This window comes from Anabrus simplex, chromosome 6, assembly GCF_040414725.1.
Source record: "Anabrus simplex isolate iqAnaSimp1 chromosome 6, ASM4041472v1, whole genome shotgun sequence".
NCBI classification, from domain to species: Eukaryota; Metazoa; Arthropoda; class Insecta; order Orthoptera; family Tettigoniidae; genus Anabrus; species Anabrus simplex.
The window spans coordinates 118207141-118351319 of record NC_090270.1 but is presented as its reverse complement, the minus strand read 5'-3'; the positions used below and the strand labels follow the sequence as shown (position 1 = coordinate 118351319).

At 40.0% G+C, this 144179-nt stretch overlaps 2 long non-coding RNA genes across 3 annotated transcripts; one reads left to right on the top strand and one right to left on the bottom strand.

Moving 5' to 3' along the window:
- The first annotated feature begins 58704 nt into the window (after positions 1–58704).
- On the top strand, positions 58705–102907 carry LOC136875530 (uncharacterized). The gene is made up of 4 exons (XR_010860460.2): positions 58705–58800; positions 76935–77099; positions 79455–79623; positions 102655–102907. It is a non-coding gene; the product is annotated as an uncharacterized lncRNA (long non-coding RNA).
- A 3039-nt stretch (positions 102908–105946) lies between these two features.
- Positions 105947–143890, bottom strand: LOC136875531 (uncharacterized). 2 transcript variants are annotated; one of them, XR_010860462.2, is made up of 4 exons: positions 143711–143890; positions 142445–142555; positions 113432–113561; positions 105947–107012 (listed from the first exon to the last, which is right to left on the bottom strand). It is a non-coding gene; the product is annotated as an uncharacterized lncRNA (long non-coding RNA). The 2 variants fall into 2 exon arrangements; XR_010860461.2 differs by lacking the exon at positions 142445–142555.
- Positions 143891–144179: the final 289 nt, after the last annotated feature.

The following is a 144179-nucleotide window of genomic DNA, read 5'->3' as shown; positions in this document are numbered from 1 at the left end:
TAGCAGAATAATACCAATATAAATGGTCCGTTATTGGACATTATAAATTTTCCAGCTAACTCATTCTTGGTTGCCAGCGTTTCGCCCTCGTGTGCTAGGGTGGGCTCATCAGTTGGTACCTAACACACCTACCAATACGCTGGTTAGTGCATACCGTGGAGGCCACTGCGTAGGCTAACTGGAGCCACCGGCAGTGCCAATGCACTGAGAGACTTTGTCTCATAAACAAAAATTGATGCCTGCTTGGCCATCAGATGATATAGATGTTGATTCCCATAGGGAATCTGAAATATTTGTCCTGAATGAGTAAATTTATAATACCAATATAAATGGTCCGTTATTGGACATTATAAATTTTCCAGCTGCCTACGCAGTGGCCTCCACGGTATGCACTAGCCAGCGTATTGGTAGGTGTGCTAGGTACCAACTGATGAGCCCACCCTAGCACACGAGGGCGAAACGCTGGCAACCAAGAATGAATTTATAATGTCCAATAACGGACCATTTATATTGGTATTATAAATTTACTCATTCAGGACAAATATTTCAGATTCCCTATGGGAAACAACATCTATATCACGTAGCAGAGTACTTAATCAGCAACGAGTACAGAGACATGGCATAGTTGGATATGGACACATTGCGATAGATGTAAACGCAACCGAGCATGAGTGGCTGCTTCGTAGTCTACAACAGACTCTTCAGGCGCGGTAGAAATGCTTGACTGTACATCCCGCTGCACCGACGCCTCCACTTTCTTGCGCTGCCAGTACTTTCTGGCACGTTCTCTTGCAGACTTCTCAGTCTTACTTGTTTCCTGTCATTTTCCTCAAACGTCCAGAACGATTTTCCGGTGTTTTCCGATCCATTATACTGCAGATATTTAGACATTTTTCAAACTATTTCTATTTTCAAATTTACCTAATCTGATGGCAAAGTTATGGAAGATACTGTGACCGATGGTAGCTAGCATGAGAGAGTCCTACGAGACTAATGCAACGATATCACTTGCAATAGTCTAGCATCACACAATCGCGAGCTATACTAGTTTTACTGCGTCGTGACAATCTCAGTTTCAATATTCGATGGCGGATGCTCCCACTACTCACCGTAACATCACCGCTATTGAAACTCATTTCAATTTTCATCCTTTGCCTTTTTAATTGTATATTAACCATTTAGGTAGCAAAATAATGCAGTAAAACCTCGTATTATAATAATTGTGCATTTAGGCACAGAAATTTTAAGTCCTCCACTGCTTGCTATAATGCTTTCTTCAAGAAAGTCGTTCTACATTTTACTTGTAAATATTTACAAGGTTTCCACATTTTAGTTCGCTAACACACATAGAACAGTCAAAATTAAATGTCACAACAGTGCTTTTCATGGTAGGCACCCGCAGAAGACGCGTCACAAATACTGTGTATATACCAGATGGTCCGTCAGCGCCGCACTTTCTATTTATAATTGTCCCGCATGCACTCATAATGACTGGGATGTCTAACATCTGATTTTCACAGGGTTATTACTGCCTGAAGGCAGGTTACGTCAGAAGAGGTAACAACCGGATGACCGCTCGCTCCATGTTTCTCAGCGCTACCCGTCTAATGTGCCCCCTTGAGTAAATAAGCTCCGTTTTCGAACACATAGTAGTAGACTGGTATTTTGTACAGCAGCACTACAGTTGCTGTCAAGATATTGACAATGGCTGGTGTCTTGAGCAACGAAGAATACGCAGACATAAATTTAATCTATGGAGAATCTGGTCGAAATGCAGCCGAAGCTCGCAGACGGAGTGTGCAGGAGTTTCTAAATAACTACCTGCCTTTATACACGTATATTGCCGAAGAGAGTTGTAATTAAGGGGAGTAAGAAAGGTGGTACTGGTAAAATGTCAAATTTTAATTTTTATGTAAAATCATTATTTGGAGTTTTCTCTTTAATTTGATGTATGTTGTATTGATTTTGGGTGAATGCAAGAATTTATAAATTTCATAAAAAGTAATGCACAAACCATATCTCGAGATTCTGTGAGCACTTGTTCGGTTAGCACAAGATATCTCAGGAACTATTTACTCTAAAAAGCAATAATAATGTTGATTTATAGTAAACATCCTGCTGCATAAGTTGGCTACATTGGTTGCTATATCAATTTCTACGTGGTGTTTATGTGGCAAGAAGCATGGTAGCATACACGTTATGTAACTGGCATTACACTTTCAAGTGTGATTTCTGATAAACGATATATATATATTGTTTGTGTGAATATTTCCCATTTTGTCAGAAACTACTTAAGCTATAGCTCTGAAATGTTTACCTGTCGCTAACAACAATATCGTTTTTATATGGATCTTCAGTGATAGAGATAACACACATAGCTTGATCATAAATATTTTTTTGAAAACGAATAAAAACATTCATGAACTTGAATTAGTAATCCATATCTTCGTTTATAACAAAGGTAGAACCCAGAAAGTAGATCAATGAATGTGTTAGATATGAATCTATATCACATCAAAATTTCGCTTTGTTCCCTTGGACATTTCCGGGATGTAAATCTGTTAAATCTAACATTATCACGACAGGCCTTTGATACTACCCTTAAGAGCTAATGGATCGTTTAAGGCACGTACGATTTACAACCAAATGTTTGGTAGAGTGAAATCTCTGTACGTGTACAAATCAATGAGTTATTAAACTGTATTTTTTGCATCTTTTGCGTATTTACAAATACACCCTTTTACAGAACGTGTGTAGTAAAATGATTGCTATTTGTTTCATATCCGAAACATAACACGTTGTAGCGCTTCTTTGTAAACAAGCGAATAGGCATCCCGTTCATCATTAGTTCATACGGGACACTTGCAGGTAGAAAGTATGTGCCTAGAGGGCCACCTGGTATATTTTACTCTCACTTTGTAGGGAAAAGGCATCTGAATGGTCGATGACCTGTCTATGGACCTCATGGATCGTTCCTTCACTAACGGGTTTATGCTGGTTTGCTTTATATGTTTAACACAATAAACGACGCGGCTTTAAAACGTACACTGAACACAGAAAGTATATTCTCACTACATTCCATGAAATTCAACTAAGGCGTTCAAGCGCGACTGGCCGTTAAACAGAAAACATCAATTCAGCCTTAATTACTATCGGTAGAGTATTATTATTCATTTCAACAAGATAAAATATGTCTATTCGCCATAGTTTTGAAAGAACTAATATTTAGATCCTCTAATAAGCAATAATGTTATTGATTTTGAAGTCCCACTAACTACTTTTACAGCTTTCGGTGAATTTTGTCCTTCAGGATTTATTTTACTTGCCAGTAAATATACCGTCACGAGGCTGGGTATTTGAACATCTTCAAATACCACCGAATTGAGCCAGGATCTAACCTGCCAACTTGAAGTCAGAAGACTAGCGCCCTACTGTCTGAGCTACTCAGCCCGGTTTTAGATCCTCTATTCTGTCCTAGGGTGCTGATTGCGCCGTAATGACGAGTTGCTAATGATTACCGTTTCTCTCCACACATTTGATTGTATTATTAAAGTTAGGAACAACAAACGTTTCGTTTTGTCCTTCCAGTTGAATAAGGCTCATTACCTGATAAACATTAATCCTCCAACATCAGTTTTATACTTCACTGACGAATTCCATTCATGATTTTCATTTTAGTCTCTTTGTAATCCATTCCAGGCTTAAATTTTAATTACGTTTTCCTACCCTACACTCTATCCTGCTCTGCAGCAAAACAAACTCGTCCAACTCTCCTCTTTTAACGATTGTTCAAAACTTTCCACTGCGTAAAATGGACGGGAATTTGAAAGCATATTGGATATCAACCGCACTTGTACATTTAAACCAACCAATTGGTAGAGACAACACTGTCGTCTCGATCGGTGTTCTGATATTTAAAAAAACATATTCGGAATATATTAGATATTTTGAATACATTAAATACTTTGACACGTACCGGTTGGAAAGACATATTTTTCCCTTTTTATAAAATGAAGATTAAATACACCATAGTTGAGTTAATATTGATGCTTTCCCGGCCCGTACTTGTGGACATGATATGAACTTTTGGGCTTATTCCGTGTTAAGAAAACAAGGTGAAACTGTTCACGTTTCTCAGATAACTACGGGGTTGCCACCCATTAAGGATTTACGCAGTTAGTTCTCTTCCCTCTCCTCTCTAGATAGTTATTTCGTTTCGGTGTTTTCCAAATTCGTACGTTTGCCATCACCAGATTTCAAGCTATGTGTTATGTGATAAGTGCCATACCTTCATAACCTGTATACACCGGTTATTCCCCTCCCCCCGCCTCCCACACCGTCTCACATCATTATCATCCTCTGGTTTTCTCCACGTACTTTCTTCCCATTCTTTAGCTCTGTTCTGTTCTATCCTGGTGTTTTTCGTTGCATTTTATTTTATTTTATTTTATTTTATTTTATTTTATTTTATTTTATTTTATTTTATTTTATTAGTTTCTACTTATTTCTTACACCACTTTCGTCCGTGATTCGTCTCGTGTCATCTTTGTCACTTCTCACGCACACACGGTGTGATAGAACACCTTGATGGAACTTTATGTTGTCATCAGCTCCCGCTTGGAGCGCTGTGCCAGCATACAGCGAGCCACCTGGTGACGAATGTGAGTACCCCTACAACTCCAACGGTAAAATATTATTAAATTCAAACCTTCATTATTGTAGAAGCATGGCCAATATAAGAATAAGTGTGAGGACTCCCCGAGTTCAAGCGTGCCCCGCCTGGTAGCGCCAGAGTGGACAAGCTCCGTAGTACCGATCAGCTGGTCTTAGGAACGATGTCAGAGGGAACGTATTACTCCGTAACTGATAAGTTTGTTTAAGAAACAATGAGAAATTACAATTGCTGAACTCCATAACGTCATTTAAGCGCTTTACTATGACGAATATAAGACATGTTCTTATATTTGTTATGCCCTTACAAAATTTTCTCAAGTGACTTTCTGAGGGCAGAGGCAAGAGGTTATGTCGCCGACAATTATGGAATCCTTCTGGTGATTTTATTCTCAACAATAAACTCTCTTCTAATGGAATGAGGTACAGCAATAAATTAATTTCACCTGGCATTCCTTAAGCATGGTGTCGATTATTATCTCTTCCTTCTTGCTAAGGTGTTTGTTATCTGTACAATTAAATGCCTTCGTATTTCTAACCCGCTTCTCCAGAAAATTAATTCTCGATTTTGCTGAGTTGAGACTGGATCTAGCACGAATTAAATTTCGATTAGCATTTTAGGCACCTTTTGAGCGATAGTATTGTTTTTTCGGCATCAGAAAGTACGCAAAAATGACTCAAATTTTGATCAACGTTAGACTGACGTTTTAATTCCCCATTCCCTGCTTCACTCCCGTCTTCAAACTTCTTTCTTCTTTTCCTGATGGTGCCTAGGTTCTTTTTCCTGTTGGAAGTTTTACGGAACTTAATCTCGCTTGAAAGGTAGTTCGGCGAATTAGAGATTACTCAGCATATGCTAACCATGCCACTTCGTTCTTAGCTAAAGATTTTACGCCAAGCGACAAGTCGTCACCTAAATCAGGAAAAGGTAGAAGTTATTATTATTATTATTATTATTATTATTATTATTATTATTATTATTATTATTATTATTATTATTATTATATAATGCGTTTTTCCCTCTAAGGAGCACGTAGAATCATTATTTAGCACTGGACTTCTTCTTGTTCTTCTCATCTTCCCAAAACTTCCTCATCCTTTCACTGTGGGTTTGTCTTCTCTCTTGTGTCCAAGCACTTTTGAGTTTCAAGTTCCTGGCCGTTGGGTTCTTGGATCTGAACTTATTTGAATTGATTTTCTGTCTGAGTGTGGTCCGTGTAGTTGCCAGTAGATCAATATTAATTTCAGCAAGATCGCTACATTAATTTAAAACTTTAAATAAAGGTTATATTTCTTTTCAAAAAACAAACTTTTCACTTAGTGAAATAACAATGACAAATTTGGGGATTAAAATAGAGAACCCCTGAGTAGGGAATTCAACAATTTTGGGCTTCAAGCCTTAAGTTTACACATTTACAATTTCAAAAGGTACTATTTAGATAAAGATAGAAATCTCCCAAATTCAAGAGCACTAGCTCCAAAAGTTACAATCTCTAGCCTTCCAGAGGCACCGTAGAATTTAGAAATCACAGAAAAGAGCTTACATGCTCCCACACTTTAACCAATTTCTTACAGCCTATTCAAGGCAGCATTACTTCGAAAATCTTATACATTTCTGGCCTCTCTAGGCCTAACTTATACTTTGCAATTTAGTACACAGGCGTAACTAGTACCCAAACTACTGGGCCTTCGTAGAAAAGAAAAACAGGTTAAAATAAGCGCACACACACACAAATGAATAGAGGCGTACACTTCCACTCCAAGACAATTAAAAATCCTAATTGGGATCTCTGCCCGATGATACAGGGTCTAATCCCAAGCTACTGAGGTGACTCTAAAGAAGGTTACGTTAATGCATTACAGGAATGAAAAACAGTTACGAAATCGTAGACACCTCAAACCAAGTTGAAGGGGAACTCGAGAGGGTAACTCAATCTCTATCCCCGATTTACAGTTTTAAGAAGTTTTGAAATTTTACATTAGCCGAAATAAGGTTTACATTTTAGAAAACAGAATATTACATAATTAGACATTTGAACCTTCCCCTCTTATACGCCTTGTTGAGGTAGCTACAGAAAAATAAGACTGATGGTCATTACCTTGGCTGCTGGTCTGCCTGGCGAAGAATGAGGCGCCCCGCTTCCTGTCTTAACACACCCACACTCTCAGACATACGGCGATCAAGAGACAAGGAAGCCGGAAAGGCCGCAGCTTATATACGCGAGGGGACGGTTCTAGAGGGTTCTGGACTAATCCGGATACACCCTCTCGATTTTATTGGCAGAGTCAAAAGTTACACCCAAAAAACCAACAAGAAGCCTGTGATAGGCTGAAAAATAATTACAGAAAATTCCTATTGGCCAGATTCAAGACTGGCGGAATGAGAAAGAAGTGTTGCAAACCTTGAAATATATAAAAAAATAAATGAAAGTGAATTTACTTGAGAAAACCCATAACCACAAAATTTCTCTCAATAATAAATTCTTTTACCTTGCACCAGAGTGCATGACCTCAGTTTTTGTAATGACATCTATGGAGAAATGTCCAAACTTCTTGATGTACATAAAAAAAATCCAATCAGTTGAGGAAACTTAGAAATGACAAACTTCTAAATTATTCAGTAATGACATCTTCTGATTAATTTCCGAACTTCATGCCGTAGCAGTTTCACATTTTGTTTGATAGAGTTTCTTAAGGCGCTTCTTTTGAATGAGCGGAGTTGAGGTGTACCTCCCGGTACTATTATTATTATTATTATTATTATTATTATTATTATTATTATTATTATTATTATTATTATTATTATTATTATTATTATTATTATTATTGAAGATACTGTTATCTTTTCCAGACAATAATTATATCAACAGGACACTTCAAATGAATCATAGTCGGCACATGTTACAATGGACAACCAGATATTGTTCCAAATTTTGAACAATAAAACTTTGCCTGCTGTCGGCTAATATATTCTTAAATTAAAAAATAGCCTCTCCACATGAGGTCAAGGAACAGTATGTAATAGCAGCTATCTCTACTGGTGTGAAACCTGGTATTCCCTTCGAGAACAGCAGCAATGGCCAAAAGCATCCTTGCAGCCGGGATTCCTCTGCATTATACTGAGAAATTTGGCACGGATCTCATCTCCTTTCGCTCTATTAAGATTAGCAATGGTTTCCTCGACCTCACGAATAATCCCTATAGCCTTAACAAAAGGTAACTTTCTCTCGTCCAGCTGCTTTTATTTTGGAAGATAGCTGTTCAATGTTGGTAGAAAAGTACGGGAGAACACAGAAAATTTTGGAGTTGGCCGGTCCTGGATGCAGATTCAGTGCCAGCTTGCTCCAAGCAGAATCAGAAGACAGAAAGAACGCTGTTGTCCTTTAATCACATTTGCCTGTCTTTGGTAGTTAACTGCAAAGAATGCCTGCTATCAGCGGCTATCTGGTAAAGAAAACTAACGAAGTAGAGATGGGTGGAAAATACTATTTAAAAAAAGATTTGTCGTTTTAGTCACTTAACATGAAAATACCTTCATAATAGGCAGTAATGCACGAAATAGGCATTTATTAAAACCCATGTATTTCCGTCATTTATCGACTGAAACAGATTTCAGGCTTATGAGTCTACAATTTTGGGATGAGAATAAAAAATAGGCATTTAAAGCAAAATCTTCTCCTTAGTCATTACTCAGCACCACTCATATCCCAGCAGCGTCCATACTGTCACAGCCTGCCGGACTGAGTTGCTCAGACCGTTGAGGCGCTGGCCTTCTGACCCCAACTTAGCAGGTTCGATCCTGGCTCAGTCCGGTGGTATTTGAAGGTGCTCAAATACGTCAGCCTCGTGTCGGTAGATTTACTGGCACGTAAAAGAACTACTGCCGGACTAAATGCCGGCACCTCGGCGTCTCCGAAAACCATAAAAGAGTAGTTAGTGGGACGTAAGGCAAATAACATTATCATTAACTGTCACAGCCATAAACGAGACTGAAACCGGTGGTAGCTATATTTTGCTCTAATAATAATAATAATAATAATAATAATAATAATAATAATAATAATAATCAGTAATCTGCGCCTGACTTGTCTTAGATACTTGTGTACTTCATTAATGTGTGTTGGTTCTGTATGTAATGTTTCTGGCCGGGTTGCCTACCTAGCCAGATATTACCACAGTCTAATATACACAGTCGCGAAGCTCCTTAGTAATGAAATGGCATCCTGTTGTCAGGCGGAACGACACTGGCGCTCGTAGCGGCCAGCAAGCTCTAACTGTTCGGAACAATTCTCTACCCAACTGTTGAATGCACTTTCCCACGTAAATTATAAACTGTAACCACCTCGACAACTATATTAATCGTACATTTTAATAGAATAGGTTGATACACTAGACTACAGCGTGGTAATAATACCGAAGGGAAACAACAATAGTTTATTTTCGAAGGAACAGCTTATCATACCACTGTAATTAAGGTCTTAGCCATTTTCGAAATCCTATTATTGAACTGAATTTGGTAATTTCACATACATCATAAAAATAGTAATGAACTATAAAACAATTCAAATAATATTCAAACATCTCAGGAACCTAAATGGCTGGATTTTGAGCTTTTTTGTTTTATGACACTGAAAACTTTCATTGCAAAATATCACGAGGTAATCTAATCTTAGTTTCACAAATAATTTCAACACTAATGACTTAGTACCTTCACAGCATCAATGTGGAAAATCAGGTGTTAACATTAGGGAATTAATAGTATACTACATCGAAGTTAGTGAGCATACAGCCCATGTTCTCTCGGCTCCTCTGACAAACGCGCAAGTGGCTGGGCGGCTTATCAGCTTACATTTCGGAGATAGTGGGTTCGAACTCCACTGTCGCCAGCCCTGAAGATGGGTTTCCGTGGTTTCCCATTGTCAAAACAGTCTGTACCTTAATTAAGGCCATGGTTTCTTCCTTCTCGTTCCAAGCCCTTTCCTATCCCACTGTTGCCAAAAGACCTATCTGAGTCGGTGCAACGTATGACTGTGTGTTGTGCTCCTTTGAGACGGGCTAATCATCTCTTATCAATAACTTTCGGTTCGAAGAAATCTGCGGAGATTCCATACTAATTTCTTCTTCTCTGCTGACATAAACTGGCTGTCTCCAAAATGATTGGAACATAACGTGATGTTATTGTACAAATAGTTCACATTTTTCTTCAGTAAATCATCCCCCCTACTATTTACAAGCAATTTTCTTGCCTTTCTTCCTTTCTTAATCCGAATACCCTCCAGGGTTGGTTTTTCCTTCGGACTGAGTGAGGGATCCCACCTGTACCGCCTCTAGGGCAGTGTCCTGGAGCGTGAGACTTTGGTTTGAGCGATAAAACTAGGGAGGAGGGCCAGTAGCTCGCCCAGGCTGCCTCACCAGCTATGCTGAAGAGGGGCCTTGTGGGGGATGGAAAGATTGGAAGGGATAGACAAGGGAGATGGAAGGACGCGACCGTGGCCTTAACTTACGTACCATCCCGGCATTTGTCGGGACAAGTGGGAAACCACGGGAAACGACTTCGAAGATGGCTGAGGTGGGAATCGAACTCCCTTCTACTCAGTTAACCTCTCGAGGATGAGTGGACCGCGTTCCAGCCCTCGTACCACTTTTCAAATTTCGTGGTAGAGCCGGGAATCAAACCCGTGCCTCCGGGTGGTTGTAGCTAATCACATTAACCACTACACAGAGGCGACAAGCAATTTTCTACACATTGAAAATCAAAACACCGCTACGTGTTAGAGGTTACGGTTGTATTAAAACGTTATTTAAGTTCATATCATTGGATGGATTTCACTACGAGTTACATTCCTGAATTAGTGATGAACGAAATGCCTACTTATCTGAAGTTAATTTCTGAATCTTCACAATATTGTTCTCTTATCCGAAAATGTAAACAGTAATTAAGGCTTTAATGTTCAGGATCTTTAGACAGCCTAAAGAATGATAGCTCTGGTGTCTTCTTGGAACTGCGCAATTTATTGCGCCACACACACCTCCTTTCGTACATACCATGTCAATTTAATAGTAAACCGATCATCTATAATGTAATTACCTCACGCTTACCTCGCAAAACGTATACAACTTACACATCCCAGAAGACCGGCAGCTTGCTGGCCACGTGGAGCGCTGCAGTCGCATGGATGAACAAAATAAGCCGAGCTTCGCGACTGTGTATATTAGACTGTGATATTACTGTATTACTTATGATATCTCGCTAGGTAGGCAACCCGCCAAGTCCAACTTGTGCTGCAGGTTTGCCTATTGTCACCTGTCACTTTGAATCTCGTAGTTGCGCCAGGCTTTTACGTAAAGGTAAGTGAGAAATATAAGGGCTATGTTTTCGTTGGAGCAGTCTTTCATGCGTGTTACTAGGGTTGCTCCTTCATTTTAAGTAATCCACTAAGTTGAATCAGTTATATAGCGGAATATCTGATCGTGAATTTCGTAAGTGGAAGCTTCCATCACACACGGCCTCCACAGTTCGCCTCCAGTCAACCATAAACATCCATACACGCTGAGCTAGCCATTCTTGGGTAGGCGAGAGCGTAAGTAATCAGATGTGCCGCATTTCATTTTCACTTATTCTTCTTTTGTATTACAAGTGCTTGCCTGCTGTTAACGCTAATAATAGCCGTCATTCTCGTTCTAGGGTACTCCACCGCACATTCCACTTACGAAATTCACGATCAGAAATTCCGCCTACTTTTTTATCAAGAATTGTCAACATCATCACGCCAATAAGACGAAGTCAATATCACTTTACTGGAATCCCCACTCATTTTTAACACATGTTTATAAATCGTCTTCATTCTACTGGAACTAAACATTGTGCTCTATATTACCAAGTTTTTACCGACGCATCAGCAAACTGTATGTCAACATAGCATCATCAAGTTAAGAAGGACTCCAATTCCAATTTTATTGAACCATCTCATGTGTACAATATTTTAATTTTCACTTTAACAGTATTCAAGTGTTGTGCTCAGATCATTCCAGCACATTCTTCAACATTTTAACTGACGCATTCGGTAGTCCGAATTATTTTAAATGTGTTTTTGTCCTTGTCCTTTGTGCTTAACCTTAAAAACTTTTCGGCTGATGATGTCTACAAGATAGATGAAACATGTTCCATTATTTTTAAATGTTTTTTTAAATAATTAAATAAAAACGTTTGACCATACCTTATAAGTATACGCACGACAATACGGGCTTTATAATGAAATTCATTTTATGCAATGTACCATTTCAACCACATATTATTTCTGGCAGTAACGGGGATCGAACCCGGACCACCGACGATGGCAGCTAATACTGCTAGCTGTGACTCTGCGGAAGTCGACATCTTTGTTATAATCGCAATATACTAGTACTTCGGGATTACGAAGGTAAAAAAATTGGATTTTAGGGGTACGCCAACCAAACATTTTCTTTACATTTTTTTACAATTTGTTTTACGTTGCACAGATAGGTCTTATGGCGACGACGGAATAGGAAAGGGATAGGAGTGTGAAAGAAGCGGCCATTGTCTTAATTACGGTACAGCCCCAGCATTTGCCTGGTGTGAAAATGGAAAACAATCTTCATAGCTGCCGACAGTGGGGCTCGAACGCACTATCTCCACGATGCAAGCTCAAAGCTGTGCACCCCTAACCGCACGGTCAACTCACTCGGTACCAAAAAGTTTGAAAACCACTGGGCTAAGCTAACCTCTAGGCCATGCTAGGCATCTTCTGTCATTTTTGTTTACTGCTGTATCTGTAACGTAGGAAATATAAAGTAACATTTAATGAGCTCTCCTTTTGTCAAAGACAGTATATAATCGCTTTATTCTAGATCAATCTCTCCGACGAGGTGTGGTCAGCGGAGAACGCCCTCTCTCTCTCTCTCTCTCTCTCTCTCTCTCCTTCTTCCACACCCCTACCTCCCAGTCACTCTCTGCTTCTATCCGCCTTTCTAACCGTCTCTCTCTCTCTCTTCCCTTCCCCTTCGTCACTTTTCTCTCAAATTGAGGTTTCATTTGATTTTCTTTACTTTTCAAAGGACGGGATTATAAACTTACATAGCTTCAACGCATAAACTAATATTATTATTCAAACTTTGGTTCTCTCCCAGTTGGCTGTAAAGTACTTACAAAACATCTTCAGGTCACCAAAGTGTTTCAACGGCTGGGAGAACTATAGCGTATTTACCCGATAGGTGCTCGGGTCAACGGAATACGTTTTTTCTTAGTTTTTTTTTTTTTGCTAGGGGCTTTACGTCGCACCGACACAGATAGGTCTTATGGCGACGATGGGATAGGAAAGGCCTAGGAATTGGAAGGAAGCGGCCGTGGCCTTAATTAAGGTACAGCCCCAGCATTTGCCTGGTGTGAAAATGGGAAACCACGGAAAACCATTTTCAGGGCTGCCGATAGTGGGATTCGAACCTACTATCTCCCGGATGCAAGCTCACAGCCGCGCGCCTTCTACATGCACGACCAACTCGCCCGGTTTTCTTAGTTTTATTTGCATTGATATCCGGAGTCTGATTCAGTTCTTCAACAATAGATTTCTTATAATTCTTTTCCTGGTTTTTTTTTCAATTTCTTGGGGTTGGCACTTGGTGAGGATTTCACCTGGTTTTACGACCGAATGTCCTCTTCGACGCCAATCCTATGTCGAGGCTATTCACTGATGCATATTTCTGTGGTGGTTGGTAGTATAGTGTATCGTGTGTAGATGAAGACGTGAACACAAACACCCAGTCTCTGAGCTAGAGATATTGACCATACAAAAATAAAATCCCGGACAGGACCGGGAATCGAACCCGGGGCTACTCTGACTATTCAGCCATCTAGCTGAACTACTACAGCTTTCCACAATGACACAATTATTTTTAGTTCTTCTAAAAGCAGTCGAAATTGCTGATGTCGTTTCATGTAGGAACAAGAACTACTGTAAAAAGGTAAACCAAAAAGTAAGTTTGTTTAATATTTTGCAGATGAACAGTTAAAGACACTCAACCCCATGCGTTTCAACATAATCTTCAAAGTTATTTAATCATTTGCCATAGAGCAGAACATGCAGCCTAGGCTTAAGGAAAAGCGGGCAGAGGGCGAGGTCAGCAGATACCGTGCTAGCGAGTGGGCATTAAAACACTGTTGTTTATTTCATCAATGACATTAACAAATTGGTCTGATTTTGAGGGATGGCCACTTCCCTCTTCACTTTCTTAAATTCACGTCGACACTTCCATACTTGTTTGACACATATAGCTGTGTCTCCATATACAGACAGAATCCTCCTGTGAATGTTGACAGGTTCCGAATGTTTCTCCAACGATTAGTCAATTAGCGGAATGCAAGGCTCAGTGATTTCTGACAGCGGCTCAACCTAAAGGAGACCGTTCTCACGATAACTGTCGATGGTAACTCCATTCCATTTTAAACACCTAGACTCCCACTTGACAACTTTGATGGCATATCACAGCACGCATCAGCGCTGCCTGGTTTAAGTAACGTCAGGTAACAGGTGTCCTGTGTGCCCCGTTGCGCCTCAGATCCAAGATCTATCGTGCAATCGTTCGTCCAGTTGCATTCTGATATACTGGCCCATAACAAAGTGCCACAAACAGATACAAACAGATGAAGATGCTACTATGGTAACCGGGCACGACATGGCTTGAAGATGTCCCGAACACTTTTCGAGTAGCCTCAATACCAGATACGTTGAGAGATGATAGGCTTCAGTGGTTTGGCCACGTTGTTAGAGCTGACCCATATTTGACTGCAAGGAAGACACTTGCGCTCAGCCCAGATGGACAACGACCCGAATAAATACCCAGGAAACGGTGGACGGCTTATATGCGGGAGGATATGCGGGTAGCAGGCGTATGTCTCGCCGATGCAGAAGGCTGCTTCAAATTGAGGATGATATGAAAAATAACAGATCCCTTCTTCTGACGGGAAATACACCAAGAAAAACGTTTAAAAACAATCTGTCCCATTCACATACGTTAGATGGTAGAAAGGGCCAACATTTTCATGGCTATTTATACCGAAGGGTTTTCATTTGAAGAACCTTTACGGAAAGAAAGAAAATACACTTCAATTAAACATTTTCGTTTAAACAACATTGACGTGACATCATACAAATCAGTCATCCATGTTCGAAAAATCAGTTTCATGACTTTTTTCTTCAGTCCATGCCAATTATTCTCCAAAATTAAGGAGTAGGTTTAATGCAAATGTAGCAATACATAGGCCTGTTCCTGGACTATATGTTTTATCGCTGCGCCATGAAACTCTGGTTTCGAATGGTTCAGTACGCTTCGAACCACTGCAGCGAGCAAACGGCTCATCTGATCGGAGCAATTTTGGTGTCATCCTGTGCGTAAATAAAACGACTATCTAATAGAATAACCAAAAGGCATGAAAAAAGAAACACACATAGTGAGTTTATAACCAAATCAGCATTGCAAGCCCCAATCCCTAGCACGAAGGAGGACTAGGAGGACATGCTGATTCCTTCAGTGTAGCGCACGTGCGGCCCAGAACATCTAAGGGCATCGCAGACCTGTTATTGCTCAATCTCGTGCGGCTAGAAGCCGCCTGTCCCTCTAAGAAGATGTGTTGTCGCCGTAGCACGAACGGATACCGGATGCGACTATTTAGCAGGCTAGAGTCTCGTTTGTTATCGGAATTTACCAGACAAATCGCTCCACTAACTAAGAACGGCCATGCACCACCACCCACCGAATCAAGAAAGACCTCTCAATCTGTAAATCCTTCCGGTGTCCGGCCCTGGTGAGATTTCCCGTGTTGAGTCAAATTAAGCCGCAGGCTCCACTCCTCATGGTGCCCTTCCGTCAATTCCTTTAAGTTTCAGCTTTGCAGCCATACTTCCCCCGCAACCCAAAAGCTTTGGTTTCCCGGGAGCTGCCCGCCGAGTCATCGGAGGAACTTCGGCGGATCGCTAGCTGGCATCGTTTATGGTTAGCACTAGAGCGGTATCTGATCGCCTTCGAACCTCTAACTTTCCTTCTTGATTAACGAAAACATAACTGGCAAACGCTTTCGCTTCGGTCCGTCTTGCGACGATCCAAGAATTTCACCTCTAACGTCGCAATACGAATGCCCCCGCCTGTCTCTATTAATAATTACCTCGGGTGCCTAAAACCAACAAAATAGAACCGAGGTCCTATTCCATAATTCCATGCACACAGTATTCAGGCGCAGCCGGCCTGCTTTAAACACTCTAATTTGTTCAAAGTAAACGTGCCGGCCCACCTCGACACTCGATGAAGAGCACCGCGGTAGGATTTCACCGGGGTCCGCCTACGGCGCGCAGGAACCGCGGATAACCACGACGGCTGCACGCTTTCGACTCGCCGCCACCGGCAGGACGTCCCACGAACCATGCCAGTTAGACACCGACGAGCGATGAACCGACAGCGTGGGTTTTCAGGTTACAAGCCAAATTGACGTATTGACAGTCGAAATATTAATTCCGACCTCAATGTGGGGAACCATTTGAAATCTGACTTTGAGCACGACATGTTAATACAACAGCGGCTATCCTACGGCAGCTAGGGAGAATATGTGAATATTTCTTAAATTTGCTTCATACCGACTTATCAGTGTAAATCACGACGCATGATTTGTGTATCATTCGAAATTCTAGACATTGCGATTTTGCTATGTCAAAGAAAACAAAGAGAAGTTCGTTACGTTTCGCGGAGGCTTTGTTCTGCGTCTTCAGAAGAGAAAACACGTCCGTTCATGTGGAATACTTCTCTAAATCCGACGCTTTGAACTTGAAAATACTTGAGCACTGGTCTATTTGTAAGTGAAACTGTCGTTCGTCACCAGATGCCTCACTCTGCGCTAGCCTTCCCAATGGGAAGTGACAACGCCATATTAGGAGAAAGTAAGACGTTTCCTGTTCAATATGTCTCTATGTTGCGAAATAGGCATCAAGGTCATCAGATGAAACGAAGACGATGGAGGAATATAGCAGAAGAAATTCTTATCATATCACGTCTACTAATACGGGCCGTGAAAGAATCAATCTAAATATTAGATATTCTTTCGCCTGACAAAATGGTAGTACTGTGTAGAGATGAGAAGAATGCAAGAATGAGGAATGTGGCCTGCAAGCACGAACTTCCTGTTCTGCCCAGACAGATCGGCTCGTATCTGCTACACGAAAACATTGACTCACACTTTGCAGTTTGCTGGATTACAACTGACAAGAGCGAAGAGCTGCCAGTAGAAGATAATACAAAGTTCGCCTGGGTAGTAGCGGAATTGCTATGGTAACCATTGCGTCACTGGCTCTGCTGGTGAAAACTCGTTCGGCCCGTGCCTCACCGGGCATGTGCATTCTTCTGATCTCCCAACAATACCATTGCGGTAGATTTACGATAATTGGAGTAGAAGTCACATGGTTTTTACAAACATACGCACATGCGCCGTCTGATGAGGAATGAAACGGCATACAGTATAAGTAGAACTACAGTCTCTGTTGTGAAGGGTAATTGAATGTCAGCGGCCGAACTTGAGAATACCGTAGTTTGAGTAACGGGCAAATTTCCAGTTCTGCCAAAAATTAGGCAAATCCACTAGCGAAAAATCGTTTGGATCACTACGACGGGAAAAAGAGGCGAAAATACAGGTCAAAAGACTATGCGATCCTTGAACTGTTAATGCCAGTCCACGAACATATTGACTGTAGTACGTACACAGGTGTACACTGTGTTGCTTAAATTGTAAGCGGCAGTCTAAGACGTTATTGACTGCAGTACATAAGTGTACGCCGTGTTGCGTACAATGAAGGCGCCAGTCCACGAACTTGATGACTGTAGTAGTATATTCAGCCATTCTCGTTGTCAGGCGTCAATTCAGGTAAATTAGTTCAGAATAAAACAATAAACAAATAAAGGCGCATCTGTTCGGAGAAATTTTGGGTCAGTTTGTACGTAAATAGAATAAGTAATACAATACCGGTAACCAAGAAACATAAATAACAAACACACTTAGTGACTTCGCCACGCTCATGTGCCAGCTCCCTTCCTGTGGCGTGCGATTTCTGTCTGATGGCACAAAAATGCGCGAAACCACAAGCTTGTGGAGGAAAGACGGGGAAGGGCGGTAGTGGAAGAGGTAACTACTGCTATGCTACTGGGAGTGATGTGAAGCTTTCCCTTGTCATATCAACACAGTCAACCAGCTGGCCTGCAGACAGCAGATGGAGAAGCGCGGACAAGGGCATTTAGTTACCAGGAGCCGATGTGAACACTTCCGTAGCAACTAGCGAACTGAACGTCCCTCCCCTATCACTCACGCTGCAGCACATGGACTCGTCCGCACACAAAACTCATTTACTGCGAAACTAACGATTCGTTCTATCAAATAGTAATCGCGCTCAACATGCTTAACTGCGTGGACTCAGACAATCCCATTGTGCTTTGCGGGGACTTCAGTGTCGGTGTCATCACCAAACCTGAATCGTGCTCTTCGTAAAATCATTTTCAACCCATAAAACGCCTACAATACTTTAGCCCCGATGACATTGAGAGGCACTTGCCTGGATTATATATTCACTACACACATCGCCGCCGAAACTCTACGCTTCACATCCTACTTCTCATACCATCGTCCGATATTCAATTCTTTTCATACCGCTCCATGTCACTAACAAATACTGTAGATTGATTCTGCAAAAATCACACAGTCTCTCAATTTTCTCACAGCCCGTAGACGTCATCACGTACAAATACTTCCGGCCGTGTAAACGACACAAGGGTTTTTAATTTTCTAGAATGTAGTATCCTTCCCCACTCTCTTCGATGAATAAAGATTTTCTTTCTGGTGAGCGAAACATACAGTTGCCCGGCTCCGTCAGGGGACGTTGTTAAATGATTGCACTTGTACTGTATGGACAGCAATAACGAAAGCCAGGATGCTGGGGAACATTTATAATTAAATGAAAATCCTCAACCTGTTTTCCAGTCATTCGACCGGGTCAGGAATGGAATGAAACCCCCATCTAGCGGCGAGGAAAGGAATTGTGCCGACTGCTGAAGCCTGTCGCACTCCTCTGGGGCAATTATTAATGACTGACAGATGAAATGAAATTATACTGGAGTGTGTTGCTGGAATGAAATATAACAGGGATAACCGGAGTGCACAGAGAATACTTGACCCGCCTTCACTTTGTCCAGCATAAATCTCACACGCATTGACCGGGATTTGAACCACAGAACCCAGCGGTGAGAGGCCGGAACGCTGTCGTTTGAGCCACGGAGGCTCCCACCGTTTGTAATCTGAGCGTTAAAGGTAAGTCACTATGACAATGAAAAGGATTTCTTTTGTAACTTCGATTTACTTTTTGAGATATTGCAATTTTCAGTGGGAATTTTCTATCTCCAAGTATTTTTCACCCTTATAGGTTAGAAGTTACCTGTACATAAACGTCAGCTTCCTTGCTTCTAGTTTTTTCGGAACGTTTTATTCGGTTTAGAACAACCCCTCGCCACCATTTCCCCTCCCAAGCAAATTCGTTATTCCAAACTGCCAACAAAATATGAACTCTTTGCGGGCATTGGAAAAACTTCCTACGGACCCCCCTCTTCTAGGGATCTCCGTGGAAATTTTTATAGTCACCAAATAACGTATTCCCTGGTTCTTTAGAACATTTACAATTGACATCATTGAAGATATTTTGACCTTTTTCATCAGTTATAACACTGACTTCTCAAAGCCATTTATCTGTGCGGTTCCTTAGTTAAATGGTCAGTGTAGAGGCCTTCAGTTCATAGGACCCTGGGTTCGAGTCTCAACCGGTTTGGAGAATTTACTCTTAAATAGTTCAATTCCCCTAGCTCGGGGACTGGGTTTTTGTACTGTCCCCAGCATTCCTGCAACTAACACACCACACACAACGCTAACTTCACTACAATAACAAGCATCTTCCCATACATGGCAGATACCACTCACCCTCATCGGTGGGTCTGCTTTGTAAGAGCTGCATCAGGCTATCAATTGTCATACGAAATTATTATTATTATTATTATTATTATTATTATTATTATTATTATTATTATTATTATTATTATTATTATTATTATTATTATAAATCCCGTGCTGCTCCGCAGCATTCGTTATAAATAGATCAGATATAAGATTGCTACATGCGTTGCCAAGGTTTACTTTTAGGATTTGTAATACGTGTTAATTATGTGTGAAGTGCTTTTGTATATTTCTTTATTGTGACGTTGACTGATAATTTACGATTTTTTTTTTTTACAGTTTGTTTCACATCGCACCGACACATAAGTCTTATGGCGACAATGGAATGGGAAAGGGCTAGGATTGGGAAGAAAGTGGCCGTGGTCTTAATTAAGGTACCGCCCCAGCATCTGCCTGGTGTGAAAATAGAAAACCATGGAAAACCACCCTTAGAGCTGCCGACAGTGGGGTTCGAAACCACTATCCCCCGAATGCAAACTAACAGCTACGTGACCCAAACGGCGCAGCCACTCGCTTGATTTCTACGAACTTTTCTGTAGTTTTAGACTTATTGTTGTGTGTTTAAGGTAAATTTTTAATTTTATATAATTTTGATTTGCGTGGAACTTTGTCTTCGTGACAGCCCAGATTGTCTGGAAAGTAAGTGAGCCTTTAAAATAATGTTATCAACAATTACAAACATTCCGTTGATTTCTAACGAATGATACTGGCTAAGGACCTCCTGACCAAAAATGTGAAGATAGCAAGCCTAACAGTGAACTGTCGAGCGTAAAGGCAGGGTAATGCGAATTACTGAAACTTAACGGCAAATTATCTTCTTTAGTGTCAGCTTAATTATACAGTACTTCCTTTCCCTCAATCGTCAATACCATTGAAAGTAAACCGGTTTTTAAAAATGCATCATTACGTGTACGTTTAAAGTTGGCTACCGTACTTTATAGTCATTGATAATGGCACTTCTTGGTAGTGGAGTCGGTGTTTTGTGTTTTTTTTCTTTAAATATACTTTACGCTGGTATGATGGATGTTGGTAAACATTTATTATTTTCATTTTTGCTGTTTTTGGGGTTACGTGGGTCGAATATGTGTTCATGATGTACATTTTTTAAACGATAAAGAATATTATTCCGTTGGTTTTATACTTTTTAAACGCAGTTAATATTGAATATAATAGTTCTTCTGTTCGAAAATTATGAGCATTATCAGCGTTAATAATTGTATCTAGTACTTACGTCCATTGTTTTACTCTTGCTTCACAGCAGACTGCAAATCTACGCCAAGGGCAATGGCCCAAGAAAATCGCCATATTGGATTCTGTATTACAGTGTGATATATTGCAGTTTGTCTTATGCCTTCCCATCTGTTTGTACGTACACATTTTTCTCTTAGCATCATGTAAGTTATCAAGAACGTTCTGCCATCTGTTGAATATATTTGGAAGCTGGGAAAAATTAGAGAATCAAAGAGTGTCTAGCAAGGAATAGCATTCTCCGTGATCAGAGGAAGTGTATATTTTCTGGCTTCACAGGTACTTATCAAAAATGGCTGCAAGCAGTGACATTACTAACGACGAAAATCACATAACCAGCTAGCAAGTAAGGACTCATCTTAGATCCCACCATACGCTTCGAGTCGTACGTTGGTCAGGCCGAAGATGTGGGCGCCGAGAAGATATCGATTTACCAGCCAACCGTGAACTACCTAGACAATATTTTCGTCAATGGACTCATGATCGGAGCTCGAGGCACAATGCCTAAATTTCTTGTACAGATATGGTATTCTCTCGGTCTCAACCGAACACGACTTCACGACATCGAGAACCATACATCATGCCAATGCCGCATTCCAAATTCGTTCCAAACTTATTCCTGAGCCTTGTGATGGTTATTTCTATCTGGCAATCTAGCAAACTTAGAAAACAAAATACTGTGTGGCCGACATACTTTGCCCTTGTGGCAGCCTCCTCATGGGGGAAATTGTATTAATAACTAGCAAATGTACCCGTGCTTCGCTACGGTATTCTACATTGTATGCGGACATTGAAGTAAATTACTGTACATGCAGTTATTAAGAATTTTTCTAAATTTCATGTCTCTTAGCGTATTCCAGAAACAGCAGGGGGAGGTTCCCATACGTTGTTTCCAATGTAAAGTGCGAGTTGCGGAGTTGTGATGATAACGGCAGACTCACTTGCCTACTGACATTCACAATCGAGTAGGTAAGTTTTTATTATAATGCGAGCCCCCATTACCTGCTGCGCGGTCACAATCGTTCGTTACAATAGCAGGCGCCCTTTCCTACTTCCAGACAGATTACAGTTGAGGAGTTTTTATTATAATAGCAGGCACCTTCCCTACTGCCAGTCAAAGTTAGGTTGTGCTGTCATTATAATGACAGGCCCTTTTCTTAATGACAGTCGCACCGAGTTGGTAAGTTTCCATTATAATAGCAAGGCCACTATGCCTAATGCCAGTCACATTTTAGATGGGTAAATTTGTTTATAATGGCGAGCACACTTGCCTCCTCCCAAACACAATCGGTTAGGGGAGTTTTGAAGAAAATTGCATGCTCCCTTGACTTCTGCCAGTTAAATTGAGACGGGAATTGTTAATTACAACGGTAGTCCCTCCTTACTAATGCTAGTTACAAAGGAGTTGGAGAAGGATCCCATTCCTACTGCCAGTCAAAGTCGATGTGGAGAGTAATGATTACAATAGCAGACGCCCTCCTGCTGAAACTCACTATCGATGTAAAATATTAATTATAATAGCAAACACACCTTTTCTACATCGCTACAAACCGACTTCAATGAATATATATAGATCGACATACGAAGTAAAGTATATGCATATTTAAAATATTGCAAACCTTAATTTATAGATTAACTGCTGCTAAACGATACATCATATCGACAAACGGATTGTACCATTAGAGGCCTCATTTAGCTGTCTAAATGTATGGTTTTAAGATATTTTCTCCTGTCTTATCTATTTATCACTTCCGGAGGTGAATATGGCCCTGAGGTTCGCTCAGCCTACAACAAAAATGAGTACCAGGTTAATTCCTGGGGGCAAAGGCGGCCGGGCGTAGAGCTAACCACTCTACCCCATCACGTGCCGAGGTTAACAATGCTGGAAGCCTTTACCTTCCACTCCTCCAAGGGCCTTCATGGCCTGTAAGGAGGTGACTTTGCTTTGCTTTGCTTATCTATTTATGGGTAAAATTGAGTTAGAAACGTTGAATAGGGTGAAACTTGGGTAAGATTTTCTCACAGTGCATTACTTTTGGGTACTAATATGACAGTTACAAACATAGAATTTGGCTCACGTATGGATACTGGGTGGGCCAATGCTCGTGTAGAATTAGATGATTCTACCTTTCGTATAAGTGATTCAAACTACGAATTATACGTATACAAAGAGGAAAAGTAGATATAATCGAGAAATAGAGACAAATCTAAATTATAAGGAATAGACATACGACGGAACGTCATAGGAGCAAAGTTGTAGATCACCCCAAATTGAACTGAGATAGTGCCATCCGTTTTGTGATACGACTTACCATTTAGCCACGAAATACCTCGAAACGAAGGTCTACACCGACATTAAAATTGCCTCAATATTCCGATTTTTTCGGGGGTAAAAAATGAAATATTTAAAAATCTTAGAAACTTTCCGTCTATTACAGGCTAAGACATATGATTTTGTCAAATTTCAATTTTCTACCTCGTCTGTCAGATTGTGCCTCAATCTTGCTTTGGGGGAGAGGGGGGTTAAACAAGAGGATTTTCGGGAAACTGAAGCGAACAAATATGCAGATGGTCATCATTACACTTGAAACGGATAACTGTACGAAAATTTCGCCAAAATAGTTAATGTACAGACACACGTTCGTTACGATTTTATTTATAAAGATAGTGGAAGTGTTAGTCGCTTAGCAACCTGCTAAGTACAGAATGTATTGGGGGTAGGGTAAGCCTCGGACTGCAATTATTGGAGTGATAATAATTACTATTTTATGATTTCTCGAAGTTGACTGAACTTCAGAGACCTATCATTGTATCATGATTCACCGGCAGGAAATTCCGGAGAGATTAAAACAAAAATGAAGCAAATCGGTCCAGTAGAAGGGACGGACGGATTTGCCAAAGCTGATTTTAGTAAACTCTTTTAATATGTAGATTATTATTATTATTATTATTATTATTATTATTATTATTAATTATGATTATTATTGTTATTATTATTAGTATTATTAGTATTATTATTACTATTTATTATTATTAATATTATTAATTATTATATTAACATTATTATTAATTATTATTAATTATTATTTATTATTATTATTAATATTATTAATTATTATTATAATTATTATTTATTATTAAATTATTATTATTACTATTATTATTATTTTTTTTTGCTAGGGGCTTTACGTCGCACCGACACAGATAGGTCTTATGGCGACGATGGGATAGGAATGGCCTAGGAGTTGGAAGGAATCGGCCGTGGCCTTAACTAAGGTACAGCCCCAGCATTTGCCTGGTGTGAAAATGGGAAACCACGGAAAACCATCTTCAGGGCTGCCGATAGTGGGATTCGAACCTACTATCTCCCGGATGCAAGCTCACAGCCGCGCGCCTCTACGCGCACGGCCAACTCGCCCGGTATTATTATTAATGTTCGGAATTTAATGACCTAAAGTAGTACAAAATATGAAAACAAATATGCCCTAGAAACTAGCTAAACATGACCCAACAAAAAAGAAAAGGTAAAATATGACTTAAGAATTTTAGAGATGGGTAGCAAGTATTAGGTCCGACTCCGCAGCGTAACGGTTAGTGTTATTATCTGCCGTCCTCTGAGGCCCGGGTTCGATTCCCGGTACTTCTATAAAAATGGCAGGTGGGCTGGTATGTGGTTGAAATGGTACATGCAGCTCACCTCCATTGGCGGTGTGCCTAGAAAGAGCAGCACCACCTCGGGATGAGGACTTGAGGTTACTTTTACTAGTAAGTATTAGAGTATTACTAACACTAAACGTGGCAAAAGGTGATCAGCGATAATACAGCAGACACATTTAATCATACAAATTGACAGAGCTACAGCAGGTACGTTAAAACTTTATGCACTCATTCAGTATCAGCCCTGTTGTGCAGTTCTCACTGCCTTCCTACAAGAAAGAACCAACAAACCGAAGTAGTAGCACGCTTTTTGATATCTGTCGGCGTCCGTTCGTACATCGCCTCTTTTTTTCTGAATCATTTCTTTTAAACCTGCTTCCTATCTGTTTCGGAAAAAGAAAGAAAATGCATCTACTACAGTATTTTGAAATCCTGTGTTATCCTTTGTTTAGCACTCGACGCAGATAACAATATGTACTGACCTTGTTAAAAACGGCGCCTTAATTTAGCAAAAATACTTAAAATATGACCCTATATCATTAAATTAGCAAAATATGATCAAATTAATACAAATGGACGAAATATTCACTTATATGCAACATGAAATTGCTCTAAACGGGCCCAGGGCTCCATCATTGACAGTCATTTTTCAGATTTCGGGTAAAATAACCTCAGGAAAGGAATATGACTTTTCCTTAACATCCGAACCTTATTATTATTATTATTATTATTATTATTATTATTATTAATGTTATTTGTTTTATGTCCCACTAACTACTCTTTTTACGGTTTTCGGAGACGCCGAGGTGCCGGAATTTAGTCCCGCAGGAGTTCTTTTACGTGCCAGTAAATCTACCGATACGAGGCTGACGTATTTGAGCACCTTCAAATACCACCGGACTGAGCCAGGATAGAACCTGCCAAGTTGGGGTCAGAAGGCAAGCGCCTTAACCGTCTGAGCCACTCAGCCCGGCATTATTATTATTATTATTATTATTATTATTATTATTATTATTATTATTATTATTATTATTATTACCAGTAGTAAAAATGAAATTTCCCCGGAGGAATACTTCTACATTGCTTGTATTTGATGATAATATTACAACTTGTCTTGACTCCAGGACCGTCACAGTCGGTTCGAATTTTGATGATAAAAACAACTAGTTTATTTAAAGCTTTTGTATGGTTTTCTGCTCGATCCTTGTATGTTAATATTTCCAAAGCTCCAGAGCATCCATAGTAATCCTCAATCCAGAGATATTAACGTTACACACACACACACACACATGACCATAATTATATTTCACGGTATCACGAATTATATGCAGATTCATAATACATGATTGATTACCAAATAGTGTATGTTGAAAATCCACAACTAAAATACAATAACAATGTATTTAACACAAAATTAGAAATAATGATATCATCTTCCTTTAACAAAACGTGTTACAAGTTCAAATAAAGGCAATTAGTTTACATGTTTTAATGAATTATGTTTGCATTATGTGAAACTGAGGTCGTGCAAACCGCGGGTCGTGTTGTGGTGGGCGCGTGCCTGAATATCTGCATGTACTGTAGTTAGCTCAATGATTTATCTGTGATTTATGAGCGATCAGTAATTTCAGCTGCAGAATTCATCAGTTATCACACAATAAATGTGATAATGATGACCTGTATCCTATCAGCACCTTCTTGCTACCCTGCAAGTGGCTGTGAAGTTTAAGTCACGTAGCTATTAACTTGCATTCTGGAAATAGTGGGTTCGAACCCCGCTGCCGGCAACCCTAAAGATGGTTTTCCTTGGTTTCCCATGTTCACACCAGGCAAATGTTGTGGCTGTATCTTAAGGTTACAGTCGCTTCTTTCCCACTCCTATACTTTTTCCAATCTCATCGTGTACCGGGCGAGTTGGCAGTGCGGTTAGGAGCGCACAGCTGTGAGGTCGCATCCAGGAGATAGTGGGTTCGAACCCCACTGTCGGCAACCCTGAAAATGGTTTTCCTTGGTTTCCCATGTTCAAACCAGGCAAATGCTGTGGCTGTATCTTAAGGTTACAGTCGCTTCTTTCCCGCTCCTGCACTTTCCCAATCTCATCGTCGCCGTAAGACCTATCTGTATCGATGGAACGTAAAGCACATCTTTTAAAAAGTTGCTGAAATTCAATTAATTCTAAAAAGTTACAGTATAATTCTGAGAGAAAAGGAAGCCTTGGTTGCATATCTTTTGGACGTAGAATACATCGCTTGAATGTTGGGTGGGTGTTTGAAATAAGTGAATGGAAGTGTTTGAGTTTTAAGAGTTTTTGTTTTGTTTTGCTTTGCTTTGTTTTTTTTTTTTTTTTTTTTTTTTTTTTTTTTTTTTTTTTTTTTTTTTTACCTGCCTGGGCTGTCCCCTTATGAATGTTGTGAAACCACGCTAATTCCAATCTGCAGACTATTACATATGCTGCGTGTTTACAAGGATACCTAAAAAAATGCCTAGTGAAAGTGTTAAATTAAGAAAATTTCCTCTTCTGCAAAGTGTGCGACGTTGAAGTAAGTGTGCTACATTTTTTTTTATGTCCAGCAGCATAGCGACACTGCTAGACACAAAAAATGCTGAAATGAATGGGAAATAAGAGGTGTGTACTATTTTCTATCTATATTCTACTTCGGTTAAATATTTTGTACCCACGGTGACTGTTGGCGTATTCTTAATAATAATAATAATTCTATTGGCTTCACTTCCCACTTTTTTTGCTATTGGCTTTACGTCGCCCCGACACAGATAGGTCTTATGGCGACGATGGGATGGGAGAGGCCTAGGAGTTGGAAGGAAGCGGCCGTGGCCTTAATTAAGGTACAGTCCCAGCATTTTCCTGGTGTGAAAATGGGAAACCACGGAAAACCATCTTCAGGGTTGCCGACAGTGGGATTCGAACCCACTATCTCCCGGATGCAAGCTCACAGCCGGGCGCCTCTAACCGCACGGCCAACTCACCCGGTATTACTTCCCACTAACTTCTTTTACGGTTTTCGGAGACGCCGAGGTACCGCAATTTAGTCCCGCGTGAGTTCTTTCAGGTGCCAGAAAATCTACCGCCATGAGGCTGACGTATTTGAGTACCTTCAAGTACCACTGGCCTGAGCCAGGATCAAACCTGCCAAGTTGGGCGTATTCTTAATTCCGATAACTAATATAGGGTCTCTCATATAAACCCAGACCGAACGCACAGTGCTTGTACTCTGCGCTACGGCAGCTGCACTATGGGAGGCGCGCGCATAGTCTTGACCTTGCAAGCAGCTTGCACGTGTTCGATCTGGCAAGTATGAGTTACCTCGTTTTTCTTTCATTATTTCTTCCTATTTTTTAAATATATTTTTTATTTGGCTTTATTCTTTTTTAACGTTTTAAATTATTTTATAAAACCTATATATCCACTTTGAAATTTGACGAAATTAAATCCTACACTGTTTTCCTAGGTCTTCATTCACGTCACCTTTTGCTCTTCGGCCGGAGAAACAAATGCCTACAAGACCTGCCTAGCAACGACTTTACATAAGCGAATATTTGACCTGCTTATGAACTTCAGCTATATTTGTTTTCGGCGCAAGATAGTGATGTTCTGTTTACTCTCTTGACTGTGATTATTGTGTTTTGAACATTTACTGAATTGCTACGTTATGATACAATGTTAATTTTTTGCCTGTATTCAATGTGCTAGTTGTTTTAAGATCTTCGCAAATTGGCTGATGATGACACTTAAAATGTGTTGAAACCGGTCCCATTAAACAGGTTGTAACTACTTTTTACCATCTTATTACGGAGTATTGAAAGGTGGATCCTAACCTATAATATTGTACATCTTATTTCTTACCAGACTGAATCTTTTTTTTTTTTTTTTTTTTGCTAGGGGCTTTACGTCGCACCGACACAGATAGGTCTTATGGCGACGATGGGATAGGAAAGGCCTAGGAGTTGGAAGGAATCGGCCGTGGCCTTAATTAAGGTACAGCCCCAGCATTTGCCTGGTGTGAAAATGGGAAACCACGGAAAACCATTTTCAGGGCTGCCGATAGTGGGATTCGAACCTATTATCTCTCGGATGCAAGCTCACAGCCGCGCGCCTCTACGCGCACGGCCAACTCGCCCGGTGACTGAATCTTAGCTGTTAACATGATGAGACAGTTATCACTGCAACACCGTATTTTCTGAAGTAAAACTTCCCGTTTCATCATCTTAATGATCGTGTGAACAGTCGTAACCCTCTATTGGTGTGCAAAAAAATCTTAATGGTGTTTATGAAGTCCCTCATTATGTTAGGAAATTGGCGTTTGGTATGCTATCAGTGCAAGACGAAGAATTGGGCCTATTTTTTTTTTTTTTCGAGAAGACAATAAATGCAGAGTTACGAAGATGACATTATGACGCCGTTCTCCAGTCAGTTAATGGATGAAGAAAATTCGCATGGGTGATTTCAACAAGATTCAGCCCCTGCTCATACAGCAGATCCGCTTCTTACGATCTGGAATCCCCCCTCGTTCTCCAGACCTAAGAGTGTGTGAATTTTACTTGTGGTGTAAACTGAAGGACAAAGTGTATCGAACAAATCCTCACACATTGAAGGAACTGAAAGAAAAAATTACGAATTAAATCAGAAACATTACAGTGGGAGAACTCACTCACGTCAGCCAGAATGTGGTTACTAGGTATAGACTGTATAGCCTAGGACGGTCGACACTACCAGCATCTTTTATAAGGTAAGATTTCATATAAGATTGTATACACGCTTAAAGCAGGGCGGCCGCGCGCGACGTAAGTACGGCTGTGGCAGCTGCCGTAGCACAGAGTACAAACACCCTGCGTTCGGTCTGAGTTTATATGGGAGACCTTGTACACATTCATTGGTTTGCAGTAGCAGCAATGTGACCTCTGTCACCATATTGTTTAAAAATATCTTCCATACTGGCTGAGTGGCTCAGACGGTACATGCGCTGGCCTTCTCACCCCTAACTTGGCAGGTTCAATCGGGCGGTATTTGAAGGTCCTCAAATACGTCAGCCTCGTGTCGTTAGAATTACTGGCACGTAAAAGAACACCTGCGCGACTAAATTCCAGCATCATGGCGTCTCTGAAAACAGTAAAAGTAGTTAGTGGAACTTAAAGCCATTATTATTATTATTACTATTATTATTATTATTATTATTATTATTATTATTATTATTATTATTATTATTATTATTATTATTATTATTGTACCGGGAGGTACACCTCAACTCCGCTCATTTAAAAGAAGCGCCTTAAGGAACGCTATCTCTCTAACTAAACGTGAAACACATACGGCATGAAGTTGGGACGTTGACCTGAAGATGTCACCAGTGAATTATTGAGTAATGTGTTATTTTGAAGTTGCCTAAACTGACTGTACTTATTTGTTTTGTTTTGGTTTACGTCAAGAAGTTTAGACTTTTCTCCATAGATGTCATTAAAAACTGAGGTAATGCACTCTGGTGCAAGGTAAAAGAATCAATGAATTAAGGAAATTTTGTGTTATTATGTTTTCTCAACTAAATTAACTTTTCTTTATTTTGTTATTTCAAGGTTTGCAACACTTCTTTTTCATTTCGCCAGTTTTTGAATCTGGCCAATCAGGAATTTTCAGTAATTATTTTTCAACCAATCACACATTTCTTGTACCATTTGAATTTGCCAATAAAAATGAGAGGGTGTGTGTCCGGATTTAGTCCAGAACCCTCTCGAACCGTCCCCTCGCGTATATAAGTCGCGGCCTTTCAGGCTACCTGCGTCTTTGGATCACCGAATTTCTGAGAATGTGTGTGTTAAGACAGGAGGTGGGGCGCCTCATTCTTCGCCAGGCAGTTCATCAGCCCAGGTAATGGCCACCAGTCATATCTCTCTGTAGCTACCTCCGCAGACTTACACGAGGGGAAGGTTCTAATTCCTAACTGTGTAACCTCCTGTTTCTAAAATGTAAAATTTATTCGGCTAATGTAAAATTTCATAAAAATCTTAAACTGTAAATCGGGGATAGAGAGTGCGTTACCCTCTCGAGTTCCCCTTCAACTTAGTTCGAGGTGACTACGATTTTGTAACTGTTTCTCTTTTCTGTAAAGCGTAATTAACTTCATTCTAGTCACCACAGTAGCTTGAGATTAGCCTCTGCTTCATCGGGCCGAGAGCCCGATTAGGGTTTCTAGGAGCGCAAGTGTACGCCTCCATCATTTTGTGTTCGGGCCAGTAATCTAACCTGTTTTTCTCTTCCACGAAGGCCCAGTAGTTTGGGTACTAGTTAACCCTGTATACAAAATTGTAAAATTGTAGGTTCGGCCCAGAGAGGCCAGAAATTTGTAAGATTTTTGGTGTAATGTGTAATGTGGGCTGTAAGAAATTAGGAGCACAGTCTCCTTGGTTAAAGTGGGAGAGCATGTAAGCTCTTTTCTGTGACTTTTAATTCAACTGTAATATTGAGGGGTGCCTCTGGAAGGCTGTAAATTGATATCGGTTGGAGCAAAGTGCTCTTGTTTTGGGAGATTTCTCCTTGTCTATGTAAACACTAATTGGCGATATTGTAAAGTTGGAAATTAGGGGCTTGAAGCCCAAATCTGTTAAATGCTCTAAACTTGGGTTTTCCAATTCATGCTTCAAGATTGCTATTTATACCTGTAACCCTGTTATTTCACTAAGTGAAAATTATGTTAAGTTTGTGATTTTAAAATATATAACCTATGTTAAAGTTTTAAGTTAATCTTTGATATAGTTCGATAGACCCATTCCACCCAGCACCTTCTTTCCCTTCTTCCTACTCCACGGAAACCCCGTAACAAATATTATTATTACGGAGATATTGTGGATCACAGAGGTGAAATGAATGGATGGATATACAAAAAATCGAAAGATTGAATTAAAACTTTAAAATTGGCAGTTTTAAAATCTCGGGTACAACAATGAGCTCGATAAGTAAAGTTTTTTTTTTCTTTTGCTATTTTGCTTAACGTCGCACCGACACAGTTAGATCTTATGGCGACGATGGGACAGGAAAGGCCTAGCAATGGAAAGGAAGCGGCCGTGGCCTTAATTCAGGTAAGCCCCAGCATTTGCCTGGTGTGAAAATGGGAAACCACGGAAAACCATCTTCAGGGCTGCCTACAGTGGGGTTCGAACCCACTATCTCCCGGATGCGAGCTCACAGTTGCGCGCTCCTAACCGCACAAGTAAAGTTATAAACTCCTAGAACAATTATACAATATTAATTAATAATACGAGCTTGAAGCTCCTACCTTGCCAATGTGACAAGAGCAACCACTGCCCCATTCAATAATAGCACAAGGAGACAGAGATTCAAAAAAATGCTATCTTACAAGAGCACCTTTGCTCCACAAAATTATCTAGGAGACTACTCTCCAAACATTACACCATTCCAGCCTTCCAAAGGCACCATTCAACCTTTACATTAATCGGAAGAGCGTCCTTGCTCTATAACTCGACACTTTCCAGGCCTATCCAGGCACAAACTACATTTAACAAAATTAAACAGTCTTCACTGACTTAAACGCTCAACAGTCTGGTATCTTTAACATGAAAAGAATGAAGTAGAGTTTAACAGGGGTAACAAGTACCCATTCTACAAGGCCTTTGGTAAAGACAAAAGGTTAAATTTACTTGCCCAAAAACCAAAATAGTGAGGAGGCGAACAATTGCGCACCTTAAAATTTACATTAAATGCATAAAACCCTATTAGGGCTTATTGCCCGACGTTACAGAGGCTAAGCCTAGACTACGGATGCGACTAGATGGAGAAAAATATTTAAGTTACAAAAATTACAAGATAGAAAAGGTGACAAAATCGCAGTCACCTCAAAATCAAGTAGAGAGGGAACGCGAGAGGGTACCTCATTCTCTATTCCCTGATTTAGGTTCAGTTATTTCGTCTTGATTGAAATTTACATTTACAGTTTGAAATTTACATTTTAGAAAATAAAGTTACCTTACTAAAGATTTCAAACCTTCCCCTCAAGCTAGCTTTGAAAGACTATCACAGATCTGCCATTAGCTTGAGCTGGTGGACCTACCGAAGATAGACGAGGCGGCCCCGCCTCCGTTACGAACACACTGTAGACTGGAGCGATCACTAAGATAACCTGGTTCGAAAAGCAGAGGGTAAGGTTCCAGAAAACTCTGGGCCAAGGCCCTGATACACCCCCAATTCTCATTGGATAATCAAATAAATATCAAAATGTTATCATTGGTGAATGAATAAATGTACAAAAAATTATTGGTCAACACCTTAAGTTGGCTGGAAGAGATAGAAGTGTTAATAACATTTGAACAACAAAAACAAACACTAAACATTCCAGTTTAGGAAACTTTAATACACAAAATTACTCTTGAATTTTAATAGTTCATCTTTACCCAAGAGGGCACGACATAAGTTTATAGTAGCGAGATCTGTTGAGAAATGTCCAAACTTCTTGCACTAATTGTTTCAACGTTTATGTTTCAAAGGGCCTTATACAAGGCGCTAGTTTTAAACGTACGGTGCGGGTGTACCTCCTGTACAATTATTATTATTATTATTATTATTATTATTATTATTATTATTATTATTATTATTATTATTATTATTATTATTATTACATTGTCCTGAGAATGGTTTTCTGTGGTTTCACAATTTCCTTTTCAGGCAATTGCCGGGACATTTTCTATTCATAGGTCGCAGACGATTCTTTCTACCTCCTTACCCAGTTTCATTCACCATCATTCATTTCATCTTCATTAGCTCTTCAACTCAGGTTGGCAACAGGAAGGACATCCGATCATAAAAACTCTCTCCTCATCGTCGCTCCCGTAATAAAAAAATGGGACTAAATGGTTGTGAGAAACCAGTAATATGTGCTCTTTGTGTTGTTTACTTCCTTGAACTTGGTTACGTACTCTTTGGAAATGGGGAACTCTGGGAGTGTGTAAAAAGAAAATGGTGTGATTGTTTGTGGTTTGTAGATGTCTGGAGAATTAAATCTCGTGTGAAAGCATGTTCTGTGTTTTGAACTGTGTTTACATGTATGGATGACGTCCTGTAGTTATTAATGTTGGTGCAAGGATCTGTGACACGGGTAGTGCGCGAGTGTCTAACCCAACATTTAATTTTGGTGACCCCGACGTGATAAGTATAACTGTACGTGCCACATGGAGAATTTGTGTAAGAAACGGAAACCTGTGAGGATATCATTCACGAAAACCTCCCGACTTTTACTAGATAAGCTAAATAAAGACGCGATAAATGACGAAGATGTTAGGTTAATGTCCGTGAAATTGGAACGGTTATTTCAAGAACTTTCGATATTAGATGAGCAAATACTCGACTTGGTTTTGCAGGAAAAGTGAGTGGTAAGAAGTATGAAGATGAGTATACCTATATTGAAGAATATAGGGATAAAATGGACGCTGTGAGATTCAAAATAGAAGCACACACTCAGACGTTAGGTGTAACCCAAGAAAATGATAGGTTTGAGATGTCATGTTCTGTTGAGTCACATAAAAAGAAGATGAAATTACCAAAAATAGAGTTGGTTAAATTTAGTGGTGACATAAAGGACTGGCTTTCCTTTTGGAGTCAGTTTCGCAGAATTCATGAAGATGAAGACATACCAGCAGAAGACAAATTCCAGTACCTGATCCAGGCGACAGTTCCAGGAACAAGAGTACGAGAAATCATCGACAGATATCCACCGACTGCAGAAAACTATCAGAAGGCAGTGGACGGACTAACTGAAAGATTTGGTAAGAAGGAGTTGTTGACAGAGTTCTACATCAGAGAACTCCTAGGTTTTGTCATAAAAAATGCCACCAGTGTGAAAGGTAATGAACATTCTTTACAACTGTACGACAAACTTGAGTGTTACTTAAGAGCGCTGGAATCCACTGAAGTGACTTTTGACAAGCATGCAGCAATTTTGTTTCCATTTGTTGAATCAAGCATTCCAGAGGAGCTTTTGAGAATCTGGATGAGGAGTTGTTCAAGTGTGACTCAGGCAAGTGATTACAGTGAAAAATTGAAGATGTTGCTAGAATTTCTAAAGGCTGAGGTGGAAGGAGAGGAGAGGATAATGTTAGCTAAAACTGGGTTTAAATTGACTCATAGATCAGGTAAAACCTCCAATGAAAGAAAAGAAACAGAGGATGAAAGTGTACCTACTGCATATAATCTGTTGACTGGTGAAAAACAGAATACACGATCAAATGTTTCTGTATTTTGTGAGAAGTTTCATGAGAGTAAGGAGTGTTTTAAAGCCCAAAGGATGTATCTTAGGGAAAAGACAGACATGTTAAAATCTAAACGGGCTTGTTTCACATGTTTAAAACCCGAACACAGGTCTGTAAGGTGTAAATCCTCACTAAAATGTTTGATCTGTGGGGAAAAAACATTATCCGATAATGTGTTCTGATCTGCCTAGAAATAACGAGAAACCAATATTGTCAGAAGATAATAGGAGGGAAAACACGAGTGTCGTTGGAGCAAACCACTGTTGTTCTCCAGATGTCCTGCTGCAGACTCTAATGGTAGTTATCACAGCTAAGGGCGGTCAACGTGTGGTAAGGGCGATAATAGATACTGAATCCCAGCGTTCCTATATTCCAAAGAAGACTGCTCTGGAAATGGCTTGTTCTTGTGTTGGATCTGAGAATCTCATACAAGTTCTGTTTGGGGGAATCTCGTCGCAAAGACAAGTACACAAGAGATATCGAGTATCACTTCAGAGCATGACAGGAAATTATTCATGTGAGATTGAAGCCTTAGATCAAGTTTCATATGTGGTTCAATTCCTCGCATTAATCAAAGTGCTTGCCTGCAAGAATTAAAAGTGAAAGGCATTGTACTCTCTGACACTGGAGCTGGTCATCCTACTATTGAAATGTTAATTGGAGCTGATTATGCAGGAAGCTTATTCACGGGAAATATGGTAGGACTACAGTGTGGCTTAGTGGCATAAGAAACTAATAATGTTATTTGCTTTACGTCCCACTAACTACTTTTACGGTCTTCGGAGACACCGAGGTGCCGGAATTTAGTCCCGCAAGAGTTCTTTTACGTGCCAGTAAATCTACCGACACGAGGCTGTCGTATTTGAGCACCTTCAAATACCACCGGACTGAGCCAGGATCGAACCTGCCAAGTTGGGGTTAGAAGGTCAGCGCCTTAACCGCCTGAGCCACTCAGCCCGGCGCACAAGAAACTCGTCTTGGCTGGGTGATAATGGGATCAACACAAATTACAGGGCATGGTAACACGGCTAACCTGGTAACATCCTTACTAACACATAGTGAAGATCTGACAAGACTCTGGAGGTTAGATGTGCTCGGGATTACAGATCCAGCAGACAGGAAAAACAGAAAGGAGGTGGAGTTAGCAGTTCTGAATCATTTCAAGAGAACAGTCGCTGTTAACAAAGATGGTAGATATGAAGTCTGCCTACCCTGGTGTGAAAGAAGAGAGGATCTTGAAAATAACAGAATGGTGGCAGAGAAAAGACTTGCATCGATGACTTCAAAACTTGTCTCCGAGAACAGATACGAAGAATATCATTCAGTACTACAAGACTGGCTGCAAGGAAATATAATTGAAGAAGTTGATGATGACATTGGAAACAAGCAGGGATACTTTATGCCTCATCGTGGAGTTTTCAAGAGTGATTCAACTACGACGAGCCGACCCGTGTTTGATGCTTCCAGTAAACAAGGAGGAAAGCTGTCCCTAAATGACTGTTTGGAGAAAGGCCCCAACTTGCTGGAACTCCTACCAACCATCCTGCTGCGATTTCGAGAAAGGGAAATATGAGTAGTGTCAGATATAAAGAAGGCATTTCTGCAAATCTCTGTGAACGAAGTGGACCGTAATTATCTGAAATTCCTTTGGTGGGATGATTATGCGACCAGGAAGATTAAGATTTTTCGCCACTGTCGCGTTGTATTTGGTGTAAATTGCAGCCCGTTCATCCTAGGATCTATTATAGAGCATCTTGATAATTGTCCTGCTGGGTACCGTGAAACTGCAGAAAAACTCAAGCATTCATTTTATGTGGACAACTGTGTTGCTTCAGTCAGTTCGGAAGAAGAATTAAACTGTTTTATTCAGGAGGCTTCTCTTTTGATGGCCACGGCAAAGTTTGAGTTAAGAGGTTGGGCGAGTACTGCACTAAATGAAAGCGATGCGATTCAAGAAACCATACCGGTACTCGAATTACTATGGAACAGAACAACTGATAGGCTGTCTTGTGTAGGAAAAATACAAAATATAGAGCCACCTGTAACAAGAAGAAAGATTTTGTCTGTCTGTCAAGCAGTATTTGATCCTGTAGGGTATACATGTCCTGACACTGTTGTACCGAAAAAACTATTGCAGGCAAGTTGGAAAGAGAATACAAGCTGGGATGCGGAGGTCTCAGAAGATCTGCAAAGAAACTTCGAAAGGTGGTTGGAAGAATTACATTGTTTGGCTGATGTTGAAATTCCTAGACGATTTACTTCAAGCAGCGATCGGACGTCATACACTTTACATGTCTTCTGTGATGCTAGTGCTTCAGCCTATGCTGCTGTTGTATTTTTAAGAAGTGAAAGTAACTGTAGGACGATGCAGTTGTTACTAGCGAAGTCACGAGTTGCACCGGTGAAGAAAGTAACTATGCCTAGACTAGAATTGTTATCTTGTTGCATTGATGTCCCACTGCTAGTCACTGTCAAGGACAGTTTAGGTCTCATGGAGACTCCTCAATATTGTTGGACTGATTCGGCTATTGTATTGAGTTGGATTAGGAGGGATGGTAGATGGGGAAACTTCGTAGAGAACAGAATAAAGGAGATGCTAAACTTCACACAAAGGGATGAGTGGAACCACGTTCCTGGGAAACAAAATCCTGCTGACTTGCCGTCGCGAGGATGTTCGGCTAAAGTACTCTTAGAATCTGCCTGGTGGGAGGAACCAGCATGGCTAAGGCTACCTGAGGAGGAATGGCCTAGTAATATGACTGTGGACATAGAGTCCTCTTGTCAGGAAGAGGAGAAAGGGGTAGTGATGACAGTTGGTAGTACTACCTAATGGTTTCTGGAGTACTTTTCGAAGTATACCCAGATAGTGAGGATGGTGGCATGGATATTCAGATTTGTGAAGAATAGTGCAAGACAAACAAATGAAAGATATAAAGGAAATTTAACAGTGCAAGAGATATAAAGGGCTGAAAAGAAGCTTATACAACTGGTACAAGAGGAAACGTTCACCAAAGAAAAGGTTTCTAGTTTGAAATCTCTATGTGTCTTCAAGGATGCAGAAGGAATCCTGCGGGTGAAGACGAAAATTGTGGAAAGGAAGGACGATGATAATCAAATGTCCCATTGTCTTGCCAAACAAGCATAAACTAGTTCAGCTTTTGATTCAGGAGGAACATGAAAGACTGCTTCATAGTGGAACCCATATACTACTAGCTCACTTGCGCCAGAGATACTGGATACTGAAAGGTCGAAGAACTGTTAGAAATGTGATTGCATCGTGCAACAAATGCAGACGATATGAAGCCAAAGGTATGGTTCCAGAAGTGCAGTGCCCTCTTCCAGAAGATAGAGTGAAGGACGCATCGGTGTTTGAAGTTGTGGGAACAGACCTTGCAGGTCCACTAATCCTCAAGGGAGGGCAGAAGTCGTGGATTGTACTATTCACTTGTGCCGTGTATAGGGCAGTTCATATAGAACTAATAACTACTCTGTCAACAAATGGGTTTATTATGAGTCTTCGTAGGTTCATTGCGCGAAGAGGAAGGCCAAAGATAATTTACAGCGACAACGGAAGCAACTTTGTTGGGAGTAATAACCTGCTCAGATCCATTGACTGGAGCAAGATAGAAGAAGATGCCTCGTTGCTACGAATCCAGTGGAAGTTCAACCCTCCAACCGCTGCCTGGTGGGGAGGTTGGTGGGAACGGATCATCCAAACAATCAAAAGAGCCCTTCGTCGTGTGCTGGGAAGAGCGTCTCTAAACTACGAAGAACTACTAAGTATATGTGACTGCGAGGCTCTGATAAACTCTCGACCTTTCATCTACATGTCAGAAAATCCTGAAGATTTGACTCTAATCAAGCCTAGCATGTTTCTACAAGACCTGCATAATGTGAGTACTCCTGATTTGGACTTGATAGATGAGAAGTGTTTAACAAAAAGGATGATATATATCCAGCAACTACGTCAGGACTTGAGGAAGCGATTCAGGGATGAATATCTGGGTCAGCTTGTACATTGTCATCAGAAATCATGTGGTGAAAATACAAAAATCAAGGAAGGGGACATTGTGCTCGTTGGTTGCGACCAGAAAAGGCGGATCGAGTGGCCTATTGCCAAGGTGCTTGAGGTATATCCTGGAAGAGATGATGTGGTACGAGTGGTACGGTTGAAGACTTCTTCTGGTGAACTTACTCGGCCTTTACAGAGACTCTACTTGTTGGAGGGATCTTCACCTTCAGATGTTAGTCCTGTCATTGATGTTGGTGACAGAGTCCGACAACCTTCAGTGTCTCGACTGAGGGAGGTACAGGTGACGAGAAGCGGAAGGAGAGTAAAATTTCCTGAGAAACTGAACCTTTGAGCATAGTTGATTGTTGCTTCGTGCAACAATCAAGGGGGGAGGATGTGAGAAACCAGTAATATGTGCCCTTTGTGTTGTTTACCTCCTTGAACTTGGTTACGTACTCTTTGGAAATGGGGAACTCTGGGAGTGTGTAAAAAGAAAATGGTGTGATTGTTTGTGGTTTGTAGATGTCTGGAGAATTAAATCTCGTGTGAAAGCATGTTCTGTGTTTTGAACTGTGTTTACATGTATGGATGACGTCCTGTAGTTATTAATGTTGGTGCAAGGATCTGTGACACGGGTAGTGCGCGAGTGTCTAACCCAACAATGGTAGATATACATACGTTATCATCATTATTAATCGTCATCATTACTTTGTTGCCATTGTAATATTTTGACGTAGAAAACCTTGAGCTAACTCTTGAATACGTATTGATTTCGAAAATCTAATTTAATTAAGGATTTAATCTACTAATGTGGATACTTCTATAATACTATTCATCCTTCCAGGGTTTGTGAACTTCACTTAGCCGCGCGAACGAAATTGGTTTAACACTAAATTCGTCTTTGAATGATTAATGGTATTTCCAACTCAATTTTAAATTCAATGCAATATAATCTTAATTTCAAGATTCATAAAGGCCTGCAATCATTGTACACGCACGCACATTAATGGTGTCCCGACATAAACAATCAACACTGCCCCACTCCAGTACTGAAAAGGAGGGGAGAGAGTAAAGGGATAGTGTTGAAGGCCACTCCAGTAATGAAAAGGAGGGGAAGGGAGTGAACAGGTAGTGCTGAATACACAGTGTTTGTATTCCGGCGTTATACTGTAACATTGTAATAAGATGGCTCATATCCTATCACAGGTGAATCGAGGACGTATTATTGGCATGTGGGAGGCTCGCATGGTCCCCCAAGCAATAGCACAAGCAATACCATGCAGTCTTAAGACAGTGTGGAGATGGATAGAAATATGGCAAGAACGAGGTGAAGAAGGATTGGTAGACCCCATATAACGCAGCTACAAAATATTCCTAACTAGTATAAAATACTTTTCGGTTAAAAACCTCCTTTACCTCTTAATACTGTAATTATCAGAGTAGTTACTTTTTAATTTTTTATGTTAAAATGCTATTTGTTCGGGGCGTCGACCTATAGAGTTCTTTTGCCACTACTTGCAAAATATATGAACCTGCATATAATTGGAATTGCGGAAGTGTTGAACGTTGAATGTGAGAAACGTTAAGGACGACATGAACACGCAGTCCCCAGGCCAGGGATATAATCATTTACAATTAAAACCCCCTGGCCCGGCCGGGAATCGAACCCGGGGCGGCCGGACGCGTTGCCCCGTACACCGCGGGGCCGGACGAGTAGGTAACCTAATGCTGTAATTCAATACATCCGCCACTGTGCCCATTTCGATCACAACGAAGTCTTGTAGCGGGCTGTCTGCATGCAGTCCATGCAGCATTGCTGCAGCAGCAATGCGTTATGCGAGAAGGTGAGTCATTGTGCCTTCACTTCCTTCCCCCATGTTTTGTACTGGATTGGCCTTCAACACTACCCCTTCACTCTCTCCCCTTCTTTTCAGTGGTGGAGTGGGGCAGTGTTGATTGTTTATGTCGGGACACCATTAATGTGCGTGCATGTACAATCTTGTTCATTTCCGGTCAGCATTCAAAAGGTTTACAATTAAAGAACGGTGTGATCCAGCACCAAGTTTAAAGAAATTGGTCACTTTCCATTTATTAGTGTAGTTTCTCCTCTAATCCTTTTCACTACTAGCTGTTATAATGATATTTAAAGGGTTAGTTTTTATCCAACTCCAGCATTAATGCCATCTCGGGGAGATGAGTGGCGGTGAAAAAGAACCACTGCTTTTGACTGTATTCTGTTAGCAACACAATATTGCCTCTAAAGCGGTGGTGAACTCAGGGGTAAGACCGGTTCGCTATGAAATCTTTGGCCGAATACAACCGTCACATTAAATGCGATGACCCCTCGAAGTCAAACCAAATCTAAATCAGTTTATGCAGGCCAATGTTAGACATTAGACCTATCTAGGCATACACCTGTAGTTGAAGCTGAAAATCATAAACTTTTAGAAGAATCGCCACGAACTGTTACGCTGGCGTAGCAGGGGCAGAGGTGATACTCCCACGTGGTGCGTCCCAGGTGGCGGATAGGGGAGTCCTAACCGGCTTGCCGGCGGACTTGAGGGAAATAAAACACCTTTCGCGGACCAAACACACAACCCCTGTGGGTGGGGGAGGCAGACGAAGAATTCACTCACGGTATCCCCTGTCTGTCGTAAGAGGCGACTAAAAGGGGCGACCACGGGATGATCCAATTGGAACCATGAAACTACTTGTAATTAGTACCATCACGCAGGGAACACCATGGGTTGCATTTACTTGCGCGTAGTACCACTATGTTAGGTACGCAATAGGTTTGTGATTAGTAGCGACAGTGTGAATCAGGAGGAGGGTCCTACAATACCTATGATTCGTACTCCTATATGAGCGACACCATGGTTCTGCCTAACCTATGCTCAGTTCCCACTATGTGAGGAATTCCACGGGATAGTACGAGTTCCTGTGGTTAGACCACTTATGTGCGGAACGCCATGGGTTTGCGTTGCCTTTATAGGTTTGCGTTGCCTGTAAGTGGTGCCGCAGTGTGCGAGACACTATAGGTCTGTGCTACATGTGCGCATTACACTACCTGTGAATAGTACCATAATGTGTGGAATACCGCGAGTCTCCGCTACTTTTGATTAGTACCGCAACATTACACATAGCATGGTTCTACTTTCCTAGCGATAAATACCATTATGAGGGGCTGATGACCTGCATTTTGGACCCGTTTCGACAATACGCATAATCGATTCAGCATCGTGCTATAGAAGCAGTCCCTTGGTCAGTAATACTACTGTTTTGTGCCAGCTTCTGTGCATGTAAGACACTGTGGGTAATTTCCACTGATCATTTTAAAATTCATATCCGTCCATCCATTCATTCTTCGTCCTCATGCTTTGAATTCTGGTCAGTGGAGGATTTTGGAATTTTAAGTTGTCATTCATTTCGTCTCATTTCGTACCATTAGGGGCCGATGACCTCGATGTTAGGCCCCTTTAAACAACAACATCAATCATCAATTAGAAGAATCGAGGGTAGGATTTCAACCCACTTTCCCTCTCAATTGAGTTTTCTGAGACTGGGTGTTTCTTATTCCAAATGTTCAGATCCGTCATAAATGTGTAACACTGACCAACGCGGTATATCTGTGAGCTTGCAATCAGGGTGAGATGGCTTCGAACTCCATCATCGACCATCCTGAAGATGGTTTCCTGTGGTTTTGCACTCGCAAAACTGCCAAGGCCACGGCCCCTACCTCCTCTGTCCTAAATCTCACTGTCGTCGAAAACCTATTTGGATTAATGTAATGTTGTCCGGCTCCATGGCTAGACGTTAGCGTGCTAGCCTTTGATCCAGGGGTTTCTGGGTTCGATTCCCGAATGGGTCGGGCATTTTAACCTTCATTGGTTAATTCCAGTAGCTTGGGGACTGGGTGTGTATGATGTTATCATTTGAATTCATCATAGGCCCCTTCCTCATAGACACGCAGGTCACCTAAATGGCTTCAGCTCGAAAGACCTGCACCACGCCTCTTCCGATGTAATGTTAATCAAATCGCAAAATACAAATTCGTAACACCACTGGAAATTTAATCTAACCTCTAAACCACGTCGGTGGACACCAATAATACCACTTTAAAGTACATAAAAATATCTACACTATGGATTATTATACTTTCCAGAGTTCAGTCTGCAATCCTCTGTGAATTATCTAAACACCCCCTTAATCCTTCATTTACTACTATTTCTGTAACCTCGTCTACTCTGCCCTGTAAATCATTATAAACTGAATCTATCCATCGTGGTTTGAGTCTCTCCCCCTACTTTTCTTACTTTGTGAAGTCCATCATTCTGTTAGATAACCTACCCTCCTCAATTCGCTACCCCTTTAGGTGGGGGCGGTATAATACATCCACGGTATCCCCTACCTCTCGTAAGGGACGGCCAAAACTAAAAGGGGAACCAGGGGCTCTCAGCTTGGGAGCGTGGGTTGGCAACCATGGATCCCCATCCTAAGTTTACCATTGCTTCCACTTAATTGTGTCAGACTTCTCACTTTCGTCTTTCCAGTCCGACCTCGCTTGGTCGACACTTGTTCTTTTCCGAGGCCTAGCGAGTCTTTCATTTTCGTTCCCTTCGTTTTTCAGATTTATTAATTCTTCTAAGCCGGGCTGAGTGGCTCAGACGGTTGAGGCGCTGTCCTTCTGACCCCAACTTGACAGGTTCGATCCTGGCTCAGTTCGGTAGTACTTGAAGGTGCTCAAATACACTGACTGACAGAGCAAATGCAACACCAAGAAGGAGTGGTCAGAACTTTATGCCAATTGCAGGGTAGACTGACGTCACTGAGGTATGATCATGATGTGAAATGCGCCGCTGTGCTGTGCACGATAAACGGGACACGGCGTTGGCGAATGGCCCACTTCGTACCGTGATTTCTCAGCCGACAGTCATTGTAGAACGTGTTGTCGTGTGCCACAGGACACGTGTATAGCTAAGAATGCCAGGCCGCCGTCAACGGAGGCATTTCCAGCAGACAGACGACTTTACGAGGGGTATGGTGATCGGGCTGAGAAGGGCAGGTTGGTCGCTTCGTCAAATCGCAGCCGATACCCATAGGGATGTGTCCACGGTGCAGCGCCTGTGGCGAAGATGGTTGGCGCAGGGACATGTGGCACGTGCGAGGGGTCCAGGCGCAGCCCGAGTGACGTCAGCACGCGAGGATCGGCGCATCCGCCGCCAAGCGGTGGCAGCCCCGCACGCCACGTCAACCGCCATTCGCCATTCTTCAGCATGTGCAAGACACCCTGGCTGTTCCAATATCGACCAGAACAATTTCCCGTCGATTGGTTGAAGGAGGCCTGCACTCCCGGCGTCCGCTCAGAAGACTACCATTGACTCCACAGCATAGACGTGCACGCCTGGCATGCTGCCGGGCTAGAGGGACTTGGATGAGGGAATGGCGGAACGTCGTGTTCTCCGATGAGTCACGCTTCTGTTCTGTCAGTGATAGTCACCGCAGACGAGTGTGGCGTCGGCGTGGAGAAAGGTCAAATCCGGCAGTAACTGTGGAGCGCCCTACCGCTAGACAACGCGGCATCATGGTTTGGGGCGCTATTGCGTATGATTCCACGTCACCTCTAGTGCGTATTCAAGGCACGTTAAATGCCCACCGCTACGTGCAGCATGTGTTGCGGCCGGTGGCACTCCCGTACCTTCAGGGGCTGCCCAATGCTCTGTTTCAGCAGGATAATGCCCGCCCACACACTGCTCGCATCTCCCAACAGGCTCTACGAGGTGTACAGATGCTTCCGTGGCCAGCGTACTCTCCGGATCTCTCACCAATCGAACACGTGTGGGATCTCATTGGACGCCGTTTGCAAACTCTGCCCCAGCCTCGTACGGACGACCAACTGTGGCAAATGGTTGACAGAGAATGGAGAACCATCCCTCAGGACACCATCCGCACTCTTATTGACTCTGTACCTCGACGTGTTTCTGCGTGCATCGCCGCTCGCGGTGGTCCTACATCCTACTGAGTCGATGCCGTGCGCATTGTGTAACCTGCATATCGGTTTGAAATAAACATCAATTATTCGTCCGTGCCGTCTCTGTTTTTCCCCAACTTTCATCCCTTTCGAACCACTCCTTCTTGGTGTTGCATTTGCTCTGTCAGTCAGTGTACGTCAGCCTCGTGTCGATAGATTTACTGGCACGTAAAAGAACTTCTGCGAGACTAAATTCCGGCACCTCGGCGTCTCCAAAAACCTTAAAAGTAGTTAGTGGGACGTAAGAACAATAACAGTATCGTTTATCAATTTTTCGAAGTGTCGGGCCTCTTCCATTTTCCTTCCTATTAGTGTTGAAATGAAATGTCGTATGGCTTTTAGTGCCGGGATATCCCAGGACTGGTTCGGCTCTGCAGGTGCAGGTCTTTCTATTTGACGCCTGTAGGCGACCTGCGTGTCGTGATGAGGATGAAATGATGATGAAGACAGCACATACACCCAGCCCCAGTGCCATCGGAATTAACCAATTAAGGTTAAAATCCCCAACCCGGCCGAGAATCGAGCGCGGGACACTGAACCGAAGGCCAGTACGCTGACCGTTCAGCCAACGAGTCGGACCTTATTAGTGTTAATAGAGGATGATTGCCCGTACTGCCGTTGAATGTTTCCTCCGTCCTGGAATATTCTCCACAGTCGTGAAATGACTCTACGGGCGACATTCATCTTCTGACCACTCTGGCGCTGTCTGTGGCCGGCCTCGAAATGAAATGGCGTATGGCTTTTAGTGCCGGGAGTGTCCGAGGACAAGTTCGGCTCGCCAGGTGCAGGTCATTTGATGTGACTCCCATAGGTGACCTGCGCGTCGTGATGAGGTTGAAATTATGATGAAGACGACACATACACCCGGCCCCCGTGCCAGCGAAATTAACCAATGATGGTTAAAATTCCTGACCCTGCCGGGAATCGAAGCCGGTACCCCTGTGACCAAAGGCCAACACGCTAACCATTTAGCCATGGAGGGCCGGCCTCGAATCTGTCGATGATCTGACCACGCGTAACATAAAGACCTCACATGACTCGTCGAATGTGGATGTCACATTAAAAGGGAAATGCCTCTGGCGGGTCGCCGAGCACACAGAGCAACCTCTCGAAGCCGACGATACAGTCTTTCAAAGACCAAATTGATGTCAGTAGGTAAGAAATCCAAGAGAATTTATAGTCAGATTGGAGAGACAAAGCTGGAACAGGTAGATATTTTCAAGTACCTAGAATGTGTGTTCTCTTTGCCATCCTGCTTCCTTACAACTCGAATACTGTGTGCCGAACGCCCACAACACGCGGTCAGAACCGCTGTGCCCAAGACCTCTACCCCTTCGGACTGTTTCAGGCATACTAATCTGTCTTATACTGAGCTGCCAGGTTTGTCACAAGTTTTCATGTTGTCCAGCCACAGTTTAGTTCGCACACGATGATTTCTCGTGGATCTCGAAGATCCCGTAACTTATGGACATGAATGTATTTTAACGGTTTCCGAACAGAGCGGCCGCTAGTGTTAATGCGCTACGGTTATGGAGCCTATGTCTGCATTCGGGAGATCAGTGGGTTCGAACCCCACAGTTAGCTGTCCCGAGAATGGGTTTCTGTGGTTTCCCATTTTCACCTCCAGGCAAATTATTATTATTATTATTATTATTATTATTATTATTATTATTATTATTATTATTATTATTATTATTATACCGAGCAAGTAGCCGTGCGGTTAGGGTCACGCAGCTGTGAGCTTGCATTCGGAAGACAGTGGGTTTGAACCCCTCTGTCGGCAGCCTTGAAGATGGTTTTCCGTGGTTTCCCATTTTTACAGCAGGCTGTACCTTAATTAAGGCCACGGCCGCTTCCTTCCCACTATCCCATCGTCGCCATAAGACCTATCTGTGTCGGTGCGACTTAAAGCAACTTGTAAAAAAAATATCACCCAAGTGAGCCGAGATCGACCTGCTACCTTGGCCTCGAATATTCAACGTTCTACCGCGTCAGTCAGTCACTCCGATCCACTTTAAGAGTGCATCACATATAGCTGCAGGTAAGTTTTTCCCAGTCTGGGTCTTGATATGACCTCCAGGAACTGGATGAACATATTGTACTCAGAGTCATAACTCTTTCCCGAAGTGAGCTGTAATATTCTCCTTCCGGTCATAAATTTCTCTGCGAATTCATTTTCAGGGAGCTTCTTGTAATTAATGGATATCCGGTGGCGCATTACGGAGGGACCATTCAACTTTCTATGACTATCGGTGACAGCTTGCATTTATATCATACCCGAGAGAAGAGATATACCCCCATAATGCTGACTGCGACCTCTTGAAAACAGCTATCGCCATGTTTACATCCTTACTGCGCAATAAAAAATTGATTTTTACATTGGTAGAGCTGATTTCCTCTCAGAGATCAGCAATTATAAACGACTTCATAGGGTGGTGAACATTGATAAGGAAGGATTGTCTATGATATTATTTGGTTCCCAGCAGACAAGCCGTCTGACTTCATCCAAAAGGAGAGAAGGAGCAGAGTATAAGAAAGTAGAATAGATTATACACCGAAATATGGTGAACTGAAAATTTCCAACCAATAAGGAATGAGAGTCATTATTACAGCTCGAACATTTCTCACCCGAAGAATGGTATTATTATTTATTTATTTATTATAATTTCGTGTGGCTATTTCTAGCCGAGTGCAGCCCTTGTAGGGCAGACCCTCCAATGAGGGTGGGCGGCATCTGCCATGTGCAAGTAACTGCGTGTTATTGTGGTGGAGGATAGTGTTATGTGTGGTGTGTGAGTTGCAGGGATGTTGGGGACAGCACAAACACCCAGCCCCCGGGCCACTGGAATTAACCAATGAAGGTTAAAATCCCCGACCCGGCCGGGAATCGAACCCGGGACCCTCCGAACCGAAGGCCAGTACGCTGACCATTCAGCCAACGAGTCGGACTATTTATTTATTTATTTATTTATTTATTTATTTATTTATTTATTTATTTATTTATTCATTCATTCATTCATTTATTTATTTATTTATTTATTTATTTATTTATTTATTTATTTATTTATTTATTTATTTATTTATTTACCCTCCAGGACTCAACGAGGGACCTCCCCTCTCTACCGCCTCAAGGGCAGTGTCCTGGAGCGTGAGACTTTGCATCGGGAATACAACTGGAGTGTAGGACCAGTACCTCGCCCAGGCGGCCACACCTGCTATGCTGAACAGGGACCTTGGGGGGGGGCATGGGAAGATTGTATGGGATAGTTAAGGAAGAGGGAAGGAAGCTGCCGTGGCCTTAAATTAGTTACCATCGCGGCATTTGCATGGAGGAGAAGTGAGAAACCACGGAAAATCACTGAGGATGGAACTGAACCCCCTCTACTCCGTTGACCTCCCGACGCTGAGTGGACCACGTTCGAGTCCTCGCACCACTTTTCAAATTTTGTCTCAGAGCCGGGAATCGAACTCGGGCCTCCAGGGATGGCAGCTACTCGCACTAAACACTACACCACAGAGGTGAATTATTATTATTATTATTATTATTATTATTATTATTATTATTATTATTATTATTATTATTATTATTATTATTACCGAGTTTCCGTGGTCCAGAGGGAAAGAAAGAAGCGGTGGATTTAGGCAACTGAACAAAGAAATCACAAAATTTTAAATTTAGATAATATTTCCAAAAACGTGTTTTCTTTTCTTTACCTTTTTTTCGTTTCATAGAACAACATTAATGAGATAAGGAATAAGTATCTGAAAATTTTACAACCATATCGTAACAGGTGAGACAAGTTCCCATTTTTAAGAACAGTCAACAACAATGCGGTAGAATGAGCACCCATTTTACAATACCGGACAGCTACGGAAACATCCGCTTCCAATAACTTCAATACAATTCTTGAAACTTATAGTATCTTCAGGTAGAATACGATATTCAAAATTACTTTCCAAAAGGAGATTGAACTCCCAAACCTTAAGACCGACAGGGCCTATTTGGCATTTTGAGATATCTCACAGAATAGCTTAACAGCTTTTACCAACTCTCAAACTCAGTGCTCTTGCTCAACAGGAAAGCAATAATACAGGTCCTACCAAAAGTTTAAAGACACCTGTATATTTCGTGCACATGATTTCTGTCCTTAAATTTTGGTCTCAGGCAAGCATGCGATTTGTTATAGGGAACTACTACATATTTAGGAGAACATTTGCTGAAATCGTCATTAAATAGTCACTCTTTGTTTTGAAGTTATTAATTTATTTGTAATAGTTGGAAAGAAAATAGCTATTTTGTAATACTTGAGGAGATCTGGGAGTACAATATGAGGAAAATCTTTTCTTTGTAATGGAGAGACACGGATACCTGTAGAATATTTATAGTTGTAATAGAGTAACAGAATATGTTTCTATTTAAAAATATCCCCCATTTATTGCTCGCAATAGAACCACAGAAAGTGGTAAAGAACCAAACATTCCTTGATCCCTGATTCCCTGAAGCTACCTCTTTCTCTAGTTCTATTGCAAACACTATAAAGCGGGGGATATTTTTAAATAGAAACATACTCTGTTGCTCTATTACAATTATAAATACTCTACAGGTGTCTGCGTTTCTCCATAACAAAGATTACTCTGATTTACAAGAGGTAGATATGATGATAATGATGATGATGATGATGATGATGCTTGTTGTTTTAAGGGGCCTAACATCGAAGGTCATCGGCCCCTAGAGGTAGATATATGACATTATGTTTACCGTTTCCGGTGCAGTTTTTCATGCTCATTTCAAATCTGGAAACCGTTTTGCTCTGTCACGTCAGATTTTGAAGCTGCTGACAAAGTTTCATTTTTCATGGAAAAGCGTTCATAGAGAATTGTTTTCATAGTTTTTCGTTATTTTTCCTACAAAGCCGAATATTTGCATTTGCTTCTTCCTTATCGTCAGTGCCAGTGGACGTTATGTGGTCCAGAGGTTGCATAAATTCACGAAATGTTTGGCTATGTAACAAATCCAATACGTGCCATGCGATGCATTTGCACTAATCTTAGCTAAAGCCATGTTCATTAACATTCCATGTACCAATCAAAGCTCTAGTGAATCTTTTGTCTGCGAGTTGATTTCCTTGAGTCAATGTTATTACTGACTCTCTATAATGTTCCATATCTGTGTGTCAAACGTTGTGTTATGTACATACATGGTTACAAAACTTCGTTATTATTGCCCCATACAGAAATGATACTTCAGAGATTAATAATCTCCGTATGGTTTCTTCTACTCAATATAATCAATTTTAAACTGCTTATTTAGTGTACGGGTAAATGATCAATTTTGGAGTCTCCCTCTTCCAACTACGGTTGTGCGAAGTAGGAGAGCCGAGACTTGGTTCATCCTGAAATATTAGCATGCATTCCTGTATGTGTAGTTTAAATGTCCTCTAATTTGATACAGTGTTAAACATGTGTAAAGGGATGATGTCGTATGTCTCAAAAAGAGTGTGTGATATAGACAAATGGTTTGCATATTTTGAATCAACATGTTTCAGTTGTCTTAGAACGCGTGTTGGATACCAAAATATCCTTCGATCGAAAGATATTTTGTTTTTATCACTGTTATTAATGTAATCCCCATATTGTACTATCCAGATCTCCACAAGCATTAAAAAATAGCTATTTTCTTTTGCAATTAGTATAAACAAAAACTTTAATAACTTCAAAACAAAGAGTGATATTTTAACTAAAATTTCAGCAATTATGTACTAGTTTCCTATAACAAATCGTATGCCTGAGACTAAAAGTTTAAGGACTGGAATCATGTTCATGAAATATGCAGGTGTCCTTAAACTTTCCCTGTACAAAATGTGGGTCAGAAGGATCCAGAAAACAGGAGCCGGAGCTCATACTAGCCGGAAAAAATGGAAAAAGAAAGGTTAAATAGAAAGACCGAAACAAAAGGAAAGGGGTGTTGAACCACTCAAGAAATCCCGTGACAAAAATCATCATAAAACCTAATGGGGCAGAAGGCCCGCTAACACGGAGGATAAGCCACACTAGTGAATTAATACCGGAATAAAATGAAATTCCAAAAGGCACGAAGAAAATTTGAAATTTAAAAAGCTTAGGAACCAGAAAACAAAGTGAACAAGGAAACGTGGATCCACACTCGTACATCCTAATGACTTGTATGACATTCCTTAAGGGTGGTTACAATCCTCTGTGCGCAGACATCCTAGAAACCTACAAATTAACTGAATTAAGAAATCTACATTACTTCAAAATATTAGTAAACGTGGCATACTTAATTGTTATATGCTAGAGGGGAACGGTGAAATCTTCTCATCACCACACGCAGATAAATTCACATATTAGGGAAAACTTGCCGCTTACCTTACATACTGCCCAAGAACTCCATAGCCTTTTGTGAGGGAAACCTCACTCTCCATTGCACAGTTCAAGTTAAATCAGAAGATGATCATAAGGGTCAACATTACCAGTATTTGTGAAGACGAGCTCTGCGCTGATCGGTCGGCTTAGTTTGGACAAGCAGTCATGGCAACTTAGAAAGAGTAGAATACACATCTAGTGCCAACACACTAACAGGAACTATACTCTACTGGAGTATTAACACACTAATTCCCTAGGTGGCACTAAAACAATAAGTAGTGACATCTGTGCATACACTAGACAAAAAGGTGTTCTCCAGAAGGTTCAGCTAATTTCCGTATGAGTTCACTGCCTTCGGGCGTTTAAAATATTACTTACTATTAGGGAGAGGTCTTTCTATTGTCACTATTATTATTTATATTATTGTTAGTAGTAGTAGTAGTAGTAGTAGTAGTAGTAGTAGTAGTAGTAGTAGTAGGAAGGATCATCGTACTTTTCACAAAATTTCTATCATGACACGCATACACCTCGGAGGAGGCAATAGTGCTTTTCTTCCAGTGACGAGCATGATAACCTGACTGTAAAGTCCTTAAATATAAGCCTCAGTCAGCCGTCCCATTCCTCCCTACCTCTGTTAGCTTCTCGTTATCGATGTAGATGTGGCACGATCCTCTGTGCATGGAAATCGACCACAGAGTAGCGGGCAGGTAATGTAGCCACTGCCGTACGTGACCTGACACCTCACGTCGCTTCGACCACCTCAGCTTCCATTTATTTTCTTGAACACAAACTTAATTTGAATTCTTTCTTTCCAATGTCCAGCAAATGACTTCTCGTCACATTTCATCGCTTCAGGATGACGCAAGAAACGCTCACTACAGAGTGCGCACAAGGTTCGTATACCACTACTCATTATTTATTTATTGCTATTGTCAGATACCCATTGTTATCGACTCCGATTGTTGACAGCAGTTGGTGTCAAGATATTGAAAGAATGGCTGATACAATTGATTATACGACTGAGGAACGTTTGCTGGCCGCTGTGTGGATTCATGAGCGTAAACTTAGTGGCAAATTAATTAAAATTGTGAGGGACGATTTTGTTACGCGGTTTGTGAAAGCAGCACCAACAAAGATGGCGTTATTAGAGTGAGAAAAGAACGGGCAGTGTTCGCGACGCGCCGAGAAGTGGAAGACCATCCACCAGATTTGAACTTTGTGCTGACGTGGAAAAGTCTATCGAACAATCTCCGGTCAAATCCATTCGGAAACTTGCGTCAGAATTGAGGATAATGGAATGAACGAGGAAACACGTCAAAGTAGATGTGAAAATGAGGTGTTGGCGTCCATTGAGTGTTAATGAATTATCAGATGATGATTTGGAGAGACGTGTTGATGCTTGTGGCCGGATGTTGTAACAATTCCAAACAATGGCCCAGAAGGCAGAAGTCATGTTCATGTGCGATTTATCGCAGCTCCCGTAGTCGCAATGTTTACGTTTGGGGAAAAGAAAATCCACATTTTTTTTTTCAAGAAATCGAACCGAAACCCACCTCACGTCATGATCTGGGCCGGAATGACACAAACGCATCTGTTTGGCCCATATTTGTTGATAGTTCTGTTAATCAGAACAATTACCTATACAGGATGAACCGAAATTCGCGCACTCGGGCGTCGCAGCGCGACTTCTCACATGCCAGCAATACAAAAATGTATCTCACAAAAGTTCGTCCTGCGAGTATATCTGGCAGAAAAAAGGCGTTGAAGAGTGGCAATCTGGCAACACTGTAATCACGTGTAAGGTAACTACCTCTGTCAGCACATATTACTCGTGCTGTACAGTTCGTGTAGTGGATAGAGTTTTGGGTTAGCATGCAGAAGGTCGAGGGGTCGATCCTGGGTTGAGGCGTATGGTTTTTATTTCGTAAATACATTCCAGCTCCGCCTCTGTAGTGTAGTGGTTAGTGTGATTAGCTGCCACCCCCGGAGGCCCAGGTTCGATTCCCGGCTCTGCCACGAAATTTGAAAAGTGGTACGACGGCTGGAACGGGGTCCACTCAGCCTCGGGAGGTCAACTGAGTAGAGATGGGTTCGATTCCCACCTCAGCCATCCTGGAAGTGGTTTTCCGTGGTTTCCCACTTCTCCTCCAGGCAAATGCCGGGATGGTACCTAACTTAAGGCCACGGTCGCTTCCTTCCCTCTTCCTTGTCTATCCCTTCCCATCTTCCCACCCCCCGCAAGGCCCCTGTTCAGCATACCAGGTGAGGCCGCCTGGGATAGGTACTGGTCATCCTCCCCAGTTGTATCCCTCGACCCAATGTCTCACGCTCCAGGACACTGCCCTTGAGGCGGTGGAGGTGGGATCCCTCGCTGAGTCCGAGGGAAAATTCAAACCTGGAGGGTGAGCAGATTAAGAAAGAAAGAAAGAATGGCAGAATAGTGTTCACGGCTATCTGCAGCCTGGTCATTCCAGCTCTGGAACTTTGGACTGTTAGATCGGCACCGTAGCACTGTTCGTTAAAAGTGAGAAAATGTGTGTTTTTTTCATTTGATCGAGTATTTTATACGATAACATTCCTTTTAATCGCTACATTCCTATTGACGTTCTTATAATGACTTATGTTGACTTCAGTTAAGAAAACCACGAAGTCAGTCTTTCTGAGTATGCCGTACTGAAGCACGGGCACATTAGCTAGTTTAAATTAAACTCAAACTGACATGATATAAAACTACATATACTCATTATTTATTCATTTCTATGTACATCTTCATCATCATCATCATCTGTTTACCCTCCAGGTTCGGTTTTCCCCTCGGACTTAGCGAGGGATCCCACCTCTACCGCCTCAAGGGCAGTGTCCTGGAGCTTCAGACTCTTGGTCAGGGGATACAACTGGGGAGTATGACCGGGACCTCGCCCAGGCGGCCTCACCTGCTATGCTGAACAGGGGCCTTGTGGAGGGATGGGAAGATTGGAAGGGATAGGCAAGGAAGAGGGAAGGAAGCGGCCGTGGCCTTAAGTTAGGTACCATCCCGGCATTCGCCTGGAGGAGAAGTGGGAAACCACGGAAAACCACTTCCAGGATGGCTGAGGTGGGAATCGAACCCACCTCTACTCAGTTGACCTCCCGAGGCTGAGTGGACCCCGTTCCAGCCCTCGTACCACTTTTCAAATTTCGTGGCAGAGCCGGGAATCGAACCCGGACCTCCGGGGGTGGCAGCTAATCACGCTAACCACTACACCACAGAGGCGGACCTATGTACATCTTACGAATCTAAAACATCCGTATATTTCCCTCCATTGTCTCATCACAGCTGAGTACGCCGTCATGTTCTGATGCTCGTATTAAGCAACATCCTTGGGGTCACTGCCTGGAAAGCTTCGCGCATCGCATTTTTCCAGATCATCAATTCCACCATGCGGCTGCTTCTTAAGCTGTTCCTTGATATAACCCTAAAGTGCGTTATCGGGTGTTGTTAGACCAGGGCTCCTTGGCAGTCATGGAAGATGAGCTGGATCACTGTCTGATCCTCGACCGATCCAGCGATTTCAAAAACTGCGCTCAGACGTTGTCGAACAGCCACTGTGAAGCGAGCCGGCACTCCATCGTGTTGAAACCAAACAACGTCCAAGATTCCCGCATTTTGACGTTCGGAATGAGACAATCATTAATCATATACAGGATGAATCGAAATTCACGCACTCGGTCGTCGCAGCGCGACTCCTCACATGCCAACAATAAAAAAATATCTCACACAAAAGTACGTCCTGCGAGTATATCCCGCAGTAAAAGGACGTTGAAGAGTGGCAATCTGGCAACATTGTAACTACATGTAGGGTAACTACCTCTGTCATCACATGTTAGTGGTGCTGTACAATCGGTGCAGTGGATAGAGTTTTCGGTTGGCGTGCAGGAGGTCGAGGGGTCGATCCTGGGTTGAGGGGTAAGTTTTTTATTTCGTAAATGTAGTCCAGGTGGTATGGTATGTGGCATCTTAATCGTCAACAGCGAATAAATTCACGCCCACGACGTCGCACCGACACAGATAGGTCTTATGGCGATGATGGGAGAGGAAAGTGCTAGGAGTGGGAAGGAAGCGTCCGTGGCCTTAATTAAGGTACAGCCCCAGCATTTGCTTTGTGTGAAAAATGTGAAACCAAGGAAAACCATCTTCAGGGCTGCCGACAGTGGGGTTCGAACCCACTATCTTCCGAATACTGGATACTGGCCGCACTTAAGCGACTGCAGCAATCGAGCTTGGTGATACATGTGTGTAATACTGTAAAGCAAAACAAAGCAAAGTCATCTCCGTACAGGCCATGAAGGCCTCTGGAGGGGTGGAAGGTAAAAGCTTCCACTATCTGTAACCTCGGCACTTGGGGTGTAGAGCGCCGCCTTTGCCCCCAGGAATTAACCTGGTACTCATGTTTTGTGTAGGCTGAGTGAACCTCAGGGTAATATGCACCTCCGGAAGTGGAAATCTCGTTTCTTAAATTTTACGACTTCGTGACGGGGAATCGAACCCACGTCCTTCTAGGTGAACCGAGCACGCCTTTACCGCCTCGGCCAGGCAGCTCCTTTCTGATACTATAATTGTATTATATTAAAAGTACAAGTATATTTTACAGTGCCGTAGTATCATGAATAACACAACAAAACGTGGCGGTTTTGTTGACGTGTTTTTTCATCTTCCCTCACCGTTCGCAAAATATGCACATTTTATCATTTTTATCTGACCTAATATACTTTCGTTGTTATATGTTTATATTGGCTTTACGTCGCACCGACACATACAGGTCTTATGGCGACGATGGAATAGGAGTGAGAAGGAAGCGGCCGCGGCCTTAATTAAGGTATACCCCCAGCATTTGCCTGGTGTGGAAATGAGAAACCACGGAAAACCATCTTCAGGGCTGCCGACTGTGGGGTACGAACCTTTTTCATTGTTCAGTTAGCCTTTCTGTACTAGTGCGTTTTTTATTCGATTTTATGGTCCACCTCGGATGAGTGAAGGGGAAGTATATATAATTTGGGCCCATCCCCGCTCTTATATACACTGCTGAGCGATATTTCAGGAAGTTAAATATTATTAAAACATATTTATGAACACTGTAGTGTATAAGGTTGCATTGAAAATAAACGCAATAAGACTGCTGATATTAGCATTGGGCAACGAAATCTTTTTTTTTTTTTTTTTTTTTTTTTTTTTCGTTGTGGCGTCTCCGAAAACCGTAAAAATAGTTACTGGGATGTTAATAACATTATTATTTTTCCGGAGTGGTACAGGGTTAGCTAGGAGCGAGTTTGCATTAGAGAGATGATGGATTCGAAGTCTACTACCGGTAACCTTGAAGATGTATTTTCATGGTTTCACATTTTCACACCAGACAAATTCTGAGGCTATGCCTTAATTAAAGACACGGCCGCTACCTTACCAATCCCAGCCCCTCACCTTCCTTGTGTCCATTAAAACCATCCATGTGTTTGTGCGACGTTGGATCGTTAAATCACTGGCAACTTGTAATGTTATTTTTCCGTTAAGAACTGTACTGTGGAAATAACCAAATAAGTCAACAAGATCCCCATGTTTTGTTTTGTTTTCCATGTTCCCTCGTCGCGTTGTAAACAGATATGCACTGATTCAGGAGAAAATTTCCAACTTCTTTGAAATCACTTAAGAAAAGTCTAGGTAAACAATTGACGGCATTCCTAAATGCAGATCAGTGGTAAATGAAAAAATAATTAAATTATAGGTCATTGAAATAGGTTCTCTCAAAACGTCGCGCATTATGAGACCTGGAGGAATAGTGAAGCCAACGTACGATGTTTGTTTGTCCAACCCTTGTCCTGTTTCTATATGGGATCGGGTATAAGGTGAGATGAATCTGTCATGGCTGGTTTTTATGATCGGCTGCCCTTCCTGGCGTCAACCTCACCAGAGGAGTTAAATGAGATGAAATGAATGTCGTGATAAATGATAGTAGGAAGAGAGAGGTTAAAACCCGGTGCCAGCACGTAGCCTACTCCTATCGAATAGCACCAAGGTGTCTGCTCAAAGCTTAACCCCTCCATCCGCTGGACGAATCACCATCAACAGCGTCATATGCCCTTGCTCCATGTGAGCACTGCAGAGAGGTTTGGAATTTAATCCAGGCTTTTGGCACGCAATCTAGTGATTAGAAATTGTATACCACCACCTCCCCTACCTTGCCGGCCAACATTCTGATGGTGAATTTTTTCGAACAACGGGACTCGAACCGGCTAACCTCGGTGCTAGACCGTTTAGACTTCAACACCTTAACGATTATGGCTATCAGACGGGCAGTGAAGCCAACGTACGATATATTTTTGTAAATAAGAGGCAGACTACTGTTTTTACTTGCACTACAGTTGAATAACGTCACAAACATTAGACTCGATCGGTTGCGTATTAGGCTTACTGGTAAAAATAAACTCTAGTCACTCGCTTTGTTTCAGAACGGATAGGCTGCTAACCGAGCGAGTTGGCCGTGCGGTTAGGAGCGCGCAGCTGTGAGCTTGAATTAGAGATAGTGTGTTGGAACTCTATCGGCAGCCCTGAAGATGGTTTTCCGTGTACCTTAACTAAGGCCACGGCTGCTTCCGTGCCACTCCTAGCCCCTTTCTATGCCATAGTCGCCATAAGACCTATCTGTATTGGTGCGACGTAAAGCAACTTGTAAAAATAAAAAATATTTTTAAAATGTCACTATTAGCCGGCTGCATACCGATAACGCTCATCTCCTCTGCGTAAGGTCGTGGAATAAAATACTAGCACACTCGGTCGATATTTAAGAGTATTCTGTAGATTTAAAGAACTCCCCTCAGTCCGTCCTTCTCGCCAACCAAAGGTTCGGCTCGAACTCTGAAACTCGGGCAGATTGAAGTTTCTCTATAGCACAGTCTAGACATTTCCAAAATTTAAATTTATTTATTTATTTATTTTGTATGTGTGTTCCATTTTTTCCTATAATCGGCAGAAGCGGGCTTTTCTAGGTCACGGCATAGGTTTCATTGAGGTTCGAATGACTTAAGAAATACAAAATATGTATTCAACAGTTCATACGTATATCTAGGACATTTATTTTAATGGGTGGGTAAAAGATAATAATCATTTTATTTTATTTGTTGTGCTACCTGTACATAACTTGACTAAAATTCAAAGGACATTTCGAAATGCTGTGTTACCTATTTATTTATTTATTGGAAAAGGTTCGTTTGCAATTTCTTTGTAAGGTAATGAATGTGAGAAGTGGGTATTCGACTTCTTTTACACATAAGTGGTTCTAGAATCATACGTGGAACTCGCTGGTTGGTTGGCTTCGTTCTTAATTACTATTCGTCGTTACGTCATGATGTGAGGTGGGGATGATCAAATGTTCATTTGTTTTTGATCTGTATGTTTCGGTCAGTACTGGAGGCCAGAAATGGAACCAGAGGCTGCTCTTGCTAACGCGTCTGTTCGAGGTAAGACTGTTTAATGGAGCATGCAAGTTAGTAGCGTTAGAACAACCTTATCTCCTGGAAATTCGAGACAAATTATTGAACATGCATTCGCAACGTAAATTACATAACAGTAAAATAACTCATGTGTATGTTGCAAATTCATGTGAAGTACCGGTAATAAAAATCAAAAACGTGTTTGTGTGTGTCAGACCTTCTCATGTTCTGTGCATGTAAACTGATTGTGCGCTAATTTTCGTATATTCACTTACTTTCAGTCCAGGGTATTTATCGCATGATGCAACAAACCTATTTCATAGAAATCATACTTTTTTCTGAACTAGTAGCCACATTCATCCGTTTGTGTATGGAGTTCTGTTAATTTAAACTAGTCCGCTTTCGCATCTGCTTTTATGATTCTTGCTGACCTCTCAGCTTTAGAATTTGCCTTAGCACTAATTTGGTCAGACGACTTTGCAGTTCTCGTAATTTCACACTGTGTATCCCTAAGTTAGACTCTTTTTATCCCATAAGCGGCTTGATTCTTGCCCTATTCAATATTGGCATCGCTGTACTTATCGTGCTGGCGTCTCTGATAATTATAGGCTACTCGCTCAAAATCTGCAATCCGTATTTTACCTTAAATGTCTGCTGTAAAAACTTTTCGACCTCCAACTTGGGCAATGGGCAAAATTGAATTTCACGAACTTTCTAGAACACTCTCGTCGCTTCGAATATCATTACTCAGCACGACTCATCTCCGCAGCTTCCATATTGACACAGCCATGGATGAGACTGGAAGCTACATTTTGCTCTGGCCCATGCCAAGAGACAGACGCAAAAATATAACATCCCTGAAGAATGGCAACATGCGGAGATGGTGCTACGGTACCGTAATTTGCAAAACTTATTACATTCCGTTTTCTAGGTGAAAGAACTCTGTAATCTATGTAAATAAAAATGAATCGCTAAATGTGTTGTTGAGCGCAAAACTCGGGAACGGCTGGACCAATTCGGCTAATTTTTTTTCAAATATTCGCCGAAGTCAGAGTAAGGTTTTTACGAAGAGAAAATTGGAAAAAATGCCAGGAAAAACGTAAAAGGCCCATTTCTCTTTTTCCATTCAAACTGTTCGTCTCTTTCCTTCTCCCACGTTTGCGCTTAGCGCTGTCCTGTAATCCAGCGCGTTTGCCAAATGTCCGTAAATCTCAATGTTATCGGTTAAAATGGGTGAATATCGGATTATGTACAAAATTTCAAGCCGCATTTGATGCCGTTAAGAGAAATTAGTTTTACAAAATAACTGACCGTGAAAATGTTCATAAAATACAATGCTACCTCAAATGCAAAATTTTCATTGCACAGAACTTATGTCATAATTCCTATTTTATATTCACTATATTCACCTTATTTTTCACTGCTGGTAAAGGAACATTTCAGCTCTACGTAAATAAGTTTGTTTTTAAATTTAAATAAGAACATGCACTATTTGTGTTTCTTTTCAGTCATGTTCAGAGATTATGTGGAGGCACGAAAAAGTCAGTCGCTGGTCAACTTCTTTGCTATTGAATTTGCATGGGGTATCAAAGCGAGACAAATGGTCTTCAGATATGGAAGTTATTTTTAAAACAAAGCCCAAGTTCTTATCTCGATTAGTTCTCAGTTTGTGACAGGAAGAATGTCTCCTTGGGTTTTGGTTTCGCGCGTGACTGCTGCCTCGACTGCCGGTACGGATCTCCCAAACATACGCTCTCCAGACAGTCGCATGCAGTGTCGTGTTTTGTTATATTTGGAGCTTTGTCTACCCTGATTGTTTTTAAATAGTCGCTTCTCAACAAAGTAGTCCATCGATTTCTTTGGTTGATTGGTTTATTTTGTATGTACTTCCATATACAGTATACTCATTTCAAGACTCATGCCGCCTATAAGACGCGGACGGAGCAACTTCGGTAGAACAACTCGAAATGCTAAAGGTAATTTTCAGTCTAATCGGACATAACGTGAAGAGCGAAATGAAACTGAAAGGATTCGGATATCACAAACCCGTGCAGCGCGTCGTTCAGCTAATAATCTTCCAAGTTTGAATCGAGCTGTTTTCAGTTATGTTTCAATCGACTACAGTGCCTACCAATACGTTGCTATTGGATCTATGAACTGTTTGCCAGGCACACGGCTAGCGGTGAAAACATTACTGAACGTGATCGAAGTAACAATTCTAACGGGGAAGTATACAGGACAAGACTTTTTGATACCACGCATCCGTATGATTCCGACTGAGATACCATTTGAATTTAAATGACTGCAGTTTCCAGTAAAGCTCATTTTTGCTATGATCATAAATAAATCCCAGGAGCAGTCATTGAGTGTTTGCGGCAATTATCTTGAAAACCCATGTTTCTCGCATGGCCAATTGGATGTTTCCTGTTCCCGTGTTGAAAAACCATCAACTTTGTTTGCGCGCCAGGAAATCAGTCAAAAAATATTGTGTACCTTAAAGCTTTACAATGGAAAAATATCTTCATAGTGCTGATTGGAATCAGTGTTTTCTATGATAGTTATTTCCTACGAAGAAAGAGGAGTAACTTTTGCCACATTATCTTCACGCCATCAACTTATCAAATTATTTGATTTGCAACGGGGGATAATTATGGCTCTGTGAGGGATTTGAAGACCTGCTGAACAGTTCATATCTACGTTACAGTCAAGCAGGGTTATTTCTGGGTAGTGATATGCTGTGACCTATTTGAACATTTCCTTATTCACAATCAAGATAATATTGCAGGTAATGAAAACACGTTTTTCCAGTAGTTTCTTAAAAACTTTTGGTAGCAGTAGAAAATGAACTCGTTTGATGTTTGATGTACAATAGTCATTTGCATTCTGATTTTTGCGTGCAGTACAGACTGAATTTGAGTTCGTTCCACTGTCATTTATTTTTGATAGAACGACGTCTGTCGGGTCAGCTAGTACTAAACAAAAATGAATTACTTGCAACGGCGCCCGATCCAAACTGGGCACGGAGGGCTCATGATAGGTGTTTTCAATTCTACAGCATTGAAGCCTCTCAATTGGCATTCCCTTGCAAATATCCATATGCCTCGAAGAAACACCAGTCTATGTATTTAGTTTCATCACTGTTATTATGCAGACTTTCAGGTCTTGCAACGAGTCAGATTGCGAGGAGCAGCCACCGCTGGTTGACATTCAAATTGAAGGAATTTATTGGGACCGAGGTTGTAAGTACCAATAAAAGTGCTACTAACCATAAAATCGGCAAAAGTCTGTGAGCTAAAGGTTCACTTTGAATACCTGTGAAGGATTACGTTGACCTTGCTTTCACATGCTTCCGGCGTGGGCCTATTTGTTTGGTGGGTTCGATCCCAGTTCAGTCCGGTCGTATTTAAAGGTGCTCAAATACGATACCTAGCCTCATCAGCGAGGGTGCGAGTACGCCACTGCGCCTACCCATTGAAAGAACGTTTAAATCATTCTTTAACACGAGGGTCAACTGGAAGCAAGATACTAAATTGTTAATACTTGGTGCACTGAATGTCTGATAGTCTACTCAAATTAGTTTCGAATCTGGCCCAGTGTTCTTACATTCTGGAAGTTAAATTCTGACCGGCCAAGTAGCGTAATGAAATTAAAGTAAAATGTGGATTAAAGCAGTACAGTACCGGTACCGTACCGGGGAACGTGCGATGCGATAGGACCAAATCTTTATCCATTAATTGTCAAGATTAAATACAAATAATCGTAACACCTCAACAACCTTGGTGTAGGCTTTCTCAGGTGGTGTCATCTAGGCATCCTGCCTACCAATTTTGTCTTTCAGATTGTGCTGCTTACTAGCAACGAAAGAGGAATTCTTCTAGAACGGGTGCTATGAGTTAATTTTAATTGTCGGGTGTAATGGAGTTCCACCCAAGATCTTCAACTCGCCAGCAACATAGAGCAGAAAGATTTTTGATCATCCTTCAAAAATAAATTACGGTAACTCAGCAGCAATCGAAACCCCGCACTTGTCATTATTGCTCATCACTGATCCACCGAAGCGGTCAGTTAAAATGAGACTCCCACCAATGCAAGAAACCATCTTGGCAGACTGTGCAGATAATAATGTACGGTACGTATTAGACAAAATGTTCTTGAATACTGGTAAAGAGCATTACTACGCTTCTCTTAACTCTTCTGCACAAAGCTTCATAATCTCCTCGCTAGTGAAACTGCTGCACAGGTAACTTTTCACCCGCAGACCCCCCGGCGATAGTTCGCTGCCCTTCCCACCTAGAGTTCGCGGGTTTGATCGCGGTTTAGTCCGGTGGTATAATTTATTGAATATCTCCCTTGGTGATTTATTCCAATCCCTAACTTCCCTTCCCATAAACAAATATTTGCCCTCTTGAATTCCAACTTTATCTTTATATTGTGATCTTTCCTACTTTTTAAAGACCCACTCAAACTTATTCGTCTGTCATTCTATGCAATCTCTCCAATGGCGGCTCTGAACATACCACTTAGTCGAGCAGCTCGTCTTTCTCCCAGGTCTTCCCAGCCCAAACTTTGCAATATTTTTTTCAACACTACGCTTTTGTCGGAAATCACCCAGAACAAATAGAGCTGCTTTTCTTCGAATTTTTTCCAGTTTTTGAATCGAGTAATCCTGGTAAAGGTCACATACATTGGAACCATACTCTGGTTGGGATCTTACCAGAGACTTGTATGCCTTCTTTACATCCTTACTACAACCCCTAAAAACCTCATAACCATGTGCAGGGGTCTGTACTCTTTATTTACAATCCCATTTGTCATTACCCAAATGAAGATCTCTCCATATATTAACACCTAGGTACTTACAGAGATCCCCATAAGGAACTTTCACCCTATCAACGCGGTAATTAAAACGGAGAGGGCTTGGTATTTGCGAAACTCGCAACCTGACTTAACCCTGTTTATCACCAGACCATTGCATGCTGCCCATCTCACATTGTCATTTTGCAGTTGCACACAATCTTGTAACTTATTACTCTATACAGAATAACATCTGCAATAAGCCTAATCTCTGATGCACTTCTTTACTCATATCATTTATATATACCAGGAAAACAAAGCCAATAATACTGCCTTGAATTCCCCTCTTAATTCAAATACCCCAGCCTCGTTTAGTTACATTTACTGGTAGGTAAGAACTCCTGTAGGACAGAATTCTGGCATCTCTAAGTTTCTGAAAGCTGTAAAACATGGTTAGTGAGAAATAAACCCAATAGCATTAACCTTATTTTGAACGTGTAAACAAATATGAAAGTAGAATTATTCAGCCATAGGACAGATTTCAAGACACATTGTTTCCTCAGTTTTAGCAAACTGGTAAACTGGCTCATGTTCATGCAAGTCCTTTATAAAAGAAAATGAACCAAAGTATTTTCCTCCCGCAGAGACAAAATGAGCCACAATTCAGGCCTGAGTCTGGAATTAATACTGTATATTTTGACATAGAATAAGTCTATAATTTTGTTCCAGTACTGGGTCCTTTGGCAAAAGTGTCCCCAAACAGTATAAACCACACTCCTTCCAATGTTTTCAAAACTATAGAAGCTAGCAAAAATTTTATAACTGATTTAGTCTTAAAAGTTGCTGCTCGTGCATCCAGTTTGTGGCAATATTTGAGCATGTGGTAAAATTAATATAACTCGGGAACTGCAATGTGATGGCACGTACAGCGAGGTGTGGTAGGTTTCATCTACGCAAGACCTGTATCTGTAATACACTACATACATACATATCCCACGTCGTTCCATCTTAAGCGATGGGTCGGCAAACGAGGCTTCTCCACCAGTTGCGGTCCATGAACTTCTGTCCTTCTTCAATGCTTTCCAAAGTATGTCCTCTCTGTTGAATGTCAATCTTCACCATGTCCTTGTACCTGAGTCTTGGTCGCCCTCTTGGTCTTTTGTCTTAAAGTTTTAGATCGTACATTTTTTTTTGTAATCTGTTATCACCCATGCGTCGCATATGTTCATACCATCTCAATCACTGCACTGTTATTTTGTCCTGCAGTCTTAAAACTTGAGCCTGCTTGCGGATTTCCTCATTACGGACTCTGTCCCTCCGTGTTTTGCCGATCATGCTATGGACAAATTTCATTTCTGCTGCCTGGATTCTACTAACATCTTTGTTTCTTATGGTCCATGTTTCACAACCATAGGTCAGGATTGGTACGTAATAAGTTTCATATATGACTCTTACATTTTGTTGGTATTTTCTTGTTCCATATTATGTCTTTAACTATTTTGTAAAAGTTGCTACCTGCCTGAATTCTGTAATACACTGAACAGTTGAATTAGATGCCTACCTACACCTGCAATATTAAAAGTAGCATTTTTACATATAGGGAGGAGCCTTGCACATGCCATTGCAGTGTTGCCACATTTCTGCATTCGTTCCTCCTTCCCTTCGGGCTCACGTGAGGTTTATTTCCATGGCAACCACAGCGGATCTGCCTCTAAGAACTCTTAGAACACATATACTATGTGATCAAAAATATCCGGACACCGCTCAAAACATGCGTTTTTCATTTTTTGGTGCATTGTGCTGCCACCTACTGCCAGGTACTACATAGCAGTGACCTCAGTAGTCATTTGACATCGTGAGAGAGCAGAATGGGGCGCTCCGCAGAACTCACGGACTTCGAGCGTGTTCAGATGATTGGGTGTCACTTGTCTCGGAAGTCTGTACGCGAGATTTCCACATTCCTAAACATCCCTAGGTCCACTGTTTCTGATGTGATAGTGAAGTGGAAACTTGAAAGGACACGTACAGTATGAAAGCGTACAAGCCGACCTCGTCTGTTGACTGACAGATACTGCTGACACTTGAAGAGGGTCATCAAGCGTAATAGGCAGGAATCTATCCAGACCATCACAGGAATTCCAGACTGAATCAGGATCCAATCCAAGTACTATCCCAGTTCGGTGGGAGGTGAGAAAACTTGGATTTCATGGTCGAGCGACTGCATGTAAGCCACACATCATGCAGGTCAGTGCCAAATGACACCTCACTTGGTGTAAGGAGCGTAAACATTGGACGATTGAACAATGGCAAAACGTTGTGCAGTGACAAATCACAGTACACAATGTGGCAATCCGATGGCAGGGTGTGGGTATGGTGAATGCTCGGTGAACGTAATCTGCCAGCGTGTGTAGTGCCAACAGTAAAATTTGGAGGCAGTGGTGTTAATGTGTGGTCGTGCTTTTCATGGAGGGGGCTTGCACCCCTTGTTGTTTTGCATGGCAGTATCACAGCACAGGCCTGCATTGATGTTTTAAGCACCTTCTTGTTTCCCACTGTTGAAGAGCACTTTGAGGATGGCGATTGCATCTTTCAACACGATCAAGCACCTGTTCATAATGCACGGCCTGTGACAGACTGGTTACACAACAATAACATCCCTGTAATGAACTGGCCTGCACAGAGTCCCAATCTGAATGTTATAGAACACCTTTGGGATGTTTTGGAACACAGACTTTGTGCCAGGCCTCACCGACCAACAGCTCTATCTATCCTCAGTACAGCGCTCCGTGAAGAATGGGCTGCCATTCCCCAAGCAACCTTCCAGCACCTGATTGAACGTATGCCTGCAAGAGTGGAAGCTGTCATCAAGGATAACGGTGGGCCAACACCATATTGAATTCCAGCGTTACCAATGGAGGGCACCATGAACTTGTACATCATGTTCAGCCAGGTGTCTGGATACTTTTGATCACATAGTGTATTTCAATATTACAACTATAGTTGCATGCAACACCATTTTTCACCCTGATGATGGCAGCAACCTGAAGTCTGGCACCAGAAGTATTGGTTAGGAGTGTTTGTCAATAACCATTGCACCACCTTCCATAAAGAACAAAGATTGGTCAAAGCGCATCCTTCTCGATATCATCCCGGATGTGTTCAGTAGGCTGAGGTCGGTTAACCTTGGGGTCCGCTGGTCCAGGCAAGCATCCTCGTGTCTGAACCAACTGGCTACAATTCAGGAGCTTTAGGCACAGGTCTCTTGAAGGGTGCAGGAAGTAAATAAATGGGTGGACATATGACAGCAGGTTCTTACATCATTCACCAGTCAAGAATGTTGGTAGATATACCAGGGGTTCCATTTTATCCCACCTGAATAGCCCCATACCAGGATGAAGCAAAACTGCCACTGGCTTGAACAGTACCCTGTTGTAAAGATGGGTCAATTACCTGATATCAGCTGATGCATCCGTACTTGGTCATCAGCAGTACAGTCTGGTACCTAGACTCCTCTGCCGAGACAATTTTCTTCCATACTTACAGTCCAACGGTGATGTTCTGTGTCCTGTCTTCGTGCCTTGTAATGTGCAGTGACCAAAGGTGGCTTTTGAAGAAATGGTTCAGGATAGTAATGCTACATGCAGTGTGCTGTTCTCCAGCATTGAATTTGCAAGTGAGCTTACTTGCTGTGGAATGTTACTCTCTTAGAATTAGCCAATGATGACTTCTCAAGAACATGTACACCTCACCAGTCGACCCTGGTGGTAGTGGTTTTTCCTGAAACAAGGTGCTTATGGTACACTCTTGAAATTGTAGCATGTGGAAAGCCCAGCTTTTGCAACACTTCAGAGATGGAAGGACCCACATGTCTGGGGCAGCTGTCAAATTCAGAGATCTTCTGTTTTACGAATCCTGTGCTAAACTGTTACTCAAACAACCAGTTCGAGGTATGACAATCTGTTACATGCCACATTGTGCTACTGCCTTCAGTGGGTGGCCAGTGCTGTTTCATCAAAATGATTGCTATCTTTTCATTAAATTGCTCATCAGTATAACATTAGTGAGAAAACTTAACTAGGCACATACAGTATTATAAAGCAAGAATGGATGTCCATTAGAGGGGGAGAGGGCTAGGCACCTAAAAATTTGTCACAGGTTTACAAGTAGTTATAACACTGATTGCAGGTATAGTATCAAGGGGTGTAGCTTTTAGGTGGTGTTCTTTAGGCATCCTGTAATATGTACTACCTCATTAACATATTCACTCCCAGCTCCCTCTGCAGGTATTTAATCAAGCAGCCCAGCAATTTTTAGATGCCACCTTGTCACTTTAGGTAACATGTAACACATGGCTCCAACTGACTATAACTCCTATATTATAAACCCTAAAACTTTATACATCCCTTCACAAGGTGATATAGTACGATTTTTTTTTTTTTTAGTTGCCATGCCTATTCATTCCAACCATGCACTTCAGAGATCTCTGGAATGGCACGTGTTTTAGATCAAACATCCCACAATGCAGTAAATTACCTCAAGCTGTAGCAAAACATTCATTTGCCTGCGGTCTACTGGCAAACTGATCTCCTTCAAAACCAACTAAGGTCTGATGTGGTATTTTACACACATGAAACCTAATACAACCATGGTCAGATATGGGAGTGAATGTGTCGATATACCTACTTGCTTTACATAAGCAGAATCCCTACAAATACCTACTGTACTGAGAAACTGAGCCATATCTGGAATGTAATGCAGAAGTGCCTGTTTCAAAGGATAAATGTTACAGATCTTGTGGGGACATAATTCTTCATTGTGATATACCTTATGGTACAGGCATTGATGATTGAGCATATATACTAAACTAAGGTCAATGAAAGTCACTCCTGTCACCTCTTTGTTCGTACCCATCCTCAATGTTATGGGTTAGATTAAAAATAGGACCAAATTATCTACCAGGTCTAAAGCCTGCTTCTTTAGGGATAAGAACATCTATGATGTGAGCCACTTGAGAACCATTCACTCCAGGACTTTGTACAGATAGCATAAAAGACAAAGCAAAAATTATTTGCTTAAGTTGTTTCTTGCCAGATTTTAGACTGGCAAGAGTACAAACTTTCCATATTTCAGGAATGTGAACAGTGGTGTTGTAGTTGTTCAAGGATCTGCTGAAGTCTTACAGGACTAAACTGTTTTACCTGCTCATTCCTTGGTTAGTACAGTCCTGGTACCTTCTTTCTTTGTGCCTTGGATTGTTTTACAATTCCTTCTCTAATGGAATTTGTAAGGAGTGATAATAATTTTCTAGGTCTCTAACAATGGGAATTTGCTCTGTTCTTAAGATAGTTTAGCCATATGCTGTGCAACCTGTCGGGTGTAATGGCATTCTGGGGAAACTTGAGCGTCTTAATTTACTATTGAGATTCATCAGTTTCCATGCATGTCTACTGTTCTGCTTCATGTCTTGACTCTTCCAGTAGGTTACATCCTCTCTTGTCTGGATATTAAGGCATTTAACAGCTCCTTACCTGCTTGAACTGTTCCTTCAGAAAAACGGATTCTTAATGTAGTACTGGTACTTCATATCTTCTCGAAACATCTTATTTCCTAATCCAGTTATATCATTTCAGCATCATAGTAATATATTCTCTTTACCAAATGCATGAATTATATGATATAAACTTTATGGTTTTGATCTGTATTGAATTGTGATCATAATAATTTGTCATAATGTACAAACTGTACAAACTGTATGAATGAAAGTTGCTTAATTGGTTCAGAACTCATTCTTGGGTTGAAAACTGAATGTAATTTTTTGTACCCTAAAAAATGCAAAGCACATGTGTACACGAAATAGATTTTCAACCTAGTTTCAACTGTTTGTACCATTTTGCATTAAGGCTGATGATGGCCAGCCAAGGCTGAAACTAGTTCTTAGATTTAAAATGTAATGCACACATTGCGTAATACAGTATTGAAAAGGTGGACCATTTACGACAAAAGTTTAGATATTGTGAAACGTAGTACTTCACGTCTGTTGCAATAGTGCCAGAACTTTAGCTTAGATCCTTTCCAACAGAACAAAGATGATCTAGGCTACCATAGTTCAATTGGTAGAGCGACAGATGCAAAATTGGGAGGTTGTGGGTTTGGATCCCACTGGTGTCCGGTTGGTTTTTTTGTTTTGTACTTAACATCTCTTCAACACGTCCTACATGTAAGTAACATGACCGAATAGGTTGAAAGTAGATTTTTTACACTGTGGTTGTGAAAATTCCATATTCATTCACGTGTGTACAGCTCCTGGCACAAGCAGAGCAAACTATTGAACCTTGTCCTGTGCTATCTATCTTACTCGTGGTCTTCAATGTAAGTTTGTGCAATACACACTTTTCCAATAAACCTGCATAATTTATGAAAGTGACCAGCAGTATTTAGGGCAATTTGTACAAAGTGTTAACATTTAAACAAGTTTCAAAAGCATATACCGGTAAGTATATTACTTCATCAAAACAGTAGATAAACCCCTACGTACTTAACTAGTCTAGAAATCCATCACAACTGTGCTTGACACTTCCTGATGCAGATAGATTGGCTGAAAAGTGCTAGAGTATAAGCATGACTGATAGGAAAAGATTACTATAGAGATGTTTTGGCTTTGTAAAAAGGTTTGTTCAGTATACTGCAGCGACAGCAAGCAATGCAAGGAAGAGCTCATTGCTTGGATACTTGCTTCAATCACCACTGATTTGCATGTTCATCAATACATACATAAATATCCCAAGTCATTCCATCTTAAGCGATGGGTCAGCAAACGAGGCTTCTCCACCAGTTGCGGTCCCTGAGCTTCTCTCCTTCAATGCTTTCCAAAGTATGTCCTCTCTGTTGAATGTCAATCTTCACCATGTCCTTGTACCTGAGTCTTGGTCGCCCTCTTGGTCTTTTTCTTCAAGTTTTAGATCGTACATTTTTTTTTGGTAATCTGTTATCACCCATGCGTCGCGTATGTCCATACCATCTCAGTCGCTGCACTGTTATTTTGTCCTGCAGTCTTGCAAGTTGAGCCTGCTTGCGGATTTCCTCACTACGGACTCTGTCCCTCCGTGTTTTGCCGATCATGCTACGGACAAATTTCATTTTTGCTGCATGGATTCTACTAACATCTTTGTTTCTCATGGTCCATGTTTCGCAACCATAGGTCAGGATTGGTACGTAATAAGTTTCATATGACTCTTACATTTTGTTGGTATTTTCTTGTTCCATATTATGTCTTTAACTATTTTGTAAAAGTTGCTACCTGCCTGAATTCTGTGGGAAATTTCCTTATCTATAGAACCAGTATCAGATATAACACTTCCAAGATATTTGAATTGATGGTTCATCTGTAGCTGTTTCCCCACCATTTCAATGTGTCCCACTGGTTGCCCGTATCTCTTCACCACAACCTCACTTTTCTTTTGGCTGAAGATGAGTCCATATTCTTTAGCAGATTCTGCCCAGGAGTTTGTCCTTGAAGATCTTCTTTAGAGTCTCCCCACAAGCATATATCATCTGCGAAAAATATAACTTTCATTTTCTTACATCCAATGGTTTGGTGAACTTTTCTCTGAATCTCGTTCATCACAGTGATGAAAAGAGGAGACAGACCACCACCCTGTCTTAACCCAGATTTTAGATCAAAGGTTTCAGTCATTCCTACAGGTGTTTTGACTTTACTTTGGGTATCTTCATACAAATTCTTGATCCGGTGTATCATGTCATCCTGTATTCCAATTTCCTTCAGTGCTTCCCACACCTTCTCTCTATTCACTGCATCAAATGCTTTCTTGATATCCAGAAAGGCTAACCACAAATCTCGGTTGTGTTCATAGTATTTTTCCGTTAACTGACGGACTGTAAAGATTAAATCGGTTGTTGATCTCCCCTTCCTGAATCCTTACTGTTCTTCGAACAGGTTCTCTTCAATTTGGGGTCTGATTTTATGCTCTATAATTCTTTCATAAAGTTTACCAACTTGAGATGTTAAAGTGATGCCTCTATAGTTGGAACATTTCTTTCTGTCTCCTTTCTTGAAGATTGGAATTATGATGCCTGTTTTCCAATCGACTGGTAATGCCCCTTCTTTCCAGATCTTACGAAAAAGTCTGTAGATCCAATGTTTTCCAGAAATGCCCATTGCCTTGATCATTTCTCCATTAATTTCATCAGCCCCTGCTGATTTTCCAGTTTTGATGTATTTCCAGGCATATTCTACATCATTCCATGTTAATTCTAACCTGTTGTCAGAGGCAGACTTGCAGGAGGCAGTACCGGTACTGTCTTTTGTGTAGGCTACATGCAATTCACATTTAGTAATTCATCAAAGTCCTCCAAGTCTCTTTGATCTCATCTTCAGTAATCAGATTTTCATTATCATCTCTTAGGTATTTGGAGTGTTCTTTATTTCTTTTTCTATTTTTCATCATCCCGTATAACATTTTCTTATTACCATTAACATCCTCTTTCAATTCATCACTCCACTTGTTCAACCACTTCTCTCGTTCTTCTGTAACAACTTTGCTTGTTTTTTAGCAACCCTGTATAGTTCCTTATGATCAGTCCGGTTCTTGAAATATTTTCTAAACATGTTGTTCTTGTTCTGTTATTCCACCATGGAGTTTCCTTCCATCTTCTTGTGCCACTGGTTCGTCCACAAACCTTCTCAGTTATCATTACTATATTTTCTTTCAGATCCTTCCATTCCTCCTCAACTGTTCTTTCATCTGTCTTTGGTATCACTGTTTTGATGTTTTCTTGGAACTCTATTCTATCATTGTCCTTCAGCTTCCAGGTCTTGAGTTTCTTTACCTGTGTGGTTCTTACTTCTTTTAACTTGTTAAACTTTAAATATCCAATGAGGAGTCTATGATTACTTTCCAGGGAGACACTAGGAATCACTTTTACATCTAAGTCTTTTTTGTAGTTGTTTCTCAATCAAAAAGTAATCTACAAGAGATTCACTTTTTCCATCCCATCCATATCTTGTGACCTTATGGCTTTTTTGTTTTTGATACCATGAGTTCCCTATTATTAGGTTGTTCCTCAGGCAGAGGTCAAGTAGTCTAGTTCCTTCTGGGTTTTGTGGACCCCATCCATGTGCTCCTAGAATACTTTCATATCCATCTCTCAAGTTCCTACTTGAGTATTCATATCCCCTTTGATAATTGTTCCATCTCCTCGTATTCTTTCCTCTGTCTTCTTCAAAATGTTCTTTTTCTTCATCTTCACAACCAGTCTGTGGTGCATAGCACTGAATGATGTTGATGTTCTGGGAAGAATCCAATTTCAGCATTATGTGAAGAATCCGATCAGAAACATATTTTACTTCTACTACATGATCTTTCATTTGATGATCCATAACACCACCAACTCCATTTTTTGCTTGATCTCCACCCGACCAATAAAAGGGTTTAAATCAGGGCCATCCAAACAGCGCTCCCCGAGCGCTAGCGCTCTGGCCGCGCTCCAAGCCAGTGCTCCGAGCGCTTTGGGGAAGGTAGCGGTGGGAGAAGCTTGGCTGGCTGAGCGAGCGGTCTGCCCGCCGCGCCGAAGAGAGCAGTCGATCTATCAGTCGTAGTCTAGTCTACAGTGACTCTATACATATAGTGTAGTGTCACTGTATTCCAATGCGCTTTCTTAACAGCATGTAACTAATTAACTAAATCAGTTTCGCAGTTGTTATGGCTGAACATCATAAAAAAAAAATTTAAAAAAAAAAAAAGTGGTGAAGCAGCAGCCTTCAAAGCAGAATGGGAAATTTTATTTTTCTGTACAGCTTATAAAGGGCATGCCAAATTTTGAGTGTGCCACCGAGATTTAATGTGTTTTAAAAAAGCACAATTTGGAACGGCACTACAGTGCCAACCACAGGGATGATTAAGGTGATTTGACAGACGCCAGTCGCCAATCGAAGTTGGAAGAATTGAAAGAAAATTTCAAGCAGCACTGTTCTGTAAATATTATTGTTTTAATTTTTAAATGCTTGTTTACAAACGGGAATGAAGAAATGATTGAATTATCTGAAAAATACTAAAATTGTGACTTGCCGTATTTTTGTCTGACAGATGATTGAGGAGAGCGAGGTTGGTGGACCCATTTTACGAACAAGCTACAAATGTTCGCCGCGAATTACCAAAGCTGGGAAACCCTTCACGGAAGGGAATGTAATCAAGGAGTGCCTAATGGATGCGGCGGCATGTATTTGTCCTATGGAGCTAGTTGAGAAATTTGATAAAATCTCCCTTTCTCCACAAACTGTGGCTCGCAGAATAGACGACATGGCCGTTGATATGGAGCAGTAATTAATGGAGAAGGCAGCAAATTTTGTATCATTTTCCATCGCCCTCGACTAATCAACCGACATTGCGGACAAAGCTCAGCTCGTTATTTTCATTTGAGGGGTGGATGACGATCTTCGGGTTACCGAGGATTTCCTAGACTTGGTAGCTCTCAAAGACACCACTATCGGTTTCGATATTTTCCAAGCAGTGGAGGGTGTTTGAGTCAATGGGATTACAATGGGAGCGGTTGACGAGTGTAACGACGGATAGAGCTCCTGCTTTACGTGGTCTACGCTCGGGGTTCCTCAGCTATGTAAAATTAAACATGGCTGAGAGCAGTAGTACCCTAATGGCGGCGATCCAGTGCTTTATACACCAGGAGGCAATCTGTGCAAATGTCGCCAAGCTTAAAGACATAATAGGAACAGTTGTGCGAATGGTAAATTTTCTTCGCTCCCATGAACTCGCGCACCGTCAATTCAAAGAGTACTGGGCAAGTTGGCCGTGCGGTTAGGGGCGCGCGGCTGTGAGCTCGCAATCGCGAGACAATGGGTTCGAACCCCTCTGTCGGCAGCCCTGAAAATGGTTTTTTGTGGTTTCCCATTTTCACACCAGGCAAATGCTGGGTTGTACCTTAATTATACCTTAATTAAGGCCACGGCCGCTTCCATCCCATTCCTCGGCCCTTCTTGTCCCATCATCGCCATAAGACCTATCTGTGTCGGTGCAACGTAAAGAAAGTAACAAAAAAAATCAGGGTTCTTGGATGACATCGAAGCGGAGTATCCGGATATCCCGTACCATGCAGAATTAAGATGGCTGAGCCACGCGAAGTGCTTCATCGAGGTTTTTGCTTGCGGAATGCAATAGATACCTTTTATGACATGAAAGGGTGGCCCGAAGTTCTTTTGCATGATCCTAAGTGGGTGGTGGACTTGGCCCCTTTAAGTGACTTTACTGCTCATCTGAATACTTTGAACACTTCGCTTCTGGGCGACAAGCACATTATCTCCGATTTGGTGGAAAAAATTCAAGCGTTCGAAAGAGAATTGATTTTCTGGGAAAACCAGTTGCGTGCAAGGAACACAGGACATTTTCCATTGCTTGAAACAGTGAAATACGGTGTCGACTTTGATGAGTATTTGCAGGTAATTCGCCAATTACAAAAAGAGTTTGCAAAGAGATTTTCAGAATACAGAACTCCAAGCGGTGGTAGATGTATTTGTTCGACCATTTTCTCTTAGTGCAGACAGTGCTCCACAGCTATTTCAATTAGAGTTGCTTAAACTGCAGTGCAATGTTCGTCTTAAAGACTGCTTTGTAATGTCACGAAGTTTAGAAGAATTTTGCAGCGGCCCCCTTTTGTATAAACATGCATGTAAAGTTCTGTCAATGTTCGGCTCAACGTGCATTTTTGAGTGTTCCTTCCGGTTCTTAAGTTTACCAAAAGTAAACATCGTGCGACAATAAGCGATAGGAACTTGCACAATTGTTTAAGAATAGCTGTGTCCAGATATATTGTAGGCCTACTCAATTTAGAGATGATTGTTTGCTCCAAAAGTAAAAGCTCGTGAAAACGACTGACCAAAAGTCACTCAATGTCTGTACTATCTGTTCATATCGGTAAAACGTTGAATTTTCCTCTCAGATATGTTCAAATTCCAGTTTTGAATAAATCACATTACTGTATTCTTTACTTAGCACTTGATTTCGTTTCCTGCATATTCTATACATCGGAGTACCTTTCGATTTGTAGATGCGGTATATTTTTACGGCAAAATAGCCCTATCAATATGATGTCAACAAACCCACAAAAGCCGTTGGACGCAAGACTGTACGTACGTATCTGGTCAGCGCGGTCCTAACATCGTCTGTCTCAGGTCTCCTCGCTGCGACACTGTAGTGGTGGTAGGGGAAGGAGCGCTAGCCTGACTGCCCAGTGCTCCCCGAGCGCGGGCGCGCTCTCGGAGCGCAATGGCTGGATGGCCCTGGTTTAAATGATCGAATTGCACTTGACCTTATTTGTCACTTTCCTAACATAGTACAACTACACAAGGTAAATAAAACTCAATTCTGACAACTGAGGCAGATTGTGAGGTGACCAGCAATAATGCCAGCAAGAGATAGGAGGGCAGTTGCAACAATGTGGACGGGCCAGCAGTGAGCAAAAGAACATCGCTGGTGAATTGTTCAGGCCTGCAATAAGAAAGCTCTTAGAAAGCTGGAAGTTGATTACCAATGGACCAGGTGTCCAGAATGATCTGGAAATGGGAACTAGAAGTTTCTACGAGCCTTCATAAAGAGCGCAACTTGCACATGCAAGTTAGAGTGCGTCAATAACGAGTGAAAATAAGCACAGACTATCATGAGCCTGTGAAAGTTCATCGGGAGTAAGTCAGTAGGCTGTATGAAGTTCAAAGGTTCTCAAATGACTTGGCACTGTGAGAAGCCATGTAGAGAATAGTTCAACAAGTATTTCTGCAACAATTGTGGGTAAAGTGTTGAGTGGAAAACTCGAATGAAAGTGAACTTGTGATGAACTGTACATTGTAGTTCAATAAATTTCGTAGATAGTTACTCCATCTGTAATAATTTCAGTTTTAAGCAACCTGATATTAGGACAAGCTGTAAAAGGTTTGATATTGATCCATCAAAAGGTCCGTCCAGGTTTCTTAACAAAGTGTACGTTCAACCCCACACAAATTGGCCAGTGAAGAAACATTTAATTTTATACATTCTTGAAATATGAGGATATTAATAAAATACTGATAGCTGGTGGCCAAAGACATGATACATTGAATCCTCAAACCAGCACAATATGTTCATCCTGTTTCAAACAAGAGAATTTTGAAAGAAAATTATCTTCTGGGATGGTAAATTTTTGTGTGGTTGAGTGTACAGTTAAGAGCTACTGCATCCAATACTAAGCTTATAATGATCATTCTAGTATTTCAAGTTGTTCCATAATAAGACAGTAGTACTGGTTCCTTATTGTATACATTGATTTTGTACAGCTAATGTAAAATGTTTATTTTCTATTCCTTGCAGACTTGCTCTTTAGTCTCTACAATGCTTGCTCCATGGGATGATATTCTTGGATCTTGTCAATTTGAAGTCCATTTTGAATTGAACTCCACAAGATGTTTGCAGTGAAATGCAGTCACCAGTAAACCCATGAAGTCTGCCCATGGATTGTCACAAACTGAGAATATGGTAAGCAAACCCAAACTTTATTTGTAGAACATTTTTCAACTGAACTTAAGAATTTCTTACTGACTGCATATGCGTCACTGTAATTTCTTTTCCTGCCAGGCTGAGTGGCTCGGACAGTTGAGGTACTGGCCAGCTGACCCCAACTTCGCGGGTTCGATCCCGGCTCAGTCCGGTGGTATTTTGAAGGTGCTCAAATACATCAGCCTTGTGTCTGTCGATTTACTGGCACGTGAAAGAACTCCTGCTGGACTAAATTGTTACCTCGACTCTCCAAAAAACGTAAAAATAATTCATGGGACATAAAGCCAATAACGTTCTTTTCCTTGATGTTTCAATTAATCCGTTTTAAATTATTCATGTTCATTAATGGCAAAATATTAAGTTCAATATAAATGTGAATAGGATTATCAGAATTTTTAATAGAAGCATATAACTTTTAAAAACAGCTTTTTATTTGTAACTTCCTATAAATTAGTGTTTTCTCAGATTTGTCATCTTGAAGTCAAACTTTATCTTCGTATCATTGCTACTTTAAAAACTAAAAACTTAACCCTTCTACTGACGTTCAAACCATCTCTTCACTAACAACTCAAAATTCTGCTTAGTCGATCTGTTGGTCTCCTTACTTCCAAGCCTTCCAGTCCAAAATTGGCAGTATTTTAGTAACACTACTCTTTTGTCAGAAACAACCCAGAACAAATCTTGCTGCTTTCCTTCAGCTTTATTGTGCCATTGGCTTAACCTTATTTTGACCTGGGTTTTGGACCCCTTTACACAACATATCGATTCAGGCTTGTGCTTAAGAATTTCTTACTGATAGCATATGTACTAATTTTTTTTTGCCTAGATTTTTCATTTAATCTGTTTTAATTGATCCACGATTCAAAATGTACTTCAACTCTTGATCCAACCCATGGTTTTTTAAGAAAAATTACAGGTTTTTCTCTCTATTATCCCTAGAATTCGCGAACTGAATTGTGATACACCCTGATACAACCTATCTATAAATTCTTGGAATTGGAACATGGAGCTTTTTCTCTGGTGGCAAAATTGTAAGAAGTAAAGAAATACATTTACACATACCATACTACCTGCAATATTGTCTCCTGAATTCTTGTTCTCTACATTCGAAGGAATGCAAGTCTTTTGGGAAAAGTTTGAAAATGTCCTTTGGTAAGCTGTTCCACACTCTTCTCTTCCCACAAATTACCACCCGTTATTGTGCCATTGGCTTAATCTTGGCGATTGGGAGTGGCGGAAAGCAGTCACTTAGTGGAGAAAACATCACATTTTATTCCATTTTAGCTGGATGAAACTAGGAATTCTAGGAATGATCTATTTTTAACTTGTACAAGCCATGTTGTCTTATCAGCTAATTCTTTCTTTTATTTTCTTTAATTATTGACAAAATTATTAGTGGAAATATGTACAATATGCCATTCGTTGCAACACAATTTGTATAGCACCACAGCAACTAGTGCAGGCTTTGCATGTGCTGTGAGAAAGGGTAGGAGGGGTATATTTTTTTTTTGCCAAGGTCATGGACACTGAGGTATGATTTATCCACTCGCCGTGCGCATTCGTCAGTCTAGCAGTCTCTTTAGTGTCAGTTTCTTTGTGTGTAGTCAAATACTAAATGGTTTTTAATGGTATAATCATACCGTACTTCTGTTTAATTGAAATACATGTGTAAAATTGTTCCTTTGGTAGAAGTTTTGAATCAATCTCAACAAAAAAACTATTACTGCACTTAAGTTGGTAAACATTACATTTTTATTCAATTTTAACTGGCTGAAACTAGCATTTGCAGGATTTTTTTAATTCTTACAAGCTCTGTCATAGTTCAATAAATTTAGTAGATAGTTACTCTTTTTGTAATAATTTTAGTCTTAAGAATAATTATTATTATTATTAATTTAGGGTAAGATGTAAAATGTTATTGATCCTTCCATCAAAAGATCTGCCCAGGTTTCTTCATAAAGTGTACGTTCAACCCCATACAAATTGGCCAGCGAAGAAATACAGTATTTAATTTTATATATTCTCGAAAAGCAAGGATATTAATAAAATATTGATAGCTGATGTCCAAAGACATGATCTTTGAATCCTACCACCTGCACAATATGTTCATCCTGTTTCAAACAAGAGAATTTTGAAAGAAAATAATCTTCTGGGACAGTGAATTTTTGTATGGTTGAGTGTGCAGGTTTTCTCCTTAATGGTTAAGTGCTGCTATATACAATAGTGTGCTTATCATTCTAGCATTTTTAAAATTGTTCCATAACAAAGTATTGGTTCCCTATTGTATATATTGACTCCATGTACAGCTAATCTAAAATCTTCTGTTCCTTGCAGACTTGCTCTTCAGTCTCTCCTATGCTTGCACCATGGGATGATATTCGTGGATCTTGTCATTTGAAGTCCATTTTGAACTGAACTCAACAGGATGTTTGCAGTGCAGTGAAGTGCAGTCATCAGTAAACCCAAGAAGTCTGCCCACAGATCATCACAAACTGGGAATATGGTAAGCAAACACATTTATTTTGTAGAATATTTTTCAACTGAACTTAAGAATTTCTTACTGACAGCATATGCATTAATTTGTTCCTTTGCCTAGATTTTTTGGTTAATCTGTTTAAATGATTCAGGATTCACTAATGGCAAAATATTAAACTCAATATAGGTGGTGAGAAGGGTTATCATAATTTTTAATACGAGCATATCATTTTAAAACAGCCTTTTTTTTTATAGCTTCCTATAAATTAGTATTTTCCCAAATTTGTCCTTTAATTCCAACTTTATTTTCATATTATGATCTTCTCTATTTTATAAACTACACACAAGTTCTTCTACTGACATCCAAGCTATCTCTTCACTAACAGCTCAAAATTATGCTTAGTTGAGCCTTCCAAGCCCAAAGATTGCAGTATTTTAGTAACACTACTCTTGCCAGAATCAACCCAGAACAGATAGTGCTGCTTTCCTTTGGATCTCTTCCAGTTCTCAAAACAAATTAATCCTGGTGAGGGACTCGTGCACTACAACCATATTCTAATTGGGGTCTGTCCATTGACTTATACAACCTCTCTCATTATCATATGAAGAGCTCTATATCCTTTAATTTTTACAATCCAGTTTATGTAATTTCTCCTATGAAAATCCTAAGTACTTAAGAGATCCATATGAGTTAGTCACCCCATCAACACAGTAATTAAAGCACACGACTTATCCTCTTGTTGAAACATACTGACTTTTCACCAGTTTATCATACTGTTGTTTGCTGTTCATTTCATGACTTCAATGTTGTTTTGAAACAGAGGTCAGAGTCCTTGTAAGACCCTTTCCTGCCACACTCTTTATCATTACTGATCCAGATAATGCTTCACCTATTCTAATTCTGAGCCCTATTTCTAGAAATTTAGCCTCATTCAGTCACTCTTTGTCTAGTCAAATAGTCCTCATTTTTGGCAACAATCCTCATGATCTACACTGTCAAAGGCCTCAGATAAGTCGATATCATTGCAGTCCATTTGACCTCCCAAATCTAAAACATCTGCTATATCCTGCTGGAATCCTACAAGTTAAGCTTCACAGGAATAACCTTTTCTAAACCCAAACTTCCTTCCATCAAACACTTTAGTACTTTCAAAAACATGTCTAATATAATTGGAAAGAATGCTTTCCCAGAGTTAACATACCAGTACAACATGTGGCAGGCTGACTAGCCTGTAATTAATGTGACTGCATACTCTCTACAGCACATTGCATAATATGTACTAGGAGGAAGATGTACAGTATTATTCAAAAGTTTTCAGAAAGATCACTATTAAATTGGCACTAGTTCTGTTCTCAACCACCTCAATGTACTTACTCTTGATCAAACCCATGGTTACTCAACAAAACTTGTAAGTTTTTCTCTCTACTCTCCCTAGAGTTTGAGTACTGAATTTTCATACACCCTGATACACGTATCTATAAATTCTTGGAATCAGAACATGGGACATTTTCCCTGGTAGCAAAAACATAAATAAAAATACACATTTACACATACCATTCTACTTGTAATATTCTCTCCTGAATTCTTGCTTCCTCCTGTCATAACCTCATTCATTTGAATAAATGCCCATCTTTTGGGTAAGGTTTGAACATGCCCTTTGATAAGCTGTTCCACGGTCCTTTCCTGCTTCTCACAAATTATTACGCCCAGTGCCATTGGCTTAACCTTATTTTAAACTCGTGATTAAACCTACCCCTACCTTCAGTCTTTATTCTCTTTCAAATATCCTCCAATATTCTGATTCCACGAACCTACTATGCTGGCGTAGGAGGGGGAGACGTGATACTCACACATGGCATATTCCAGGTGGTGGATAGGAGGGTTCCTAACCAGCTTGCAGGTGGACTTGAGTGAAATAAAATAGCTCTCGCAGACCAAAAACATAAGCCCCTGTGGGTGGGGGACGTAAACTAAGAATACACACACGGTACCCCCTGCCTGTCATAAGAGGTGACAAGGGGCAACCAAAGGATGATGAAGAACCAGGAGACTACTGGTGACTAGTAACATCATGCGAGGAACACCATGAGTCACCTTGGCTTGCAGGTAGTACCACTATGTTAGGTACACAATAAGTTTGATTAGTAGCAACAGAGATCGGTTCACTGTGGGTTTCCATAACCTGTCATTGACTTATTTGGTTCCTGTATCTCCTAAGTGGAGCATAGGGCATCAATGAACTTCTGCAACCGGACTCTGTTCTGTGCCATCATCCTGATCTCTGTCCAGGTCTTCCCTCCTTTCTCCATCCCTTCTGCTATTACACTCCTCCACGTGTTCCTTGGTCGGCCTCTTCTCCTGCTATCTTGTGGGTTCCATTCCAGGGCTTGTCTTGCTATCTTGTCTTTATCCCTCCGTAATGTATGCCCGATTCGCTTCCATTTCCTATGACGCATCTCAATATCAATGGGTGTTTGATGGGTTTTTTCCCACAGTTCTTCATTAGAGATTACTTGTGGCCACCATATCCTCAGGATATTCCTCAAACTTCTGTTCACAAATGTTTGAAGTCTGCTCTGTTCACAAATGTTTGAAGTCTGCTAATTTGTTTATTAGTCTTCCATGTTTCACACCCATAGAGCAGTACTGACTTGACATTTGTATTGAAGATGCGTAGTTTGATATAGGTGTTAAGTTCCCCTGATTTCCAGATTGGTCTCAGCATTGCAAATGCTCCTTTAGCCTTATTTATTCTATTTTCTATATCCTCTATAGTTTCTTCCTCAGGGGTGACTATACTTCCCAGGTAGCAAAACTCATTGACTTGCTTGATCTCTTGGTTTCCTAAAAATAAGTGCCTTGTTTTGGTTATTATAGCACATCTCCTTGGTTTTCTTTCCATTTATCTTCAATCCCACCTCTGATGCTTTGGTTTTTAAATCATTCAGCTTTGCTTCCATATCCTTAAAACTGTTGGCTAGCAAACACAAGTCATCCGCAAAGTCCAAGTCCTCCAACCTGCCTGTCAGTCCCCATTGAATTCCTCTTCGGTGATTTATTGCCTTCATCATAAGATCCAGCACCAACAGAAATAGTATAGGTGACAGCAAACATCCTTGCTTAACTCCTGTGTTTACTGGGATGGGCTCAAACATCTCCTGATGTAAAACTTGGCATGTGTAGTTCTCATATTTCTTGGGTTTTCTTTATAATTTTCTTTGGAATCCCAAACTCTTTCAAGGCTTTCCACATCTTCCTCATTACACTATCAAATGCCTTTTCCAAGTCTACAAATAGTAGATACAGTGAAGACTGCAGCTCCGTGGATTGTTCTAAAATAATGCGCAGTGTGTTGATCTGGTCTGTTACAGGAGTAACCTTCTCTAAATCCTGCTTGTACTTTCCTCAGCCTCGAGTTAACTCACTTTGTGATCCTTTCTAAAATTAACTCGTGAGAGTACCTTACTTGGTATCGAAAGGAGGGTAATCCCTCTCCAGTTATCACATTCTAATAAATCTCCTTTCTTTGGAAGCTTAATCAACAGTCCTTTCTTCCAATCTGTGGGGATCTTCTCTTCTTCCCAAATCTTCTTGAAAAGTGGGAACAGAATCTTGACTGAAGTACCCACATCCACTTTCAAGGCCTCCGGTGCAATATTTGCCCATACCAGCCACTTTGCCATTCTTCACTTGTTTAATGGCCCTTTGTATCTGTTCTTGATGGCGGTTCTGTACTGATAGCAACATCTTCCTGCTCTTCTACTGTCATCACCTCTGTCTCCTCTTCCTCGAATGTTTCACGATTCAAGATCTCCAGAAAGTGTTCTCCCCATCTTTCTAGCTGTTCTTTTTGTGTGGACAATAATCTCCCATCTTTAGCTTTCACTGGCTTGTCAGATCTAGAAAACTTTTCTGTTAATCTCTTGGTAATGTTGTGGTAAAGGGTCTTACTATCATTGTTTTGTGCTGCCATCTCAGCTTGTGTTGAGAGATTATTGATAAATGCCCATTTGTCACGTTGAAATCTCCTCTGCACTATTTTGTTAAGTTCATTAAAGTCAGTTCTAGCTTGTGCCTTCTCTTCTTGTGTTCTTACAGTATTGAGTCTTTTCTTACATTACTTCCTTTGATTCACGGCTTCCCATGTCTCAGAAGTAATCATTCCTCTCTTCCTCTCTCCCTTTTGCCTAAGACCTTTTCACAGGTATTAATGTAGGTACTCTCTATGCTCTTCCAATTATGTTCAATATCCTGTCCTTCTTCCTCTCTTAGCTGTTGGAATCGGTTACTCAATTCTAGTGAAAAATATTGTTACACCTCCTTATCGTTCAGTTTATTCCAGTTATACTTTACCCTCCTCTTCTGATGTATGTGCCTAGTACTTGCAATCTTCAGTCGGAGTGTAGCTACTACTAAGTGATGGTCACTTCCCGCATCTGCCCCCCTCTTGTTCCTCACATCCAAAAGGGAGGTTCGCCTTGTCTTGCTGATAGTGAAATGGTCAATCTGATTCTCTGTTCTATGGTCAGGGGAAATCCACATCACTTTATGGCAATTCTTATGAGGGAAGATTGTGCCTCCTATCACCAACCTGTGGTTACGGAACTACAAAATTCAATAAGTCTTTCACCATTCTCGTTTCTATTACCTATACCATGTTTTTCCATTATATTTTCTACTCCTTGGTTATCTTTGCCAACTTTCGCATTCAGCTCTCCCATCACAACCATAATATCCCTTTCCTTTGCCTTTAACAGAGTTCGATGTAGCTGACAATAAAATTGCTCTTTTTCTTCTCCTGCCTCTGTTGGTGCATAACACTGCACCACTGTAATTGGTCTAACTCTTGATGCAAATCGAGCTACTACAATCCTGAGACTGGGTACCATTCTATCAAACTCTTCCTTGTCTTTCGAGTGATCAGTAATCCAACCATGGGCACCCATATGAGAGTTTCTAGAGGGGTGCCCAGACCTGGGGGTACGTAGTAATTTTAATATTTTGGAAGATAAATGGCAGATTTTTATTCTGCGGTAGAATAACCCACGGTACCCCCTGCCTGTTGGTGGGGAACGGTACTACTGCTTTTACGTAATACTGACTTTTAAGTCATTTTCTTGAAAGGAAAATATGTGACTACACTAGATTTTTGCCTTTCCCTGAGAGCTAGAGAGGGGGCCACGGCCCCACCTTGCCCCCTCGGATATGGGTGCCCTTGAATCAAACACCCCCTCTATGTTATCTTCCTGAGTACAGCAGCGTGTCCCCTTCCTGGGTCTCTTATCTCACCGAACCCAGTCCATCTCGTCTCACTCAAGCCTAGTATGTCCAACCTGTATTGCTTCATCTCCCTAGATACTTCAGCCAATCTTCCTGTCTGCCACATTGTACATTCCACATTCCAATTCTCGTGTCAGATTTCATGCCAAAAGTCCAATCCATTTTATCCATCCGGCTTCTATGCATTGATGTTTCTGTAATAGGTTAATCTCGGGCGTGTAGGTTATTGGTCTTCAGCACCCAAAGCCTGGTGAAGGGGCTGCCTTCTAAGTAGCCAGGCCTACTGATTTTCTGTCGGGGTTTCTTCCCGTAGCCTTTGAAGTTCCCACTTCTGACTACAAGGCAGCAGTTCCTGTTCTATTTTCCCCGAATAGGAGGGTTGCCTCTTCCATCAGTTCCACCATTCCGAAGTCCCTCTTCTCTGCCTTTACTGCCGTTGAGGTCTTCACCGTAACCCTGGCAAGGGACCCTTACATGGGACTACCAGCCGGGTCAGCTGGACCAAAGTTTATAAGAGGTGTTACTCCATCACTCGCCCTTTGTCCTGACTTGTGACAGGCAGAGCCTGGCTTCCCAAACATTATGCCCAGGGTGGTGGGATAACCTGTCATTAGAACCACTTTATGCGGAACACCACAGGTCTGGGCGTTGCCTGTGTTTAGTACCACTATATGAATGACACAGTGGGTCTGCATTGCCTGTGATTAGTACCCACTATGTGAGTTTAGTAAGAGTCCCAGTGAATAGTACACCTATGTGAGAAGCACCATAGGTCTGTGTTACCTGTGCGACATACAATACGTGTGAGTAATACCATAATGTGTAGAACACCGTGAGTCTACATTACTTTTGATTACTCCCACTACATCAGAAATACCTTAGTTCTACTTTCCTAGCAATAAGCACCTTTATGAGGCTGTTCACCTGGATTTTGGACCCCTTTAGACAGCAAGCATAATTGATTCAGGATTGTACTTTGGACAGTCCCTCAGTCAGTAATATTCTTGTTCTGGGAAGGTGGGGAATTGTGTCTGATCCACTGGTTGTTTCAAGTTCATTATCATTGTTCAGTCTTTTTGAATTCTAGTCAGTGGATTGATTTTTGAATTATTTTTAGTTTTCAGTATTGTGGTTTGGATCTGCTGCTGATTTTAAATCCATATTCATCCATTCATTCATCAAGTTTTGAATTCTGGTCAGTGGATGAATTTTGGACTTTTAAATTGTCATTACATTTCATCTAATTTTGTACAGGTACCATTAGGGACCAATGACCTAGATGTTAGGCCCCTTTAAACAAGTATATTCATCATTATTCTGATTGAAAATACTCCAGACAAATGAAAATTTAATCTGCCATGACATTGGCCAGTAGCAGCGATTTGCAAGACGGTGGGGAGGGGGGATGAGAGGAGGCAGGCACCCATTTTAGCCAGCTGAAACTAGGAAATATAGGAACTATTTAAAAAGTCAACTTGTAAAAGCCTTGTAGTCTTATCAGCTAATTCTTCCCTCTATTTTCTGAACAAAATTATTAGTGCACAAAAAAGACCATGCACAAAATGTCGTTCATTGTGGCTAACCAATTTGTGTGACACAACAGCAAGTAGTGGAGGCTTTGCCGCGAGACAGGGTAGCAGGGGGTGTATTTCTTTGCCAAGGTCATGGACAATGAGGTATGATTCACCCGCTTGCTGTGCGCATTCAACAGTCTGGCAGTCTCTTCAGTGTTGGTTAGTTTCTTAGTGTGGAGTCTAAAACTAAATCATTCTTAATTGTACAACACCATCCTGAACACTGACCATACTTATATTTGATAGTAATACATGTATAATAATGTTCCTTTAGTGAAAGTTTTATTTCAATATAATATTGAATCAAAATATCGACAAAGAAAACTATTACCATACTCAAGTTGGTAAACTGTCAACCTATATCTTTCAGTCAAAATTTGCTCAGAGAGCATCATAACTTATCATTTTGTAGCCACTTTTTGTCAATTTTTGAGGTATGTCTCCCCCCACCCCTGCCTGCTATATCCCACAAACCCAGGTATGTCTTGTCTTCTAATTTTTTCCCCCCCATCCCACTTCTAATTCCCAATTGCTGCTACTGACATTGGCTGATCAAATTTTACTTTGCACTTGTTCATATTAAACTTCAGAACGTCCTTGCATCGTTCGTGCTATCCTCCACGTGGTAGTGTTCATCTTTCAATTGAAAATACTCCCTTACTTCAGGAGGTGTACGTTAAACACGCAGATGATGTTGCCAGCCACTCCTAATAAGTGTAAGAAACAACATTCTGGATTTTCAGAAGGATCCTGAATATGCTTCTGGAACATGTATGAAAGGATGTCACCTGGAGTTGGAGCAATCTTACCATGAATTCAGAGATGGATCCAAGTTTTGCTAAGGTGGGTGGGTGGGTGGGTGTGTGTGTGTGTGTGTTTAAACAGACCATGTATGTTCAGTCCGTCAGCGATGCCGCTGGTGGGATCCTCAACAGCTCTGCCATCAGCTGTCATAGATGGCCTAGGCATCACTGAAGAGGCGTACTAGGGAAATGAGTGAGGTAGTTTCCTGTTGCTTTCCTCACCGAGCCAGGAGTTCCTATTACATATGTCTGCCAAGCCCACTGAAATGCACGCACCAACCGACCCTATGAGCAACATTTTCACACCATTCATAGCAGGGACTGGCCGCATTAGGATTGGCATTACTAGCATTGCACATACCTTAGTTACTTCCATATTTTCAAAGCCAAGGATAACACAGACAGATCTATGAAAGTAACAAAATTGCTCTAGCCTATACCAGAAGACATAGTGCACTGTAAACACTAGGTCCTTCCAGCAAAGGCACTAAACAGACCATACCACAAGCAAAAATGAGCAATTGGGACATTCTGAACAATGGAACATTCTTCTCCATTGTAACTGGATGCTGCTTATTGAGTTTGCCCGCTGCCCACATCGCTGTGTTGGCATGAAAAATGAGTATAACAGAGCAACTTATTCTAGAAGTTTTATTTGATTTGTTGCATCCTGACAATAAAAATATAAGGATGAAGTCCGAGAACAAATTGGCGGATCACTGGGAACATGTGGAAAGTTCACAAATCCTCAATTTTTTTCATGGAATTCTTATTAAGCAGTGTTTTTTAAAAATAACAACCATTTGAAAATACACAATGAAGGATTTTCAAACACCACATTTATTTGCAGATTCTACATACTTTACTTTTTTAACATAGACACCTAGTTTTGTTTAGACTTGTTATACCTTACAACTAAGTTTTGAATACCCTCTTAATAGAAACTCGCCACCTGCTCTGATAACCAAGAGTTCACGGCTGTTTTCACTTCATCATTGTAGTGGCTGCCGCCGAGGTGATGTTTGAGGTGGCGGAGCAGATGGTAATCGCTCGGTGCAAGGTCAGGGCTGTAGGGTGGATGGTCTAAAACTTCCCAGCCAAAAGTGTGTAATAAACCTTGGGTCTGAACTGCAGTGAGAGGCCTTGCATTGTCGTGGAGGACAATTCTCTTAGTCAGCATGCTACGTCCTTTGTTTGGTATAGCTCTGCATAGCTTTCTCAAGGTTTGGCAGTAGGCTTCCGCATTGATAGTGGTTCCTCGTTGCATGAAGTCGACCAACAAAACGCCATGCCTATCCCAAAACATGGACACTATGATCTTGCGCTGGGGCAGTCCGTTTGGCCTTCACCTTTACAGACAAATGTGTGTCCATTCCATGCTCTGTTGCTTCAATTTGGGCATGATATAAGAGACACATGTTTAGTCTCCCATTACGATCTGACTCAACACATCACCTTCTTCGGCATAATAAGTAAAAAACATCAAACACTCAAATCTTTTGTTTTTGTGGTCTTCCGTTAGTTTAGGGACCCAACGGGAGCACAGTTTCCTGAAGTTTATGTTCTCGGAAACAATTTTGTAAAGCACTGACCTAGACACGTCAGGAAAGGCATTTGAGAGAGCTGTTATTGTGAAGTCTGTCCTCGCAAATCTTCGCTTCAACTGAAGCCACCAAATCGTCTGATCAGAGATGGGCGACCAGAGAGGGCCTCGTCAAGGACGCTGTCACGGCCATCTTTGAAGTCTTTCGGGTGGTAATTTTGATTTCTCTCAGATTCTTGCAAATATCTGATTCTCTGGTACAGTTTTAACCATCAGCAGATCTTTCTCGTTATTGCACAGAGGAGACTGTGTCCTTTGCAGGGTTGCATGTGCACTGCTAATGGCAGTTTTATAAAGTAGCTTCCATTAGCTGATATAGACTTAGCAAGTGTTTGCTGTAAAAATTGTATATTTCCTTAGTACAAACTAGATCAATTAAGCTGTGTATGAGTTATGATCAACAGTTGTGCAAAAATCTCATTCAGCCTTGATTCTACGAGATAAAAGTTGCGACAAAAAATTTCAAAATGAAATTTTAAGTAGGCTTAACTTTTATTGGAAATGTTTTAAATAAAGCTTGTCAACCCTTCTTCATCTGAATATTGTAATACCAATTATATCAGCATATATAGAGTTTTGTAAAAAATATACTCTGTGATGTATGGACAGCTATCTGTAAGGTCTTTAGTCAAAGTTTTCATGATGTACAAACCATATGTTTTAGTTATGGAGAACAGGCCATGAAAAACACACAGGATCAAAACTGGTAGGTCAGCAATGGAAGGAAAAAGAGAGAACTGGGACAAAACACACATGAAAACACAAAAGTAAAAGGACAATCTTAACATGTTCATCTTCAGAGAGACGGGCTCTCTCCTCATTAACCCCAGTGTCATACCTATTTATTCTTAGTACCTGGTGAACTTGCTTTCCAACTTTGTGAGGAGGGTGGGTATGAACTCTTACTGAGGGGCCATCTTGACATTGGAAGGTAAGACGGGGAGACGGGATAAAAACAGAAAAGGTGAAAATTAAAATAAGTCGAATACAGGACAAATGCAGAAGATATGAATCTTGACTGGTTTTAGAATGGAAGAAGCAAGTGAGAAGTAATTTATAGGAAGATAAGAACATACAATAAAATAACTGATCAGCATCAGAAGGAGCAACAGAAAGGAGACGTCAAACAAAAACACAAGGACAATCTCCAAGTCATACGCCATCTTCGAAGAGATGGTGCTCTAATCAATTCTAGTTCTTCTACATCTCTTCTCAGCCTCTGATGTGCTCATTTCCACTTCCCAGCTGTCTCTAGTGGGCAATCTTCAACATTTATTGGCGAGGGGTGTGTACTGGCCTGGTACCGCCAATGAGCCAATACAAATATAAATAGACCTGGAAGCACCCAAAATCACCTCCAAAAACACAACTTTAAAATGAAAATAGACAAAAACTTACCTTAGGCAGGTAGGGGTGTCGCAAATAATCCGTGGATTAAAATAAAACCTGTCATGTGTAATGTTCCTTAACTCGCTGACTAACTTTACAAATATTATATAAATCTGGATTACATTGAAAAATCTGAATATCTGCATTTAAAATGGAAATTATGAAAATTAACATTCATTAAATAAAATACACACTCGTCGAACCTTGTACTCACACTTGTTACCTGCTTACTTACACATACGTTATTTGAAGGGCGCCAGCTGTCACTCAGTACAGCAATAGAATGAGACTCTTGACTATCTCTAGGGTGTGGGGTAATAAGCTTACTTTTGACAACATACCATATAAGTTCTGGGAAAAGGAGATTGGCGTTCGGTTTCCCCATTAATTTTGAGGTTAAGATATTTTACTTTCATTGAAATAAAACTATGAATTCGTTTGATAGAACAATATATATTCTTTAAATAATATATCAAAAATAGTGAGTCTTGTTGCGATAAAACAGATGAGAATATGAAATTATGACATTGCAACTGAATGAAACTAGGCATGAATTTGAATTCTTCTTGACCGGACATTTAACAATTTATACGAAATATTTCCCTCACTGATTCACTTGACTGTACCTTCAACACTTTGAGTGTAATTACGACGTAATCCATTGATCTGGTGTTTACTGTAGATGTCACGCCTAACTTGGTGATACATCCTTGTGACTGCTTCTTCTCCATATCATCTGACTTCTTTGTAAGTCAATATGGTATTACCTCTTGGCAGGTCCAGGGTTGCCCTCTCTGACTTCATGGTAAGCCCTTGCGTCCGTGTCTTCAACTGAGTGAGCGACCAACCTTTTGGTCTCACTCTCTCAATGACCAATAATTAATGGCTCACTGAGACTTCACCATCTCTCGTTCACACTCGTTCACTGACCAACTAAGGCCTCTTGATCTAGTAGACTTCTTCACTGTACTGCATCCGTATAACTAATGACTGACGCTACAATATGCACCCACCTTTTATAGACGTTGGTTGACACAGCTACGTAATCTCCAGAAATAACAATGACATACTCCCACCTACGCGACAGACATTACATACAGTGGTGAAATCGCTCGGGGCGGCCGACTCTCCGAGCGCATATTCTAAATAAATACGATGACGTAGCCATGGCGCGGCGATGACTTGGCAGAATCGCCAGTGGTATAGCAATATAACAACGTCACTTCCAATCTCTGATATATATACAACAATTCTCACTGTACAGGTATTGAGTGTTATTCTACACATACGTATATATGCATACATCTAAGTACAATCTTGCAAGCAACAGGCAATTGCAAAATCGAATTGAATAAAACGGATAATTACAATAATAGTAACAATATCACAGATAACATAATAATACTAACATAATAATAATACTAACATAATAATAATAATAATAATAATAATACAGATAAAATAATAAAATTACAGATATCATCTTGTAACGGGATTTGAACCGTTACACATGGTATCGAACTGATAAGTTAAAGGAAAACACACATTTAAAGAAAATAAAATTAATTTTAATGCCGAAAACAAGTGTAAATTAAAATTACGAGAAAATCAACCTTTTTAGGAAAAAAATGTTTTAAAATAGTTAACAGATCAGTAAAGTTGAATTAACCTTAAACATGGCTGGCTGATCAAAGAAAGAAAATATAATTATAACTATTACAATTACACTAACCAGAAAACTTTGTGATGTCTGAGTAACTTCATGCTTTTCCTCATTCAACTCAAAGGTATTTTTAAGGGATGATTTTTTTTTTTTTAAATTTAGTTACACTTCGTCAGGATAAGTATCATCCAGGGAGTTTCCACAAGGGAATCAAATTTCTAACTCAAGACAGAATTAACATTATATAACCTGTCCCAAAAACATAGAAATCAAATACTAGTAAGATAAGGAAAATTCATAAGGTAACTTAAAGAGGGAAAATAACTCGACAAAACTCCAAGATGCAAGATCATTACAGGAAAAAAATAATCACTCCAACAGATCAATCAACAATTAACAACCATCACCATCGCTCCCATCGCCATGGCAATGTACATACACCATAAGCAAAAGGAATCGACTAATCCAGAAATCAAGACACAACAATAGTTGATTACAAGGGAAGAACAAAAGAGAATCAGGAAGATAGAAAAATATAAAATGAAGTTTTTAAAAAATTTAAAGTGGAGTAGGAAGTAGATTTTAAGAAAGGAATAGGACCAAAATTTTGAATCCCTGGTGAAAACTTGCATGGCTGTTAAACCTTCCATAGGTATAATTTCTTAAGTTACATAATAGGGAAATATAGCTTATCCCTCCCAAAAAATTAAGTTAGTAAAATTTTCTCAACCCACTATGTGGATGTAACATAATTAACATTATTACATGTATAATTTACGACCTTTTAGGAGATATAAATTAGATTTATAACATTAAACCTGATTTCATGAATGACTTCAGATGAGAATAAGATACGGTACCAAGATAGGACATTGGACGCAATATTTGAAGATACCAAACATATAAAAGATCCCAAGGAGTGGATATTTCGTAAAATCATCTTTGTCTCTGAAGGCAATATAAAATTAAAAGCATGAAGAAAACTTAGATTCACCTCCAAACTTGCAGTAACACGTTAGCACCAGTTACTCCATACTTGCGTATATGTGCTTATCTAGAATGATGCTTAATTCACTACAAATCTAAAAGAATGTGAGGATGGTTTCCAAAAGAGAAAAAAAAAAGTATCTTCTGAGGATGAAAATAACCTCGCACTGGAGCAAACTAGCCTGGGTCCATGATCCAAGCCGAAGCCAGGACACGCAGAGGACTCAAAACGCGTCCTTCATTGTAGTAGAGCGACGAGTCATGGTGGCCAGAAGCTCACCAGAATTAGTTTGCCTGGCCACGGTGAAACCGTGCACCGATTCGTCAGAAACAGCGCCGACAAATTACACCAACTGCCGTAGAGAGCAGCACTAAGCAAAAACTGAATAGCACTAATCGTGCCCAGTTGAACAACACAAAGTATTTGAAAGTTATTAGCTAAGCGCTCAACACGTAGAGGAAATAAACATTAAGTATGCGACATGAAGTCGTATAAGAAATAACAGTAGAAGACAAATTGGAAATAAATTCTTAGTGACACCGATTTTCATGGCAAGTTTGCCAGATCTAAAATGTTAATGAAGAGGGTCCCAAAACACTGTTACCTCAGTAACAGGTGTCTTGTAGATTTATTGCTTGCTCCTTCCCTTTAGTTGTGGTACATTATCCAATGTGCAGTGTGAAAGCAAGATGTACAGAATTTGCAACTGCAGTAAAGTCATTTGAAGATTGTGGTTCTCTGAGCAGTAAGCAGAAGTTCAGTGAAAGCTGACTGGTGTTTTACAAATACTTGGAAACTGGTATAATTGTGCATCAAAAAATATGGGGGATATGAATGTAAACAATGCTAAAGTAGACCTTACCACTGGTAAGAACATGACTGAAAATAATTTTCTTGGACAATGCATAAAACATGGAAGTAGTCTAAGTGTACCATTGAGGAAATGTGTGTGCTGACAGAAATTACAAATTTTCATTTCAGACCTTTCGTTTTAACAAGAACATGCTGAGAAATGGGTCATTAATTTGAAAATTACCCCCTGTGGGTGGGGGATGCAGACGAAGAATACACCCATGCTATCCCCTGCCTGTCGTAAGAGATGACCAAGGGATGTTGAATTAGAACCACGTAACTACTTGCGATTAGTACAATCACGCGAGGAACACCATGGGTTGCCTTTACTTGAGAGTAGTACTACTATGTTAGGTACACAACAGGTTTATGATTAGTAGCAGCAGAGAGTAATTCACTGTGGGTTTCCAGTACCTGTGATTAGTACCACTATATGCGGAACATCACGGGCTTATGTTGCCCGTGGTTTGTACCCACTATGTGAGGAACACCACGGGATATTAAGAGTCCCTGTGATTAGTACACCTATGTGAGAAACACCATAGGTCTGAGTTACTTGTGTGACATACAATACTTGTGAGTAGTACCATAATGTTTGGAACACTGATTTTACACTACTTTTGATTAGTACCACAACTTGAAAAATACCATGGTTCTATTTTATTAGCAGTAAGTACCATTGTGAGGGGTGGCTGACCTGGATTTTGAACCTGTTTAGACAACAAGCATCATCGATTCAGGATTGTGCTTTGAAAGTAGTCCATTGGTCAGTGATACTACTGTTTTAATATAGTTTCTGGGAAGGTGAGGCACTACATGTCAGATCCACTGATTGTTTTAAATTCATATTCATCCATTCAATCATGTTTTAAATTCTGGTCAGTGGATGAATTTTGGACTTAGCCATTGTCATTGCATTTAGTCTCATTTTGTACCATTAGGGCCAATGACCTAGATGTTAGGCCCCTTTAAACAAGCATCATCAATTTGAAAATTTAGGAGCAGAAATAAGAAACTGGTAATAAATACCTACACAACCGACAGAGTAACTACAATGTTAATCTGAATACTACTTCCCAAAAACAAGGGTTCTTACCTTAAACGTTACCTCAAATAGTTCTGTGAACTTCATTCTCTATCCATTGTCTTCAATCTCCAAACCAAATAATGGAGAAAATAATATGCACTTCCAAACTTGCCAAGAAAAGTGATTATTTCATATAAATTTCAAAATGCAGAGCATACCCAGAAAATTCTGGTATGAGTTTTGATAAACAGCAATTGAAGAGAGTTCAAACAATCAGATTTCACATGTGGTACAGCAATGCAAGTAATGGAGCCAATCCATGAGGAATCATTCCAAGGTTGGCAGGTGGATGCAAGATGTTCTTAATTTCAGCTTCTTGGATCTTGATCTCTTCTATAAAAACTATGAAAATATAGATTTTGTACATCTTTCGAGAGGGAAATATCTTGAAATTTTATCAACTATGCCCCTATATATAATATGATGCCCAGAGAAATCTACAGCACTTTGATTACATCTTTCAAGACTCCCTCGTCTTATTCTTCAAGCGATCGTTCATTTTTTTTTGTAATTTTTTACAATCATTTCCACATTTTTCCTTCTCAATACAGACAGATGACCACGCAGTTTTACACCTCCAAGACAATCGTGGGGGGGGGGGGGGGAAACGCTGCCAGTTGACACGATTAAACTATTTCCATGTTAACAATGATAAACATAAATGATTGGAACTTGTATTCTTTATAACTTGTTATAATACTTTTCCATAGAACCTATAACAAAGGTATTTAAAAATTAAATTTTAGGCACTTTCCCCTAAATTACCATTTCATCCAGTGTGAATAAAAATTATTTATAACCTAGACTGTAGTACCTTATTTCCAGACTTTATTTATACAGATTTTCATTAAATTATGTTCACCCATTTTCTTGTAGTTTAGTGTTGATATGGACCTAGCAAAAAAATTAAATTCACAAATATCTATCATAGCTGGTCCAGTAAAAATGTATGACATAAATAATTGGATATTTAATTCTATATAACTTTGGTTATGTAGTATTTATTGATAGGACGTTAACATAAATACTTCAGAATTAAATTTTAGGCCTTCCCCTAAACTACCATTTCACTCAGCAAGAATAAAATTATTTATAGCCTAGATTGTAGTGCCTCATTCCCAGACTTTACATACCAGTACTTATTTTCATTAAATTCTCTTTAGCCATTTTCTCATGAAGCCCAGGCAGACAGATGGAAAATTAAAAAATGCATTTCCTTGTTATTGTGGACACAACCAATGCAGAAATGCCATTCTTCTTAAATTCTGAGCAATGTACAGACAAAACTATTATTTTTTATATATAGATTGGTCAGTAAATATGGTAGTTTTCAGGTCATGTTTCTCCTACCTCAGCATATAATAGCAGTTAAAATATTATGTTCTTGGGTTGTCTTGTAAAGCATCTATACAGAAAGAATTGGCTGTTTGGTTAGGGCTGTGTAGCTGCGACCTTGCATTTGGGAGGTGGTGGGTTTGAATCCTACTGTTGGCAGCCCTGAAAATGGTTTTCCATTGTTTCCCATTTTTACACCAGGCAAGGGATTACAATAAGAGAAAAACCAAAATATGAGCAGTACAAAACAGATCTAATAATAATAATAATAATAATAATAATAATAATATTTACATGCAGGATTCAATAATGCCATTGAGATGAGCATATTATGATTGAGTACCTTAAGGCCATGGCTGCTACCTTCCTAATCCTAGCACTTTCCCATCCTTGCATTGCAGAAAACCGCCGATGTGTTCGTGTGATGTTCAACAATTAACAGAAAATATAAAGCATCTATGTGCTGCTGGATGTCTTAATTCATGGGGAATGTTCTTGAATCATTGCACATCAGTTCCATGTGTAAAATGCTGTAATTTGTTTTGGTTAATGTATTGTGCAAAAAAAAGTCTGGGACTGGGTGTATTTTGAATATTCAATTTTAGATTTGGAACAATAAATATGTTTAAAGATTATTGTATGTTATATTGGTAAAAGTATCCTTTTTTTTTTTTTTATATACAAGTTCTCTCCTAGTCTTCAGCAAAAGTTTACACATTCCAATTGCTGCTTCAAATCATTCCAGTCTCCAATGTAGCAAATCACATGAAGATTCATTGATGTAAAATGCACAATATTGAATATTATGATGGAACCTTACTGCTGAGTTCCAGCAGTTCCTTTTTTTGGGCATCGATCTATGATCTTTTGCCCCTACTTGCACCATATGTGAGGAACCTGGGTGTATTATGTAAATGGCGGAAGTGTAAAGTGTTGAATGTGAGAAAAGGAACGTTAAGGACGACACACACTCAGTCTCCAGGCCAGGGATATTAATCATTTACAATTAAAAACCCCTTACCCGTTCAGGAATCGAACCTGGGACCTCCGGGTGACAGGCAGGCACGTTGCCCCATACACCGCGGGGCTGGATCAGCAGTTCCTTAGTATGCTTCTTGTTTGGGCTCTTTATTAGTTCTTTTGAAAGCATGAAAGCATGGAACATGTTTCCAGTTTTCCATTTGTTTCTTTTGTACCCATTTACCTATGTAAAGTTGGGCTTGTCTATAAGAGATCCCACATACTGGTTCTGGGCCCACAAAAGGCATTTCTGACCCTTTTCTTGCCAGTTTATCTGCTTTCTCATTACCTTCTATGCCTGCATGCCCAGGTACCCATATTTTAACAACATTGTACTCTGAGAGCTTCAGGAGAAGTGTACGACAATACCAAACAATTTTGGATGTAATCTGGACAGTTTCAAGTGCCTTAATGGCTGCTTGGCTATCTGTAAATATGAAAATGTTCTTATCTCTGTAGTAAATTTTCAGCTTTCCCTCAAGGCATGTAATGATGGCTATCACTTCAGCTTGAAAAACTGTAGTGTGCCTGCCTAGACTAGTTTGAATTGATCTCTCAGGTCTTTCCCTATTGATCCCTCCTCCTGTTCCCATCTCAGTCCTTGAGCCATCTGTCCACCACACAATATCTTCCCTACCAGTTTTCCATCTGTTAATGTCCCAATCTTCCTTTTTTGTTATCTGGATCTCAAATGGTTTCTCAAAGATATACTGTGGAATTGTATGATCAGCTGGCATGTGTAAAACTTGCCCTGTTATTACTCTGTTAATTTTAGTGTCCAAGATTGGGCTTTTCCATGAACCTACTATGCTGGCGTAGCAGGGGGAGAGGTGATACTCCCACGTGGCGTGTCCCAGGTGGCGGATAAGGGGGTCCTGACTGGCTTTCCGGCTGACTTAAGGGAAATAAAATACCTCTCACGGACCAAACACACAACCCCCTGTGGGTGGGGGACGCAGACTAAGAATACACGGTACCCCATGCTCGTAAGAGGCAACTAATAGGGGCGACCAAGGGATGATAGAATTAGCACCATGAAACTACTTGTGATTAGTACAACCATGCAGGGAACACCATGGGTCACTTTTACTTGTGCATAGTACCACTATGTTGGGTACCAAATAGTTTGTGATTAGTAGCAAGAGTACAGTGCTGGCTTTTACAGTACCTGTGATTAGTACCCACTATATGAGGAACACCATGGGATAGCAAGAGTCCCTGTGGTTAGTACACTTATGTGATGAACACCATAGGTTTGCATTGCCTGTAAATGGTGCTGCAATGTGCGAAACACCATAGGTCTGTATTTCATGTGCGAATTTCATTACCTGTGAGTAGTACCATACTGTGTGGAATACCACAAGTCTACGCTACTTTTGATTAGTACTGCACCCTGACAAATTCTCTTCAGGCTTGCCTTCATTTTCCTCCCGTCCAACATGGATCTAATCCATTTTACAACAGTTTTGTTCACCCTACTCTTCAAGAACTTCAATCATTGAGTTGTAGGTTGTATTAGTGAAGGCCCCTTCATGTCTACAGGGTAGAAATGCTGCCAGAGCCATTTCTTTGTATTCTAGGCTTGCCTCTAGTTGGCAAACCAAATCGAGTGCTGTCTCAGTGGATCTGCCAGGTCTGTATGCAAACTGATTTTCATGTAAGGTTGAGTTCAGTTGCACAGTTTTCTGGATGTATTTATCCAGTATCTTCTCCATTGCTTTTAGCACGAAGGAGTTTAAGCATAATGGTCTATAGGCTATAGCTTGGGCATAGTTTGCCCTTCCAGGCTTTGGTATAAATACCGCTTTATCCTTAGACCATGATTTTGGCACGTACCCCAGAGCTAGACTTGCTCTAGAAAAGTCTGTCAGGGCCTTGATGATTCTCCCATCCTTCCTGCAGGAGTATTGGGAGTATCTCAACTGGCCCCAGAGCTTTTATGGGCTGAAACTTGTTAATTGCCCACCTCACATGGTTAGGCTTAATCGGTTGACACAGTTCCAATCTGCTCTTTGTGGTCTGGCCTCTGTTTCAACCATATCTTCTTCTACTTCCTCAGCCTCAGGAAAATAAGCTAGCAACACCTCCAGCATCTCCTTTCCTGTCTGACTGTATGTTCCATTGGGTTTTTCCAGTGTTCCCACCTGATTTATATGTACCTTTTTAAGAACCTTCTGTAGCCTTGCTGCTTCAGTGTTTGATTCCACTTTTTTGCAAAACAGTCTCCAAGAGTTTCTTTTTGCTCTCTGTAGATTTAGATTTATTATTTTTCTTTAGATCTACAGTAATAATACCCATTTGATCCGTTATAAAGAAAAATAACAATGTCCAGCCTAAGCCAAATTACATACTACTAACTTGGTGGACCCTACACAGGTGGAATACCGGACAACCATGCAAGGTTCCACCCCTAGCTAAATCTGTTAAGCTGCCTCTAACATGGACGGATGACCGGCTCACATGCTAGGGCACCCCCTATCTCTAAATTAAGCCTATAACTAATTACAACATTAAATCTATACTAATCTATCTTAAGCTGCCTCTAACATACTAATCTATCTTAAGCTGCCTCTAACATGGACGGATGACCAGCTCACATGCTAGGGCACCCCCTACGTCTAAATTAAGCCTATAACTAATTACAACATTAAATCTATACTAATTCTATCCTAGTACCTCTTATCATTAACTAATAAATCAAAACCAATACTGTCTCACTACACATAAATACACCTTCACTTGAATAAATACCCTCTAAACTTCGCTATCTTTCCTAATATCCATACATACACCTTCACTTGAAAAAATACCCTCTAAACTTCGCTATCTCTTTTAATATCCATCCATCGAACTCAATCATTCACTTCATTTCCATGCCACATATCATTGCATATCTACCTCTTATCATAAAGACACCTTTACTAGAATAAATACCCACTAAACTTCGCTATCTTTCTTATCATCCATTCGCCACCATGCCCCTGCTGAACATACACACAAACCTTTGCACATTCCATTCCTCCTACATTTCCTCTACTTGTCTCTCTCAGGGTTGCTGATTCCATGCTTCAGCGGTATTATGAATGTCACAGACCCCATACACGCTAACCTTAGCACATTCCATTCCTACTACATTTCCTCTACTTGACTCCCTCGTGGTTGCTGATTCCATACTTCCGTTGCACTCACATTCTGCTAATACGTATTCTACTCATGTTGCAACTTTATCACTGCACTACCTATCTATTCCTGCTCATCTTATTCAACCATGCTTAATCTAATTAAATAATCATCTAAAACCAACTTTGCTTGCCGATTTACCATTAACTAATAAATCACTTACCAATACCATTTAAACTTCGCTACCTCTCTTAACATTCATCCATCATCGTCATACTTAACACTTCAATTCCAGTCCTCATTCACTTAACAATTATAATACACATTAAGACATCTTTACTTGAATAAATACCATCTAGACTTCGCTACCCCTCTTCTCATCCATCCATCGAATTCAACAATCTATCCATCTTATATCTCAAGTCTCATTACTTGAATAAGTGCCATACAATTACAGTACACTTAAAAACACCTTATCACCTCGCTACCTCTCTTATCATTCATCCATCATATATCTATTATCATCACCTTTCATATTTAACACTTCAATTCCAGTAGATACCATCCAACCTCCTTTATATCTCCAAACTTGTAACAATTACACTACACATATAGACATCATTACTTGAGTAAGTACCATCTAAACTTCGCTACCTCTCTTATCATCCATCCATCTAAACTCTGATCCAACTTCTAAACATCAATACATATCTACCTCTTATCATTCTTCACTTGAATAAATACCCTCTAAGCTTCACTACCTCTCTTATCATCCATCCATCGCACTCCACAATCATTCTCTTCAATTCCATACCACATATCCTTACATATATACCTCTTATCATTAACTAATAAATCACTCACCAATACGATCTCAGTCATGCCATCACTTGAATAAATACCATACACTTGGTCTATCCATCTTCTACCTAAAGACACCATCACTTCAATTACAATTATACTACACATACAGGCACCATTACTTGAGTAAATACACACATACAAACACCACCATAACTACGCTTCTGTCCTCCATCATAGGCAAACTATGTTACTTACTACTGTTACTTGACTTTTTACTTCTCGTAATTATTCCTTCCATTTTTCCTTTTTTGTCCCATAGGTCCTTCAAACTCAAGCTTCTCCCTTTGATCACGGCACTTCTTGCTTCTGCTTCCTCCCTCAAACCATTATTCTCGCTCCGATTCTGTCCGCTTGTCTTCCCCTGTGGTTCTTTTTCTTCCCTCGCGCAGACTTCCGACACTAATTCGTCCATTAAATTCCTGACTACTTCCATCCTTCTTGCATTTACTTTTTCTTCAGCTCTTTTCATGATCTCTTCCCAGGAACCCCATCTACTCAGTGTTCCTTCATTTACAGTATGTACATCAGCCCTGGTAGTTTCTTCTTGCCTCGAACTGTCAGCCCTGCTAGTTTCTTCTTGCCTCAAACTCTCATCCATTAATTTCAGTTTCGATATTGTCCACTTTCGGGTCCAATTCCTGTCGCTCACCACGAGTATCTGACCACTAATATACGCTTTCAATCCCTGAATTTTTGCTTTCACAAGATGTTTCTTAAGAATTTTAAAATTTCTACTCTCTTCTCTTCCGAAATCTCTCTTAATTCTAATGTTCTCACACTGTAGATTACCAGCGTTCCTTATCACTATGTCTGCCATCAATGAAGATAGCAGCGACACTTTTATGGGCCTGTGCCCTCCCACCTTGCCAACTCTCTCCACATTGTCTATATCTACCTCACTGAAATTTATTTTCATTTTTTTTTGCATAACATCCACCACTTTGTAAATAATGTCCACTTTAGATTCTGCCTTGTCTTCCTCCACCCCATAAATAAATATGGATTTCTTCTTGCGCTCCTGTCTGCAGAATTCGATTTCTTTCTTCAGGTTTACCATCTCTTCATCCATATTTTTTATTTTCTCTTAGACTGCTATAACATCTTGTAGCATGCTGTATGGGACTTCCACTTTTGTGACCAGAGATGGGCCATTACTTATTTCTAGTACTATTCAGTCAAGTGCACAAAAATCTGCTGTTGGAGAAAATTGCTTTCCTTCAAATCTTCCTGAAATGGGATGAACATACCTGTAGATGGCAGGGTTCAAAGCATCATGTCTTTGGCTAGTGGCTACCCACTTTCTATGAACATCCTTGTGTTTTGAGAATTTATAAAACTATATCCTTTGCTGCTGGTGAATTTTTGTGTACTTGTGTACATATTTATATTTCTCTGAATATGTTGCATGAACATACTTTGTCAATATTTTTCTCAATATGTATAATGCCTATGTCAATTCAAAATTTGTTTTTCTTTCCAGGAAACATTGATACGAGCTTGAAATCTGCATCCAAATATCAGTATTGAAGCACAGAAGAGTTTCACTGGAAGAGTATAAATTGCAGTGTGCTACCTAGCCAAGAAATGTTTGTTCCTTTTGTCCTCAGGCCTAAACAAACTTTCACTAAATTAATGTGTTGTGCACTCATATAGGGAGGTTCTGTACTGCCCTGACTGCTCTTGGACAGGATTAATGAACTGGTTCTTAAGGTCCCTTTTGGCTAACAAGGGGAGGTCACAATGTCTGCATCACTGATTTTGTTCAAACTTTGTAGGTTAGTAGTACTACATCACAAAAACACACCGGCAAAGTAGTAGCGCAGAACTCTCAAACATTTCCGAAAAGTGATTTTGAAAATGTTGGAAAAAGTTAAGGTTTAGCGTGCCTGATACCATCAAGCGAGAGACTGGTGTGTGGTGGTGGAGTAGTTAAGGTTCTCCACTTCAGTTATGAAGATGGCAAGTTTGAGTCATGCTGCTACCAGCTTTTTACTCCTCTTTTCCCCTTTTTCTTCATCTATTACAAATTTTTCTTCTATTACTGTCAAAATAGATTTAAACGTTTTCTTTCCCAGTAATTCGGCCTCTTCTCTAATCTCTAGAGTTGCCGGGATCCAGTAAGTGATTTATATAAAGGTCCTCGACGTAAACCATGGCCCTTTGCAACTGTTTATTACTTGCTCTCCTGGGAACTTGTTTGCACTTTGTGTAGCTTCACATTCAAGAACACTTTCATACGAACATAATTCAGTTACAACAAAAATTGTCATTTGGAATTGGGAGTATATAGACTAAAATGTCCACAGTGTAATTATTCATATGTTGGACAGACTGGAAGGATCTTTGACAAGATACATGGAACATGTTAATGCGGAAAAGCATAGGAAGTACTAAGCGATGAGCTTGCATATGAGGGAGACTGGTCACTGATTTGAATCTACAGAAAAGGATCTAGCAATAATTAGGAATATATAAAAAGGAAGAATTTTAAACGAGCTAGAAAGCCTATATATCTATTTAGATCAGACGTTTATTAAAGATCAGAATCTTAACGATGTCATGGACATTAAAAGTTTATTAAAAGAATTAACACCTAGATTATTAAATTTGGTCAGTTCAGATAAAGTTAGGATCCCTAATATGTATAATACTTTATGCTCTAAAGCTCCTTCCATCTCTCCAAATAGTAGGCCTGCTTCCATCAAACTTGATAACTCTGCCCCTTCATCAGCCTTGACACAGAGCTCCACCTCCCCCCATACACTCCTGCCACTGCAGCACAGACACAAGAAACAGAGCCAACAGAAGAGTGTTTACTGATATAACGGAAGGTAGTGGGTAACTGTTTATAACAAACATACAAGTCCTCACTCTAATATAGCCAAACAGAACTCTTTTTGTTCACGACATTTTGAAGACATTCTTTCATTTTCCTTACAAAGAACAATTATTCCAGTAGACTACTGAAAGCTCTTGGCAAGGGTACTCTACAAAATTATGCCTGCATGACGTTCCACATTTCTCACGATTTGTATACAGAGACTTCAGTTTCCACATTATTTAAAACTACCCTTGGTGTTTTACTACCTTCATACTGACATAAGCAGTGACCTTGACCACGTCTTTTGCAAGAAATCTTTTTCTGCGTTTGTGATATCTCTTTTATTTTGTCAGAGAAAAAACGTACTAACTATCGCATTAGGAGAAATAACAAATTGAACCATTTTATTAGAACTTCAAAATTTATATAAGAAGTTTGTCTTGGACCAAATGATTTTAGAATGACCATAGACAGTGCTCCATTGACATTTTACCATATTATCAAATGTTTACCATTTTCACATTGTGTATACCAATATTTTAAGTAATAAGGTTACAAGGCTAATTTTCTATCTTTTTTAATATGTGTAATATTTTTAAGATTGTATTGAGGCTGAAGATGCCCTAAAAAGGGAGAGACATGTCCTGAAAGTGTTAAGTGTTAGTATGTATTTGTAACCACATATAAGTGGACAAAGAGTATTGAATAAATCCCTTCATTGGTTTTAAAGTCATAATTCAACATGTGAGATCTCCATGCCAATCGAACTTACCATGAGCAGGTTTGGTTACATCGCACACAACCGTTACGTGACACAATGTGGTCAGACAGTGACTAATTGCTGCTCTCATTTGCAACATGAGGAAAAAGGGAATCAGGAAATGTCAAAAAGTTGAAGAGTGTGACTCGAACTTGCCATCTTCATAACTGAAGTGGAGAACCTTAACCACTTGACCACTGCGTCACAATCCCTCGCTTGATGGTACCTTAGTTATGAATTTCATTGTGTTCTGTATTGAAGTGGTATTACAGTAAATAGTCTTTCAAGGTCCACCTACTCAATACAATGATGTTTTATTGTGATTCAATCACATGTCAAATGGTACTAGTTTTGGCATCTATGTGCTATAATCAACCTTAAGTACAAATTAAACAATTATATAATATATATTCCTAAAACGTCTAAAATGCATTTTAATACATAATAAAATACATTAATGATACAGGAGATAAGTTAAAATTGTTACAATTGATTGCTGTAATATAAAATTCTTAATTCTGGCTGTTTGTTATCTAGTTCAGTCTATGTACATCTAGGATAAGTGAATTTGTGCTGTTGTATGCTGCCCATGTGAGCAGCTGCTCAAGATTTAAATTGAAGTGGGAATTCATCTTTATATCATGATCTTACATAATCAAAGTAAACTTCCCCAGAACCACCTAATATCAAGTGAATAAGTGTCACTCACATGGACAGCATACAACAGCACAAATTCACTTATCCCAGATGTACACAGACTGAACTATATAATGAACAGCCAGAATTTTAAGAATTTTATATTAACAGCAATCAATTGTAACATAATTTTAACTTATCTCATGTATCATTAATGTAATGTATTTCATTATGTGTTTTAGATGTTTAGGAATATATATATATAATTGTTTAATTTGTACTCAAGGCTGATGATGGCACATCGATGCTGAAACTAGTACCATTTGACATGTGATTGAATCACAATAAAATGTCATTGTATTGAATAAGTGGACCTTGAAAGAATTTTAATTAATTTACTGATGGTACCTGGCATGCTAAATCTCTTGTAACTTTTCTTGACACTTTCAAAATAGCTTTTTTTTTTTTTTTTTTTTAAGAGTTGTGTGCTATTACTTTGTGAGTGTTTGTAGGTTGGCATCATGACCTCCCCTTGCAAGTGGTGGTATTCTTTACTGAAACTACTTTTTAAAATAAAAGCTAAGATATTTGTAGGAAATTCTAAAAACTTATTTTGTATGTCTTAACATGAAGTTGTGCTTTCATTTTTGATTATACTTAAGCTTTTCTCATCTCAGTATGTACAGAGTAAGCTATTGGTGTTTATGCTGGCATTTGCAAGAAAGTTTGTTTAAATGATTTCTAATGAGTGCTCAGCTGGGAAGTTATGGCACTTGTGCATGGGCTTTTGTTTTGGTCTGCAGTATGGATTTACTGGTCACTTTCTTCCTGAAGGGTGCTGGCTGCAATTTGTCAAGCTGGTCACTTCATTGTATCCCATTTTTCTTCCCCGTTAGTCATTATTTGCACATTTTATTGCCACAACATTCTAGCACAGCTCTAGACCCTAGATTTAAATGCCTTTATACTATATATATATATATATTGTAATTACAACTGTGAAAGAATATACTGGATGGCCTTACTGTTAAATCTGTGGTTAATTATTTCAGTTTAGGTACAGACAAGTTTGTCTCATTTATTACTTGTACATTTGCTGGTTAAATAATTTCTCATGAATTACTGAAATGTGATCACTAATCAGTTTTAAAATTAATTAATCTCAATTTTTAAAAAGAATGCTGTGTTACATGTACTTTTTCCATACAATGTAAGCCTGATAAAAATAAATAGAACTTATACAATTAACATTGCATTATTAAATCTCACCTTTCAAATCCTGAACAATCAATCCTTTTACATGTACCAATAATAAATAGGTTACTTACATAATTCTTAAAAACACTTCTGCTTCAAAAAATGTTTATTTACATTTTGGACTTAGTTTTTTTTTTCTTTTTTTTTTCCTTTGATACAGTTCTATAACAAAACAAAATCAATATTTAATTTGGAAACTTACAATATCAAAAAAAAAATGCTTGAATACATGAAAAATAAGAGCAAAAAGTACAAATTTTCCTTGATTTTGGCAGAAAAACTGCTTAAAAATATCACCTAAGTCCAACACCTTATTTCACGTGTCCAGCCCCAGCGTCGAAACTTCTATGAATCACAGAGTTTCCTGTTCAAAAAAAAAAAAAATTATTTACAAAAGCAATTAGATAACAACCTACTTTCAATGTAGGAAAGTTAACAAGGAGCAATTATAATGAAACAAGAGATGGAATGACATACTGCTGATCAGAAAAAAAAAAATCTTGTTTATATATTGGACTTAATTTATTTTCACATTAAGCAGTGGCTGGAGATGAGCCTTAAACTGCATTATAAATGCTCCATGTTATCTTTCCTACATTTTTTTTTTCCAAATCACCACCACTGACACACAAGGTAAAATAAATTTAGATGGTAACGAACGTAGGTTTTCGTGGCTCATAGTATTAACGTAAATAAATAAAAGAATACTGGATTAAAGCCACTATATTTAATGAAGCAGAGCTTTCAGCCAAATTGCATTGGCCTTCATCAGGGCATCTTTAGTTCTGCTTCCGACAGTGAGCAAAGAAATTCAAAGAAACGTGGAAGTCATGACCATACTATCCACGGCCTACCCCACTAATTGGATTCAAGAATCGTGCTGTGATTTACAGCCCTCTCTCGATGGTTTCGCGAGTGCGTCCTGCTGTTCCATGATGGTGCATGGAGACCTGTACTGCAGAAATACATGCATAACAGTGGAACACACTCACAAAACCATCGACAGAGGGCGGTGAATCACAGCACGACGATCCTTGAGTCCAATCAGTGGGGTATGCCATGGATAGTACGGTCATGACTTCCACATTTCTTTGAATTTCTTTGCTCACTGTCGGAAGCGGAACTTAACATGCCCTGATGAAGGCCAATACAATTTGGCTGAAAGCTCTGCTTCATTAAATAAATATAGTGGCTTTAATCCAGTATTCTTTTATTTAGATGGTGCTTAGAAAAAAGAAAATGAAAACCCATTGTATATCACCAAATATATGCAACTTCTGTCAAGGGACCATCAATCAATGTGTTACGAAAACTTGAAACCGATCTATACACTATCCGAAAAAGCACACTGAAATATGTAAAACCCTCAAATATTATATCCTATCGTGCATGTATGTATATAAGACTTACAAGGCAGTAAAGATGTGCAGATGGGGATCATTAGTGTCCAATCAGAATGAAGTTATTTTGAACTGCTGGCAAGATGTAAGGAGAAGCGAGCGAGAGAGAGAGAGGAGGGAGGGGGGGGGGAGACAGCACTGTGAGTGCAGTGAGGCATCGTGAGTTGTGTACGGGTCTTTCCGAAGCAAGCTTCGCCCTATAAAAATGAACTCTCTTAGCGTAGTGAATGCATTATATAATCACTTTAAAGACAATTTCCAGCTCTCCTTTTTAACCAAAGAAGGTGAGACAATGTTTCAATATTTAGTAGATGAGTCTGATACAAAAATTATATAGGCACAGACTTTAGATATTAATGTGCCCGATGAATACGAATCTCCTTCAGAAGAATCTACTTCACCTTCATCAAAAAAAGGAATCAACATCAGAAGGTCCACAGAGCCCGGAAAACAGAGTAGAATGGTCATTGGAAGAAAAAAAGAGATTATAAACACATGGTTGAGTGCAAAGAAATGGAAGTCAAAGTAAACATTTCCTCACTTAACATGGAACTCTATGAAAAACAGATATCCTCGATTGAAGCACGAGATGCAGTTCTACAGTTTTAAGGAAGATATTATAAAAGCGGATTCTATTGGCAAGTTATCTTCTAGTTTAACAGTCACAGATAAATATAAGCAGTTGTACGAGTGGTATTTACAAAATGTATGGAACCTTGCGCAAACAACTTAATAGTGGACGATATGAACTTACAAAAATGGGCCCGTGAAGAAGCCAAATCACTTGATTTACCTTTGTCAGAAAGTGCAACACAAAATTACAGTTCGTCACATGAAAAAGAATAAGATGAAACTACTAACAACATACTGCATTCCTGGAGAGAAGACACAATTAGACAATTGATGCTTATAGAACAGTATGGTGCTGACAATGTGTATAATGACATAGATGTTGATTCCCATAGGGAACCTGAAATATTTGTCCCGAATGAGTAAATTTATAATACCAATATAAATGGTCCGTTATTGGACATTATAAATTTTCCAGCTAACTCATTCCCGGTTGCCAGTGTTTCGCCCCCGTGTGCTAGGTTGGATTCACGGGGGCGAAACGTTGGCAACCGGGAATGAGTTAGCTGGAAAATTTATAATGTCCAATAACGGACCATTTATTTTGGTATAATGTGTATAATGCAAATCAGTCTGGCATCGACAATGAATCGCATTCTGGGAGAACACTTGATCACGGTGGTAAGAAACACACACACATTCATTCATAATTATGCCAATTGTATCATGCATGGGACATCTCCTTCCCTGTCTGTTTATCGTACTGCAGGAAACAAAGCCACCAAGTCAAGCTGTCCAGCAGGGTATGCTTAAAGCCCCTAATTTAATTGTGCAGTGGTCAAAATATGGAAAAATGACAAAAGACCTTTTCTGTATATTTTTGGAGTTGACAGTTTTACCTCACACTGGTCCATCAAGCTGTTTACTGTTGGATTCCTGGGTGCCTCTCAAAGATAATAATTTAATACATCAAGTACTTTCATTAAATAACTATGAACCTGAAAAGTTAAAAATGCAAATCATCCCAGCAAAAACAGCTTCTGAATAATAACCGTTACAGGCATTTTTTCCTAATGTTCAAAACAATGGACCAACATATCTGTGATTTCATTGTGTTAAATAATATCAATGTGAACTTGCAACAGCATAACAATATTATCAAATGCATGTCATTGATCTACAATCAAGACTATTCACCGCGCTTCCGTTTTTCACATGGACATGGGTGGAAATTAGCGGGCCTAATTAGCACGAATGAAACTTTTGAAAATAGCACAGAAAAAGGAACTGGTACTTGCGAATTCCTTATGGAGGACAATAATAATTATCATCAGCTATCTTTACTTAAATGTAGCTGGTGCATGAATCTATTGTGTTTCGAACATTTTTTTCTTAATTTCCATTATCATTCACAGGAGACTGAATATCTTGAAGGAAATTAAACACAACTGCCACATTATTGGTGAGTATGTAATTGTTTAATCAGTACATACTCATACATACAGTGTTTAAATGTTTACCTTGAATATTTTTATCCCTTATGCAATTACAACACAAATGCCAGTCAGTATTTAATTGTGTCTTTAAAACATGTATAAATTAATACCAAGTTTTGTGATTACTGCGTTACAATTTAAAAGAAATAAATACGTACGTAGTTTAACAGGCGTACAATGTTCACATGGTTTATTGCACTCCCAATGCTCTCTCTATCTCCTTACATCGCGCCAGCAGTTCAAAATAACTTCACTCCAATTGGACACTGATGACCCCCACCCGCACATCTTTACCGCCCTGTAACTCGTATATACATGCACGATAGGATATAATATTTGAGGTTTTTTTTGCTAGTGTCTTTACATCGCACCGACATAGATAGGTTTTATGGTGACATGGCGACGATGGGATAGGAAAGGCCTAGGAGTTAGAAGGAAACGGCCATGGCCTTAATTAAGATACAGTCCCAGCATTTGCCTGGTGTGAAAATGGGAAATCACAGAAAACTATCTTCAGGGCGGCTGACAGGGGGATTCAAACCCACTATCTCCCGGACGCAAACTCACAGCCGCGCGCCCCTAACCACACGGCAAACTTGATTCAAGGGTTTTACATATTTCACAGTGCTCTTTTGGATGGTTTATAAATCAGTTTCAAGTTTTCTGAACATTGATTGACGGTTCCTTGTGACACTCCCAAGAAGAGTAAGCACGCTTCTGCTATTACATGATACACTGATAGCAAGAACATGCATAGACATCTCTGTCAACTGAATGAATCAGGTGGAATGGTCTTCCATTCACTGCAAATGAGCAAACCACAGACACCTTTTCTGGAAAATCCACTTAAGGGGGTGAAAGAATTGAAAAAAGCTGAATTGTTTGTATGAGGATACTTATTCCTAAGAAAACTAAAGATGTTACAGATGTGAAAATTGGTATTTGGAATCTCCTTTAAAAATAAAGAAACACGCATTTTTTGGGAAAAATCAACTTCGAGGGGGGGATGGGGGGTGAAAAAGAAGTTGAATTGTTTTTATGAGGATTCATATACATCAAAAACTTAAAGTCAAGGAAAGTGGTATTTGGAAGCTAAAAAAACTACTTAAGGGTGGTAAAGACGACTGAAAAGTGGGCTGAATTCTTTTTATTAGGATACTGATATCTCAAAAACTGAGGATGTTACAGACGTCAAAAAATTGGATGTTTGGAGTCTCCTTTCAAAATAAAGAAATATGTACTTTTTTGTTTACAGAAAATCCACTTAGGGGGGGGGGGGGGGGGTGAAAGAATTCAAAAATTAGTTGAATTCTTTGTATGAGGATACTTATATCTCAAAAACTAAAGATGTTGCAGACATAAAAATTGGTTTGGAATCTGCTTTAAATAGGATGTAGGAAAATCAAAAGGAGGAGGATATTAATCCGACAGTTATGGAGATAACGCATGTTTGTACAATGATAATAAGGGTTAAAGTAAAGAAACACGTATTTTTTTTGGAAAATCCACTTAAGGACGGGGTGAAAGAATTGAAAAATGAGTTGAATTCTTTGTATGAGGATACTTATATCTCAAAAACTAAAGATGTTGCAGACGTAAAAAATAGTATTTTGAATCTCCTTTAAAAATAAAGAAACACGTATTCTTTTGTTTTTGGAAAATCCACTTAAGGGGGTGAAAGAATTGACAAATTATTTTAATTATTTGTATGAGGTTATTTCTAAGAAAAGTAAATATGTTACAGACGCGAACATTGGTATTTGGAATCACCTTTCAAAATACAGACACACGCATTTTTTGGGAAAAATCAACTTGGACGAGGGGGGAGGGTTGAAAAAGAAGTTGAATTCTTTTTATGATATATATATCTCAAGAACTGAATATGTTACAGGCATGATAATTGTCATCTGGAAGCGCCTTTATAATTAAAGAAACACATATTTTTTGTTTTTGGAAAATTCACTTAAGGGGGAGGGTGAAAGGAAGTGAAAAAATATTTTTTATAGGGATACTTATATCTCAAAAACTGAAGATTACAGATGTAAAAATTGGTATTTGTAATCTCCTCAAAAAATAAAGAAACATTTTTTTTTTCATTTTTGTAAAATCGACTTGGGAGGGGGAAGGTAAAGAAGGAATTGGATTCTGTTTATAAGGATACTTACATCTCAAAAACTGAAGATGTTGCACATGTGAAAGTTGGTATTTTGAATCTCCTTCAAAAATAAAGAAACACGTAGTTTTTGTTTTTGGAAAGTGCACCTCAGGGGGGAGGGGTTGGAAAGAAGTGAAGAAGTTGAATTATTTTTATGAGGATACTTATATCTCAAAAATGGAAGATGTTGCAGATGTAAAAAGTGGTATTTGGAATCTCCTTTAAAAGGGGCAATGATTAATTACTGACAGATGAAATGAAAGTATAGTGGAGAGTGTTGCTGGAATGAAAGATGATAGGGAAAACCGGAGTACCCGGAGAAAAACCTGTCCCAACTCCGCTTTGTCCAGCACAAATCTCACATGGAGTGACCGTGATTTGAACCACGGTACCCAGCGGTGAGAGGCCGGCACACTGCTGCCTGAGCCACGGAGGCTTCACTTAAGCTATTCTCAATGTGATTACTATTAGTTGGGGAGCTACTGAATAATACTACCTTCCTACACCAATGCAATTCATGGATCAAAATATCTGTATTCTGTCTGCAATTCAAAGAGATTGCCCATACTTCCTTATCCGAATCATGGAAATGCACCTTATGTTATTCCAAAAACAATAATGCTATGATGTGATGATAAATTGTACATTATATAAATGTAACTCTTCACAGCTGGAATTAAGCACGACTGAATCCAAACTAAGCAAGACAGTTTTTTCTCTTAACATTAGCCTTCAGTTATTAAGTGAACATTTGAGTCAAAGATGGTGTAAAATATCACAGCAATATTAATGAAATCCACACCATAAAGGTATGGTATGTTATAGTCAATGAAAGTCACTGCAGAGGGGAAGGGCCATGATGGCTCAATGACATTGCCACAAACTTCTCACTAAAGTGACCATGGATCAAATGCCAGCCAATGTACGTCAGACTTAATAAATGAAGTCATGCCATGCCTCCATGATTCAGATACCTCATAAATATGGAGGTCTTGTGACTATGAGCACAATAGCAATAGTAACTCAAGGATGCTAATTCCTTGTTCTCTCATCAATATGTCAATAATATCCATATATCATCATCATCATCATCATCATCATCATCATCATCATCATCATTATATGTTTAAAACCATTCCTGGCTTATATATAAAACACTTACCTTAATAGACAAGATGTATAGCAGATGTGGGAGCATGTTCTTAGATGCTGACTTCATGAGACGCGGCCAACTGGCAACAAAACATACCCACGGCAGCATACTTCAATGATTCCAGCAGTAATCAGTAAAGCTGTGAAGAAAGAATACATTTCTATCAGATACACATCAATCAAGGTATGAAGAGCAACTGTTCAAGACACATGTAATTTTAATGATAGAATTATTATAACTTTGTTATGCATATAAACATGATGTAAAAATGAAAAATTGTAAATATAAACACAATGAGATTAGCCATCTAACAGCACTCAGTCTGACAATGTTTGAATGTAGACATTTTTGGTATATCAGAGAATCCATTTTTGGTGCAGAAATCCAACAGTCTGGCAGAGAAAGAATTGGAATTGAGGATTTCCAGTTTTCATACTGCTAAGACACTGGCAGTCTTCCAGTCTTCTATTGTCTTACTTGCACAGTCTGTCAGCTGACTGATAATACATCACTCCTGGCTTATTTTACCAAACATTATATTCCAGATATTCAAACTGTATTGCACTTCAGCTTCAATGTGCTCTTATTAGATGACTGCTTGGAATATATGCAAAGAATTGTGACTGATTGCAAGTGTAAGCTGCAGTGAAGTCTATGTCTTTCTTTAACAGGATCCAAAGTGAAACTTGATCAGCAGTGTTGAAACTCAACAGGTATTGGGAAGAGTACATAATGGCCATTTTCCATGTATAGTTCAGTTATGAAAAAATTGTAAAACAAGAGACAACGGATTAACATCTAGAAAGACGTATAGTATGTGCATGTTACTGTGACATTTGAGGGCATTGGGTCCCTGATTAAACGGTAATCTATGAAATATATTTGCAACAGGATACCACTGAAAGTGATGAATTCTGTGCTGAGCAGCATATATTGTATAAATGTGCAATGGAGATAAGAAACCAGCTCCCTGTACCTGCCGAAAACTTGCCATGCAGAGCAATACTCGTCTCTCCGAAGTTGTTAAAACCTCTATCCGCATAGATTCAACTCCCCTGTCGAGTACTCGTCCTGTCCCTGTTTACTCCCCATATGTCCACTGGTTTGCGCTGGCAGTATACTCGTGTGCTTGAGGGTGGAATGTGTCACGAACCACATGGAAAAGAAAGCAAGCACAATGGTTGACCAGTGTACAGTACTTGTGGAATCACTGCACACGTAAGCATGTTCCAACTGACAATATTTGTTTATCACTGAGATTTTGGAATAACTGCAATGAGTGAGCCCTTGAATTTTATTACTCATGTAGATATTTATGTATTTCTTTACCTTATATATATATCTAGAAATAGAGATGTAAAATTATGAATATAGGTAGGTAAATAATGCCACCAGTTTCATAAAAGGGTTTTATATGTTGAATGTGATGGGATCTGGGATTGTCAAGACATTTACCATAAAAATGCACTAATCTTGTTAGCAATCCATCTAAAACATGGATTATGGCATCAAAGGTTTTTCATGTGTCACTTTTCCCCATCTGATCATATCATTATTGCATAATTTGCACATCAAACCATCCACAGTCTCGGTTTTATCCTTAAGATGGTCTCCCGTAATATTACATTTTAAGCACTACACAAGACACTGTAATATGCAATGACCTTCCGAAGTAAGTCACGACTGAAAACACGGTCATTACTGGAGCCACACTGCCCTTTGTGATGCTGAAAATCCACTACAGGATCTACTGGGATTTAAACCTTGACCATTTGAGTAAAAAAGGTATCAGCTAAGCCACATGCTCATCATCTTCCTCTAAAGAAATTGGATGAGACACACTTTCCCAGTAAGACTGTAACAAAATATGCACCATTACCTACTGCAGTATTAAAAAAAGAAAGGTTTAATGACTATATCTATAATTTGAAGTCTTTCAGTCTATCAAGATGAATGTAGGATTAATAAAATTAGAAAAAATTTAATAACAGATAAAACCTGGAAAACATAACATTTAATTAAAAACAGAAAAACATACTATCTTTTTCAGGTAGAACCTGTTATTAAATGTTTTCTTTTTCAAGTATATATTCAGATTTATTTTGTTCAGCAGATTGCCAATTTATGCTCCTTTATTTGTCTAGCAGTGTCACAATACTTTTGGACATCTAAAGCACTTTGCAGCACTTTCTTTAACTTTGCACACTTTGCAGAAGAGGATATTTCCATTGGTAGAAGGGCATACTGTGTAAGAGTGCTACTGATTGGAGGGTGATATCAGGGAGGTGTTTTTTTTTTTTGGGGGGGGGGGGGTTATGCTACTGGCTTTACATTGTATAGACACAGACAGGTCTTATGGCACTGATGGTATAGGAAAGGGCTAGGAGTGGGAAGGAAGAGGCTGTGGCCTTAATTAAGGTACATTTGCCTGGTGTGAAAATGGGAAACCATGGAAAACCATCTTCAGGGCTTCAACAGTGGGGTTCGAACCCACTATCTCCTGAATGTAAGTTCACAGCTGCGTGCTCCCAACCGCACGGCCAACTCACCCGGTATATGGGAAACTGGGAGTGAGATTTGCAGATCCTAATGGGTGGGTAGGAGATAGGGATCTACGTTCAGATAGCCTACATTTGAACTGCAATGGTACATATAAGTTAGGAGGTTTGATTAGAAGAGTTAAAGGAAGGTACATTCATGGAAACGGGGTGGACTAAGGAACGGTGATGACAGTACAGGAAATAGAAAGTCAAGTAAGGATGGATGACACAAAACAAAATTGTTAGTGTTAAACTCTAGTAGTATTGTTGGTAGTTTACGTAGTTGAGCACCTTCAAATACCACGAAATTGAGCCTGGATCAAACCTGCCAAGTTGGGGTCAGAAGGCCAGTGCCATATCCATCTGAGCCACTCAGCCTGGCATAGTAGTATTGTAAAGAAAGAACTAGAATTAAGTAATTTAATAGCTTTATATTTACCAGATATTGTAATAGGAATTGAATTATGTCTGAGACGTAATACAATATTATGGATGTAGACATTTTCTCAAGGAACTGGAGTGTTTATCGTAGAGACAGGTTAGGAAAGATAGGAGGAGGGAGAATTCATATTGTAAGCTGCGAAAAATTTAAAGATGAGAAATATGAAATTCTAGGTGTACGATTTATCTCTGAAGACAACAGGCAACTTGATGTTTTTGGGATGTGGAGACCTGACAAGGCTGGCGCTGATGATAATGCAGAATTATTTGATAAGATAATCATCAGCTAAGTGGGAAATGACATAGAAAGCAACATTATTGTAGTGGCTGATCTCAACTTACCAAATGTTAATTGGGAAGGGAATCTAAATGACAGATAGCATGGCCAACAAATGGGGAATAAGTTAATCTGGGAAGGACAGCTGAATCAGAAAGTGATGAAACCAACTAGAGGGAAAAATTATCTACTGTCGCAGCCACCAAATTAGGCGAGTGAGGAAAACTGCGCTGTCATCAGATATGGGAACGACAAAGCGACAGATGGTCGAGAGTCACTTACCTCCGAGCACGGACTGGCAACGCTGATCGTGCAGTGCTGTCTAGTTGAAGCTCATCTGCTCCAGGTCACCTTACCCAAGTCATTCCCCGTCATGCAGCTGTTGAGCTTGCACCGTAAGTGCAGTTAAAATTGATAGTGAATGTGAATTGATTTGGGCTCAAGTCAAGAGAGAAGTGGCAGGGAGGACCAAGACATTCAAAATAAAGGATGTAGAAAAACTCACGTCAGAAGCCATCGACTGTGTGACTGCTGCAGATTGGGAAAAGTGCTTCAATCATGCGGAAAATCTTCAAACAGACGACTGGGCCAAGGAAAAAGTAGGGGACGAAAGAATGGAGCCATTCATCATCAGTGTAAATGACGACTTGACAGATAGTGAGATGTGTGATGACAGTGACTAAGAAATCTTAGACTGCATTGAAGCTAGAAATTGATTCTTAATTCATTGTAAATTAATGTTAACCTATTCTTTAAAGTAGTTCTTTTTCCATATTACTTAGTACAATATACAGTATTACAGGAAATTAGAAACACTGACCAGGATGCCTTGGAATCTCAAGGGTACAGACTTTATAAAGGTATACCCGGGAAGAGAGTGATGAAGAATGTCCCACAATTTCGAACAGGATTTTTGGTCAGCCTTAAAATAATAAACTCAGTTCAAGAATTCAGATCACAGTCTCCACGACTCTCAACGCTCACCTTAAAGGCATCTAATAAAATCTATACTATAATAAATGCCCATGCTCCCACTAATGATAAAAACAACTCCTCAAAAGACCAGGAGGAAACAGGAGAATTTTGGGACCTATTGGACCAGACCATAGATAACATCCCCAAACACCATATAAAATTATTAATAGGCGACTTCAACGCTCAACTAGGCAGAGAAAGAAAATACCGTGACATCATCGGAAAATGGCCAGCACACAAGAAAACAAATAAAAATGGAGAGAGACTAGTTGACCTGTGTAGAAACCATAATTTAATCTCAAAATCTACATGTTTTTAAGAGGAAACCTCAAAAACTCAAAACATGGAAACACCCTGACTACACTAAAGGAGAATGGCAACTGGACCACGTCTGCATGGACAAATACCACCACAAAGAGATCTATAACGTCAAAGTCCTCCGAGGAATAGACACAGGTTCAGATCACTACGTAGTTAAAATTAAAATTAAACTCATTCCCCAGAGGAGACAACAAAAGCAAGCCCTTAAAACTAAAAGAAAAATAGATCCTACCCAGATAATCAACAACAAAAATTATCAGAAAGCAACTGAAAAAATAAAAATCACAGACAAACTTGAAGACTTAGTACACAACCTTAAACAAATTGCAGAAGACCTAGCTCCAATTAAACCACGTAAAAAACACCAATGGTGGAACAGTGAATGTGATGAAACAGTGGAGAAAAGACATCAGGCATGGCTATTACATCAGTCCCAAAAGACAGAAATATCCTATCAAAAGCTAGTAAAACAGAGAAAAGAAACTACCCAAGTCTTAAGAAGAATAAAAAGACAACATCATAAGGACACCCTGCAGTTAATTGAAGAACAGTTCAGTAAAACTAAATCAAGGGACTACTACAAAACCTTCAGAAAGCAGCTCCAAAAATATGAACCTCCAACCCTACTGATGAAGGATGAAGATGGTAAGCTGGCCCATAACAATAAAGACAATGCAGAAATTCTGGCTAAACATTTCAACAAGCTTTTAAATTGTGAGGAACCTACAGAACTCCTTCATTTGGACACCAACACCCCAATAAAAACATCACCAGAAAACATCAATCCCCCCACAATAAAGGAAGTCTACCAAGCTCTGAATAAATTAAAAAACTACAAAGCGCCAGGAGAAGATCAGACCTTTGCGGAAATCTGGAAATATGCAGGAACCTCAGCAAAAGTTGCCCTCCATCAACAACTTGTCTCTATATGGATTAAAGAAGAACTACCAGAACACTGGACAACAGCCCTCATTCATCCTCTGCACAAAAAAGGGGACAAAACCGACCCTAATAACTACAGGGGAATCTCTCTCCTAGACATAACATACAAAATATTTTCAATAATCATCCTTAATAGGATAAGTTTACAACTTGAGAAAGAACTAGGAGAATATCAAGGAGGTTTCAGACCCTGGAGGAGCTGTCCTGATCAGATCATGAGTCTTAAGTTGATAATGGACTATAACAGGAGAAGAAACAGAGATATGGTGATAACATTTGTAGATTTCAAGAAAGCTTATGATTGCATCCATAGAGAATCTCTGTTTAAAATTTTAAGACACCTTGGACTACACCCCAAATTAATAAACATGATAAAATTGACTCTCACCAATACCAAGTCAAAAGTGAAGTTTAGGGGTGAAACATCAGAGACATTTGAAATTAAAACTGGACTACGGCAGGGAGATGGGCTCTCACCACTATTATTTAACTGTGCTCTAGAAATGGTAATGAGGGAATGGTTTAGAAAATGTCCCCCCAAAATAAAGATTGGCCGAAAAATCAAAACAAATTGCCTGGGTTTTGCTGACGATTTAGCATTACTAGCAGTGGACATAAAAGAAGCAAAAACCCAGATATCAGAACTTCAAAACATTGCAAATAAAATCGGCCTCAAAATATCATTTGAAAAAACAGAAATTATGCCCCAAAAACCAACACAGCTAAAAGAAGTCACCATAAATGGTAATAAAATCAAAATAGTAACTCAGTTTAAATATCTTGGAGAAGTAATAACACATAACTTAAATGAAAAAATCTCAATCCAAGTAAGAACAAATAGATTAGCTAAAGCACAAAAATTAACATGGGATATCTACAAAAAGAAATGTCTATCAATAAATACAAAAATAAAACACTACAACACAGTTATAAAACCGGAAGCTACATATGCAGCAGAAACACTCTTTTACCTGAATAAACAATCAAAGACTGACAGACTTCAGAAAATTGAAAGGAGGATTGGAAGAACCTGTATCAACAAAAAATATCAGAAAGATGGACAGTGGCGGTTAATACCTAACAAAGTCGTGTACAAAGAGCTAGAACCCATTACAGATACTATGCGTAAGAGGAGACTGGGATTCTTTGGACATATCATGAGGATGCAGGACTCGAGACTTCTGAAACAACTAGTACAACACAATCTCGTCTCAAAAAATACCACAACAGGATGTAAATGGATCAGAGAAGTAAGAGAGGATCTGAAGGAAATAGGCCTTACAACAGAAGACACCAAAAATAAGATAAAATTGAATACAAAACTCAAGAATACAAACCTCCGCTTTACCCTTACACAAAACAAACCAACAACACGCACATTTTCAACTGAGGAAAGGGCACGAAGATCGGAGCGTCTGAAGAAGTACTGGGAGGACCGCAAAGCCCGAACAATCCCTTCAAAGAGACCTGAACGACGGACTGACTAAAGTGATCCTATGTGGTCATAAAAGAAGAAGAAGAAGATACAGTATTCAAATATTTAAAGTTATAATGTAATAAAACTGATACGGATTAATATGTAATCTGAAAGTATTTACGGCCTGTGCTGGCACGCGCGCGCCCAGAACTGCCTCAGCCAGCGACATTTACATGATCAATTTCCGGGCCATTTTCCAGGAAAATTACAAGACTCACGGAAATATGTTTCAGATAAAAAATATAAGCCAGACAATTTTTTACATTTTTCCCGCAGACAAAATTTTATTGGCTGAAGAAATAAAAACTTGGCCGCTTACTGAAATTTTCAATACATGATTCTACGGATTTAAATTTACTCGTTCAAGATTTTATTTTTAATAATTATTTGAAGTGGTTTATATGGAAAATAGTTATACCACTAAAATCAGCAATCTTTTCTGAAGCTTGTAGTATAATTTGTTTTGAAACATTATATGAAGTAACATCAAGAGCTTGAGAGAGAAGAAACTTGCCTCGCGCTCCGAAATGATGTGTTCAGTTAGACATTTCTTCGCCAGTTGCTACATAACCTTGGCAACAGCGTAATTTCTCTGACCCGCCTAATTTGGTGCCCGCGACAATAGATGTGGTGCTGATAAAACCAGATGGGCTCTATAGAGAAACTGAAGTGACAGCCAGTATAAGTGACCATGAAACTGTTTTTGTTATAGTTAAAAAATAAATGATAGAAAAGCAGGTTGTAAAAGTAGGACTATTAGGCAATACCATATCTATATAAATAAAGTTGTAGGGATCCGCTGTCTGTAATTTCGTTTGTTTTGCCAATTTTTCAGATATTTATCCGTTTTAAGTCAACTCAAAACAGTATCAGTGGTTTTTATTTTTCGTGTCTGTTTGTTCCACCATCGCGGCGAAACGGCTGGATAGATCTCAACCAAACTTCATATTTAGAGTATACTCCCGAGGAAGGTTTCGATATGCATATGACTTTAAAATGTCTGAACAGATGGGGTGTTTATAGAAAAACCAGAACAGTTTTCTTCCATTTTCTCTTACACTACTGATTTTCTGTAAAATCCATGGATTATATGTGAAACGTCCCTTCATTATAAACAACTTTTGCTATGTACATAATTTCGCTTACTCTTCAGATTACGGAGAAACATACTATTTTCTGCGGGTCTCATGCTCTGCACTGAGTGCCCGATAGACCGACAACAAACCTATTAGACGTTGTCAAATGGCGAGTCAAGGACAGCACACAAAAATATGCCTAATAGCTGGCACGCATCATATGCTGTAACGAAAAGTTAACTTCGTGGACACTATGTTGAATTGTGAATGTTATTTCTCTACCAGCTGTAACCTAAGAATGTTCAAGCTATTTAGACATATTTTCATGTGCTGTTTTTGACTCACCACAATAGAAGAACCTTTCAGTGTTTTCAAGTCAATTACTCAAGAAAGTTTTAATGGGAAGCATTAAGAAAACATGTTTTTAACACAATGCAATGCAGCCAAGGATTTTTTTTAGATCTCACTAAAATCCCTATTTAATTCCATTTTATATTTAAATGTTGTGTATATTGTTCATTTCAGGATCTCTAGATGCCTTTAACACTTTTTAATGTCATTTGAGTATGTTTGTGCATTTGTTTTAGTTATTAGATGTGTTTGTACATATTTGTCTTATGGCTGATGATGGCCAGCCAAGGTTGAAACTAGCTCCTCAACTAAAAAAATGTAATGTAAACATTATGTAATATAGTACTGAAAAGGTGGACCATTTCGGACATAATTTTTGTTATTACAAAAAGAACCTCGACAGTGTTGTAAGACGGACAGCAGAAAATGGTATGATGGTAAACGGGATGAAAAGTCAGATTGTAAGTTTCACAAAGAGAAAAAATTCCTCTCAATTTCAATTACTGGGTTGATGGGGGTGATAGTACCTAATAGGGATCACCGTAAGTACCTAGGTGTTAATATAAGGAATGATCTTCATTGGGCTAATCACATTAATGAGAATGCAAAGAAAGGATACAGATCTCTTCATGTAGTTATGAGAGTATTTAGGAGTTGTAGTAAGGATGTAAAGGAGAGAGTGTATATGTCTCTGGTAAGACCGCAATTAGAGTATGGTTCCAGTGTATGAGACCCATGCTAGGATTACTTGATACAAGAACTGGAAGAGATTCAAACAAAAGCATTTCTTGGTGATTTTCAACAATAGAGTAGCGTTATGAAAATATTGCAAACTTTGGGCTGGGAAGACTTAGGAGTAAGAAGATTAGCTGCTTGACTAAGCAGTATGTTCCAAGCTGTCAGTGGACAAATAGTGTGGAATAACATTAGTAGATGAATAAGCTTGATTGAAGCTTTAAAAGTAGGGAAGATCATAACATGAGGATAAAGTTGGAGTTCAAGAGGACAAATTGGGGCAAATATTCATTTATAGGATGAGGAATAAGGAATTGGAATAATTCCTATCAAAGGAAATGTTTGATAAATCTCCAAGTTCTTTGAAGGTAAAAAAACTGATATGGAATCTGTCACCTGGGCGCCAGCCCTAAATGGAGATCAATGAGGAGGTTTTATTAATGCTGCATTAGTTTCGACACACTGAAAACTTGACAGTTAGAGAGCAAAAGTCAAAACTGGAAAGAAATGGCTTCCCCTACAAAAAATATCTATAGGGATTTATGTTTGTTGTAGGATTTGGTTACACAGTAATAGGATATTGCAAAAATATGAAACATCAAAGTGAATAATGCACACTTCCAGAGAAACATTATGACCTCACATGTTTGAGGTATGCAGCCACACAGCAGAATCCACCCCTTCCCCCCATTCACCCCACCTCACCCTTTGTCCACAAATGGACTAGAAAAAGCAATTCATGTTATACTATTTTACTTGGTACATAAAAACTGGTGAAGAGCCTTGATGACAAGCTCCTGAATTTTGTGCTTTTGAATTCCTTAAATTACATATATCTCAAATATTGCTGAGTGTAAACAATGGCTGTGCGGTTAGGGGCGCGCAGCTCTGAGCTTGCATCCGGGAGATAGTGGGTTTGAACCCCACTGTTGGCAACCCTGAAGATGGTTTTCCGTGGTTTCCCATTTTCACACCAGGCAAATGCTGGGGCTGTACCTTAATTAAGGCCACGGCCGCTTCCTTCCCATTCCTAGGCCTTTCCTATCTCATCGTCGCCATAAGACCTATCTGTGTCAATGCGACGTAAAGCAAATAGCAAAAGAAGAAAAAAAAAAAAAAAAAAAGAAAAGAAAGCAAAATTCCTGGGGGCTTTAAAATACTGGGACACTCTCTCTCCAGGGGTCATAAATATGGAGGACCCTTGCCCTGGGTTATGGGTGAAGTCCTCAACGGCATCTACGGTGGAGAAGACAAACTTTGATATGGGGGGGATAACGGAAGGGGCAAACCCATAGCGTCTGTACTCCAGAGAAGTGGTTACAAAAGGCGTCTGTCTCCATGTTAGAAGCAACCTAATTTTTAACCTGACAGTAGGTATAAAATGCCTTTGGGTGTGGTGAGCCCATCATAACAATAGCCTATATGGATAAAGCAGATACGGTTCCTCAGAAAAGGTCAAGGCGTCCCCTGCAGGCGACGCGCAGCTCTTTGGGTGCTGGGGGAACTGTGAGAAGTGGGCAACCAGCACCAAACTACATCAAGATTGAGACAGTAAATGTCTTGACACTGATGGGAAAGAAAAAGATAGAGCCATACTGGACTGTGTGAGACCAAGAAGAGGGGTACCAGAGAGATTCCTCTGAAAGAAGGATACAGGCTGTATTACAGCAAAACATGGAGTGGCCATCATACTTAGAAAAGAAATTCAAGAATATGTGGAGTCTACAAAATGCGTCAGCAATAGGATGATGGTGATGAGACTCCAGTTCGAAAATGACATGAAAGATCTATTTCAGTTGTATGCCCCACAAACGGGTTGCATAGATGAACATCTAGAGAACTTTTTAGAGGAAGTGGAGAGACAGATAGAAGATACAGAAGTACTATTGATGGGAGATCTAAATGCATATGTTGGAATGGAAGACAAGGAAAGGAAGATGTTGTAGTGCCTTTTGGATATGGAAATGTAAATCCAGAAGGCGAGTTGTTGGTGGATTTTTGCATGAGGAATCAAATTATTGTTGGAAACACCTGGTTTAGGAAGAAGAACAGTCAGAAGATTACAAGGTATGGTTGGAGAGAGAGACGAACAAAGACCATGACTGATTATATAATCATAGAGGAAGAACAACGGAAGAACCTTTTAGATGTTACAGTCATGCCTGAAGAAGCTTTTGGTGGAAAGTTGTGATAGGAAAACTGAAAGTGGGAAAGATTGAAAAACAAGAAGAGAGAAAAATTAAAGTATGGAAGTTGAAGGAGAAAAGCATACACGAAGAATTTCAAAGGGAAATAATACCCTTAGCACCCAGGATGGAAATGGGGAACGTTGAAGATGAATGGAAAAGATTTAAGGAAGCACTGGTTGGATGTGCAGAAAAGGTATGTGGTAGAACATCAGGAAATGTGAAAGACAAAGAGACATATTGGTGGAATGATAGGGTAAAGATTAAAGTGAAGGTAAAGAAAATGGCATGGAAAGCATGAAAAACATCTAAGAATGAAGAAAGTAGAAGAAAATATGTGGAGGCAAAGAATTTGGCCAAGAAAGTAGTGGAGGAAGAAAAGAGGAAAAGCTGGGCCTTATTCACACAGAAAATGAGAGACGATATGCAGGGCAGCAAGAAATTATTGTATGGTATCTTAAGAAACAAAAAGAGAGATCAAGTAAACACCAGATTTGTGAAGGATGAAAGTGGCATAATATTAACAAAGCCAGAAGAAATAAGAAATAGATGGAGAGAGTATTTTCAGAAGTTGCTGAACATGAGAACTAATGACAGTCATTCAACGGGCCACCAGAAAAAGGCAACTAGTTGATGAAGGAATGGATAAAGAAAATACAATGAATGAAACTGAAATGGCAGTATGAATGAATGAATGAATGAATGAATGAATGAATGAATGAATGAATGAACATTGCAGGCATTTAGCCCAGATACATGTTCACAATTAAATTATATAAAACAAGAACCCTTAACCCCAGTGAAACTGAACAATTGTAGATGTAACTAAAAATACATCAATTAAATTACTAAGTGGCCTCTTACACAGGCAGATGACCAGTCCACATGTAATGGCCAACCCTACAACCCTCTAATCTTACAACTAACTTGGTGGCCCCCCACACGGACAGAATACCAGACCCATGCAAGGCTCTACCCCTAACTAATTCTACTAAGCTGCCTCTAACATGGACGGATGACCAGCTCACATGCTAGGGCACCCCCTACATCTAATTTTTTTTTTGCTATTTGTTTTACGTCGCACCGACACAGATATGTCTTATGGCGACGATGGGATACGAAATACCTAGGAATTGGAAGGAAGCGGCCGTGGTCTTAACACAATGCGGACCGGTCCCGAGAAAACTCACGTTTGCCTAGCCGAGCGTTGCGGACCGGTCCCAAGTTATCTCGTGTTAGCAGCAGACTGAACTTTAGTGCTATCTTTTGAGATATACGGGAACTATTTCGAGATCAAGGGTGATAGAACTCTGTTATGTATGGTTCTACACAATCGATAGTCGCATTTCTTTTCGAGTATTCTTCATATCATAGATTTTCTTTGCATTTCTTGACAACATATTTACAAAGTTCGAAGAGCCATGCAAGATGGCAGCGCACAGGGATCGCACGTGTTTAGACAAAGATGAAATTATTCGCGAATTATGTGCTGATGCAGGCTCCGAATATCTAAGTGATGCTGAATATTTAGAGTTCGATGATGAAATGCCTTCTAACGGAAATTTTTCAAGGTGTGGAACTCACGTAGCGCAGAAGGAGTCTGATAATTGTGTTATGGGTGTAAATATTCTAAATACTGTAAATAATGTAGTGTTTTCTGACAACTGGGACATGGACAACAGTGAACCTAGGGTAGAGGATTTTGAAGGTGCTCCTGGTATAAAGATATGGCCTAATGAATCTGGAAACATAGGACTAGTAATAAGACATATGTTTCGTGAGGAATTTTTTCAGTATGTAGCTGAACAGAAAAACTTATAATATGAGCAGAATTCACATTCTCATAACGTATCCCCTAAAACACTAACATGGACTAATGTCACTAGCAGGGAAATTAAAAAAATATTGCTCTGTGTATATTGATAGGGCAGATGAAGAAATCATGTCTGAAAGATTACTGGCCAATAGCCCAATAAAAAAACCCATATTTCCAAAAACTATGAGCCGAAATAATTTCAAGAAATACCCCGTATTTCAACAACTATTCACGAAGGGCACTAGAAAAAAACACAGTAGTCCTTCAAAAGCTAGTTAAGTTCTGACAGTTTATTTGAATGCATGCACTCCAGCTTGGAGGTAGTTAGAATGTGGCCGGGAACAGGGCTGTGCATGGGGTGAAGGGCACCCGGTCCACAATGTGTTAATTAAGGTACAGCCCCGGAATTTGCCTGGTGTGAAAATGGGAAACCACGGAATACATCTAATTTAAGCCTATAACTACTTACTACATTAAACCTATACTAATTCTATCCTAAATCTGTCTGGCCGTGACACCCCCCTGGTGAGGAACTTAAACCACCCTTCCCTGGGATGTCACGACCAGACATGTCTCATGAGGCTCGGAAACCGAAACCTCACCGACCTCTTAAGTTGTCAACGTTATTCCTCACCACTCCTTCATGAAACAACCCACAAGTGTGCGGATGCCAGCTCCACATGTGGGCCGTCACGTCTGTATTCTTCTGCCGAAACGGTGGTATGACTCGGCTCATCTTTCGCTGTCTCATTGACAACTTACTTCCTCAAACCTAATACTACTCCCTACCTTACTCTACTCTACACGTGCAGAAGTACTGAATCAGCACTTAGCTTGAGATAGGTCAGACCTATCTCCCCCTCTTCCATCTCTACGTCACTAGCCAAACACTACCGTATCTAACAGGGAACAAAAAAACCAGACAGACAAAACAACTTACCAACAACCACAAACAACCTGATTAGGAGGAATACAATATGACTTACTTATCAATGAACTAAATACTACTAATTATAAAATATACAATACGTAAGGAGCAAGGATCAAAACTGAACATATATATAAACGGGACATAATACTGAAATTATAATTATTGTCACCCTTACTATTACTGACTTGAACTCTGTACTGTCCCATATCTGTGTATCCCTCTTTCATCACTTTCATCAGCATTCACCACTTTTATTTTTTTCTCCCACAGTCTTTTTACAATTGTCAATAATTTCGATAGTTTCCCTGGCCTTCTCCATTCCCTGTTCATTAATTTGACAAGAGTATAATATCCAGATTCTCTTTCCATCTTATTTCTCTCTTCCACTTCCAAGTATTTAACCCGTAATGTTCTTATACTTTCACACTGTCTCAAGAAATGTGCATTTCCTAACTCCTCCTCACACAATAAACATGCATTGCCACTTCAGTAAAAGCCTTATTTTTATAAACTCCCATCATCCACCATATCAATCCCCTGTATTCTCTTTTTGTTAATTTATCATGTATTATTTTCATACCTGGATATATATTCATGAATTCCTCCAGAGTTTTCCTATTATTACCCTCAGCTCTTAGCCTTTGTATTTCTATATCTGCTACCCTCTGTGCCGCTTCCCTACAAACTTTTCTTTCTTCTAAATCTTTGTCCCAATAGTTCCCCATCCCAATTTCTTCTAGTACTTCCTTCAAGTTGCCCACCCAGTACCCATTCTGGTAACTCATTTGGTGCAGGTAAGCTAAATCTAGAATTTCTCCCCCTACTCCCCTTTTTAACCTAAACCAATATTTTATTACTCTCTTAATTATATCCACCTTTATATTAATGTCTGTACACAGTAATCTAACTCCACTATTCACTGTACATATTGGTAAACCTGTAATTATTTTAATAAATCTACAAGTAACTGAATCAAGCATTGCGATTTCCTTTTCTGTGCCCCATATTTCTGTACCGTATAAGATTTTATATTTGATCACAGCATTGAATACATTTCTTTGAACCCTAAAATCAATATTAGGCATCCTGTTATCTAATATTCGGATACTAGCTAGGGCTGCTGCACCAATCATTTTTGCTCTCTTGATGTGTTGACCAATTTCTATTTCCTGATATTATAATTCCTAAATATTCTAACTTGTTAACTACTTCTAGTTTTACTCCTTTCAAATACCACTTTTCTTTTTTTTGCTAATTTGTTCCCTTTTTTGCACACCATTACTCTAGTTTTCTGTGCATTAATTTTCATATTCCATTCTTTACAATACTTCTCGATACCATCAATACTTTTTTGCATTGCTACTGGCGTTAGTATGAACAGGAGTATGTTGTCAGCAAAGAAAAGACCAGGAATATCCTGATTTTCCAAACATGGCAGTGCAAATCTTTCCTCAACTTTAAATTCTAGTATATCGTTAATGAACAATAAGAATAAAATCGGTGACAATTTACACCCCTGTTTCAGACCTATTTTGAAGATAATCTCTCCTACTACTACACCTTCTTCCACTCTCACAGTACACCTTACTTCAGCATACATCTCTTCTATGGCTCTTATCATTTTACATGACACTCCAACCTGTCTCAATCTAGTAACGACTGCCCCCCTGTTCACAGTATCAAATGCTTTTTCTAAATCTATTGATGTTATATAGAGCTTACCTCCTTTTTTCTTTACATATTTGTCAATAAGCGTTCTCACTATAAAAACATTATCTAGTGTTCTCCCTTTTCGGAATCCACTTTGAAATCTCGACAGGATTGAATCTCTCTCTGCCCAGTTCCTTAGTCTATTTCCCAGTATACCAGTATATACTTTTCCCAACGTGTCCAATAATGTAATTCCCCTACAGTTTCCAGGATTTGATCTATCCATTTTATTTTTGTATATAGGGCATATTATCCCCTCTTTCCAAGCTTTCGGGAATACCCGTTTCTCGAAGATTTTATTGAATATCCTTGTCAAAATTTCCCACATGCCGTTTCGCTCTCCCACCTCTTTTCAAAATTCATATGTGATACCCGAAATAGCTCCTGATTTCCCCTTCTTAGCTCCTTGCAACTGGTTCATTATTTCCTGAGTCAAAATAGCCTCATCTAATTCAGGCAAAGTGACACTCAAGCCCCCCGAGACAATAATCCCTTCATGATACGCTCTCCATTGGTCTTCTTTATTCAATAATTTCTCAAAATACTGGACCCATGTACTATGACTTATATTGGTCCGCCATGAACCTGATTTCTTCTTGGTCATCTGAATTATTTTATCCCCTACTTTCCTACTGTCATTTTACTTACACTTTTTATTTATGTCTGCAGCCATCTTTTGTTGCCATTCCGACTTCGTCATTCTTAACAATTCTCTGTATTCTTTCCTTTTTTTACAAAATGCAGTTCTAGCTACTTGACCACCGTCTTCCCTGTATCTCCTAAGCGCCTTCATAACCAGTGACTTTTTCTTAGCACATTCTGTATTATACCATCCACATTTTACCTGCGTTCTACCTGGATTTTGCCTCATACATTTTCCTGCCATTCCAATTACATTTTCTATCCTGGTTAGGGCTTCTTCAACTCTATTCTCTTCTATCAGTTTTACAATACCTATTTTCCAGATCTCAAAATTCTCTCCGTTGAAGTACTCTCTAAAATTCATTCCCTAATTCTTCTCTCCAACGATACCTGGGTATTTTCCTTTCCTTTACGCTATTGTAAACTCTCTCCTGCACTCTTATATCTTGAATCACTAATTTTAGAGAGACTGGCATATGGTTTGCCACCGCCCAATCCCTAACGCATATCTCTTTGATAACTTGCAAACTATCCCTACAGCCTACAACTAGGTCAATTGTACTGCCCCCATTCTCTACTATATAGGTTAGTTTTCCACTCTCATCTCCAAACCACCATCCATTCAATATATAAAGCTCCTCTACCGCGCATAATTCCAGTAGTTTTTCTCCATTTCTGTTACATTCTTTATCCTGGCTATTTCTATTAACTACTAATACCTCATCCTCATGTTGACTATAAACTGGCTTCTTATCCCCTATCCTCGCGTTAGGATCACCCATAATAATAATAATAATAATAATAATAATAATAATAATAATAATAATAATAATAATAATAATAATGCTTGCCTGATCATACGTACTTCTCATTCGTCTAATTTCTGTCGCTAAATTCTCAAAAAACTCATTCTGCGCAAATGGGGAGCTCAAAGGTGGATTATATACAAAAGCTATACATATCTCATTCCTCCTATTGACCCTATCCAATATTCTTATCCAGATTAATTCCTTAAACTCAGATTCTAAGAGCTGTATCCTATCTTTTAAGTTGTTTTTTATTACCACCGAAATTCCTCCCGATATCCTTCCTCTATTGGATCTCCTTGATCCATATTGACTCCATACAATACACCCTTCTATCTTTAAGTCTCTCTTGTAATCAGCCCAAGTTTCTACAAGTCCAAGATGGGGCCACTATCTCACTGTCAGATAGCTCCTCAATTGTAATCATGTAGGCTGAGTGCACCTCGAACAAGGCCTCAGTTCCAGGTTAAAATCCCTGACCTGGCTGGGAATTTAACCCGGGGCCTCCGGGTAAGAGGGAGGCATGCTACCCCTACACTGTGGGGCTGGCAATAAACATTACTAGAATACCGTACCCTAAAAGTAGGGGATAACTTGCGAAGTGGATCAATCAATCAATCAATACTGATCTGCATTTAGGGCAGTCGCCCAGGTGGCAGATTCCATATCTGTTGTTTTCCTAACCTTTTCCTAAATGATTTCAAAGAAATTGGAAATTCATTGAACGTCTCCCTTGGTAAGTTATTCCAATCCCTAACTCCCCTTCCTATAAATGAATATATGCTCCAATTTGTCCTCTTGAATTCCAACTTTATCTTCTTATTGTGATCTTTCCTACTTTTATAAACGCCACTCAAACTTATTCGTCTACTAATGTCATTCCACGCCATCTCTCCGCCGACAGCTCGGAACATACCACTTATTACATGTGATAAAATTCATTTCTGGGTCCATATTGAAAATATTTGTATTAAATAACACTTGAATGTTTAATTAATCATCCACCTATTCAATACAATAATTAATCTTCCACCTATTCAATACATTAATTGTATTGCGCAATACAATTAATGTATTGAATAGGTGGATGATTAATTAAACATTCAAGTGTTATTTAATACATACCACTTAGTCGAGCAGCTCTTCTTCTTTCTCTCAATTCCTCCCAACCCAAACTTTGCAACATTTTTGTAACGCTACTCTTTTGTCAGAAATCACCCAGAACAAATCGAGCTGCTTTTCTTTGGATTTTTTCCAGTTCTTGAATCAGGTAATCCTGGTGAGGGTCCCATACACTGGAACCATACTCTAGTTGGGGTCTTACCAGAGACTTATATGTCCTCTCCTTTATATCCTTACTACGACCCCTAAACACCCTCATAACCATGTGCAGAGATCTGTACCCTTTATTTACAATCCCATTTATGTGATTACCCCAATGAAGATCCTTCCATATATTACCACCTAGATACTTACAATGATCCCCAAAAGAAACTTTCACCCCATCAACGCAGTAATTAAAACTGAGAGGACTTTTCCTATTTGTGAAACTCACAACCTGACTTTTAACCCCGTTTATCAACATACCATTGCCTGCAGTCCATCTCACAACAATTTCGAGGTCACGCTGCAGTTGCACACAATCTTGTAACTTATTTATTACTCTATAGAGAATAACATCATCCGCAAAAAGCCTTACCTCCGATTCCACTCCTTTACTCATATCATTTATATATATAAGAAAACATAAAGGTCCGATAATACTGCCTTGAGGAATTCCCCTCTTAATTATTACAGCGTCAGATAAAGCTTCACCTACTCTAATTCTCTGAGATCTATTTTCTAGAAATATAGCAACCCATTCAGTCACTCTTTTGTCTAGCCCAATTGCACTCATTTTTGCCAGTAGCCTCCCATGATCCACCCTATCGAATGCTTTAGACAGATCAATTGCGATACAGTCCATTTGACCTCCAGAATCCAAGATATCTGCTATATCTTGCTGGAATCGTACAAGTTGAGCTTCAGTGGAATAACCTTTCCTAAATCCGAACTGCCTTCTATCGAACCAGTTATTAATTTCACAAACATGTCTAATATAATCAGAAAGAATGCCTTCACAAAGCTTACATACAATGCACGTCAAACTTACCGGAATGTAATTTTCAGCTTTATGTCTATCACCCTTTCCTTTATACACAGGGCTTACTATAGCAACTCTCCATTCATCTGGTATAGCTCCTCTGACCAAACAATAATCAAATAAGTACTTCAGATATGGTACTATATCCCAACCCATTGTCTTTAGTATATCCCCAGAAATCTGATAAATTCCAGCCGCTTTTCTAGTTTTCAACTTTTGTATCTTATTGTAAATGTCATTGTTATCATACTTAAATTTTAATACTTCTTTGGCCTTAGTCTCCTCCTCTATCTGGACATTATCCTTGTAACCAACAATCTTTACATACTGCTGACTGAATACTTCTGCCTTTTGAAGATCCTCACATAAAGGATATCCACGAGGCCAATGATGAAGCTGTGAGTTGGCTAACAAAACTGGACATTCAGCTTTAGCAGCAATGCAGATATTGATGAGCTCAAATGTATAAATATAGTTTGTTTATTACGTACTTGTTCTGTGTGTATAGATGAAACTGTTTTTCGTGTAATTGTACATATTTGTTAATAATCAGATTGTAACAATGTATCCTCATGCCATACGAAATATATATACATACACACTCTCCTTGTTCATTAATTATTCCTGGAATGTCCTTCTTGGAACCTGTTTCTGCCTTAAAATACCTATACATAATCTTCCATTTTTCACTCAAATTTGTATGACTGCCAATTATGCTTGCCATCATGTTATCCTTAGCTGCCTTCTTTACTAGATTCAATTTTCTAGTAAGTTCCTTCAATATCTCCTTACTTCCACAGCCATTTCTAACTCTGTTTCTTTCCAGTCTGCACCTCCTTCTTAGTCTCTTTATTTCTCTATTATAATAATGTGGGTCTTTACCATTCCTTACCACCCTTAAAGGTACAAACCCATTTTCGCATTCTTCAACAATTTCTTTAAACCCATCCCAGAGTCTGTTTACATTTTTATTTACCGTTTTCCACCGATTATAGTTACTTTTTAGAAACTGCCTCATGCCTGCTTTATCAGCCAAATGGTGCTGCCTAATAGTCCTACTTTTAAGACCTTCCTTTCTATCACATTTATTTTTAACTACGACAAAAACAGCTTCATGATCACTAATACCATCCATTACTTCAGTTTGCCTATAGAGCTCATCTGGTTTTATCAGCACTACATCCAGGATATTTTTCCCTCTGGTTGGTTCCATCACTTCCTGAATCAGCTGTCCTTCCCATATTAACTTATTTGCCATTTGTTGGTCATGCTTCCTGTCGTTTGCATTTCCTGCCCAATTGACATCTGGCAAATTCAGATCTCCTGCTACAATCACATTTCTTTCCATGTCGTTTCCCACATAGCTGACTATCCTATCAAATAATTCCGAATCCGCGTCAGTGCTACCCTTTCCCGGTCTGTACACTCCAAAATATATCAAGTTGCCTATTATCTTTAGAAATGAGCCTATTGGGTCTATATTCAGAAAAGTCAGGGAACATTCATATAGCTGCTTTTCTCATTTTCCTAATAAAATAAAAATCAAATCAGATGCATTTGTGATTGAAGAAAAACAGTTGAAGTCTTGGACAGTAGTAGAGCTCAAGCCTACTAATTTTCTAAATTTGCCAATTATTTAGAAAATTTTGAAGGTAAGGAGTCACCAATCAAAAGATAATGCAAAATGAAAAATTATGTTAGTGCGGAAGGATTAAAGATCATTTGGGTACGAGTTGTCATGAATAAAACCCTAACGAGTCAACAAAAAGCGCAACGCCAACCTTCTTCTTCCTAGCCTTTTCCCCCAATTTACTGCAGTCGGCACTTGACAGGGACTTACCCAGTTTTACAGCCAAATGCCCTTCTTGACATCAACCCTATGTAGAATGGATATATTCACTATAGTGTGTTTCTGCGGTGGTTAGTAGTGTGGTGTGTTGGGTGCATATGAGGAGAAGTGAATTAAGACGAACACAAACACCCAGTCCCTCAACTAGAGGAATTAACTATACATACTTAAAATCCTCGGCCTGTCCAGGAATCGAACCCGGAGTCCTCTGAACCAAAGATCAATACGCTGACCATTCAGCCAAGAAGCCAGACGAAGAGAGCAATAATGGCATAATTAAGGAAAAAAGAAAAAAAAAAGAAGATATGATGGAAAAATTGTAATTCTATTAGATTACAACACAAACTGAAGGCATTCAAACATAGAAGGGCAACTCAAGGATGTCCAGTCTCAACTGTCAAAATGACAATGAGTTTCTTCTGGACAGTTTACTTTTAGAGAATACATCCCTGAAAGGTTATATACAAACATTTCTGCATAACTGCATGGGAGTATGTTGAATTTGACTTAATTCCCTGTAATAGAGCATTATTATACCAATAAACCATTCAACTGTCTATTCATTTGAACTATGGCTGTGTCACAGCCTGATAATAAAGAGGGTAAGCTCACCTAAATATGTTTTCAATAAACAAAAATATTTTATTTGGATTGAATATACTATTGAACTGTGCACACAGCAAAGCCCTACCTAATCAGCAATGCCCAGCTGATGCACATTCACACATTCTCCCTGGGTGCCTGGCTTTAGTACTTTTAGCCTATCTTACCCCAGTGAAATTTTGTTCTCTACAAGGCAAATAGTATTTATTTAATTAAATATATGTCTGGATACGTGGGTGAATGTTCAGCGTTGTGGCTTTTAGTTCAGAGGACCCTGGGTTCAATTCCCAGTCGGGCTGCACATTTTAACCTTAAATGGTTAATTCCTTTGGTTCCGGGACTGGATATTTGTCCTATCCCCAACATCCCTGCAACTCATACAGCACACCTAACACTATCATCCTCCACAATCACACGCAGTTTCCTATACAAAGCATATGCCACCCACCCTCGTCAGAGGATGTGCCTAACAAGGGCCGCATCGGGCTAGCAATAACCAAGCAAAATTACATATTATATTAAATATATGTTAACCTATAACTGAACCAGCAGTTTAAAAAAAGGGAATAAGCACCAAAAAATTGAAATTAATTTATTACAACCAAATGTGTGTTAACATTCTTAGTAATAAAAAGTGACCAACCGGGCGAGTTGGCCATGCGGTTAGGGGTGTGCAGCTGTGAGCTCGCAACTGAGAGATAGTGGGTTTGAATCCCACTGTCGGCAGCCCTGAGTATGGTATTCTGTTGTTTCCCATTTTCACACCTGGCAAAAGCTGGGGCTGTACCTTAATTAAGGCTATGGCCGCTTCCTTCCCATTCCTAGGCATTTCCTGTCCCATCGTCACCATAAGACCTATCTGTGTTGGTGCAACGTAAAGCAAATAGCAAAAAAAAAGTGACCGAAAACCACTCGCTTACTGGTGTAATTGGACCTGGAACTGTACCTCAGTTTGAAGAAGGGAACATATCCCCGTTTTGTTACCTTCTTCAAAATGATACCGAGCTTCTTCGCCATCATCGCTGTGGTTGCGCTTTCTAACAGCTGGTATTTCTATCTGTCGTTCAGATTGTTGTTTATAACCCCATGTTATACAGTTTATTACAGTTCTGTTTTGTGTTTAATCTACGAAGTCTTAAAAGTTTATAATACTCCCTCACCGGACGAGTTGGCTGTGCGGTTAGGGGCGCACAGCTATGAGCTTGCATCCGGGAGATAGTGGGTTCGAACCCCATTGTCGCCAGCCCTGAAGATGGTTTTCCGTGGTTTCCCATTTCCCATTTTCACACCACCATAATGAAGGCCACGGCCACTTCTTTCCCATTCCTAGGCCTTTCCTATCCCATCGTCGCCATAAGACCTATCTGTGTCAGTGTGACATAAAGCAAATAGAAAAAGAAAAAAAAATCCTCTCTTAATTGATTTGATAACCTACAGTACATCTTTTAAAAGTGCTTTAGTTTGGTATTTCTTATGCAAAGTCAAGTTTTTTTGTGGGAATACATTATGACTGCTAGGTCTAATTTTGAACGTGTTTGGTGTTTAGGTTAGTGCTACAATGTCTGAAAGTGACATTGAAACTATTCCTATAAAGATAAAGAAAGGGATTCATCATCCAGAAACATATAGCTTTTAAGTTAAGCTATCTTAATCATTAAATATCTTACACAAATCAGGAGATTTTTGTTTTGGAGTTTTCAGTAAAATCAATTACTGCTACAAATTTTGCACAAAACACATTTAATACTATCACCAAATATATATATACTAGCAAGATACCCGTGCTTCGCTACGGTATTATACTGAAATTTATAATTGAATGCTTATTGTTTTAAATATATAATACGCCGAAATTCGCGATCTGACTCGTTTTCTGCGAGAATCTGCCAAAATTCGCGATCTGACTTGTATTCCAATAGATTATGGCAGGTTTCCTCCCATTTTTTAATCTTTCTTTCCAGCAATCGATTTTGTAATTCCTGGGCTAGGTCCAGGTAGTCCACCCAGTCAGTTGAGTCCCTAAATCTTTGCCATCTTTTCCTATAAGCATTTTTAATATGGATCAAATCCTTCAGGAGATCCGGCGTGGTGTCGTCTTGGGTGCCTTGGCGGTACTGACCCCTCGGCCAGACTGAATTCTTAGTCATTACCCGTCCAGGACCCATTTCCTGCGTGGTCCGCACATTTGACGACGGTCCATAACATTATTATTATTATTATTATTATTATTATTGTTATTATTATTATTATTATAGATATTTTGGACCCCACAGCAAGATGCAAGACCGCTACTTGGTGGTAAATTACATCTGCTGCCATTGTCATTGTTGACAGTGTGACCAGCACCATTGTCGAGCGGAGGCAAGTGTGCGGGATTTCTGGCGATACGAATGACATACTTCCGTGCATTATTGACCTTATTATAGAGGTGAACAATTTGACGGGCAATCTCATTCCCATCATTTATTTCAAATGTGTTTACATTTTTATTTATATGCCAGGAGAATCTACTGTAATATAAGAACCTTCTCCAAAGGAAAAAATGGCTGTTGAAAACGAACCCAGGAAAGATTAAAAATGATCGGTTTGTGATCAGAATAAGTACATCCAAAATCTACAGCCTGTTTCCAGTCATTCGACAGGGTCAGGAATGGAATGAATAAAGCCCCATCTAGCGGCGATAATAGGAATTGTGCCGGCTGCCGAAGCACTCCTCTGGGGCAATGATTGATGAATGACAAATGAAATGAAATATTGGACAGTGTTACTGGAATGAATGATGACAGAGAAAACCAGAGTATCCGGAGGAAAACCTGTCCCGCCTCCGTTTTGTCCAGCACGAATGTCACACGGAGTGACCGGGATTTGAACCACGGAACCCAACTGTGAGAGGCTGGCGCGCTGCCACCTGAGCAACGGAGGCTCCTTATAAGTACATTATGAACAGTAAAATCAATTGGTCTCACCTCCTTTTACACCCCACTGCCGTTAAGTTTATTTATCCCCCCCCCAAAAAAAGAAGGCGTGTTTCTTTATGTTTAAAGGAGATTCCAAACACCAATGTTCACGTCTATTACCTTCAGTTTTGAGATATAAGTATCCCCATAAAAATAATTCACTTTTTTCACTTCCTTTCACACTCCCCCCACCCTAAGTGAATTTTCCAGCAAAATATACTTGTTTCTTTAATAGCAAAGGATCTTCTAAATACCAATTATCACGACTCTAACTTCTTCAGTTTTTGATGTATGTGTCCTCATGAAAGGAATTCAACTCCTTTTCACTCCCGCCCCCAAAACGCGTTTTTCTTTGTTTTTAAAGGAGATCCAAATACCAATTTCCATGTCTGTAACAACTTTAGTTTTTATTAGATGTATGTATTCTCATACAATTAAGTCAATTAATTTTTCAATTCTTTCACCCCGCCTTTCATTGGATTTTCCGAGAATAGTTGTCTGGCCCAGGGGACATGTCCTTGCAACGCGCCAAGGCGCTGCAGAGTTCCCGCTCCGTACAGGGCACATTATAGTCCTCTGAAGCTTGAGTGGAAAAACAAAGATGATGACGTTCTGCCTCCCGCTTCAGAGCAAGGAAGTCACGATGATAATTCCTGGAACCAGACACATCCATAAAATAAATACCGGCAAGTATAAAATCGTAGGAGAATCGTGCAGTCAGTTCCCCCCAAGTAGTGCCGCTGAGAAACTTCAAAATATTCAACTTCTTAGTGCATTGAACTTTTAATTGCTGCACGTGTGGCTCCCACGATAATTTGCTATCGAAAAGGAGCCCAAGAAATTGGTAAGTGTCAACTACAGGAAGAACGACATTTCCTAAATAAAGCTCAGGATGCGGGTGAAGAGTGCGCTGCTGACAAACGGTGCAGAGCACGGTAAGATGATCGCTGTAAGTACACACCGGAGGGGGTTCTCCTTTCAATAAATGGAAGTGCGTTAGTATACCGTGGCTGATCCAAAGACGACATAATACCACTGCTTCCCTCCGAGAAGCCCGAAGGGAAGTCCTCCATACCTACATTGTACCCTTTATAGCTCACAGATCATTTGGAAGTGGAGTGGCAGCCCAATGGGACATAACCAAATGTCTCAGCCGGCATTTGCGTGGAGGAGAAGTGGGAAACCACGGAAAACCACTTCCAGGATGGCTGAGGAGGGAATCAAACCCCCCTCTACTCAGTTGACCTCCCGAGGCTGAGTGGGTTGAGCTGCGCTGATGGTGTATACCTAGAGTCCGATGAGTTCTCGTTAATGGATTTGGAAAGAGTAGGGCGAGCATAACCAAATAGGTTAAAAAAGGACAAAACTATTTAAAAAGGAGGACAACATCAAAATAAGAGGACACAAAAATCCTATACTGAGTATCTGAATTTAGACTTACACATACTGATTTTCACGTATAGCAGTATGACGATACTGCCTGCAATGGAAATTCCCGGTACAGAAGATGATCCTTGGATACCCAAAATACGACGAAATTTAGTCCACACTTGAGATGATGGAGGATGTGACGTCATAGATGACACATTCTTATTATGGCAAATAAGAACTCGCACTTTAGCGCAGAGCTTTTTAAATGTTACCAAGTTGGCCACAGTAGGCTGCCTGTGAGAACGTTTATGAGCGCGACGGCATTCCTCGATAGCTGCTGCAATTTCTTCGTTCCACCATGGAACGAGTTTTCGGCGAGGACTCCCTGAGAAGGACGGAATGGACTCCTCAGCAGCAGCAAGGATAACTTGTGTTATGTAAGTTATATCGCCGTCTACAGTCCGCATGGTCTCATCGTTAAAGACAGCGAGTGATGCGAACTTTGGCTAATCAGCATGTTTATGAATCCATCGAGGAGGAGCCTTGACGGATTTTTGTTTCGACAAAGTAAGAATAATGGGAAAATGGTAACCGTCACAGAGATCATCATGTGTATTCCACCAAAACAGCAGAACCAACGTTCAGCTGCATAGAGTATGTGCCGTAACGTACACTGATATGACTTGGTTCACCTGTGTTCAAAATACATAAATCCAGCTCTGTTACTAATGTTTCAAACTCCCTTCCCCTGGGGAAAGTCGTTTCAGAGCCCCATGTGGGGTGATGGGTGTTAAAATCGCCCAATAAGAGGAAGAGAGGTGGAAGCTGATCTATAAGATCAGTGACATCATTTATGTTAAGAGGCTGGCCTGGTGGAAAATAAACGTTACACACTGTTACTATGTCAGGCAGCGGTATCCGCACCGCAACTGCTTCCAGTGGGGTTCTTAGAGGAACCACTTCGCTATAGGTATCAGAACGAACAAAAATACCCACACCATCAGACGCCCGGTGAGCATAATATCGTTCTGTCAAGTATAGACTGAAATTTCTCAAGACCGTATGATGACCTGGTCTGAAGTTTGTCTCCTGAATACAGACTATACTCGCCACGAACTCACTAATGAGCTGATGCAGCTCAGCATGATGGCTGTCATAACCAATACAATCGTACTGGAACAGTGCCATAGTGTGGACTATAAAAAGAGTGTTAAGTTATGAGCAACAAGGTGCTCTTAAACCTAAACACTGCCGGGCTGAGTGGCTCAGACGGTTGAGGCGCTGGCCTTCTGACCCCAACTTGGCAGGCTCGATCCTGGCTCAGTCCGGTGGTATTTGAAGGTGCTTAAATACGTCAACCTCGTGGCGGTAGATTTACTGGCACGTAAAAGAACTCCTGCAGGACTAAATTCCGGCACCTCGGCGTCTCCGAAAACTGTAAGAGTAGTTAGTGGGACATAAAGCAAATAACATTATTAACATTATTAAACCTAAACACTATCAATATCTACATCTGAAGATGTAGATGACAGCTCGATGTCTATCCCGTGATCGACAGACGGCAGGACTGACGCCCAGAACTTCGACACTTTCCAGCGACATGAACTCCCCCTACGAGGGGAGCGCGCAGGTTTTGGAGCGGGTGTACCTGCTGGCGCAGACTCATACCCTCCGGATGAAGGGTATGATTTCCCCTTCGTAGGAGAAGTGCGAGAGCGTCCAGTAAGGGCACTCCTCTTCTCTGCCTTCAGACTCTGGGTCAGGGGATACAACTGGGGAGGATGACCAGTGCCTCACCCAGGAGGCCTCACTTGCTATGCTGAACAGGGGCCTTGGTGGAGGATGGGAAGTTTGGAAGGGATAGACAAGGAAGAGGGAAGGAAGCGGCCGTGGCCTTAAGTTAGGTACTATCCCGGCATTTGCATGGAGGAGAAGTGGAAAATCATGGAAAACCACTTCCAGGATGGCTGAGGAGGGAATCAAACCCCCCTCTACTCAGTTGACCTCCCAAGGCTGAGTGGACCCCGTTCCAGTCCTCATACCACTTTTCAAATATCGTGGCAGAGCCAGGAATCGAACGCGGGCCTCCGGGGATGGCAGCTAATCACACTAACCACTACACCACAGAGGCGGACTCTGAAGACCTAACATTTTTTATTATAAATATGCTTTTTAACTTAAAACAGGTCTGCTGAAGTGTATATTTTTAATTGTGGCATTTGAGTGAATTCTTAAGGTATAACTCATGTTATTTAAGATATAGCAGTTTATTAGGAATTCCATGTGTAACTTTACTATATTTTTGTTCTCTGGCTGAAGATGTCTCCCACACAGGGAACAAACATGTCCCTTTGATGCTGGTCTGAAAAGGAATTTATTATTTTTTTTTTTTTTTTGCTATTTGCTTTACGTCGCACCGACACAGATAGGTCTTATGGCGACGATGGGATGGGAAAGGCCTAGGAGTTGGAAGGAAGCGGCCGTGGCCTTAATTAAGGTACAGCCCCAGCATTTGCCTGGTGTGAAAATGGGAAACCACGGAAAACCATCTTCAGGGCTGCCGACAGTGGGGCTCGAATCCACGATCTCCCGGATGCAAGCTCACAGCCCCGCACCTCTACACGCACGGCCAACTCGCCCGGTAAAAGGAATTTTAAAAATTTAAGTATAGTAAACGTGGAGTTCAGAAAGGATGAAACAGTATTGGGCTGACAAAAATAAGAAAAACTCCATAAACCTGACTAAAGTAGTCCTATGTTGGCTAAAAATTAAAATAAATAAATAAATGAATAAAGGTGGAGTTTAAGCTCAAAATATCCTTAACACTTCTTCAAGGTTGACGATACGGATTAATTATGTTAATTTATAATCACCATCAACAGCGTCATATGCGCTCACTCCATTAGAACACTGCAGAGAGGTTTGGAATTGAATCCAGGCTTTTGGCACACAATCTGTCTGGAAATTCACATTTTTCTCTCCTCCTGAAACAGAAATCGTTCATCCATGGCTCAGTCTTTGAATGAAAAAGTGGGATGTGGTGAAGGCACTTTGATCTGTGTATTTCTACTGACCACAGTGAAGCCTGCCTGGTGGCCATAATCATTAAGGCATCAAGTCGATATGGTGTGACACCTTGGATAGCCAGTTCAAGTCCCGTAGGTCAAAGAAATTTTCACCATCAGAATGTTGGTCGGCAGGGTAGGAGAGGTGGTGGTGTACAATTTTGAGTTTAGATGGGCTGGGAGATAATTTCCCAGTCCTGGTCGACGATGCCGCCTCTGCCGGCGTGGGCATGGCTTTTGCCTGGAAATCCAAATACCACAAAGGGAGGCATACAGAAGGGCAGTGGTTATTTGGAGGGATGGAGAGAGACAACCACAAGTTTCTTTACCAACCCACACAGAATAAAAGCCACAGAATCTAATTACCATCATTGACGGAAATGACGCCACATCCCATTTTACGTCGGCCAATAACAATGCAAATAGGTACTTCAGCAATGGAGAATGCCATGCGCTGCTCTTTCTTAAGTTATAAAAGTAAATGTACTTCTGAGGGCATGCTAGTGGGTTCCTAGACACAGCAATGAACACATCTCTCCTCTAATACAAATCCCAAGTAAGATTTGCATCATTTCTACTAGTGGAGGATAGAGAACACTGGCAGCCTTGAAAAACTCATGCACCCTTGTATCCATGGGGAAGGTGGTCTTGAAAAGGAATTCAGAGAGGTACCGGTATCCAACAAAATTATGTTTTCTCCTGCCGAGCCCTGGAACGGAGTAGCTGCCGTACTTCAAGTGTCGCCACCGATTCTAGATGTTCTGAGTATGCACGGCAGACATTATTAAACATAACCCTCCAGTTTCTCCGATTGACGTGACCACTCTTTTTCATGTCAACAAATTGAATACAATGGTTAATACAAAGATGCACGAATCCCTCGTGCACCAGGCAGTTGTACGCCTTTCAGCAGTAGAAAATAACTGTCAAGTTTCATCCTAACGATACAAAATCAATCAATGGAAGATATAATATTTATCTAATTAAACATAACCTCGTTACATTTCTAAGTAGCCTATATAATATTAAAGTTTTTATAATTTATTATATTCACAGCTCATAGAAAATACTTACGATTTTCATAATATTTCGAAATGCATGAAGCTTCATTCTCTCGCAGAGGTGTCAAAATTACATAAATCTTCATAGGTAGGGACGGTAAAAATTCAGCCCTCTTTACATATCGTCTCAAACATTCTAAGGTAGTAGAAATTAAAGAAACCGGTAGAAGAAATCGCTAAAAATTTCAGTTTAGCCTGTAACCAAAATATCCCAATATTTATCTCATAACCAAAATAACAACATAAACAATCCGCTCTCGGCAATAGAAAACAAAACGGTATCGAGAATATTCAGCATTGCCAACAGTGAGCGAACATCCGAAGTTAAGTCTCTACAGAAATGACCGAAATTCCCTACATTTCGTAGCAGAAAGCTTCAGTTGTAGGCGATAATACAGGCTTCTTACTGTTCTCTAGTTTATTGGAAGCTATTACTTTTAAGGACTTAAAAGAGTGATATTAGTTCAGAACGCGAGCGTGGA